Below are 144,179 nucleotides of genomic sequence, written 5' to 3' on the forward strand. Positions count from 1 at the left end.
AATTCCGATTTGTCAAATACTGTATTACCTTCATAATAACCACACTTTGGCGAAAGCTGTATACACTTCATTATAACCATACATATCTATTTGGTCAAGCTGTATAAACCTCATGATAACCGCACATATCAATTTGGCCAAAGCGTATAATGTTAATTATAACCACACATGTTTTGATAAATCACCATTTTTCTACTTTTAAACCGTCATGCTCAAGAAGTTTGTATGTGTTGTCAAACTGAACAAAATAGAGTTACAAACTCTCGTTTTTAACACGAGACGATGCTCCCTTCCAGATACTTTGAATATATTACTGATACTTTGAATATTTTTCTGATAATTTGAATATTTTACTGTAACACGAGTCCCTCCTAAATGCCAGAATTTTGAACATGTTCTTTAGAAAATATACTTTTAAGAAATATTCGTCTAAATTCCATGAAAAACATTTATCGATTCATTTAAGGGAAACTATTTATAAAAAAGAAACATTCCATCCATCACTATGTAAGATTCACAAATCAAGATAATGTTACGATAAAGGGAACAATTTTTATACCACTCTAGATCATCTGTTTCCCTGCCTGCAAGTATCTCATCTATCTCAGTCTGGCATTTTTGTTGACATTCAGGGTGCTCTGCCAAAGAATACAAGATCCATGCTAAGGCACTGGCTGTTGTGTCGTGACCTAAAAAACAAATTTGTCATACGTTATCATAACTTATATAAATGTATATGTAATGGAAACATATAAGAATAATGTATCAACATCATGTCACTGTTATATATAGGCCTTGAAGAGAGTCTTATTATCCAACATCAAGTAATGTGTGGTTTATATGTGGCTATTAGCATTAAAACTGTAAACAATTAAATAAAGCCAGTCCTTGATAACTTATAATCACTGTATCTTGGTTCTAATCTTATACCGGAAAAATATGATGTTTTTATTTTGTAACTTAAAAAAAACAATCATCTTTCCTTATAAAGGTCACCTTCGAACAAGAAAGTATCCACTTCATTCCGTATCTCCAGTTTTGTAAGACCCTGTCCGTCTTCGTCACGTGCTGTCAGAAGAATATCAAGGAAGTCGGTGTAACTGCTACTCTTGGTACTGTCTTGTTTATTCTGACATTAGACAAAAACTTAAATGAGCTGCGTCACGACAAAACCAATATACTGGGTTTGCGACCAGCTTGGATCCAGACCAGTCTGCGCATCCACACAGTCTGATCAGGATCCATGCTGTTCGCTATCAGTTTCTCTACTTGTAATAGAGTTGGTAAGCAAACAGCATGGATCCTGATCAGACTGCGCGGATGCGCAAGCTGGTCTGGATCCATGCTGGTCGAAAACCCATTATGTTGGTTTTGTCGTGACACGGCTCAAATAACGTTTGGTACAATATGATCGTGTGTCATACGGATGAGTGTGCTGTACCTTAATAGCTTTATTTAAAGGAAAGATTTTAAACTTTTTAGTGTTCTTATTCATAAAATCATATTTTTGAAATTTAAAAGCTTCATTTATCTTTAGTTAAACAGAAGTTACCAGTCATTTTATTAAAATTACCAAAGCATCTCTCCTTTTGTCAATTACTTCCTCGGCTACTGCATGAACAAAATCACAATCTTTTTTAAATTGCCGTCCGGTTGAACTTAGATTCCAAATGACATCAAAGTGCATCAATGGATTGCTAGGAATTTGTAAAATCAATAAAAATATTGAATAATGTAAATATATAATGTTCTTAAGTATGGTTCACAGTCAAGTGTAACCATATTTGTAACCGTTTGTAAATGTTATTTTATGTACAATATATTGAACAGAAAAAGCTTAAACTAAGTGTAACTATATTAAAAGGTTATATGTGTGATATTAATTTAAATGCTCTTCTTCTAAACAAAGAAAGGTTTGTGCAAAGTCATCTTTGTCGGTAGATGATATGTTGTTAACTTTTATGACTTTATCTGTTAGGCACGGGTCATGTTGCAACACAATTATAAAATCCTTAATACGAATTTCCTGAAACACAAATTATTATTATTATTATTATTATTATATACCAAACTTCTTAAGCACTTTTTTTTCATGCACATTGACACGTTCATAAGTACTATACAATATAACCAAATAAATTATACAATATTTAAAAGAAAAAATAAATTAAAACATCAATATTGCTCAAGTCACAAATTCAAATCAAATGTAGTTTAAATAAAAAAGTTAAGAAGACCCACATAAATAATGAAATTCAGGTAAGAACCTAAAACATAATCAGTCTAAATAAAACCTCTTAAATAAGAGAGGTTTAAGTGCTCTTTAAACACAGTTAGGGTTTCACAGCTTTTAAGTGTTCTAGGTTGGGCATTCCAGAGTTTAGGGGCTGCCGACATAAAAGCACGATCACCATAAGTCACAGTCCTATTACGCGGTACAACAAGTGCTAAGAAATCATTCTGGGACCTAAGTTGTCTGGTTGAGGTTTAATGTCTAGCATGTTTCGTATGTACGTAGGTGCCTGTCCACGAAGCGCCTTTAACACATATGTAAGGAGTTTATACTCGACTCTGATGTGCACAGGAAGTCAATGTAGTTCCTTTAAAACTGGGGTTATGTGGCAGCTTTGCGATGTCCTGGTAATAACTCGAGCAGCCGTATTTTGAACATTTTGGAGCTTGTTGAGAACGTACTTTGGAGATCCATATAGCAACGAACTACAGTAATCTAATTTTGATGTCACAAACGAGTTTATCAAGGTTCTGGTTGAATCAACAGTCAAGTATTTCCGAATTTGGCCTATTTGTCGTATTTTCATGAAGCATGAACGAGAAATTGAGTTCACATGTTGTTCCATGTCTAAATGAGACTCCAATACGGCGCCAATGTTTCTTACTGTTGTTGATGGTTTTATTACAGAATCACCGACTCTTTCAGTAAGATCTTCAATATCACTTCGTTTTGGTACAAAGACGATCACCTCTGTTTTGTCCGCATTGAGTTTCAGAAAGTTATTATTCATCCATAGTATGATGTCATTCAGGCATGCTTCAACCCGTCGCAAGGTCTCATTGCGTGAAATGGCTTCCTTTGGTTTAAATGCCGTGTACAATTGCGAATCGTCAGCGTAGAAATGATGTTGAAGTTTATGCATCCGACAGATCGCGCCCACAGGTTTTGTGTACATGATGTAATTCTTCGGACCAAGAACGGACCCTTGTGGAACAGAAAATGTCATACGTACAGGTTTTGACAGTTCACCTATGACGCAGACAGTTTGATAATGCTCACACAGATATGATTTCATCCATTGTAAAGGTTTGCCTACTATTCCGAAGTGTTGTTCGAGCCGGCAAAGGAGGGTACTATGGTCGATCGTATCAAAAGCAGCAGATATGTCCGACATTACTAGAACAGTAGCTTCATTCTGATCAAGAGAGCGGACTATGTCATTTTGTACACATAATAGAGCAGATTCTGTCGAATGAAACTGTCTATAAGCCGACAGGCGCTCTTCATGAAGTTTATGTGCAGATAGGTGTCTTTCAAGTTGGGAATCGACAACTTTCACGAGAATTTTGGAGACAAACGGTAAATTAGATACAGGCCGGTAGTTTATCATAACCTCTTGATCCAACCCTGACTTTCTGATTAAATTCGGAGCATATATCAACCTCTAGTAGGATGATCACGGATATGTACCAGGAAATATGTATACGGAGTGCGAGCAATATGTGTTTTCCAAAAATAACCTCACCTAAAACAACAACAAAACAGACACAAGAAAAAAGAAACAATAAGCGTATATAACTTACAAGAATCTGCATGTAAGGGCGTCGGTTATTCTATTCACTGTACTTGCATATTCATTAGACTCACTGAAATTTGATTTGTACAACAGATATTCGAGACACAGCATGTAATATAGATTTAATATTTCAAAGCAAAATATGATGAAGTTTGACCATAAAGACAGCATGACTTTCGCGATTAATTGTATTGGTAGATAATTAAAATCGTCCCCCTGGCATTATTAACAGTTAAGATTGTGTTTTACATATGCCATTGCTCTTTATGTAAGTTGAATTTTCAAAAATATATTATCCCAAATCTAAGAAGGCATGAATGATATCATTACCCTGCTGTTTGAACGTCTTCGCTGTATGAAAACGCACACTTTAATATAACCTCCAATGTATACATACAGACGTGCTGGAACACTTCGAATCTTTCATTGGTTTTTGCTTTAGCCGCAAGTTTTTTCTGCGAGAGAAAAATTGACAATATTTAAACATAATACTAGAAATATTAAATAAAATTAATTATTTCAGATATTTTTACATAATTAAATCATATACAGTACTAAATCTAAATAAAATATTTTGGTGATTTCATCGTTTGAAAATGAGACACATTAGCTCGGACATCTAGAACTAATAAATTCTAACAAGGCATTAATTAATGCGTAACTGTTCGCTAAACATAGAAAAGAAGAACTATGCTTTAAAAAATTATAGTGTAATATATCCTAAGACCAAATGCTAGAATCAAATACCATTGAGTGAGGGAAAGGTTGATTTTGTAAACTATGATATTCTATTTCTATATATACTACGAAAACCTACAACGAACACATCAGCAGACTGGTTATATACATTCATATACGGCTTCAGTATGTCAAAGTGAAAAGCGGGAGTAAGCAGACGTCTGTTTCGCGCCCATTTTTCACCGTTAGCTACAAGCAATCCATCTCCAAGCCACGGATATAAATGTCTGTAAGCTCCATCTAAACCCATCGACTTGGGTTCTGTCATAAAGGAAAAGTATAAATGATTAACTGCAAGCATCTTTGTTCTATATGCCAAACAATGTATTTCAAAGCAAGATGAGTAAATATAAATAAGCTTTTCACATTAATTTTATTGATGTTACTTGGTCTACTTGTACTGTATGTTTATGTTGAAACATCAGAAAACACTGACACTTATATCGGCCTCACAAGGCTAATTGTTTCATTGAGAACTATAGACAAATTAAGCTGAAAACAAAGAACAGGTCCCGGAACATTTCATTCAATATTACAGTAAAAGGGCTCATTAACCGATTAAAATTACTATATTTAGTTAAAGAACAGTAACATGTAACCCCTAGGCTTCCGGTTAATCACTTTGTTTTATGCATCTTTGCTTTCTATTCAAACAAAATATAAATTTTATAAAAGATACTGACCATTGCCTTTTAACACTTTTGCAGTTACACGTGGACAGGTTGGAAACAAAATAAGTTTACCCAGCATGCCCCACAGTACAACATACCCTTGCTCACTTCCGTATTTATTACCCATTTCCATCAAATACGTTGTTAGCTCATGACTATCAGTCGGCAACTAAAAAATATAACGAAAAAACAATACATGTATTAAGAAAATATTGAACGAGAACAAAGTTTACATTTAAGTGATTCCACTTATGATCCTTTACCTTCATTTTCATCTGCCTTTTCTTTTTCCTCTTACTCTTTCCATTATCATCATGATTATCAATATCGTAAAATATGTAATTATGACAATTGTTTTGTTTGTTTGTTTCATTTTACGCCTTTTCCCAACAGTATTTCAGTCATATAGGCGGGTAGTTTCCAAACCATCGTTCCTGGAGAGTTACACCAGTACTTGACAACCTTCCTCCGCGCTAAACTACCAAAGCATCTCCCGGGGATCGAACCCACGCCAGAGAGGTAACTGGATTAGAAGTCATCGACTCTAACCCCTCGACCACGGAGGCGGTATATGACAATTGTAAATATTATTCATCATCATTGTTATCCTCATTATAATTACCATTATTATTAACATTATTTTTTGTGCCCCCACTTTAGTGGCGGGCATTTAGATTTATCCTTGTCCGTCCGTCCTCCGTCCGTTCTCTTTTGTGCCTCACGTAACTCAAAAAGTATTTGACCTAGAGTCATGAAACTTTACAGGAATATTGATCAGCATGTGCAGTTGTGCACTTGGGTATTTTCGTCAGGATATTTTTAGCATTTTTAGAGTTATTGCCCTTGACTTAGTAAATTTTGCAATTTTCACCTTGTGTCGCATGTTACTCAAAAAGTATTTGACCTAGAATCATGAAACTTTACAGGAATGTTGATCAGCACGTGTAGTTGTGCACATTGGTATTTTCGTCTGGATGCATTTTTAGAGTTATTGCCCTTGAAACTTTGTCTGTAGCATTTTCTTTGGGAGTCTTTTATCACATTCGCTAATATTAATTTGATTTGCCCCTTTAAGGAGTTTCTAGAGCTAAAATAGATAAAAAATACCCTTTAAACATCTCCTTCTACTGAAGTAATTTGTGGATGATCACCAAACTTTGTTTGAAGCATTTTTGGGTAGTCTTCTATCAAATTTGCTCATATTAATTTGATTGGTTAATTTTAGGGGCCTCTAGAGCTAAAAAAATAGAAAAACCTTTAAACAGCATCCCTTGCTGAACTAATTGATGGATGTCTGTAGCAAATTTGCTCATGATAATTTGATTGGCCAATTTTAGGGACTGCTAAAACTAAAATGCTCCACGCCGTGACATTTCTTCAAATTATAGTTAAATAATGAAAGGGAAACAACTCATGTTGGAAGTTTTCCATACATGTGTAAATGTTATGCAATTTTTCTAAAAAAAAAGATTGATTAGCAGAGAGTCATGACATTTTTTGTTTCCAAAGATCTTGATGAATTAATTTAAGGTCATGACATATGGCATGAGAGATAATAATGAAATAACTTGAGTGCATTATAAGGGCATAATGATAAACAACATCCAATAACTTACTTTAAAATTTATAAAGAGCATTTAAAATGTAAATGGTTTCAGAAATAGGTAATACTTAATTGAAAATTTAGTATAAAGAAAAATAATACAGCTCTGTTATACAGTAGATGCTTAATTTTTTGTCAAGTAAGAATACTTTTATATTGTATCAATTATTACAATATGTGCTCTGTATCTGAACTGCACATTGTCTTTGAATTGACATGCTGAAATAAGACTCTGACCCTAAAACTCGTTAGACAGTACTGAACTGTGGCAAAGTTGAATTGTATAGAACTAATTTCTGGTGCTATTTAGTGTTGTGCCATAACATTTTTTCACAAATGCAATATTGTTAAGCTAGGTAACAATAAAATCAAATAATCTTCTTTTTGTGTAAATAATTTTCTTCCTAACAGAGATGATTTTCAAAAGGTCATTTTTATTTAATTTTGTTATTATTGTTTTTTTCAATTTTAATTAATTGGATTCAATTTTGGAGATAGTATGTTCTGTCAATTTTGGACACACCTTTGTACCTGATGCCGGCTCGCCACGGCGAGCCGGTATTTCGTTAGGATTTTACTGAGAAACAACCTAAAACTCCGAATCCATCCAAAAATTCAATCGAAGCTTGGCTTCCAGCTTTCTACAAAATTTATCTTTCAGGGCTAGGATCAAAAATTATTTAGCCAATCAAATTTAATCTTACATAGCGTCAAAAAACCTTCAATTTTCACGCCATTTTTAAAAAGCAGCAAGTATTATTTTGAGCGCAAAGATATACTGATGATTAAAATGTTTGTTTTCATGAATTATTTTCAATTAATCATATTTACACTGACTTTTGATTTAGCGATCTCACCTGTTCCTCTGTAGTAAGTTTTCGTTTGGTTTATTAACATAAGTGTACATCTGGTTCTGTGCATGTTTTTCTTTTTCCTTTTTTCCGGTAATTTTATCTTTTCCGGTATTTAGTTCCGGGATCCGGGACGCCCGGACTGGCCGGGATCCGGGATCGTATAACATATAGAGGAAAAACAAATAAACTACATTTGTGTTGATTATTGTCGTAATGAAAGGCCATTAAACGTTAAGTTTTTTTTTATTGTATGTAATGAACGTTAAATTAATTAAACTTATGATATTAATATATTTAGAGCTATTTATTAACAAACTTAAAATGCGGAAATCACAATACTTATATTAATATGCCGAATTAATTGGAAAAATCAAAGACTATATATGTTCTTGAATTGGTCAAATCCCGGGATCCCTTTATGTTTTAATGCGATCCCAGCTTTTCTGAAAACTATATTCTTGAACTGGCCAATTCCTGGGATCTCTTTATATTTTAAAACGATCCCGGCTTTTCTGAAAACTATATTCACTAACTGGTCAATTCCCGGGGTCCCTATATGTTTTAATAGGATCCCGGCTTATCTGAAAAACATCTTAGACTGGTCAATTTCCGGGATCCCTATATTTTTAATAGAATCTCGGCTTTTCTGGCTGAATTCATTGACAACTTGTGTTTACTTTAGGACTTGTGTCTGTCACTCATTCCAATACTAAATAACATATTACAACTTAACTTCGTATAAAGAGACATCTAAATGTATGAATTCTACCTATCTAACATTTATTTGGTCAAGGTCAACAGGCTATACAGTAAATGTGCATAGACATAGGGTCTTCATTTTATCTGTTTACATGCATCTTCATATATACTCATATTCCTCTTTGTTAAACTGAGAGAACTGGCTTCCATCACTTTTATTTTGATGTGCGCTCAAGTCTCTTCAGCTAACAGAACTGTCATTTTTACATTTAAACGCACCCCTGGAAAAAAATTACGAAGCGAGTCGCTACTAGCTTTTTTAAAAGCTAACATTGTATCTGTTTTATGTTCTTAATTGAATTTTGGTATCAGTTGAGCTGTTAATGACACTTTGAAACCATTTTACCTGCTTTATTGTTATTTGATGTACAGACTTGAAATTTGGACATGGGTTGTAATTTCTGATGCCGATTTGAATTTTGATATCAGCAGACCTACTTATATATCGCTTGACCAACATCTTTTGACTTTTGATCTTCTTTCTTGCTTTTTGACTTACAAAAATGGAATTTTGACGAAGGGTGTAATTTGTTATGCCGAAATTAGTATAGATCATATATGACTTACTTTTGATATTTTTAAATCATTTGACTTATTTTCTTGTTTTTGACATAAATACTTGAAATTTGGATTAGTGTGTAATTTTTGGTGCTGAATTGAATTTTGATATCAGCTGGCATACTTTTCATATTTTTTGACCTATTTTCATTCTTTTTGTATAAAAAAAACTTTAAAAATTTTGTTTTACTAAACTGAATGTGGCATTTGCATTCACACAAGTTAATAAGAAAAAATTAACCTGCTCTTGTAGAATTTTATTCTACATAGTTTCTTAGGAAAACACTTGTAACATAGCCTTTCCAAAATATTAGGACAAAATATTTCAGTTTATATCGTGGATAATAAAATGAACAATGAAATGATGGGCCAGGATTATTATGAAGAAATTGCAACAAAACAATCAGTGCAACTAGAGGGGAAAGTTGAAGTTGAGCTGGATTTGCCTTTCGGCGAGTTTATTTGGAAAATTATTTCTAACACAGAGAAAAGCTGTTTCTGGTGAGCGATTCAGAGTCATCATGGCCCTCTTGTTTTTTTGTGTTTTGTTTTGCTTCTTCAAAGCTCTTTTTAGTGTACTGTTATAGTTCCCAAGCAGTTAGCTTATTTGCCAAATACCTGAAACTTCTTATTTTCGGGTGCTTTTTGATAATGAGTACATTTAACGTGATTTAGTTACAATTTAGTCAAAATATTACAATGTTTACATTTTATTATTTCCATGACAAATAATTTAACAATCAGTGCTACTTTTGTCAAATGACAAGCATCTTACATGCTCTGAAACCATTATTTAAACGTTATTAAACTTGCAAAAGAAGGAAAAATTTAAAGGTTTTTGATGCATAACATGTCTATAACCATTCTTCCTGCATAACAACATTTACACGGTGCGTAATTGTTTCGGGCTGATTTGATATATTTCCCCGTTTCTGAACTGATTTGAATTTATGGCGCCGGATTGATTCACATAAATTGGACTTTTAGCTAGACAGGTAAGAAAAAAAAAAATAAACACATTAACATAATGTAAGTCATTGAATATATTCTACTTGCATGGAACATTGTATTATTTAAGGAATTCATATACATGTACATGTACAACTTTATGAAGTTTAAATTATTAACGGTTTTTTATCAGTCAGTTGGAATCAACAGGATCAGGCGCACACCAAAAATTCACCCATAGTACATCACTCAGTTTGTTGAGTTTTCGTCGGCATGAATCTATAGATTTACACATTTTTTTTTGTTCTATATTTATTGACCTTCTTTATGTATGTCTCTTTCCGCGCGTCAACTTTAATCTCCTATGATAAGTCAATCTTTTTGACAAATATATAATATTTTGGTCCAAAATGTATATACATAGTAATTTCTTAATGTTCGGAAATTTGTCAAAATTTAAATTTCTTTTATTTCAGACAAAGGGATTTGTATTTTTGTAGTCGAATTTATTTGTGCAGTCTAACACTTCTGAATAGCGGTAAATTGGCAACAACCGTCAAGTTGATGAAACACAGCAAGTAGACAACAACAACAAAACAGGGATCCGTGGAAACAAAATTTATAGAATAATTGTTTCATTCATAGTATAGAAAAAAGGATGGATAAAAGTATCAATATATGACGCATAAGGCCATGTTATCTTGAAGCCGGATCGATTTAAAACCGGGCTGACGAGCATCGAAAAACGGGCTATATCTGATTTAATTGTACGATGGAGCGTAGCCCCCGAGTATAAATCAGATTTCCGAGTGTTTTGATGTTCTTTCTCTTTTGTATCATAGTCAAACATAAAAACGTGTACACGTACGTTCCCTGATACCACAAAATGAAACCCCACAAAAATGTAAATAATGAACGAGCATCTTAATATGATATTTCCATCGCTATTCCTTGATCTGTTGTCACAATATGTAAACCCATGTCAAAATGAACCAATCAATGGGCATGCTCTGGAGTGCGGGTAACCAGTTAACACACTGTGCATGTATATGTATACGATTTAACTCTTGATACATTTTCAACAGAAAGGTCCCCAAACTATGATACAATGGTAGGATAGACTTTCTTCCTTCTGGGCACAGTAAATTCATATCATAATAATAATTGCTAACTGCATATTTCCCAAGGTGTATGGATCAATTTATCTGCATGCTGAGGACACAAACCCGTACTGCTCATTACAATAACATGTGAATAAAACCATTCTTCTGTCGCATCTGAAAATTGTGTTTTAAGATATATTTCCATTCAACAAACGACTATTAAACCTCACGCATCTTGTTATTTCAGTGATTTCTCTTAACAGAAGATATACCACAATTCTGAACTATTTTCCCTTTACCTTGCATGTACAAGTGTCAAATAAACCTTAAACATGGAAGCACACGGCTAAAATGTGCATGGTAAACTTGGATTAACTATACAACTGTGTAATATAGAACATGGTTTAAGTAATAGAAACTCAACAAACTGACTTTTGTGTGAGGATATAAACAAAATCAAGGCGCATATAAAATATATGTTTAGCGCTTCACCATAATTTAATTCCAACTCTTATTTAGGAACATTTTAAACAAAGTAATTAATCTAAATAACTTTAGATAACACATGAAACTTTGCTCTACTTCCTTTTTAAAATGGCCATGAGCTTTTACGAAATTCTGTCAATCACATGGTATGAAAGCACATAATTAAAGGCGTATTCTGTAGTTACATAAAGATGTAAAGGCACAATAAAAACTGCATAATAAAATTTATTTTTAAACTTTGTATGCTTTTAGAATATGATAAAGTCGTTTAAGGAAAATGAGACCACCGAGCTTTACTTCAAAACAAAGAGAGGAAAATATGTGTTAATAACATTGGTGTATCATCGAATACAGCAGTATATTTAAAGCATAACGTATTAGCGATAACTTGTTGGTTTTGTAGTATAAATCCTCCGCCTTATTTTTTTCCATTTTCTTTTACCTGTTAAACAGCTAGCTAGATAAACAAAGATTCATATATATAGCAGATCAGCTAGTAGAGAGCAAGCAATTGAGGTCAATAAAAAATTTATAAAATGTTATTAACCTTGAATTTTTTCTATATTAAAACACCAGATAAGGTTTGTGCTATATTATAACCCCTGTAAATATCACGATAAATAAAACAGTTGGCTGTACAACAGATTGTTTTATATTACAAGCGTATGTACGGTGTATAGCCTTGACATATAACCACATTATTTTTTGATATTTTATTTACGTTTAGACAGAATAAAAATAAAATACTTACATAAAAGTAACTGCCAAACAACCAGTGATATTTTTCTGGTCCCTTAGCTCCATTAAATATTTTCTTGTTTTGTCGATACTTGATGAATATTGAAACAGCATGATAAAAGATGTATGTTCCTATAATTAACAAAACTGTTTGTAGGATCACATTTAATGTTGGAAACATGTTTAATGTCTGTCAGAATATAGTTCTGATTAATTTCAACATCAAGACACGACTCATCCGTTAGCGGTGTCTCGACATAAATTAGAGACGCATATAAAATATGGAGGCTATTCGTTGCCAAATATTTGACAATACATACTTAGGTTCTACTAAATCTAATTGTCGATCCGACCGCACCGGTATTAAGCGTTTTGATTCTCTCAATTTGATAAAAATGGAAGTTGTTAACATGCAACTTACATAAATTGCAAACTGTATTTAGAAATATATAAATTTAAATGTTCGACATGTATAAATGTACACGATAGAACGTACACAACACGTTTTATGCCGCATATTATGACGTTGAGAATGTAAATGCATCAGTTAACACTCTCAGGTTAACAACACCACACTTACATTTTACGCGATTAACATTTGTAAACGATTTTGTAACTGTAATGTTCTAAATAGAACAAGACCGTTAAAGGGATTGTTTGATAACACAGGATAGTTTCTAGCTTTTAATGTTTACTGTACAAGTGTATTATAAGAACTAACTACAAGTATCAGAGGCAGAGCCTGCATGTATTATTCATAGGAGGCGGGGCTTATCATTGCTGACAGCAGCATACTACAGTTACTTCCATATATGGCATAATCAGGGTAATAGAATAAGATTAAAAGGCGGAGCCAATTTTCACGAGAGCAGAATATAAAGAGAGGCAACTCTTCCTGTACAGTTATAATGAGTACAAAAATATTTCAAATTAAATGAAACTCTTATGGAGTAGGTCTTCAGCGAACCCCTTTTTATGTATTTATCTAAATAAATTACAGCTTTAAAATCTTAAAAGCTGGTACCTTAACTTGATTTCATTCTGATTTAAAGCAGATAACTATTTTTATGTACAAGAAATACTACACAGAATTTGTATTACGTTTTGTTAGTGATGGCTTTTTCATAGTGATAAAATGAAGGTATACATAAATTGATAATCAACATACATACCTTTGGACTCATTTAAAATAATTTCTGAAAAAATATGGTAAAAATGCAAAAATATATCTACACGTACTGTATGGTAAAAATAAGAAATGAAAAGTACGAAAGGGTACATACAACTTTGGTTTTAATTTTGATATCGTTAAAAATGTTTTCTTGTCAAGTCATACGCTAGTATTAAAGTTACTAATATAATAGTAAATGCTACTTCTATAAAAGACAACAGTTAGAATTTATTCTTGTATTTTAGTATTTAGTCGTAGCAACATCTCTACCAGATGTTGGCTTGAAAATTTGAAAGTTAACTTGTAGAGTAACAGCTTCACTGTCATTCAAAGTTACTCATTCCTATGCAAATTGGAATCCACTCAGTAAAATTTATTTGTCTTTAAAAAGAGCATGTTGATTATAGTCTTAACAATAATTTTAAGTTCCTTGAAAATTGTTTATCCCCAAGCAACCCTATTAAAAGTTAGATTGAGACAGTTACCTGGTGAGTTTTAGTTTCTTTTTTCTAGGTATTGGGGTATGTACAACTTTTCAAAACTAATAGGCCTATAATAATTTAAATTCCGCTGATGTTGATTGAATAAATGCATAGAATGGCAATCATGCAAATGAATTATTTTTGGTGAATAACTGTCATGATTTGCAAACAGCTAAAATGTATGGTTAACGGAATCTACGCCGGTAATTAACGAAATAATGAACGGATAAAAACGTTTATTTACGATGATGTTGTGGGCGGGTGAATGGGCAGAGCTTATTTTATCTCTTATTGCAAAATATGAACAGCTGGATAATGTTGATTTGAATCATGATGGTTTGACAATGTAAAGCTAAGAAAGTAACTTAATTCTGTTTTGTTGGCTTGATATTGCTACTCTCAGGAAACCAGTTAATGTTTTAATTTGTCGTTTAACAAAATGTATTTTGTTGAAATTCATATTTACAAAGTTAAATCGGCAAACTCAATCCAACAATGCAACATTGGAGTTTACATACAAAGGAAATTTTGTATGTATGTATGTATGTATGTATGTATGTATGTATGTATGTATGTATGTATGTATGTATGTATGTATGTATGTATGTATGTATGTATGTATGTATGTATGTATGTATGTATGTATGTATGTATGTATGTATGTATGTATGTATGTATGTATGTATGTATGTATGTATGTATGTATGTATGTATGTATGTATGTATGTATGTATGTATGTATGTATGTATGTATGTATGTATGTATGTATGTATGTATGTATGTATGTATGTATGTATGTATGTATGTATGTATGTATGTATGTATGTATGTATGTATGTATGTATGTATGTATGTATGTATGTATGTATGTATGTATGTATGTATGTATGTATGTATGTATGTATGTATGTATGTATGTATGTATGTATGTATGTATGTATGTATGACTTATTGTATGTATGTATGCGTGCTAGTGTGCGTGTGTGTGTGTCGCAAGTTTGCTTAATGTGTCCCGCTATTATGGGACTTTTGCATAATACATGTATATTGAAACAAAATTTTGGAAATAATGGTTGTGAGCTGTAAGAAGTGCTTAAAATCAGCAAATACTGTCAAGATCATTCTTATCTTATTAATGATTTGTTTATTATTCATTCGATCCCTTTAATTGAGCAAAAATTATTCAATTTAATTTATGGAGAAGTTTGAAATGCAGAAGAATTGAAAGTGTTATAAAACACTGGCTGTAAAATTAAACAACAACAAGGATGTAACAGTTTTCTATGTAGAAACAGTTATAGATGATTTATTGTACAGAGGCATAACAAAAGAACATGGGGATTTATTACAGTCACTTTAATGATGTATGGTTATTTCAAGTAGATGAAGATGTATGTTATCTGTTTAGTGAACAAAGAGTAAAAAATGTTTTTGTCCAAAATTGGTTTTCAGAATTAAATGACTAAACTAGAGCTCGTGTATTATTTGTAGAATTTAAATTTCAGAAGTGCTTAAACTGTTTTAATGTTGAAAAGTTTCGAATTGCACTGTCTCGGCTAAGTGTTTCCTCTCACATATGTTAAATGGAATAAACTGTGCTGTACAGTATTGATGATACAAGAGCAGTCGGTAGGACAGCAGGCTCGACTATTCTAAGTGCTTGATAGTAAAAGAGCCTTGATAATGTTAAATTTAGAGCTTTGATAATATTTAATTTTTTAAGTTCACAAAAGGGCTATTTTTTTTATAAATTCATGTTATAGGCCATAGAGAGAGTCTAATTATACATATTGGCTTGACTATTCGAAAGGTAATGTCACAAGGGTGTTTTATTGAGTATAATAATACTAATTACCTATGAATACATTAAATTGACAGAAAGGGTACAAAGACTTGTTATTAAGATGTTTTATCAAGTAAATCACTGCTTTATTATTATGAATGCATAAAATTGTCCCAAAAAAAGGTACAAACCCTTCAGTAATTATGGAGATAACAGCTTACAAGCAAAACTTTACCATGAATTTCTAAGTTGAAAAAGGGGAGAAAAATCAGCCTAAATGCAAAATGAAATTATGGATCTTTGTCAGTGACCTACAATTATGACCCTAAATGCATATGTGAAGTTTTAAATAAATATCTTTAATAGCTATTGAGATATGTAAAACTTGCATGTAAACATTAACCAAGAGACTAAGTAGAAAAGGGGATATGAATCAGCCTTAATGCAGGATAGAGTTATGGAACTTGGTCAGTGACATACAATTATGACCGTCAAATTATGACCCTAATTAAGTACATGACATTGTGTAAAGTTTCAAGTAAATATCTTTGAAGACCTTTAACCAAAATTTCTAAGTTTCAAAGGGGCAAATAATTCTGCAAATATTGCAGGCAGAGTTATGCAATTTTGCAAACTGATGTCCATTGTTACTAAAAAAAAGTATTTTAAATTTTAATTGAATATCTCAAGCAATAATTGAAATATTTGACTTTATAAAAAACTTTAACCAAAATTTCTAAGTTAAAAAGAGGCATAATTCTGTCAATATTGTATGCAGAGTTATCCAGCTTGTCAATCTGATGTACCTTGTTACTATAAATAAGTATTGTAAGTTTTAATTGAATATCTCTAGCAATAATTGAGATATTTGATTTTACAAAAACTTTAAGCAACGCAGACGCCGACGCTGACGCCGACTCCGACGCCGGGCGACTACAATAGCTCTCATATTCTTCGAATAGTCGAGCTAAAAATGTAGAAATTGTTTTATTTTAAAAGATAAATTCCACATTATTTTAGAATGTTCACAATATGCTGAACTACGAATATATATATAGTGAATAACATATTGTGAATAACGTGAAATTTATCTTTTAAAATATATATATATTTATAAAAACACTGTTGGAAAAGATCAAATATACCAAATTACTTTGCACTAATGAATTCAGAAAATGAAATAGAAACTAGAAACTTATCAATTTATATCTTTATTAAAGACTTAAAGCATTCGATGTACGAAACACTACTCTTTATATATATTTAGTCAAACGCTGCAACACTGTTGGTCTAAAATAGCTTTGTAAAGTCTTTAATCAGTATTTTAGCATTCTATAAATGACAATTCCATTCATGAATGCGATAGATATAAATTGATCGAGGCTGAATTGATGGCACATTAAAGGTTTATTTGCATCACTTTATTAATTTCAGTTGACATATTTAAGTGCTCTTTGTAATTATCAACTCATCTTACACTATAATTATTTTATAATACCCAACTGATAACAAACAATACACTTTATTGGACACAAAGGAAAGTTGTTTACTTTCCAATACTTTGTTCCTTTTCTAAATTAAAACAGCCTCATTTTTGTTTTTAGTTTTATCATAGAACTTATTATACGTCAGCTCTTAAATGAACTACTCATTCAGTTACAACTTGAATGGCCTTTCAATGTTCGCTATAAGCTTCTCTACTTGTTATAGGCTTTGTAGCGAACATTATGGATCCTGATCAGACTTCGCGGATGCGCAGGCTAGTCTGGATCCATGCTGGTCGCAAACCCATAATGTTCGTTTTGTCATGGCGCGGCTCATATATTCATGAAACAATTAGATTGTGTAAATTGCAATGTTTACAACCGATAAAACGTGTTCTGTCCCAACGGATAACCAATTTGTACAAGGGTGGATCAATATGTTATGCAATATTGTCTTTCAAGGTAACAAAAGATAAAATATCATAATTTTTCTAATTCAATCCATCGAGATAATCTCCTACAGAAATACAAAGATTGAGTTGTTAAATCAATTGTTAAATGCTTCAAAATAGGCCTCCTTTGGTATACCTTTCCATGACTGAAAGATGGCCGACCCAAGTCCATTTCTACTCTTGTAGCGATGACCTTTCAGATGTGTTTTTTTAGTCTAGGAAAGAGGTAAAAATGAGTGGGTACTAAGTCTGGAAAATAAGGTGGATGCTTATGGACAGTCACTCGTTTTCTTGAAAGAAAAATCAATTGTAGTAGTGATTTATTATTCATAATTCATTTAAAATTGTAGAGGCATAGAAAACAATTCATCCATATTTATCTTTTCTTTATTTCTTCGTTTGTTCGTATACTTGTGTGTGTTTTTTTACTTTGTTTTATTTATTGTTTTTTTACCATAGAAGCGCAGTGGACGTTCTTCAAATCTAGTGAAAATTAAAAATGAAGCAATGATTGACAGTTCCTGCCAGCTGTGAATACACCCGTTTGAATGTTGTCCAATTTTTAATTGTCTTAATATTTATATTGCATATGTTTCATAGGTAGAACAAATTCAATTATAAGTCCGAATGATATAAAACTAGAGGTCATAAACATTATATAATATAACAATAAAGCAATCAAAAATGCCATTTTTCCATGTCTAAAATTTATTCAAGTCTTTCGTTTCTCAACAAACATGTACATTCCATTCTGTGTTCTCATGACAGAGGACATTTTACGTTTTACTGTATGTGATGGGTCAAGACGAAATGAAAAACTGAAATATAAAATTCAATCAAATTATATTTGTTGTAATATGTGGAAGAATTTCCTATAAAAAGTGATTATATCAATATTTTTGTTTAAAAAAAATCCAAAAAACCTTTATATTCTTTATATCAGGTGTTTAAAGTGCTATGTAACAGATGTAAAATGTCGTGCCATACTTAATTCAAGTGTAATTATTGCTATTCGGATCATTGATTCCAACACTTTTCAGCCAGTGCTAGGGGCGTGAGAAATGTAACATCTTTCAAAATCTCTCACCAACAGACTCATTAAAACCTATTTGCTTTTATTTTTCATTTCTCTCAAACGATCACCCCTTTATAGAATATAAAATATCTATCAAAGAGATGTTAAATGTTATACAAACAAAACTTTTTACTACAGGACTTCTTCTAAAAAAACTCTTTGATGATGTTTCCTATTTAAACTACATATTTAGTAAATAAACATACTTTCTAAGTAACTTTGTCAGGATAACCTTTTCTTCATTCATAGCGAATACTTGTCCGATACAGTTTCTAAAAAAATAAAAAATCAATAAAAAGATAATGATGTGTTTGCAAAAAAAAGCATAAAGGTTGTTCAACCTTCAAGGAAAAGTCACACGGATACAGTAAGGTCATGTGGCGACTTCTCAGCTTTACTGGTACAGGAAAACATTATTATCCAGGTACTAGCACCTGATAAAAACAACCTATTTTCCTTAAGCAGAAAGTTTCCTCAAATGAAAGAGGATCCAGTGAATCGAGCAGGGCTTGTACCCACAGCAGCGGAGCTTGAACTCACAGCAGTGGGACTTAAACCCACATCAGCGGGGCTTGAATCAACAGCATCGGGTCTGAACACACAGCAGCGGGGCTTGAACCCACAGCAACGTGAGTTGAACATACAGCATAGGGGCTTGAATCCACAGCAGTGGGCTTGAATCCACAGCAGCGGGGCTTGAACCCACAGTAGCGGGGCTTGAATCCACAGCAATGAGGGGCAAGTGATTCAAGTTAAGCTACCTTAATAATTCGCTCATATAGGCCCCTAAAACTTGATATAATTTCAAATAAAAATATTTTAAGTGAAAAATTAGTACTTTAAAAAAAAGTGTTGTCTTTTGGTGATATATGACAATACTAAAGATGTTAGAAAATAATTTCAGTGCTATAACAGTTGTACTTTGTTAACGTACAATTAGTAACACCTACCTTGGTCCTGCAGAGAACGGAACATATTGAAAGTGCTCAATACTGTCAACGTTTTCCTTTGAAAATCGGTCTGGCTTAAATTCCATGTGATCTGAGCCCCAGATAGTTTCCATGTGGTTTAAAACCCAAATATTTGCGATGACCGTTGTCCCTTTAGGTGCAACTCTATCACCTAGATCAAAGTCTTGAGTGATGTCTCGTGTTATAGCCGGAACCGGAGCATGTAGACGCATTCCTTCCTTAATACACATAGTAAGATATTCTAGGTGACTTAAGTCAGACCTATGAAATACAGAAATAAGTTTTATACAAATAACTTCCACTGATTGATTTTATATATCATCATCAACATGGCATTGTTTTATTATGTTAACATAAAAATATATTTATTACATACGGCCCACCTTTACAATTCAAGAAGTCATAAAATCATAGTTGTGTCATATAAAATTTATACCAATCCAGGTCATCTGTTTCCCTGCCTGCAAGTATCTCATCTATCTCCGTCTGACATTTTTGTTGACATTCAGGGTGCTCTGCCAGAGAATACAAAATCCATGATATGGCACTGGCTGTTGTGTCGTGACCTAAGAAAACATATTTATAAATTTACTGACATGTTTCATTCATTTGTTACGAAAATGTATAACAGACATCTGTATCAAGTCATTTATTTAATACAGAAGCATAAATAATATTGTGATTTACAATTTACGAATCATAATTTATATATATTTTGGTTCCAACCTACTATGCGTATATTACTTTAACTTTAATATCATGAAGGAAATTCATTAAGTTAGGATCAAGGTCACCTTCAAACAAGAAAGTATCCACTTCGTTCCGTATCTCCAGTTTTGTAAGACCCTGTCCGTCTTCGTCACGTGCTGTCAAAAGAATATCTAGGAAGTCAGTGTATCGGCTGCCTTTGGTACTATCTTGTTCATTCTGATATTAGACAAAACTAAAATAAATTTTGGCCAAAAATTGAAAAAAAATGTGTGTAAGTCCCTGGAGAACTTTATAAGAGACAGATATAAAACTTTAATTCAACTTTGTATATTCTTTTTCAATACGTTATATCTTTACGGATTGGGGCTTCAGAACTGCTGCCACCATTTGACCCTGCATGATTTGTAAGAGACGCATTTGTGCATCTCTTCGTTCTCCACGAGTGAGGTGGTTTTCACCCCTTTTGTTGCTTTAAGATTATAATACCCCAAGATAGCCATAATCATCTTTCCTGTTTCAATGCCATATGAGCTGTAGCGTAAAATTAAACAAAACAAATATTGTGATATTTAAAGCTATTCGTTATTTATCTTTAGTTAGTCAGTCAGTCAGAGTTGTACTATAGTTTAAATTACCAAAGCATCTCTCCTATTGTCAATTACTTCCTCGGCTACTGTATGAACAAATTCACAATCTTTCTTAAATTGCCGTCCGATTGAACTAAACTTCCAGATGGTATCAAAGTACATCAACGGATTGCTAGAAAAATGCAAAAATTATTGAAAAAAAATATGTAAGTTTATGAAGTTGTCTATAGGTACTTTAAATCACATCCGCATACTTAAGATTATATTTTAACTGGTAAAACTTAAATGGCTTTCGTTTTGAGAATACGACATTTTGGAAAAAAGTTTTAAACCAAAATTGGCATTATTGGTTCTTTCCTGTAAGTGAGCATCGACCTTAAGTCGTTTTGAGATCACGGACATGCACTCGAGTCTGAGTTCAGCTTTATAATACATTACAACTACGATAAAGAAGAAAGAAAAGAATAACAGAAAGGCAGTCACGCAATGTACAATATGAGTTTATAACTTACAGGAACCTGTATGTCACAGCGTCTGTTATTCTATTCACTGTGTTTACGTATTCGTTTGAATCACTGAAAATGACATTAACAAACGTAATTACAAATCAGCAAGTTTATATTCAGTATTAAAATTACAAAACTAGTTACAGGGCTTTTGATCGTAAAGAGAACAAGGATAACCATGAAATATAGGTACAATGTATAATTAAATAAATGTTAATCTGTTCGTCCTCCCCTGTTTTTCTATTTAAATTTGATTTTTAAATATTTTATTTATCTTGACGTAGGTTCACTTGTAAGACTATATTTTTTTAATTTTAAGTCGAATGTAGTAATAAAAAAGTACAATTGAGTTCCTAAACATTTGTTTATAATTTTAGCTACAAAATAGAAGAATTTATCGAATTGTTAAAAAAAAGATATCATTACCCCGCTGTTTGAACGTCTTCGCTGTATGAAAACGCACATTTTAATATAACCTCCAATGTATACATACAGACGTGCTGAAAAACTTCGAATCTTTCATTGGTTTTTGCTTGAGCTGCAAGCTTTTTCTAGAACGAAATATTGGCTTATTGAATTAGATAACTTGAGACGCATAATATAGGCTTGAATATTTCAAACATTCCTACAATATCAAAGAAACTAGAAATGTGTCCATAGGACACGGGTGCCCCGACCACGCCACTGTTCTGTCAATCTTATGACTCTAGGTCAAGTGTTTTTTGAAAACTCAAAATCTTTTACTAAGTAAAGGGCAAGAACTTTACAAATACTGAATAAATCCACAAGCAAACCTTTAAGGTGCATAAGTACACATGTTGACCAACATTCTTGTAAACTTTCAGGCCTACAAGTGAAATGCTTTTTGAGCAATGCATGGACACGTTGAAAATTGCAAATTTATACTACTGTAAGTCAAGGGCAATAACTCTAACAAAACTGAAAAAAATACACATCCAAAGTCCCAGGTGCATAGCTTCACAGTGATGTGAATCATTATTCCTGTAATTTAGTGATTTTTATCATCATTCCTGTAAAGTTCGTTGATTCTTAATCAAGTACTCAAGAAACACATAACAACATAATGAAACTGTTTTTACTTAGTCAAGGGAAATAACTTTACAAATACTGGATAAACCCACAAGCGAAACCCCAGGTGCAAAACTAAATAAGCTGAGCAACCTTCCCGTAAGGTTTAATGACTCTAGATCAAATCCTTTTTGAATAACATGCGACACAAGTTGAAAATTGCAGAAATTTTATAAGTCAAGGGCAATAACTCTAAAAATACTAAATAAATCCATGCGATAATACCCGGTGCACAATTACACATGATGATCAATATTCCTGTAAAGTTTCAAGACTCTATGTCAAATACTTTTTGAGTTATGTGCGACACAAAAGAGAACGGACGGACGGACGGACGAACGGACGGACAAGGTAAATCTAAATGTCCGCCACTAAAGTGGGGGCACAATAAAATGTAGGAAATGAATCTATGTAAAATGCCGCTTGAAAAAAGGTACACTCTGAGATATTGTAGAGAGAGTCAATTCTAACACGGCATTAATTTTACATTTCTTGAGTAAAAATAGATAGGAAAACGATGGTGTTCCTCCACCAGTGAAGCTGGAACGTCGCCATATGAACTTTAATGAGTCGGCGTGACGTAAAACCCAATTAAACAAACAAACAAAAACATATCAGCAACACCAAAATATATTGCGATATGAGTTCAAAGAATTTAATTTTTACAATTCAAAATTAACACGAATTTGGCAATGCGTGTACATTTTTGTAGTTCAGTATTGCCGCTATTCTATGTTCTGCCCGAAGGACTTTAACATTTTGTATGTTAAAATTCAAGAAACTTACAACGAACACATCTGCAGACTGGTTATATACATTCATATACGGCTTCAGTATCTCAAAATGAAAAGCGGGAGTAAGCAGACGTCTGTTTCGCGCCCATTTTTCACCGTTAGCTACAAGCAATCCATCTCCAAGCCACGGATATAAATGTCTGTAAGCTCCATCTAAACCCATCGACTTTGGTTCTGTTTCGATATAAAAATGAAATGGAAAATATAGTATCCTTGTTCATCATGACAAGACTTGTCTCAAGTTCTAAGCAAAATAAAAGTAATGACTTCTCAATAATGAGTCATATCATATATAATGTAAAGCTTTAAACTGCAAGCAATTCCATTAACGTGTATTGCATGTTGATGTAAGTTATCAAAAACACTGGCACCATTTCCCTAAAAACAGATGATTTGATTTATGGAGAATTAACAGTAAAACAAAGAGAGAAAAAGATACCCAAACGAACTTAACATTGTGATAATTAACATTGGATTTAAATTACAATGTTACACTGACACGATTTCAAACTATTATGTTTGGTTGTTATGGTTTATTTAAATTATTTTGCGTATATTATTTGCTTTCTGCACAAGTTTTCAAACAAAATATTAAATACTGACCATTGCTTTTTAACAGTTTTGCAGTAATACGTGGACAGGATGGAGCCAAAATAGGTTTACCAAGCAGTCCCCAGAATACAACATAACCTTGATCACTTCCGTATTTATTACACATTTCGATCAAATACATTGCCAGCTCATGGGAATCTGTGGGAAACTGAAAATAAAGTATGAAAGAGATTAAGTAAAAGAACTTTTAATCCTTCAAGGAATTCGCCCATTAAAAGCAAAAGATTTTTTTTCTTTTGAGCATAACCTATAGACACTGGCAAAAACACTTCTAAATGCGACAGCCATATTGACCTCCAAATACAGATTTTCTTTAATACTTGCAGAAAAAATACAGTGACTGCAATCTGCCTTATAATGCGATTGCGGGGCTGAACCACCACTTCTCTCTCTGTAAAATATGAGTTAACCGAGTCAATGGTTAATCAGTTTTACCATTCTCAAAATGTTTTGGCTACTTAAAAAACGACTTCCGTCATTTATCTATGAAGCAGAAATACGTACTATATTTATATTCTGCTTCTTAATAAAACTACACCTATAACTGTCAATAACTTTGAAAAGAATGAAATAAAATAAAAGAAAAATAAAAAAAATCGTTTGCGAAATTTCGAGCAAGTCTTCTTTAAATAATTTATCCCCTAGTACTACATCATCAGAATTATACCTGTGAAGCTAAAATGATTAAAATAACCCAAGCATCAACAAGAATTTGTAACAGCCCTAGGAAGTTTATTATCAAACACAAAATTGTAAAACATTTTTTTACATATACAAAAATATCGTATACCATCAAGTCTCAATAAAGTACTTTATTGAGACGGTATTTTTCCACATATGTGAAAATTGTTTGAAAACCAGTTTTATCGTTGTAAAAGATGTCCAATTCATGTTTAAATATTAAAATATTTTTGATATAGTGTTTACAGGGGCGTATCACATTTGGGAAAAGATCTGACCCCAAGCGTCTGTGATAATGCATTCAATGAAAGCATATTTTCAATAGCATTGTAACGTCGCATAAAGGTTCGTCCTATATTATGACCTATTAAACCTAATCTTTTAATATCATTTAGGTCAATATAAAGTAGCTGAAGTTTATTTGACAAGTTAACAAATCGTTTATATTATTGTAAAGTCATCTTGGCATTTAAACTTGTTTGCTGACATAGAAGTCCCGTTTAAACAGAACAAAAACATACTTACATAAAAGAAACTGCCAAACAACCAGTGATATTTTTCTGGACCCTTAGCTCCATTGAATATTTTCTTGTTTTGTCGATAATTGATGAATATCGAAACAGCATGATAAAAGATATATGTTCCTATAATTAACAAAACTGTTTGTAAGATCACATTTAATGTTGGAAACATGTTTATTGTTTTCAGTTTACAGTACACATTAAAACAACATTAACTCTCGTGAAACCACCAAAACTCTTCACCAAAACACGATAAATCCGCTCCCGGTATCGACCCAACGTAATCGCTGAACGCGGTTAGAAAAGGCTAAAAGTTCATATCCTATACTCTGCTATCCTAAAATAAATCAAACGCGCGTAGAAGTAGAGCGAACGCTAAAAATAACAAAATATAATTATGCTTTCTTTCGATTTAAAAGTGATCTTTAATCGTTCAATTAAACTAAAGCAGTGTTTGAAGCCTGTTAATTTATTTGATATTTTATAGGTATAAATATGAGTTTATCACATAACCGTTCGATCGGCTTTTCAGACTCCAAACAGAAATACACGGCCGTGCATATATTTTGAAGGACGTCGTCATTTATCAGTAAAAGTGGTATTACACGCTCCTTTATATATTTTGACGTGACGTTATTACGTTATACAAAACATAGTGAATAGACGTAACGCGCTTAAAGATCCTGTATGTTGTAATTGAAGTTCTATACCACACTTAAGTGAAATTATACATATGTATTTAATTATGCACATAGAACAATTTTCCAACATCAAAGAATATGTAAAATATATACTGCAAATATTCGTACATATTATATGTAGTTATTAAATTATATGCATTCATTTCTTATTGAAAAATTTGATTTAGATTTAATAGAAAATAATTAATTTATTACTTCCCTTTATTTACATGAAATATTAAATTCAGTAATATCTTTATTGGAACTTACAAAGTTGATAATTCTTAATTTGAGCATCATATTTATGATATAAAACCATAACGAATGTGTGTTACGGGATCTTTAATGTTAGCGTTACACTACAGGCACGTCAGTGAAGAAAAATGATTATTGTCTTTATTGTTGTATGTGATAAATAGAATATTATATTCATGTAGGTTCATTACTAAATATATTGCAATCCTTCAATAATATAAAGTAATAGTATGCTCGCATAAAAGTTTGCATACTATATAATTTTATCCAACTCGTTCCTTCAATAAATTTAGTATTGAACTCATGCAATATCCTCTATTTATTACGCGTTTTAAAAGACATAGTGTACAACACAGCCTCAATGATAGAGTTTCAAACAAAAAGAAGGTAATTTTAAAAAGAAAGTCTTTACTTTTACAGGTAGCTATAGGTATCTTATCTTGGAATGTGTTCAATAGAATATCACATTCGTATAGCTTCATTACTAAATGTATTCAAATTAAGGAGAAGCTAATATTATATATTTTAATTCAACTCGTTCTATTTCTTCAGAATGGAACCTACACTTATTAAATATTCTATTTAAATATTGCATTGATCGAGTGCATCATTTCATGAATACGTAAAGAAAAGTAATCATACGTTTCTTTTGTCGTTGTTGTTTTGTTTGTTGTTGTTGTTGTTGTTGTTTTTGTTTTTTTGTTGTTTTTTTTGTTTTTTGTTTTTTGTCAGTGAAACAAGATTTTCTAGAGCAGTAAAAAGTGATAAACCTTCATCTTTGAAATCGCGTACCAAGTGCACTACTCATTCTATTTACTCTTTCATCAATTGTAAAAAATGCAAGCATATATAGACTTCCATCAATTATGAGATTTTTGTGATACATTTCTGTAGCTGTTTATTATCACGTTCAAAGCCTTGGTAATGACCGTTTTTGTCACTCCGGTATGGGCGATGCATTCTGTTGTGCTGCGGCATAATATAAAGAGACCGTAGCTTTTAAGCTGTCTAATCCTTTTGTGAGCCTGTCAGAAATTGTAATGCTTTAAATTTCAGAACTAAATCCATTCCCTCTTCGTATATAAAGCACACATTAATGGTTTTGCTGCATAGTGTTTCTGACATTCAACAAAATAGCAAATATGAATATTTTAATTTGTTTCATCTTTGGGCACAACTTTATTTCTACTGCTAATTTTTTAGCTCTAAGGAGTATTTCAGTAAATAATATGGACGTAGGTAACATAAGTAATGGGGTTGAAAACAATATATTATCTTGTGCGAGGAAGTGTAAAGAAGATGACACGTGTGATGTACTTATTTACAATGAAATCGAAAAGTTATGTGGATTGAAGAAGATTCAAAATGTTTCCACTGAAGCTCAAGAAATATCCGGTACTGGGTTTGAGGTATGAGTTACAAAAACTCCTTAAACATAACAGACTTAACATTGCTTTGCAAGAAAGAGTAAACAATTGCAACAAAATTAATATTGCTTAATGCTTATACAAGTCATTAATATATAGATCATGAAATAAAATGTAATTGGTATATCATAACATAAAGAAACAGTAACATAAGCCACATTTCTGTAGAGAGTGTACCGTTTAAATTTGAATATTAGATGTTAACCAAAAGTCGTAAAGAACTTAATTTGTAGCCATTGTTAAAACTTAAACAATATGTAACACGTTTAACAATTTTCATATATTACTGAATATGTATTAACTTTATTTATATTTATGTTTTTTATGCTAAATAAATGATTAAGTTATGATTTGCACTGAATAATAGTGATTTTTACCCTCCCGTGTAACCTGGCAGATCAGTAAAAATGTTCAACTTCTCGTATCTCAAGATATGAGCCGCGCCAAAACAAAACCAACATAATGGGTTTGCGACAAGCATGGATCCAGACGAGCCTGCGCATCCGCGCAGTCTGATCAGGATCCATTCAGTTCGCTGTCGGTTTCTCTACTTGTAATAGAGTTGGTTAGCGAACAGCATGGATCCTGATCAGACTGCGCGGATGCGCAGGCTGGTCTGGATCCATGCTGGTCGCAAACTCATTATGTTGGTTTTGTCGTGACGCGGCTCAATTATGTTTATAATATTTCAGGTGATAAGCCAGTTACAAAAATCATGCGGTATGTACTAGAAATTATCAACTTTTATTCAAACTACTTCTCACCCAAGTAAAACATGTTATTTTTCTATTGGCTAATTCATTCTGATACTAAAAAGACAGTTAATCAAACCATTTCATGGGTATTCAAAATGATTTTGTAAACCAAATTTGTTCTTTTTGATATATCTTTATCATGTTAAAGTAAACTTGAGGAGTAAAAATCTAGAACTCATTGACGGTTAAAACAATCATCCAATTTCAGTTATATTCTCTGCAACACACTATCAATAACTTCGTAGTGAAAGGTTAAGTCCTTAATTTTCCTTTCAGGGACGTGGCAACACCTTCTTACTGTCGACAACAATGGATACATTTTATTTGGAAATTTTGAAAGCTTAAAGACAAGAGTTTTAAACGGGGCAAAATTAAAAGTTATTGCAAAACGAGGCGATATTATACTTGCCTTTGAGATCAACACTGTGCTTAGCAATGATCAAGTGATATGTGCCCAATCAATGATGTATCTTACTTTCGTGGGAAAATGGACATCGTATTTTATGTGTACCAATGGTCGGGTTTATACTGTTAAATTTGTCATGAACAACACAGAAAGTGAATCTTTACCGGAACTGAAGGATATAAAGAATATAGATTGGTTTGTGTTAGACAATGTCTGCCAACGAGAAATGTTAAATGAAACTAGTAAGCCGCACATGAGATTTCACGATCGGCACGTACCTTCAATCACTGTTTTACAATTCAATGCTCTTTTTGCGAAAGTAAATTATCAAACATTCCTGGACGTAGCTGAAAACTATATTGAGGTCAATGCCTATGGAGAGATATCATCAACTTGTATAAATGGAGAATTTGAACTTGACAAAGATTTTGCTTGGAAAAGTTCTAAATATTACTTCTCACATGCTGTTAATGAACTGAGATGTTCAATAAATAGACATATACCATGTACATACAGTGAACATAGAGTGCACCAAAATATGTTTATAAATGAAAACTGGGAAGAGGCATTTGTAACAACCCTTTCGGGAGATGTAGAATTCGGGAACTTTGATCATTTAAGGACAAAAATTTTGCAAGGCATAATGTGAAAATTTATTTTAGTGGCAAATATAGAGAACCAGACATTGTTTTCGTTGACAAAAAAGATGTAATTGCATTGTTTTCAGCATATCGACAACGACATTTGGCACAAATCAGTCTTCTGTTTATTGGTATTTGGTGTCCTCCTCCGGACGATTCGAACAAGTCGTAATGGATTATCTCACAGGCAATGTCACAAATCACTCCGTGGACTCAATCGCAGTATCATGGTTTACTGACAAGGCAATTTGGACTGATGTCCATCATGTAGACAGTAAATCACCGCAAAGATTGAAAGCTTCGATCATGGCTGGTTCCCCTATACGTATTAAGTCAAAATGTTTGTATAGCAACGGGAATTATACGATGGTATATTGTCTTTATGCTGCAGTGAACCTTTACTGGAGTAACAATAAAACTGTATATGCTCGATCAAACTTAATACCTTACCCTGCTGTAGACATGTCTGAAGTACATCTTACACATCATGAACGCCCAGTGTGGATGCACTTGACCACGCATTCAAATAAAATGATACGGATACGAAAATTGATGTATAGAAGTCCATATTTCGAGGATGACATAATAGAAAACCGTCAGGACACGTCATGGTATGCCAACCAGGGATTATACGGGTAATACGCATACATATATTGCATTTATATCGGATATATAAACGCCTTGTATGATAACACAATAAGACGATGTTCGCGGTAATAACAGTATTAGAAAAAAAAGACAGATTTCATGAAAATGAAAACGATTTCATATTTGTCAGTAATTCCGTTTTGTTTCAATGAATCTTCAGCTGTTTTTTTTATTATTTGTTGTTGCTGTTGTTGTTGTTGTTGTTTTGATATCCAAGTTTCAATGGTAATTCGTATTACAAGGAACAATTTTGGAACATGAACTACCGGTATAATATATTAATAATGCATATTGATCGTTGACATAAATTAAGAAATAATTGTGTCTCTTTATGCTTCAAATGTATATATTAATTAATTATTTATTCTATGGTGTTTTGATTTGTGTTCTGTTTATAACCCCTTTACAAGAAGATAAGATTGTCTTTCCATTTGTGGAAAATGTAAATAAAAATGTTTTGCAACAAAGCAAGATATCTTATTTTGGTCCTGAAGTGTACAGCTGATGAATGTGATGCTTTTTATTAGCTCAGGGTGAGCTGTTAGGATCATTGAGTGCCCGTTGTCCGTCAACACTTGTTCGTTTACCTTAGCGGTCACCTTTTTGCCTCAATCATCATCAAACTTTGACAGGATGCTTGTCTTGTTAATAGTCGAGTGAGTTTGAATAGGGGTGAAATATGTCGGATGAAAAACTAGGTCACAGGAGGCTAAAATAAAAAAAACAAAAGAAAAAAATTTTTTTTTTTTTTTTTTTGTAAAAAAAAAAAAAACGCTCTATTTTGTCACATTTTTGAAAAAAATTTTCAATTTTGTAAAAAAAAAAAATTTCAACTTGAAAAAAAGGGGGAAAAAAATTGCTTGAAAACCTTTTTTTTAAAAAAAAGAAAAATTTTTTAAAAAAAAAATTTTAAAAATTTTGCTCAAAAAATTTTTTAAAAAAAAAAAATTTTTTTAAAATTTTTGGGTAAAAATTTTTTTAAAAAAAAAAATTTGAAAAAAATTTTTTTTTTTTTTTTTGAAACCCTAAAAAAAAATAAATTTCAAAAACCCAAATTAATTTTCCCCGAAAAATCGTTCCCATGAAAAAAATAAAAAAGGTCATTCTCTGTATATCATGCGTCTTATTCAAAGTATGCTTTGCAGCCGAATAAAACATCGGATCCGGGGAATCAACTTAATAATAAAGGATATTAATGTGTGTTATAATGATAACTGTTCAACATAACATGCTAACCCAACCCTGGGATAGTAGTACGTTTAGTTTGGTAAAAGATATTGAAGTACTGATATTATCATTTACACTTATTTCAATCTTTGATTAAGTTATTTTTTCTGTCACTCCATAAAGATGGTGACATTGGAGAAAATTTTCCACTGCAAAAATATCCCAAAATATTGAGAGATATTGAAAGTACTGAGAATCTGTCAGCTGAGAGCAAACTTTATTGGTCATGTTCTGGTTTTATTTATATATTAAAACCCTTGCTTTGTCAAAATTAAATCATTTGATTTTGTGTATTCTTAACCCATCATTAGCAAAAGTAAATATTATCCAGCAATTTTTTTTCTCGATTTTCTGTGGAGTGAATATAGAGATAAGTTTAAAAGAAATATTAAACCAAGTTTGGAGGGCTTAAGATGGTTGATGTTTTTTGTTTAGTTAAACAGCAACATGGTTAAGAAGACTGTTGACTGTTGACTGTTAAGATCATGTAACACATTTTTTTCATGGTTTTATTTCATAAATATGATGCTCAAATTAAGATTCGTCAATATTGTTAGTTCCAATAAGCATTATTTATAAAGATATTACCCAATTTAACTTTTTCATGTAAATAAAGGGAAGTAATTAGAAATTTATTTTCTATAAATTCTAAGTCAAATTTTCCAATACGAAATGAATGCATGTAATTTATTGATGAAATTTAATGTGCATAAATATTTGCAGTACACATTTTACATATTCTTCGATGTTTGAAAATTGTTTTATTTGCATAATTGTATACATATATACTGTTTTACAAGTGTGGTATACACACAATAACAATATCAATCACAAAACATACAGGATCTTTTATTGTAATTTTTTACATATTGTTAAAAGTGCATGCCCTTTTTTAAAATAATATCTATAAGTATGGTACAAGAATACAATTACATCAAGATTGAAATCCTTTTTGGAAAGATGTCCTTTACAGTTATTATTTAATTTCTTCAAATGTAGAAGTGAATTCTTGTAAACAAAGTTACTTTAATGCTGGGATTGTGTCAATTTATGACACAACCCCTGCATTAAAGTAGCAGGATCTAGTCTTTGTTATAACCGATGGGTATCGAGGGGAGTTATATTTTCTGGGACCTTATCAATCAAGAAAGTGAATAAACCTGGCAAAATTTTATATTGAAGAACAAAAACTGACTAAAATAAAGGCAAAACAAGGCAAAATTTACCATTGACGAAACTTTTTTTTCGTCCTGAATATTTATTTTACTTCGGATGGCAAAAATTCTAAAACACAAGAACCATCTGTTTACTTTTAAATAATCTGTTCCTCTTTTAAGTTAAAACCAATCATTTTCGAATTTTAACATGGCATAATACGCCTATTCTCAATAGAGCACTCTTTAAACTTTTAAATGTATTCAACATTTTGAATAGCGTTACTCGGATGTATTTGGGATACATTTGAATTCGAGGAATAGTGATATTTGCTACCGGTAAAATGTTTCCTGTTTCGATGAGAACCCCATTTATAAAAGTGTAAATTAAATAACCATTGAATATTTAGATTTAAAGAATCCATAAAGGAGAATGGAACTGCATGAAAAACATATAGTTTAATCAAAAACAAATAATGTTAATGACGTCCACAAAAAAATATTTACAATTCCACAGGCTTTAGAATATTATTCAAGCAATTGCAAGTCGAAATCGATTTTTCTTTCTTGTTCGTATACTTTTTATATTTACTTTTTATCCAATGAAAACTGAGCTAATGTGTACCTACTCAGAAATAATACATAATAATACCTTATTTCAAAACTATTGAAAAAAATTATCGGGGGCATCACATGAGTATGAATTTTGATTTATGTTTTAAATATTATCGATCAGTACAGTTTGAACAGATTTTTAATCATCTTGTATGTAATTTGTAGGGCTGGAAATCACGAACGAGATACACCATATTGACATTCTTGCAATTTATCAGGACGCGTTAAAATCAGTAGTAAGCTATACCTTATGCTTCTGTCTGTCAACAAAACTGGCGGGAAATATCGGGCACATTTGATCATTACAAAATCTCATTCCGATCCAAATCTACCATTAGTGCTTTCAAGGTACAACGATTTAAGTTCATTTGGTATGTACCCAAGTCAAGTGTGTGGGTAAGAAAAGAAAAGCACCAAAACAGGGCAAAATTATTTTTAAGGGGGCTACCCCCAGTTTAACAGATTCCCGGGTTTTTGATTTTTTCCTTTTGTACAAGGAAACTAAAAAAACGCCCTTTTTTCCAATATGAAAAGCAAAATGAAAAAAATGAAGAAATCTAATATACAAATTCATTTTCTTTTCCCCTTAAATTTGTATAACCTTTTTTATTTCTTTTTTCCCAAAAAAACGAGTAAAATTTCCACTTTGAATAAAACAATTAATTAAATTACCTTTTTCAAAAAACATTAAAAAAATTAAAGGGGGCTAAAATGAAATATGAAAAATTTTATTTATTTTTAAAATTTTCCCCTAGTTTTTCAGTTTTCCCCGTTTTTTTTTCTCTTTTTTTAAAAAGTTAAAATTTGTTTTTTTTCCTTGGGAAAAAAAACCCCCAAAAATTAAACCAATATTTAACGAAATTTTCCGGTTAAAATTTTTGCTTTCCTTTCTTTTGCCGTTTAAAAAAATGGGGGAAATACCGGAAAATTTTACATTTAAAAATTGGGCCCCTTCCTATCCAAAATCCCATTTAAGGCCCTTTCAAATAAACGTTTAACCCGGCCCTTTTTTAAAAGAAAGGTTCCAAATTTCTGCAAACTTTGATAAAATTTCTAAACTGTTTTCATAGCAGTTGTGTACAAATATCAGTTTTTATTTGGGGGAAGGTGGTTTAATAAACCTTAAAAAAAACAAGGACTGTTACAGATTTCGCCCTTTTAGCTTTATGGCAATTAAACAAAGTGATTGGTTTGCCAAGGGAAAGTAATAAACAAAAGCATGACAATTTTTCTCCCTACACGGTTTTTCAAAAGGTTCGGACAAATTTTTAAAAATATTTAGGAGTAATATTTTATTTTACTAGTAAATGTATTATTTTAAAACAAATTCATTTTGGGTTAGTTCCTCGCATTTCTGAAAGTATAGAAAAAATGTTAATGTGCCGTTATAGAAATGAAACTATTGTTAATGTGCCGTTAAAGAAATAATGAGTGTATAAACAAAAGAACAAAGTATGTACAAAAAGGTACTTTCAAACTAGTTTCGAAGTCTTTAAAAACTTCACATAAGATTAATTTTAGATGGCAAAAGACCCCTTATTTTTTATTTCCGTGACCAATTTACGGAGCAAACAATATCTTTGTCTAAAATACCCAGTCAATTAAATTTCAAACCAGACATGTAGGGTCATAAATTCTTCATCGGGAATATATGAAAAACAATATTTGATTATTTAACTTGAAATATACTGGTCATTGCTGTAAGTGAAACACATGGTCATGGTTGTCGACAAAGCGGTTTTGACGATAGTTCATAACATATAGTGAAAAAAGCAGTCGTAATCTTTAGATAATCCGTACGCATCAAATTAACTTGCTTCCATCTCAACACTTCTATTTATGGTTTGTGAAATAATCATTACAGTTTTGTTAGGCTGGCTAAGGAAAATATTCCGGATTTATGTTATACCAAATAAAAAGAAAATATCACCAAAAATATTTAACATAAGTTGACAAAGCCTATTGGTTGAATGCCTTTTACGAGGTTTTTTTTTCTGTTTGGTGCCTTCGGGGGTTCCTTAACATTGGTGTGTCGGGGGGGGGGGGGGGCTGCTCCTGTGAACGTTGCCCTTTTTTTTGTTGTCTTTATTCCTTTTTTTATTTACCAGTATAATGGATTTCACGGGAAATATTTCTAAAAAGTTAACATATTACAAAGTTTTGACGACACTTCTTGTGGACCAATACTTGGGTTGCTTTATAAAGGAACATTAGGTAGGGAATTGGTTTGCGTTTTAGATAATATCACGTGATAAAATTAAATCTGTATACACAATACACAGTATGAATTGAATAGTGGTTTGTATGGTGCTCTGTGATTCTCTTTTCCCTTCCATTTAAATACCATATTATTGATATGTATATCATGATCCGAGGTTTTACCTTGTATAATTTGTTTTAGGAGTATGTGGGTTAAATTATGATTTGTGATAACGCATCGTTTTCGGATTGTGTATTGTATTTTTGTATTGGTTACACATTTATTTTTTTGTTGCGTATAATTTTTTTTCTCATTAAATGTTTGTCGTGCTACCGACGGTTCAAATGCTATCTTTTTACATTAAATTCTATCAAATATGACATTCTTTCTTGATTGTTTCAGTGTAGTTGTCCATATCTGCCAAGTCGTCTATTATGATTTCTTGTATTTCGTACATATCTATAACCACAAAATCCTATAAATAATACCACCATTCCTATACCAACACCGCCAATGAAAGACCCTGCGTCAAATGCGTGCTTATTTTCATTCATATGTGAAGCAGTTGTAGTCTTTGAAGTTACAGTACTCATTTTAGAACTTGGTTTCGTAGAACTTAGTTTCGTAGAACTTGGTTTCGTAGAACTTGGTTTCGTAGAACTTGGTTTTGTAGAACTTAATTTAGAAGAACTTGATGTATATGATGAAACAGATGTTTCTAAAGAGTTGGGTGTACTTTCAGAAATAATAGTAACATTTGTTGTCACAATAGAAGAACTTTCAGGTTCAGGTGCTTGTGATGAAAATGATGAATTCTGTTGTGAGCTTGTTGTCGGTATAGAAGGTCGTGATGTTTCGCCTGTATTTGAAGATTCTGTTGTTTCTTGGGATGATGGGGCAGACGTTGAAATGCTGGGTTGGTGTGGTGTTGGCAGTGTATCTATCGATGTTTTTGCCGGCTTTAACGAAGTCGTAATGACTGTTGTATTCCCAGCATTAGTTGGCACAGCTTTAAAATACAAAGGATATAAATACAATATGACAGTAAAGATAAGTAAAGGCGAGTAACTAGTCCAACTAATTTTACAGCGCGATGTGATATTGTGCTATTTTGTGTTTGTGCAATATCTCCGTTCTAGATTCTGACCCATTAGCAAACATATTTTAGAATCTTGCTTTGGCACGTCAATATATTTTGACTAGAGAACAACCGGAACGTAACCAAAATATCCAGCGTCACGAGACCACCAGATAAGCACCGAACAGGACCAAGTTTCATTTTGTTATTTTTTGCCATTTCCATGTTGTTTTAAACCAACAAGTCGAAAATTTCATTGTTGAATTGTATTATTATCAGGCAAAACATACCTTTTCTTAGCTATTTCATTCTTTACCCAATGATCAGTGGTTCAATAAGCAATATAGTGTAAATTCAATTTGTATTTTGTAGTTTAAACAGTATTTTATTGCATTCTTTTAAAACAAAACGACACATGAAACGGTATCGATGAATAATATTTGATATCCATTTCGGTTACGTTTCTATTAATACATTTTTCGGGAAAAATAGTTTTTAGTTGATATATTAAGTTCAAATATGAGATTGATACCAGATTTTTTAGTGGAGCAATGCATCGTATACTTGGCACATCGCTGACATTTCTATAGTTCGTTATTTTAAATGATTTACAACTTCTATATAATGTAAGAACAAATAACCCTGTATTGCTATAATAAACAAGGACAAATAAACTAGATATATATTGTATATAGATATATATGTAAAATGTACTTACCTAAAAGGTATCCGAAGATAAAGAGTAGGTATATTGCTTGTTTCATATCGAATAATTGGAAGTTCTATATATTCTACGTATAATACATTTGATGTGTCACTATAACTTACAATGTAGTCTACAAAATATTTTTTAACCACGTATGTTTAATAGTTTAACTAGCAACTCAAATATTATCGGTGGTTTTATTTTATCATCATATGATAACGATTGCTGATATGAACAGATACGTTAGCAAATTTCATTACCAATTTGGTATATAGATCAATATATGAGCCGCGTCATGACAAAACCAACATAATGGGTTTGCGACCAGCATGGATCCAGACCAGCCTGCGCATCCGCGCAGTCTGATCAGGATCCATGCTGTTCGCTTACAGACCCTATAACAAGTAGAGAAACTGATAGCGAACAGCATGGATCCTGATCAGACTGCGCGGATGCGCAGGCTGGTCTGGATCCATGCTGGTCGCAAACCCATTATGTTGGTTTTGTCATGACGCGGCTCATATAACATTTTTACTGTCATTACATTTTCGTGAAAACTTCCGTGATGATCATCCAGCAAGTCACTATGAGTTTGGCGTTGATGTCAGCATAGCTATAATGCGGCACGGAGTTCGTGTGCCAAAAGAAATACATTTACATACATGTATAGACAAAAAGGGCGCAATCCTGAGTTTACAATGATAAATGATGATAAATGATCAAAACTATATGACCGGGTTGAGTATGGGGTTATATGAATATACCATATTTTCCGTTTACACCAAGGGTTGTGCTGTCGCCGAATAACAGTCACTAAGTGCAACAATCCATAATACCCTTAGTACCAACATATAGTTTGTAAACATTCGCATGCTACTTCATCACCTGCGTTTATATGTAGTTCAAAGGCCTAATATGCCTTAAATGGTTTTATTTTTATTTATAAAATGTGTTATCATTTGTTTCCAAATAGGTTACTCATTGTCAGATTCCCTGACCATCTTTTGATTTTGTTGCTTTTTGGCAATTAGTATAGATATAGTGATTTAGAATGTTATATGAAAGGTAAAATACCACTTTGTTTACATGTTGTTTAGTTTAATGACAAATAATTATTCATATTTCCGCTTTATTTGCTGCACTTGATAAGCATTTATTAAAGGGTATAAATCTATATCTTATGAAATATTTTTTATACATTTTGTTAACAGTAAAAATTATTTTGGTTTCATTATTATATGGTTGATTCCCGAAAAAGTTGTAACATTGAATGTCTCTGTTATTTAACACACTAAAAATTGTACGTAAACTGAATAAAATGTTCCGGAACAAAATATGATTTGCTATTTTAAGTAGGGTTTTATCCGCTTAAGCAATGATTTTGTGCATGCGTCATTCGCTTTTAAGGCAATTATCTACCATGTTCATACAGGCATTTTGGAAGTATACTTTCTTTTTTAAATTGAAACAATAATTTTTGCAGCAGATACTCGTATATAGCTTTATACACTTAATAATCATAAATTTCACGTTATAAAACTCGTTTGTGACTAATCTAAAGCAGGAAAAATGTATTCCTGTCTTGGGCAGAAACTGTGAGGTCTTAGACGATATCTCTCTGGTGCTCCCTTTTATCATGGTGCTTTTGTAGCAGTCGAACGTTAAATTTATACGTGCTGAAAATTACATAGAGACAAATTTATATTTGCCTATATTTTCACATTTACTTATCATGACTAATACACATTTTTATAGAGAAACGTTTGCTATACTGATCTATGACACTATATTCAAACGATCTTTTGCAATAAATAAGGTAGATTTTATGTAAAGAAATAAGGCCCGTGTCGCTTTAGTTTCCTTTATTTTCATAATCTTAAACATGCAGTTGAATAACGAATACGCATAGCTTGGTAATAATAGAAGAGTAAACGAATTAATGTAACATGATCATTTCAGGAAATTAAATAATGAAACAGATTTCTTTTCCATTTAACTTTTGTGATAAAGAAATAATCTTCTCTACGATAGAATTCTGATAAATTCCTTACTGTTCACATACAATGTCACAGTTTCTGCAGAATTCTTTTTATAACAGACTTAAGGCAATACAACCATCTAACACCCGTGCTCATATCGTCACGTGTCAGGAAAACTTCCACTTGTTATGTTAAGGTCAAACTGAACAACATAACAATTTATCTAATCATTTCTATTTAAATTGAAAGTTTCGAAAATACTTAGTAATAATGCTTAGTAATAATAATATGTAGATGTTTAAACAGATAGTCTGTAGAGGATTTTTACATTTGCTAAGGTGTAAAATTGCAGAGGTCTTTTATGACCACAGTGTTTTGTGCCCATGAACATGTTGATTAGTCTCTTGTTTTGTCGGTTGTTCAATTTTACTTAAATACTTTATTATCACATTCTCTCAATAAAAATAATCTGAAGGAGTACACGTTCTGTTTACAAATATTTGTGGAAATTATCTGGACATTTCTTTATCATCATTGACACTATATTGACGCATATTCTCCTTTCTTCCTTTTGCAGCAGATGAACACTGACAGTATGATTAATGCGGCAACACCGAAGCCAAGAATGATACCGCCAACGAATGACAATGCGTCGAATTTTCTGTGACTTTGGTGAGGTTTCGCAGTTGGTTTGTGTGTTGGTTTTACAGTTGTTGTGTTAGTTGGCGTTGTGGTTCGCGTCTTTGGTGTTGTCAGCCCAGTTGATATGGTGGTAATGTTGCTAGGCTGTGTCGTGATTGTACTCGAGTTTGTTGTTAGCGTACTTGGCTTGGTTGTAGTATTGTGATGTGATGTTGTGACTTTACTCGTTGTTGTCGTTATGTTGCTAGGCATGGTTGTAGTATTGGGGTGAGGTGATGTTGTCATTTTACTCGGCGTTGTCGTAATGTTGCTGGGCTGAGTTGTAGTACTGAGGGGTGATGTCGTTTTACTCGGCGTTGTCGTTATGTTGCTAGGCATGTTTGTAGTACTGAGAGGTGATGTCGATTTACTCGGCGTTGTCGTAATGTTGCTGGGCATTGTTGTGATATTTCCTGACGTTGATGTTGTTTGAATGGATGTGCCATTACCTTCATTAATGTTGACGTTGGCAAACACCAGGAAAATATGTGTAACAACCAGTAACACAGTCGAAAGGCCGAAAGGAAACATATTGTGTATGCGCGTCGTCTAAAATACCTGCAATGTATGACAATATTGTATGTTCTCGGCTAATTGCTGATATAGTTGAACAACATACATTTGAATGTAATGTTTAATTAACAGAGATATGCAATGTATCTAGTATTCAAATGTCAGGAAAGAAATAAGTGTATGGTTAAATAATGCCATGTTTTATTATCATCTTTTTTAAATTTTCATTATCATTAGTCATTTACTTATTTATTTATTTATTTATTTTCTTGGGTTTTACGTCGCACCAACACTGTAAATGTTATATGGCAGCTTTCTAGCTCTACTAATTATTAATATCAGGCCCTAACTAGCACCTGAGTAGAACCACTGACCTTCCGTACGCTATCACGTAAAAGAATTCAAAGTTCCTGACTGGTTCGAACTCACGTCTGTGAGAGGCTAGTGGTTTTAAGTCAACAGCATTAACCAACCCGGCCATGTACGCCCGAAACACACATTTCAAAATATACGAACACGTATAAACCCACATATTAGTAATAGTTAACAGCATTTTAGTTTAATAGTTAATTTCTAGTTCAACATTTTCAATTTTAATTTTAGATACTTTTCTAATTATAAAATAATATTTAATTAAACTTACCAGATTTCCGTCAACTGATCAGTCCAAGTAGCTGTAAAATAATGTTGAGAAAAAAAGAAAAGAAATGGTATGAAACCGGACCTTAAGTAGTTTATATTGTCCTTGCTAGTGTATTCAAATTTTACAAATACAAATCAGTAAGAAACAGGTTGTGTTTATTTCCTGTTTCATTCACGAGGACACAATCCGGAGTAAATCGATTATCTAGAGTTTGCATCAAAGTACTTTTATATACATGTTTAATAATTATTAATTGTTTAATGATATAGATCTGTTTGTTGACATTGTGAATAAATCATTTTGAGCCGGACTAGCTCGACTTTTCGAAGAATAGAATGAGCTATTGTAATCCCCCACCAAATTCTTTTATATATAAGAAATCACTCTCTTGCGAGCCAATACAATGCAATGGGAATCCTGTCTTGCAATTACAAATACGTTTCAATTCCGAACTCTGTACATCTCTTGGGAGTCTATCTGTTTTAAATTGAACCTTTTTGTTATAACAGGAAGTATACTTGTTTATATACGGGTTAATTGTTTGCCTGCAAATTGGTATCTGAAAGAAATGGGTTGAAACTTTACACACTTGTTCTCGGTGATAATCTAACATGGTGGCCCCACCGTGGGCACAAGTCCCACGTGCACAACTCTGTGTTGCCTTTAAACAGAGTCATACTGTCTATCACTGAGGAGTCTTGCGGACGGCTCTTGTTTTTCCTTTCTTTCTTTCTTTCTTTTTTGTATTTAGTAAGATAATAAAGCTTAACAACTCTCCCACACTCCGGCCCACACATGGTTTGAACGTTTCTGGAATAAAGCAATGGAAGAAGAAGAAAAACACTGCAACTTTATACTTCTACACTAGATTGTATTAAATAACGGTCTTTTTTGTTTTTGCACTTTCAGCTTGCTTTGACTTTAAACCGCAGCAACGTTTATTTATAAGGTGTGCTGCAAGATTTCCTGTATTTTTTTATAAAACGGTAAACCCTTTTCAAAAATAATTGATGTACGTATTTTGCTTTTTATTCTAATTTAACAGCTACATTTTCAGAAATAAATATGAAAATATACATCGATAATAATCATTTGTGAAATACTGACTAATTATATGAAAATTTTGTATCTTTTTAGATACCAGAACCTTGTGTGAGTCAGAAGCTATATATACATAATTTCAGTAACATGCCTACTTTTCTTACATAATCAGGTCTTTTTATTCGCTGCGTACATGACTTCCAACTTTCTGACATACAGTCATAGATTTCCAAGATACGTGAAATATCATTTAGCAAGCACAACAAAATGTGACCTCCTCGGCCATGAGATAATGTGTTATTCATATAAGCCGTAGTCTTATTACTATAAATTCTTAAAACATGGGTAAGGTTGTTTTTACACAGGTAGCCAGTTAAGTTTGACACACTGATATCTGCCAAAACTGATCTAGGAGCCATATATAAGAATAATTCATTAAGTTTATTTTGGGTTACATGTAACATATCTATCACAACCACTCGTCAGGTCACTGATTTATGTAATATAAATCCGTGGTCAGGTGAACATTTCTTTACTTCAAGAACGTTTCAGCTTTAGTTTCATAATCGTTTTTTACTTTTGCACATGCATTTCCGTGGCTCTATCCGGGAAGACGAATAAATGAACATTGTTTTTCATTTTAATTTAATGAGTAGCTATCTTATTTCAAATCAGGCTCTAATGTGTTAGTACTTGAGTACTGAGATGTTAAAAACTTATAGTATATCTAGTTAGGTTACCCCCGTCACGAGTATGTCATGTAAACAGTATATATATATCTAAAATAAACATACAAAAGTCTAATAATTTTTGTTCTAAATTTTAGTTACTTTATTTCTTTTGAACGATTACAGATGTTATTATAGATATACAGGTGAACAGGACATTATTTATATGTTGACTATTATGTTTTTCGAAACCGGAAGTACTGTCGTATAGTACGCATTTCCTCAATTAAAACCCGTGGGTCAATTAGGTGGACAGCTCGTCCGGTCACATAGTAAACATACAAAACAACAATAGTACTTTCCGCCTGATAAAGATCTTAAATTACTAAAATGTGGATAAAACATTTTATTAGCGGTAATTTCGGTGTCGTTTTTAATGTTAGTTTGGCACTCACTTAATTAATTTTGGTACGCAGTTATAACTTACTCTTTAAATTGTTTAACTTGGAAACTTTGATTATAAATAAATGTTGAACTTACTGTAAATGCATATTCTAGTAAACAATAATTAAACTGAATGACATTTGAATATACACTGTGTTGACTTATTGTATTTGAGTTTTTTCAGATAACCCGGTTACAATACAGTACAAGCTGTATTTGCGGTATGCCAGAAATACTTTTCAATCATAATGACCGAAATTGACTTCCTTTTCCGTAAGGTGTCAAATAGAGGGAGACCGGGACAAAGAGAATAGACGGAGTTGGGGGGGGGGGGCGGGTAAATGCTCGCTGAAAATTATTTAGTACGTCGCTCATTATGCAAAATTTTAGTCACCCTAAATTTTAAGATATTTGATTGCCAGGGGAACGATAGCTACTTTCGGACAGTTACAGGAAGAAAATTTTACCGTATATCGTGTATTTTGTTGCAGCTGAAAGTATTTTTATAGGATTTAAATATTATTAAAACAAGAAATTATTTAGTTAAATCCTAAATATAGGTTATCATATAATATGAAACGTGCATGTATGCGAACTAACACGATGCCCATATCATGTGACTTTTGTGATCTGCATCCAATAGTAAAGTCAGTCCTCAAACTTAAAAAAAAATGTGTTCAACTGAATGAATTTAAATATTCTTTCTCAAATATCTAGTATAATTTTTTCAAGTTATTTGTTTGTTAAGTACAATTATCACTAAGCGAAGTACTTCAAATGTCTGTTACACTTAAATATGAAATACACAAATATCGAATGAATTTGTACAAAAACACTCACAGTCTGAGAATTTCATACACTACAAGAGTGTGGTTTACAATAACATTACAACCTCTTTGGAAGTCAATTTCTTCACATTATTCCGTTCATAATATTTTTTTTCAGAGCACGGTCCCTTTTTTGACTTTTTATATTCTTTTTGGCTTTTTTTCTCCAACAATGCCCTCTAAGCTTGTAAGTAATTTGTGACTTGTTGGCTTAGAGCGACGCTTTTCTACAGACTCTGAACGTTTTCAACTTGTGGTGGAAGAAAAAGGTCGTCTACAGAAATTCCCCCTTCTTTAGGAATAATATCCATGACAACGTCATCGCCGGTAGCAAGCAGACTCATTAACTGACCAAGTTCATTTTTGTCTAAATTTGGAGCAAGTGAGTTATCAACTTGTTCCAATAAGATACTATCAGAAGAAAACGAATGAGACACCGTGAGTAATAGACAGTGTGACTTCTTCAAGGGATTCTTTCATTGGAGCCGGCATAATCACTTCCTCATTAGAGATATTGCCTAGAGTTAAAACAGGCTCTAGTGGGATGACAACTGGTACGTAGGATTTATATTCCAAAACTATGACAGGTTTGAGGGAACTAACAACTTGTTCGGACATATTTTTCGATAAAATACAGACGCAGGGGACTAAGAATGTCTCCAGAGAACTGAAATAGGTCGAGTGCTGGGAAGATCAGTTAGCTTACTTGGACAGAAAGCCCATGTTGGCACTGCGCGTCTATTGAGAGGTATCATACCATAGGCTCTTAAACCATTTTGGACATTCGTTGATGACACAGCTTTCTCCCAAGCAAGTGAGAAAAGAGCAGGTCAACTACATGAAGAACATTTTGCTGCAAAAATAGAAGAACATGCATCAGTGTACGCCTTTTTCAACGGTCCAAAGACTGTGCGATCTAAGGGTTGTAGAAAATGGGTACAATGTGGTGGTAAACTCATGAGGGCAATATCCTCTCCAATAGCACGCTCTATTATAGCCAAACTCTCATGCGATCAATGGCCATCCATTATTATACTGCGGGCGGTCAGGACCACAGTGTTTAAGAAAGACTGTGTCAAACCACTCTTCAGCAATGTCATCTGTTATCCATCCTTTCTGTTGAAATGTCCAGACAGATTTGTCAAGGGTTCCAAGTGTATTGAATCCCAACAAAGACCGTTTGGTTTTGCCTTTGGTGATAAACATGGGAGGCATGTGATCACCTGCACCGTTAACGCAAGCCATCAACGTAATATTCGATGACTTGTTGCTGGTCCTGCTCACGACATATTTCTCTACTCTTCCAGCGTAGACCTTGACTGGATTACATGTATGTTCCATATTAAATCCGGATTCATCACACTTCCAGATGTATTGCGACTTGTACTGCAGATTATTTGCAGTAACAACTGACTAGTGTGTCAGAGTACTTTCCCAGCACTTCTGGATTTAACATGCATGCCCTTCCAGATGACAATTTATAGGGCTTTCTTAAAACAAGGTCTGGGAATTGGCGCTTGAAACCATTAAGCTTTGAAATCATTATAATCGGAATTGATCTTTAGTCGGTCGCACGGTACATGTGTCCTTCAATATATGTTTACAGCTAAGGCCAACCCCAAGTTTAACGAGTTTTTCTTCTACAACAGCAGGTAATGCTGGTGGTCTGCCATGACTAGTGTTCAAGCCATGCTTTCCTAACTTGCGGTCACCAATCGTTAGCCTCCATAATTGTCGACCTCGGCACATTAAAATGTTTGGACATCCTGGCTTTAACAGCTCTAAAAGCGTTTTCTAAGGATTTTATTTATATCTCATAGTTTTCCCCTATAAGCAGAGCGTACCTCGGCTTATTATGAGTGTACGCCGAGTGCCGGTTTTTGGCCGAAGGATCGCGAGAGCCTTATATATGTGCTATAACTAAGGATTTAGGGGATATTTAAGCTAATTGAACTACTTGTCTTTATCTATAGTTATGAAAATGACATCAAGTACATATATTGAATGTTAGAGAAATAGTACGAAGTCTATCGTGTACACTGTTTTAAATAGTTCAAAGTTATTTGCTTTTACAAAAACAAAACATAGCCAGGTATCTGTCTTTGTAACAAGTTCAGTTTTTTCTTTGTTATTTTTCTTTTGTTTCACCATAACTTAACGCGAGATATTATCAAGGAAAATATGCTTTAAAATGATCGGTATGACTTTAATACAAACACAACAGCTTAAATGTTTAGTGTAACGAAATTTTATCGTATTCACAGCTAAAATGTAATATCGCACGATCATTTAGCTTTCTTAAAATATTTTTAATGCGTATTATGTCAATGTTGTAGACAATAAATACTGTCTTTAACATTTTTGTTCTCAACTCTAGTCTTTCAATTTCCATTCGAAATATTTAAGTTATTTCATTACGGAGTTAAATGCCTCACGCACATAAAGTATGTTGGTATAAACAGACTAATAAAAGAATTTAAACATGATTTGTCTTATATGGTTATACATATATACGTCATTGTTTTCAGAAGTGTGCAATTTTTTTACTCAATAAAATAATACAGTAGAAACAATTTTCTGTAGTGATATATTTTGTAAATACTTGTATTCTGTTTTGCGGTCAAATAAGCAAAAGTTGAATTTGGTTTGTGACGATGGGTGTTGGCAATAGTTCAAATCTATTCTACATAATTTGAAATGAATTTGAGTGAATATTACTAACTTAAATAATATACTGATTTATAGTTACAAGGTGAAATATCAAAGACATTCCATACAGCTAACTCACTCCCTAACGCCAAGTTGCAAACAAGATCTTTATTTTGCATATAGATCTAGATGTAAATCAAAGCACTGAAGGCGCTGAATTTGTTTGGGTCTCAGAATGTCAGAAAGGTGAAGGTTGTGAGATTATATAACCAATTTGTTTTCGTATAGTGCCACCAATGCTTCCCAGTGTTTTAACTGTAGTAAATTGGCTATAAGTCTAATTGCAACACTGATATTCAGTTCAATGTTTATTTGACTTAAACAATTAAAAAAATGAGTTGCCTTAACTGGGACTCGAACTTCAGACCTCTCGATTCCTAAGCGAGCGTGCAAACCCCTCGGCCACTGTGAAGTTATATGTACACGGTCTAAGAACCATATTATTCTAAATTAGGGTTTGTAACTCTTATTATTTCGACGCTAGACCTGTTGTTTAACACAGATGTAAATAATCATGGAGCTTACTATAAGAAAGAATAAAACAATTTTAAAAATCTGCGACCATTCTGGAACTAGTTTGCTTGAAAATTAATGCGCCTGTCATTTGACAATCTTTACGCAGTGATCTCCCCTGAATATTTCGACGCTAGTGTACATATAAAGGGAAGTAACCGCTTCAAAAAAGCGGACTACTTTCGGCATTTGCAATTAACAACATCAGGGTCTGAAATTTCGCTACCATTATTTGTTTGGTCTGACGACCCAAACGTAGAATCAATTAGCAGCTACGAATATGATGATCGGTCAAAATCTTTTTATATATGTAACTCGCGTATTGACATCGTTCAGTCATTTAAATACCTTGGTGTTCATTTGTTTAAAAACGGGAAATGGAATCGCACGCAACAGAGAATCGCTCAACATGCTCAGTTTTCACTTCACAATTTATTTATTGTTTACAACCTATTAGAACTACCTGTATCCCAAAAAAATATATCTTTTTGATTCTCTTGTAATGTCTTCTCTTAATAACTTATGGGGTTACCACGCTGGACCAGATATTGAGATTGTACATACGAAATTTTGTAGGAAAGTTCTATGCGTAAAACGCTCAACAAACGAAGATGCTCTGTACGGCGAATTAGGGAGGACACCAATGAATGTGTATCGAAAAATTATATTGATAAAATACTGGGTTAAACTAATTACTTTGGATAATCAATCACTACTATTTAAAACTTATAATATGTTGACGAGGGATGCTGAATTAGGACATACATATAATGGTAATAACTGGGCTAGTCAGATTAAATAAATACTTTATAATTACGGTTAAATGTACTTATGGCAAAACCAATTTAACATTTAAATTAGCGTAAATATGATTAAACAATTGATATTAGATGTGTATTATCAACAATGGTGCTCATCAATAAATAACTCTCCTCGTCTCGAAACGTATTGTTTATATAAACATGAATGTAAATTAGAAAGTTATCTCGACTTTATACAGATAACCGAGTGTTTTGGTGTTCTTTCTCTTTTGTATCATAGTCAAACATAAAAACACGTTCCCTGTTGTCACAATATGAAACCCCGGCAAAAATGAACCAATGAACGAACATCTGAATATGATATTTCTGTCGCTTTCCCTTTCTCTGCCGTCACAATAAGTAAACCCCAGCAAAAATGAACCAATCAATGGGCATGCTCTGGAGTGCGGGTACCTAATATCCGCACTCCAGTTAACGCACTGTGCATGTATATGTATACCATTTAACCCTGACACATTTTCAACAGAAACGTCTCCAAACTATGATACAAATAATATATAGACTATTATGTATAAAGTATATTTTTTTTTCTAGAGTTACTTTTTTACACTATCCCAACACTGTGCCGGTCCCTTTGGTTAATTACACATTTAAAATTATTAAAATAAATAAATAAATAAATAAATAAATAAATAAATAAATAAAATGGGATAAATTTTACATCAACATGAAGTAGCCTTGTGCACGTGGTTATAGACCATTTTGAAATTTAGCGCGTGTGCAATGATTATAAAATATTATTAGATCTACACTTATTTTTAACATGGAGCTAAATATGTGCATGTATACCTGTGTTTTTAAAGTGTAGTTTATTGTTATAAAATATTGTCAGTTCTATCACGGATTTATATTATAATATAAATCCGTGGTTCTATGCCTCTGGAGAAAATGTCGTAACGGGACACCATATTCAACTGTTAGACAAACTTTAACAACAACGGCCTTCCATAGATCTGACAGCTTGTGATCAAGACGCTTTCAATAAAATATGTATTTGTAAGCGTCTGACCAACAAAGAAGAAAAGGCAAGTTTGAATTCGACGAGCGGTAACAAAACAAAGTTAAAAACCTAAAAAGAACCATTTTACGATAATATTATTCGCATTTATCTTGAGATTAAGGTTGGGAATAATTTCATTAAAGCATACTTCAAAAGTTATGTTAAAACATGGTGTAAACAATTTGTATATAAGCAACAGTTTGGTTCACAAATTATGGGCCAAATTTAAGAATCTAGATCTATGCCAATTTCAAAATTTATGTTTAATTTTCGTTTTGACTCTTACTGCACTAAACTGAATATCAGTGAGATAAATGAAAATCTAAATTAACTTGATATCAGAGAATGAATGAGGCAAAATTCTAAATTTATCCAATCAATGATGGTTTACAGACACTTCACCCCCCCAGACACTTCACCCTAGGCCCTTTTTTGCAGACACCTCACCCCTTAGACAGTTCACCCCTCATTTTAAGAAATTTTATTAAGACACTTCACCCCCCATTTTTTTTATTTTGTGTTCAACAATAATTTATGTTCAAAAATGTCAAATGTATTCAATACTGTACAGTAGTGATTGAGTATGTTTATTGTCTTAACAAATGTTATATATTATTTTATCATGTAATTGACCAAAGACAATGGTTATATTGTTGTTTTTGCACTACAAAAAGGCTCATATCACAAAGTTGAAAGTAAGTAAATTTTTGTTCTTTATTTTTATATATTAATACTTATTTCAATTTATGTGTAAGTGATATAACTAATTGAATAATCTTTCTATTGAAGTGTGTGAACTTTTGCCAGTGTTTAACACTGTTGCAGAATAGAAAATGTCTGTGAAGGTCTCCTCTGACTGAAACTGTAAATAAATATATATATACATGTGTGTACATGTGTCACAGTGTGTTCTCTCAATGTTATGTTTCAATGATATAATATATATAAGTGTTTGTCAGCTGTAAATTGTTGTTCATGTTAAATGTTTTACTAAAAAATAATAAAAATAAACATATCAAGGCATTATGTTGTTGACTTATTTACTTTATATAAAAAAATGGATGAGGGGTGAAGTGTCTTAGGGTAATTTGGGGGGTGAAGTGTCTTGAGGGGTGAAGTGTCTTCAAAATTTGAGGGGTGAAGTGTCTGGGGGGTGAAGTGTCTTGCTACCTCAATGATATAGAAAATCATCTGCAGTTTGTAGCAAGGAAGCATTTAAACAGATTTATTGTACATTGTATTCTGAACATTTTCTTATAAACTATCCCAATCTTTAATACTACTGTAAAAACAATGTTCCAATGCATTTTGAATTACATTGAGAAAATTTTATGTAAAAATTATTTGATCGGGAAACGGACAAAAGCCCTCCCAGACAAAAGCCCTCCCATCAAAAAATGCAAAAAATAATTCTTTTATCTGTATCACTGAGAAGCTTAGCCGGTGAAACAGTATGTTTAAGCTCGTCTAATTTATCGGAGACTCCGACGGGTAAACTCGATTTAACTGGAACTGACACGGACGTGACGGAGCCTTCTGTCCCAGGAATATGTTTTCCATGTGACTTATTTGTCGTACTAATCTTATCCGGAACTGTAACGACCGGACCTTTAGTGCCCGAAATTTTCGTAGACACCTTAGAACTCGAATCTTCCGTCAAACTTGTCGAACTGTGACTAGTTGAAGGAACACTGACGGGACTAAAACCCGAAGCCATTTTTCTATAGTCTATAGCTTTTCTAGCCCTAGAACTCCTCATTCAAAACAGAAAATTATGTTACAGAAAGCTCTGTATTCAACGTCAAAAGAAAAACAAATTCAAAATAAAAGTTTTTCCCCACTGGGAAACTCCTCTGAAGAACGTAAATTAGTCCATATAAAACTGTATCCTAGAGAAGCAAAGTAACCACAAAAATATTATATTCTTTTCAAAATGGCCACAGACAAAAGCCCTAACATTCATGAAAAATGACTGGTGGACAAAAAAAGCCTTATTTATAATAACCCGTGAAATTCAAAACTAGATTTTAAAAGGGAGACAATAAGCCACAAAAGCCCTCCCGTAACAAAAATAATTATGTATGTATGTTGAATACCTGTGTTTTTTTCATTGCACTCAACATATTAAAATTGTTACATATATTTCTTGTTGTTTCAATTGGCCTAAGTATGGTGTACGAGTTAGAACCAACCTTTTAAAATTCTGAATTCTTCTTCCATTGCAAACTTTTTTACCACGAAATGTAGTTTTAATTAAAAAAAAAATCACTTTTATAAAGTAAATGAATCAATTAACGGCAATATTATAAATGTATTTTAAAACTTTTAAAGTTAGATAATTTTAATTCTTTTCATTATGATTACTCTACAATTAATATTAATTCACATAGGAAGTAACCTTCATATCTACGTTGAATAAAAAATGCAACTTTTAAAGCATTTTAGCACTTATTATTCAGATGGCCTCTAGGATATGTGGCTTCAACTCAATACAAACACAGGTTATGGCCAATGGAAAACAAAAATATTCATGGAATCACAATTTTTTTGATATTGTTGAGGTGCGATTGAAAAAATCATAAACTATTCAAAAGTACATATGTATTTGCTGCGGGAGGGCTTTTGTCCGCCCTATTATTTTCACAGGAGGGCTTTTGTCCGCCAAGTCATTTTTACGATAGGGCTTTTGTCCGACCTGTCATTTTCATGGGAGAGCTTTTGTCCGCCTTGTTATTTTCACGGGAGGTCTTTTGTCCGCCTTGTCACTTTTTGACGGGAGGGCTTTTGTCCTACACTCATTTGATCTAGTGTCTTGACTTGCATGTGTTTGTGTGTTTCACTTTCAGATAGTACACATGAAGCAAATAATTTTTATGTAAGGTGGACAAGTGTAAAAAATCTTATGTATATGATTAAGTCTTAATTGTTTTACTCTATTTTCAATATTTAACAAGTACATGTTCATTCACATCTGTAAAATTTGAAGGACTTCTAAACACTAGTTCTTGGATGGTTCTCTTAAGTAAATCAATGCACTTGTTAGTTGTAGGAAGGGTAATAGGACATTTCAGACCATGGACATTTCAGACCAGATTTTGGGACACTTCGGACCATATTTCGGGATTTTTGGACATTTTGGACCATGTATTGGACATTTCGGATCATGAGTTAGACACTTCAGACCATCGTTTTGGACATTTCGGACCAGATCAAATATTATTTTTTGATATATTATGCATCAATTATTCTATAAACTAAAGAGTAACTTTAGTATAAATGAGACACTATGGAACGATTTTACACCTATCCCGATTAAGATTTTATATATTTTGCAATATAAATGAAGAAAATTAAGGAAAAAAAACAAGCAATGTTTTGTTGACACACATTTGCAAACAATTTATTATAAAGTATATATACAAAAAGACATGACGAAATATAACTTTTTCAGTTTGTAAGCTGTATAAGTTATGAGGATGAAATCAATTTCTACATCGTTTTATATTGCAGTCTGGACATCAAATTTTTGACAATCCATTTGTTTATTGTTTATTATTGATTAAAACTGTACTTAACCGCATTCCAATCAAACCAATCAATTTAAATAGTTGTTGTCAAATTAGGTACAAATTACAATACATACTTACGTGTTCTATTCAGCAATTAAAACATGTGAAAAACTGCATTGAGTCTGACAAGGATGTCGTTGTTCTTTAATACCTGCCAGAACACAATTTAATTTGGTAAAAATTTACTTTATAATAACAAATAATCATAATTATATAAAAAGGGAATAAATGGTCTGTTGAAAAAAAGTTCTGGTCAGAAGTGTCCCCATCATGGTCCGATATGTCCCAAAATCTGGTCCGAAATGACCAATAAATCGGGTCCGAAGTGTCTGGTCCGAAACGTCCGTGGTCTGAAATGTCCGTACTTCGTAGGAAGTATATGGCAGGTATAATTATGTCAACTAAGTACTTGTCCCCTCCTTTGTTGAATTCATGCTTTTTTATCTGAAATTACCATCAATTTTTATTTCAAGATATGGTGCACACTAGACATAACTAGATCAAGATGGAGACATCTGATACATTATTAAAAAGTATAATAGCTGCAGAGACACAATATTGTTCCCACAAGATAGAACGTAACTTGGTTTTCTTGCAGAGACAAATTGATGTGAGTATATACAGATAATGTTGTTGATTGTTTTATGTAATTAGTTTAGTTTATGCTAATTTATTTTAGTTTGATTGTGTTAGAAGCTATAAACTTATTGAAACACTCTTGAATCTGTTCCTGAAACAAAACAATACTAAGCAGTGAGTGTAAAGTTTCTAACTTTCATGCTCACGGAAATAACGGCCAACCCCTAATAGGGTTTGAGTCCGCATGGCCAGCAATCCTCAAATGACTAGTCTGATCTGTTAACCATTCCGAGTGACTAGTCCACACCACCATTTTATGTAATTAGATTTGAATCTTTATATACAGAATCTCTTGATATTTTTAAAATTTTTGTGTTTAATTTTATTTTATGAAAATTAAATATTGTTAACTACAATTTTTATAGAATTGAAGTATTGTTTTGTCTTTCTTGTCAAAGTTGATAAATCCATTTTAAAGAAGAAAAAAAACTTTGTTGAATTTCTTTCTTATTCTGCCCATATTTGAATGGAAACCTTTATAATCATATTATATACATGACATGTATCAGGATGAAAGGGCATTTTATGTAAAGCCAGCTTTAAAAAAAATCTTGGTTTTAACTTTCACTTTATTTTTTAACAAATCATTATTATTTTGATGCAATTAAATCAACATTATTTGAGCTTTGCTTACAATGTTATCCACATCATTTAACATTATCAGTATCTAATATATCCAGAAAATTTCAATATGATTTAAATTTCAATAAAGAGAAAATATATCATACAAAACATAACAAAATATATACATTTACATGTATGTTTATTGCAGAATCTTATATTATGTTGTGTTTTTTTTTCAGGTGCTTATTAGCAAAACAAGTCGTGGATGTTCCTTGAAGTTCTTTAACCCTTCAAAGGTTCTAGCAGCAGAATGTATAGCCTGTCTTGTAAACCTGGTGTCAGATCAAGCTACAAAACCTTCACTTCTACTCAAGTGTATTCTCCTCTTTAACAACCTTGGTACTTGCTTATTATAATATTTTATCACACACATGTGTTTATATTCTGTAACTATGATTTGTAAGAGTTATACTGTATAACCCTTTCTGAAAGTTCAAAGATATTTAAGTTCTTAGTTTTACCTTTAACTTTTTCTTATGTTATAATTAAATGATTTTATTATTTACAAGATTAAGTGTTAAAACTTTTGGAATGAAAAACTTGTGTGAAATATCAGGACTTTTTTCAAGAGGAAGGGCATTTTTCTTCAGTATGAGGAACAATAACACAGTATCTTTGTGAAAGGGGAAGAAAAAACCTGATGTAAATTTGATTTGAAGTGTTAAACAGAATATTTAATTTGGAAGATTATTTAGGGGAGGAGAGACACCTTTTTATTACATGCTTTTCGGTGGTTTATAGAAATATATCAGTGATATAAAACTGGTAATTTCACTGTTTTAAACAGTGAAATTATCAATTTGATAATTTCACTGTTTTGAATTTAAGCCCCTTACGTTGTTTTCAGTGAAATACCAGCGTGCACAGTACTGGGAACCAACTTAATGACGTGACATCGTAAATGACGTCACGTTTATTATCATTTGGCGCGCTTTTCATTCAGTAATAGGTTTAATGTCTCTTTAAAAGGTTTCTTTGCATATAATAAAAAGAAAATTTGTTTAGTTTAGTGTAAGATGGAAATATATTTCATCTTGTGAACACCAAAAGTTCATGTTTCACTTGTGACTGCGCCACTCGTGAAATATACCTTTTGGTGCTCACTCTGTGAAATATATTCCGATCTTACACTGAACTAAGCAAATATCTTCTATAACAACCCCTGCTCAGTGCTGTAGAAGGGCAAAAAGCTCTGAATAATGTACTGTGAAAATTTCAAACTTCTCAATCACATTGTATACTGTTTTAGTAATTTGTCAAAGAAGTTTATTTACACACATAAATGCTAAATTAAACATAACATTCATTCTTCATACTGTCATACATCATTCTTTCATATTTAGGTTCTTTGGGTATTATTCTTATCAAGATGATAATTGTTTGTGATATGAAATCTACACAAAGTTACTTTACAGATTTCAGACAATTAGAATAAAGTTTGGTGTCCTTTAATTAAAAAATATTTGATAATTTTTTGCAATAAACTTGCATTTTGCAGTTACAGACAATCATATTCGAGAATGTTTGCATGAAAAATTTCAACTGACCCCGGCCTTGGTTGGTGTTGTTGTCAACCATGGTGTATCCACTAGTGACACCCTTACTGCTGAGGTATATATCTTATTTCAATACAATATTTTGAATAATTGTGTATTTTACTTATTGTGCAAAATATATAATTGAATTTTAATTTAAAATTTAGTGTTAAAATTCATCAGATTTGATCTGATCTTTTTCTAGAAGCTGCCGTGTTATAATTACATGGTCACAATCAGGAGTGAGTTTTGAACAATTGTAGAAAGGCAGCAAATGTTTTGATTTAGAAATGTCTTAAACTCTTATGATGTTGAAATTTATGTATTTGTTTAAATATGAATAATTTCAACACATTTTAAGTCACATATCTTGGCAGTTGTTTCACCCTACAGGCTTCCCTGGATAACTAACCAGTAATGATAAATATCTGAGCTGGTCACGACAAAACCAACATAGTGCGTTTGCGCGACCAGCATGGATCCAGACCAGCCTGCGCATCCGTGCAGTCTGATCCATGCTGTTCGCTATCAGTTTTCTCTACTTGTTAATAGAGTTAGTAAGCGAACAGCATGATCCTGATCAGACTGCGCAGATGCGCAGGCTGGTCTGGATCCATGCTGGTCGCAAACACACTATGTTCGTTTTGTCGTGACACGGCTCAAATATTCATTAGACTTAACATCTGAGATCTATTGTCTTTTGAAAATTTTGCCTCACCTCATAAGTTGAACCAGCAATCCCTGGAATACAAATCTGATGTTCTCCCTATAGAGGTAAATGGGCAGACTGAGATATTTAGAGAATGAAAACGAAATAGCTATGATATCATTCCTAAACTTTGAATGTACCCAATTACATTGTATTATTGTTTAAAATTTTGTAATATCTAATTGTTTATATTTCAGGCAATGCAGTTACTTCAGAAAGTAACATATGGTCACAGAATCAGTTTCCAGGAATTTTATATGGAAGATCTAGTCAGATTTCTGTTAAGGAATATGTAAGTCAGCATTTTACATACTACTTAAATCATGAACTATTTATTATAAGAATGACCAGTCCAAATCACAAATAAAGATTCAGACTAAGCAGACTAGATCCAGCAATGTGGGATCTTCAGTTTGATTTTGAAATTGAAAATTTACTTTTCAAAAATTTAAAAGACATCACAAGTACAATTTCTGTAAGAAAAATATATTTTGATATTTAAAACAAAAGTAAAGCATATGTAAAACTTTTTGGTTTGTTTAGTGTGCATTAAATTAAATTGGACATACATGACACCAAGTTCATGAAGATTAGATACCTTCTACAGTAAATTGGTGCACTTAACCATCTCAACTTTGTCTTTCTGCTTTTCTCTTACATATTTAGATTTTTTTTAAGCCTGAAGACAAAAACTACATGTATTCTATTACTACAATGAACAGATCTTATCCTCACTGATAAACACTGAAGTTTTTGTTTAAAATGAAACAATATAATATGATATTTCAGTGTATCCCCAGCAACAGGTCTGACTCAACCAGCAATGGGAATTATGGTGAATCTTACAAGAGACAATTTCTCTGTGCAGTCATACATTAGAAATAATGTAAGTAATTAGAGAAAATTGTTACGTAATTTTTGCTTTCTTTTAAGATTTTATAGTTAGTTAAGAATGCAAGGTCATTTATTATAAGCTTTTTGGATTTTAAGTGTAAATATGTTTAGAAATTTGAAACTACAGCTGTCTGTATATTAACTCAACTGTCAAATGCTATACATGTAATTACATTAATTAAATAAGCATTTACTTAGAAACTGTTTGTTTCAGTTCAATTGTGAAGAAAGATTAGAGCTTATTTGTACCATATTATTTTATAGTCCATACCTAGAAATAACAAGTAAAAATAGTGGTTATCTGAGTAGGACTAGAATTAACATGTCTTGAATTGAAAACACTCATATGAAACTGTTATGATATAATAATGTTGCCGTTACTGTATATTTATCTGTACATGTGAAACATTGCCTCCTGACTAACTCTTAAGTAAGGCATACCTTAATATGGCAAGATGGAGATAGTTAAGTTATTGCATTTAAACAATATAGAGGTTTGTTTATTCTGGGATATGTTATTCTTTTTAACATTTACAAATTCACTTTAATAACTTTGCAATATTTCACAACTGAAATAAACTCATGTAAACATATCTGCCATATTTCACAATTAAAAATAAATTCACATAAATTTTTTTGCATATTTAACAATTGCAAAAATATTGTATAATGTATATTTTTATGACAGGAAAACACCAAGGAACTTGCAAGGACTCTAATCAAGTTGCTAGGAGACCAAGCTCAGAATACATTACTGTTTTCCCTTACACTGTTGCTGAATGTTTGTCCATTAGAGAAAATGGCATCAAAGGTAATGTATATGAAATTATATGCCATTAGTTTGTTTTGTTACCATAGCCATTAAAGGTTTTAGAAGTTGAAATTTTGATTTTATAAAAATTTTGCTACTTTTGATAATAATATGTTAGTTTTCATTCCGTTATAATTTGCTTTGAAAATCTAACTAAATCCAGCATATGACCCTTACGCTGAAACATAAACAAAAAGATATTTTAAAGGCTTCATAGGAAAGGTAGTGGAGGGTCAAGTAGGATATGATTTTAATGAGATTGAGATTAAATGATCGGTCTGGCATTTTACTTGTATCAATGGCAGCTCATTTTCACTTCTGTTTTAAAAGAATTTTCTGCATTGTTTTCTTTCATTTTTGTGTGTAATAATATTAATGTAACTACGAGGGCTGTTCAAAAAGTTTGTGGAATGCGGCTCTACTGTTCACATCTTTTAATTTGCGTATATGATTTTACAAGAAACATATATGAAAATATGTCCTTAATAAACAGTGAAAAAATCAATACAATATGTTAACAAATAAAAATTATGTGACAGTTACAAATCACAAGGGGTGCACAATCCGGCGCACGCTGATGATGAAACAAAATGACGTTTGTGACGTCGCAATATAAATGAAACATTTTACCAGCGTCATTGTTTCTGAAATTACTCTTTTTAGTGTTCAATATCTACGGATCATATACCAAAACCATTTTTCTGTTTGCGATGATGACCCGAGATATAAAGTGGTCATCTTTTCGCTCCATTCTCCGTATAAAGGTCCGAGTGCCGCATACTTTCCGCTCTTTATCGGGACTTTTAAGTAATTTAGACACTAAACGAACAGTGTTATTAAGTTAATTCAATTGTTGATTCATAGTATCAATTTGAAACCGCCCTCGTCCGATCTTTAAACAATATGATTATCGATGATATCAACTGACAATTATTCTATGCGGTAAATCTACTGAACACCGGCTAGCATTAATTATCAAACGGACCAGGGTAAATACAGGAAATACAAATAATAACTACAAGTATTTGTTGTAAATACGCATATATCCTGATGAATGAAATAAAATATTATTTTAATTAAATTAAATTGTTTTGTCAGAATTGAATGCATAGACCCGATGCAGAAATTAAACATGTCGGACATCTCGCAAAACTGTCAAAATGCCTGAACTTCTGTAGATCTTTTGCAATTGACGTTACAAACGTCCCAACAATTTGCCGCTAAAATTATTCATCGCCCTTTCTGTCTGTGAGCATGTATTTGCCGTATTTGAATCGCTTGCGCGACCTGAAACCAAGAGACTTGCTCGACAACTCATTGTTTTTCGTTAATTGAATCACCTTATAAAAATATAAAGGAGTATACCACATTTATTGGTAAAAAATTCCGAAAGAGCGAATTTCTAGTTTTTAAACGGGGTTTATACTTCCCAACTTACCCGTCTGTCTACTGCTGCTCAAAACTTGTTTGTTCAGCTATTCAACGTCCAAACGACGCCAAAAGTCAGATTTATGTCATTTAAATATTAATAGATGATTACGTGTGTTTAACTTCATAAAACAATCATTTAATTTGTTTCAACATTTGTTTATATTTAAACACTATATGAAAATTTCGGCGTGCGCCGATGTTGCGTTGCCATGGTTATTAAAGTGCACAAAACTCGTAAAGGAAATAAAAGTTAACAATAAAAGTAAATCTTACTTTTGAAAATAAAGACAATCTTTCGATTCATATCCACTAAGGGTGTTTTTATGAACCAAGTAAAAAATGACAGCAAAAATCCACGAACTTTTTGAACATACCTCGTATTGTTACAATTTTATTCCAGTTTTACAATGAAACAAACGTACCGCAGACATTTCAAATGATATTTAATGTGTTAATTGATGGTACAGGAGACACAAGGAGATATGCTGTTGATCTCTTTAGAGATATTCTAAAGAGCCCACAACATCAAAAGAGTTTAGCAAAGTAAGTCTTGAATTTCTATTTTCATGTCATATTTATGAATGATACACAATTGGAATTTCTGCAACTACATGTAGTTAGTAATGTTTTTATATGGCTTTATTTATGGCATTCTGTTTAAAATAGTATATAGATGTTTAAAAAAGAAATCTCACCAATTGTGGCCACCTCATTTGGTATATGTCATAAAAATCTATTCTTTTAGTGATGCCCTTTAAGGTTTAGCAAACAAAAAATCATAAATTATCATAGTTTTTTTCCCTGAAATTTTAGAGAATACAGTTTTTTCCCTCTTAGTTTGCAGTACATCCCACAAATATCAATTAAGAAGTAAAATATGCTATTTTTTCCCCTCTGAATTGAGACAAAAATGTCATAAACCACATGATATGTCTTCACTACAAAAGTTTTGTATTGAAATTAAAATATGATTTAAAAATTAAATAAATGGTAAAATTCTTATAATTTTATAATAAGGTTTTATTAATTAAACTTGTGAACTTTTATAAATTACTTTTTCCAAGCTCAGACTTGAAGAAAACCAGGGGTTCCGAATGCACCGTATAATGCTGCTTTGTATTTCTGTTACAGTTATGAGTACCTAGGAACCTGTGTGGAGCAGACATTAAACTTGTTATGTACAAGTTCTCATGAATCTGTTTTAAAAGTAAGGTTTTTTCTTGTTTTTTTTTGTAAAGAAATTTAAAATAGAACTAAACAAACTGTAGAATTAACATTACTATTTTGCTTTGTTAACTTTAATTACAGATTGTTTAAACCGCAGATCAGTGGTGTTAACTGTCAATAGATAATGCATTCATGAAAATCATACTTCATAAAAATGTTTAGGGTGTATAATAAATTTATAAGTATTCATACGTATGTGACACTTGCTTTTTTTGACACATTGAAATATATCTTTTATAGATAGTAAAGCTAGGTTAAATTTCCAATACCTTTACTTTTTGAACTCTGACTGTTCATATAAAATAGTATTTCATTTTCTTGGACAAAGTTTGCTTTAAATATTGTGGGTTTTTTCTTATCTCCATATGTAAAAATAAAATTGAAAAATTGTTGTATTTAATACAAGGTATTTTGCAAAAAAAAAAAAAATATAAAGCAAAGCAGTTTTATCATTGAATTGCATACTAGTAAAAGATTTTCTTATCATAAATAATTTATACCATTCATATATTCTGAAAAATCATCTGTTTTATGGATAATTAAAATACATCTTTATATTTCAGGTTTTTGAGTTTCTACAGATTCTGTGTCGGGTAGAAGGTGTACGTAGAGTAGTGTGTAAAGCAATGTTCGCAACATTCCACATACAGGACCTGTCACAGTTTGCTAGTCTTGTACAAACACCTTTAAGCAGGATACCTGACCCCCTTCTTGCCACAATACACTGGGCGGGGCAGTCTACAGATACCCAGGGGCTGGCCCCGCTGGGTGCTTTTGACCTTTTAATAGAGGTGTATGAAGAACAGGTATTTTCTCACAGTAAGATGCACTATGAGAAACACGTGGCGGCCATTTTGCCAACTGCCCATCACACACTGCAGACAACATTAGAGGGAGATAATCTGACTATAGAGAGAAGATGTTCCGCATTAGTGAGATGTGTGAAACTGCTTTTAAGTATCCTTTGCAGTAATGAATAATTGGTCTTGAATGTGGTGTGGTCTTATGTAGGTTTTGAACTTAAAACTGGCTTGTTATGCTTAAAAGTAGACCAACTCTTCACAATGCTTGTCCTATTTTCATTATAGATATAAATTTTTAAGAAAACATCCTAAAATCAAAAGGAATGGTAAAGGTTTTAAGTGATGGAGAGAAAAGCAGAAAGTGTGTGTCAAATTACTCCAGTCTTGCCATTTTTTATGAATTTTATCTTGACTCTTTTAACAGAATTTCAGAGTAGATAGGTATTGTATTTTTATGCTCCACGAAAAATTTCGGGGGAGGATATGGTCGGCGCCTTGTCCATCCATCTGTCCGTCCGTTGTCTTGTCCGGAGCATAACTTGAAAACCCTTGGAGATAATTTGTTTAAACTTCATACAGCGGTAGAGGGCATTGAGGGGGAGTGCAGTGTCAAGGAACCATAACTCTATTTTGCCCGGTTTTTGAATTATCTCCCCTTATAGAAAAATCTTGTTCGGAACATAACTCTAAAACTATAAGAGATATCAACATGAAACTTTGTAAGTGAATAGATCTCAATGGGTAGATGTGCAGTGCATAAGAACAATAACTCTTTTTTTTCCCTAATTTTGGAGTTATTGCCCTTTGTTAATTTAACACTTTGAACTTTGTCCGGAACATAACTCTAAAACTGTAAGAGATAGCAAGATGAAACATTGTAGGTGGATAGATCTCATTGAGTAGAAGTGCAATGCAAAAGAAACATAGCTCTGTTAAGCCTCATCTTTTAATTATCTCCCCTTTTAGAAAATTCTTGTCCAGGACATAGCTGTAAAATTATAAGAGATATCAACATGAAACTTTGTAGGTAGATATATCTCAATGGATAGATGTGCAGTGCACAAGAATGATAACTCTGCCGAATTATGGAGTTATTGCCCTTTGTTTATTTTTACTTTTTGAACTTTGTCTGGGAAATTACTCTAAAATTATAAGATATATCAACATGAAACTTTGTTGGTAGATTGATCTCATTGAGTAAAGGTGCAGTACAATAAAACCATAACTCTGTTTTGCCCATTTTTTTAATTATCTCCCCTTTTGAAAAAATCTTGTTTGGGAAATAACTCTAAATCTACAAGAGATATCAACATGAAAATTTGTAAGTAGATGGATCTCAATGGGTAGATGTGCAGTGCACAAGAACTTGAACTCTGCCTTGCCAAATTTTGTAGTAATTGCCCTTTGTTCATTTTTACATTTTGAAGTTGTCCGGGTCATAACTAGGAAACCATAAGAGATATCATCAAGAAACTTTGTAGGTTAATAGATCGCATTGATTAGAAGTGTGATGCAAAGAACAGTAACTCTGCCTTGCCTTATTTTGGAATAATTGCACTTTGAACTTTTTCCAGGAGCATTATTCTGAAACTACAAGAGTTGTTCTTTCCTGTGTCCAAAACCTATTTGGGGAGCATCACCCGGCTCAACCGGGCTCTTGTTTAACTTTGTAGGGAGTTGTAAGCTTTTATATGTTCAGACAAGCAATTTAAATTGAGACCTTTCAGTAATCTGTTTCATATATACATCAAGTTATTTAAGTTGTTTATGTTTTATATCAAGTTTTAAAATTGAGTTTAGGGATATGCTATATATACATTTATTCAAGCTTAGATCTTTATGAATTTAAAAAAAAACAAAAAACAAAATCAAAAAAAAATACTAAAACTACATGAATTTTAAAAAAGACACACTAAAAAAATAATGTTTTTTCACCACACATGAATATGATTACCTTAATAATGACCAGCATTTTGTCATGATGACACACTTCTGACCCTGATATCTAAACAGACAGATGCTAACTTGTTGTCCAAGTTACTGCTCTTCCAGTTTGACAACAATACTAAAGCTTTGTCCCCCGATATAACCCCACCCTCAGATGACTGGAGGTATAGTATACATTTTTACTTTTCAGTACTGAAATATCTAAACAAATATTTTCTATAAACTCAATACTAAACTTGTAAAGTATAAGTTAAAGTTGAGTTATGTAATGAATTTAGTATATTTCATTTGCATAAAAAAATGAGAGTTAAAAGAGACAGTAGAAGTAAATATGGGTAATTTCATTCAAATCATGGGTATCAAATGTAGGAGTACAAAATCAGCCAGACAGGGTAAATCTAGGTTTTTGTCTGGCACATTGTTTTCATTGAGTCAATGTATCTTACACTATTGATCTGCAACACTTTGTTAAAAACTGATCCTAAATTATCATGACAAACAAGGTAGATATTGGCTACAGTTGTGTATGTTTCATGAAGAAGTATTTGTATTGATGGCAGATTTTGTAAAGATGTGTGGGTTGTTTTGTCGTATATTTATTACTAGCTCACATTATAATCTTTAAAGCAGCATTCTTCCAGATTTATGCTAATTTATATTAAAATTTTGTAAATGTATTTAAAAGTAAAATATTGTGGAAGTAATTTACACATTGCAAACAGCACTTACAATTCACAAAAAATTACCAAAAAAGGTCGAAATATGCAAAAGTAGCCATCAACTATGTTAGTCATGCTGTAGAAATAAAGTGATAAATACTGCAAAATCAGTCAATAACATATAAATTATTACTTGAACCTTGAACAGTTTCTACTTTTCTTACAATTTTAGTACATTTGTTGCTCAAAATTTGATATTCTTGGAATAGTTTTGCTCATTTAGGGGCATGCAGCTTTCATATGAAACTGTTTTGAATGTTTTGTTTCAGTGATGTGGGGGTAGAACTGGTGCTCTATCTTCTAGATTTAATTGCCAAACTCAAGATTGGAGCATTAGAAGATTTGTTTATAAACACAATGCAGGTAACATATACAGCATCTTATATTTTATGTTATTAGTGTTAAGAGAAAGTTAATGTAAACCTACATACATACTTCACTGCTCAATCAATAGAACAGCTAATATTCATAAGTAAAATATACTTTATAAACTAATTTGGAAGTTAAACTAATTTTCTATTTGTCTTATGTTATTTGACGGTTTTAATTCATTAATTTTAATTGGAAATATGTATTCATTTAAGATATATTTAAATACACACATTCAAATTTAAGATATATTTAAATATACACATTCAGATAACTTTGGCAACAGATAAATTAAACTTTGATAATTTCATTGTGAAATTATCAAATATAATTCACTGTTAACATTTTGATATATACCCCAAAGCCTGTAAATAAGTAAAAGTACTGTTTTTCATCATTACATTTAGGAAACAAAGGTTGTGCCATTCCTAGCCTGTGGATTATGTAGTACAAAACGTGAGAGAGTACAAGATACATTAAATCTGATACAGATGTGTAGTAAACTAGAGGGCTTTCCTGTCATGATGTAAGTCAATGTCTTTATACACAACAAATATTCTCATTATTAGGGATGGCAACGAGTAACCGGTTAACGGAGTACTCGATCGAACATCCGAATATCGGTTAACAAAATTGATATTCGATTACTCGGAAAAAATATATAATTTCTATTTTTTCACGATTTAGAAAGATTGGTGTGTTAGTTCAGAAATTCGGAGATGTGCATGTATCTTCATAAATACAATCAAAACATCCTTGCAGAGGTGCGAAAATGATATGGCGATCAACAGTTTGACACGCGCACCTGTATCGCTTATGTTATCCAGCCTCTAATGATATTTAATTACCTTTAATCGTGTAACAGTTTGCAGCGGATGTAACTGTTTTGAAAACAAGAAAGGGTTGATTGCTATTATGAATGTAAGAAAAAGGTTACCAGTATTTTAGACCCCTTTTAAACTTTTGTTGCCGCCCATCAGTCTATATTATTTCAAAAAGAAAAGATATATGAACTGTTATACATGTTTTAAACTTGATATTGCATTTATTAAAATGGTGTAAAATATCATATTATTGAATTAATTTTATTAAATTTGTCTCCTGTGCAGTCCTATTTATAGGAATGAATTCTATGAATTTAAATAGAAAACGAAAGTAGCATGTGGACGGTGTTAGAATTGTGAGATAAACTTTGAATATCACCGGAAATCATCCGAGTAACCGAGTACTCGATCGGAAAAATGACCGAGTACACAAGTATTGTTTTTTTTGTATTCGTTGCCATCCCTACTCATTATCCATTATTTCATGGCTGGTGGTAGCAGGTGTTTAAGTGTTTAAAAGTTAATTAGTTAATACAGTACTCAAAATGTTCACCACCTTAATTAAGCAAACTTTCTCTGTTCTTTTTTGACAAAAGTTTTCAGTTTACAGTTGAATTAAATTTTTTTCAAATATGTTTATCTCTTTAAGACTTGGTAATGTGTTGTATGTTCTGTTTTCTATTACCTCTTTAAGACTTGGTGATGTGTAATGTGTTCTGTTTTCATTTATCTCTTTAAGACTCAGTGATGTGTTATGTGTTCTGTTTTCGTTTATCTCTTTAAGACTCGGTGATGTGTTATATGTTCTGTTTTCATTTATCTCTTTAAGACTTGGTGATGTGTTGTATGTTCTATTTTCATTTACCTCTTTGAGACTTGGTGATGTGTTATATGTTCTGTTTTCATTTATCTCTTTAAGACTCGGTGATGTGTTATATGTTCTGTTTTCATTTATCTCTTTAAGACTCGGTGATGTGTAATGTGTTCTGTTTTCATTTATCTCTTTAAGACTCGGTGATGTGTTATATGTTCTGTTTTCGTTTACCTCTTTAAGACTTTGTGATGTGTTATATGTTCTGTTTTCTATTACCTCTTTAAGACTTGGTGATGTATTATATGTTCTGTTTTCATTTACCTCTTTAAGACTCGGTGATGTGTTATATGTTCTGTTTTCATTTATCTCTTTAAGACTCAGTGATGTGTTATATGTTCTGTTTTCATTTACCTCTTTAAGACTCGGTGATGTGTTATATGTTCTGTTTTCGTGTACCTCTTTAAGACTCGGTGATGTGTTATATGCTCTGTTTTCATTTATCTCTTTAAGACTCGGTGATGTGTTATATGTTCTATTTTCGTTCATCTCTTTAAAACTCGGTGATGTGTTATATGTTGTATTTTCATTTATCTCTTTAAGACTTGGTGATGTGTTATATGTTCTGTTTTTATTTATCTCTTTAAAACTCAGTGATGTGTTATATGTTCTGTTTTCATTTATCTCTTTAAAACTCAGTGATGTGTTATATGTTCTGTTTTCGTTTATCTCTTTAAAACTCGGTGATGTGTTATATGTTCTGTTTTCGTTTCTCTCTTTAAGACTCAGTGATGTGTTATATGTTCTATTTTCATTTATCTCTTTAAGACTCGGTGATGTGTTCTATGTTCTGTTTTCGTTTATCTCTTTAAAACTCGGTGATGTGTTATATGTTCTGTTTTCATTTATCTCTTTAAGACTTGGGGATGTGTTATATGTTCTGTTTTCATTTATCTCTTTAAAACTTGGTGATGTGTTAAATGTTCTGTTTTTATTTATCTCTTTAAGACTCGGTGATGTGTTATATGTTCTGTTTTCATTTATCTCTTTAAAACTCGGTGATGTGTTATATGTTCTGTTTTCATTTATCTCTTTAAGACTTGGGGATGTGTTATATGTTCTATTTTTATTTATCTCTTTAAGACTTGGTGATGTGTTCTATGTTCTGTTTTCGTTTATCTCTTTAAAACTCGGTGATGTGTTATATGTTCAGTTTTCATTTATCTCTTTAAGACTTGGGGATGTGTTATATGTTCTGTTTTCATTTATCTCTTTAAGACTTGGGGATGTGTTATATGTTCTATTTTCATTTATCTCTTTAAGACTCGGTGATGTGTTCTATGTTCTGTTTTCGTTTATCTCTTTAAAACTCGGTGATGTGTTATATGTTCTGTTTTCATTTATCTCTTTAAAACTCGGTGATGTGTTAAATGTTCTGTTTTTATTTATCTCTTTAAAACTCGATGATGTGTTATATGTTCTGTTTTCATTTATCTCTTTAAAACCGGGTGATGTGTTAAATGTTCTGTTTTCATTTATCTCTTTAAAACTCGGTGATGTGTTATATGTTCTGTTTTCATTTATCTCTTTAAAACTCGGTGATGTGTTATATGTTCTGTTTTCATTTATCTCTTTAAGACTTGGGGAATGTGTTATATGTTCTATTTTTATTTATCTCTTTAAGACTCGGTGATGTGTTCTATGTTCTGTTTTTCGTTTATCTCTTTAAAACTCGGTGATGTGTTATATGTTCTGTTTTCATTTATCTCTTTAAGACTTGGGGATGTGTTATATGTTCTGTTTTCATTTATCTCTTTAAGACTTGGGGATGTGTTATATGTTCTATTTTCATTTATCTCTTTAAGACTCGGTGATGTGTTCTATGTTCTGTTTTCGTTTATCTCTTTAAAACTCGTTGATGTGTTATATGTTCTGTTTTCATTTATCTCTTTAAGACTCGGTGATGTGTTATATGTTCTGTTTTCATTTATCTCTTTAAGACTTGGGGATGTGTTGTATGTTCTGTTTTTATTTATCTCTTTAAAACTCGGTGATGTGTTATATGTTCTATTTTCATTTATCTCTATCAGACTTGGTGATGTGTTAGCCCATCAGAATGCAGCTAGAATGAAGCAGCAGGAGGCAGGATTGATGTATGACACACCTTATAGATATCCCAATAAAAGGATACATCTAGAAGACAAGGAAAATAGACCAGCCATGTACATGAAGGAAAATATATCCCTGAAAAATACAAGTGCCTTAAACAACACACAGTCCGATATCAGCTCAGAGTCTATCCACTCTCTGATAGAGAAACTTGACTCAGGACTTGGTGTATGTATTAATATTTGAGTATTAACATGAAATTATTTGTAACATATTAAAGATACAAGTACAAGCTTATGTTATATTATTCAGTGCTTATTCTCACACTGGAATAAGAATAAAAGTATGTCATGCATTATTGCATTGGGCAAGTCATTTTAAAGCTATTAAGCCCAGATGAATAATGAAAAGTTAAACTAATTTCCATGTGCTGGTTTTATTATAACTATTGCTATATTTCTATTCTGTATTAGTGTTACTGATAGTGTTAAGCTGTTTTATAGTATATTCTATACTTTTTAACATTATATGAAATTTTTTAACTTGAAGATAGTTTGTGCTTTACACTAGCTATTATCTGATGCACCTTATATGTCCACAGTTTCTAAATTATCATCAAAATTTTTAGCTTTTATGAATGCTTTGATAGTTTGTATGAAACCATTTATTTTAATTTAAGACATGTGTTTTCCATAGAATTTGTTAAATTATCTTGTGATAGAAATATGTTATTGTTTTACAGTTGAAGGATTGTAAGGAGTCAGAGATTGTGGCAGTTTATGAGAAATCTTTACAAGCAATGCAGGTTTGTAATCAAATCTAGAACAATATTTGAAAATGCTCTTTTTAATTACTTTGTACATAATTATCTCTCCTTGAATAAATCATTTAGACACAGTTATCTTACCTTAATTTAGATAGCAAAAGCAATGTTTTACAATGATTGGCTGTATCTAGATACCCCATATATTGGGAACCTGTATCTCAAAAAGATTGAATTTTAGAGAAATGCCTCTAAGGTAGTGTGAAATAAGTTTGAGATTAATATTTCAGACAAAAGAGCAGCATCTTCAAGATTTACTAGAAGCCAAGACTTTATCACTAACACAAGCAGATAGAATGTTAGCACAGTATAGAGCTAGGAAAGGACAGGATGAAGCTGAGGTAAGATAATTAGATTAACTTTGATATGTTTTACCTTGATTTAGGACTACAAACCTTGAGAAATTAAAAAAGGGTTTCTAAATGGCCATTGGTATCTTTTAGGGATTTTTGTGAAGAAATATTCAGCTTCCTTTCAGAAGCATGAATCAGAAGCAAGAAGTTTCTTGTACCTAGAGGCAAAAATGGTGTTTGCAGTCTAACTGGGATGGTGTTTTTTTGTTGTTTTTTGTGTGTGTGTTTTTTTTTTCTTTGAAAGAGTTGATACAATGAAAAGAAAATGGGTGGCTATCAAAGTGGGGTATAAATGTATTGTAGTATATATGATATGAGTACTAATATCTGTAACTATACCTCAGAATTTTATTTGTAGTAGAGTTTTCTATATATGTACAAAATGATAAGTTAATAACTTCTTTTATTTATTTATAGATAAATGTAGTAAATGTTGTTATATTTCAGTGCAATCGTTTCCGAAGTCTGCTTATCCAATCGGAGAAGAAATGTAAAAGTTTAGACAGTGATGCCTCAGATATGAGAGGCAAGCTGGAAAGATGCTCCAAGGAAATAGAAGATCTACACACTGAAAATCAAAAGTTTGTTTTTATTGTATACATGGTTTGTTCACTCTTTGGTGAAATAGAATGTATAATTGTCTATGTTATGAAAATTAATTTTAATGTCTACACAATATAGGTGGTCACAATATGAATATAGTGTCATTAAAAAACCTGGGATTTTGTAAAAAAAAAAACATTACTTGCCCTGTAATAGGGAATGCAACTTCTTATGCAAAGTTGTTTTCATTTTTCATTTATTTTTTATTCAATTTAGACATAATGATATTTAGTAAGGATTTCAATAATTTTCTGTAATTAAATCATTTTACTCAAGGATGAGCCTTATATATATAAGTATTTACCTCCTCTCAGCTGAATTTGCTTATGTAATGATCTGTTCCTGATTTGAGCTGCGTCACGACAAAACCAACATAATGGGTTTGCGACCAGCATAGATCCAGACCAGCCTGCGCATCCGCACAGCCTGATCAGGATCCATGCTGTTCGCTTACATACCCTTTAACTGATAGCGAACAGCATGGATCCTGATCAGACTCCTCATATGTGTTTGTTAGTGTCTGTTGTGAGAAGTAGGTATTTCAATATCAAAATAATATTGATTGAGCCGCCTACAATAGAGTTTGGATTACTTGTTGTTATTATCCCTTCCAGTACTTAAACTGATACATCAGACTTTTGACAGATTATATTGCTTTGTGTAGATGCTAACTCACAATATAATCAAGCTTACAACCAATTATACTTGAACCTGTCAAAAAGTCTTTATAAATCCTGTTACAATTTGTATATGTAGTATTATAAGTACATATAATTCCTGACCAATACTTTGTTATTTAAAAAAAGAGTGTTAATGTATATTTCAGATTGCAACAAGTGGCACAGATGCATCAACAACTGACAGTAGCTCATACAGAACTAACAGAAAAGTAATGAGTTTTAGATAATTTGTTTCATTAACAAAATACTTTCACTGGGTTTCATCAGTATTTGGTATCAGTGACAAAAAAAAATGGAGCAACTGATAATGTGATTATTTTTAGCCATATTTATTAAGTTTGTTTTAATGTTCATTCAAGCAGGTGGTAGATTTGATTGTAATATATTGTGTAGGACCTACTTAGTATTAATTTATGAAAATGTTTTCTTGAATTTTTTTTATGCTCCCCGAAAAATTTCGGGAGAGCATATAGTCGGCGCCTTGTCCGTCTGTCCATCCGTCCGTCTGTCCGTCCGTTGTCTTGTCCGGAGCATAACTTGAAAACCCTTGGAGATAATTTGTTGAAACTTCATACAGTGGTAGAGGGCATCGAGGGGGAGTGCAGTGTCAAAGAACCATAACTCTATTTTGCTCGGTTTTTTAATTATCTCCCCTTATAGAAAAATCTTGTCCGGGGCATAACTCTAAAACTATAAGAGATATCAACATGAAACTTTGTAGGTGAATAGGTCTCATTGGGTAGATGTGGAGTGCATAAGAAAATAACTCTTTTTGTCCTAATTTTGAAGTTATTGCCCTTTGTTAATTTTAATACTTTGAACTTTGTCCGGAACATAACTTGAAAACCCTTGGAGATAATTTGTTGAAACTTCATACAGTGGTAGAGGGCATCGAGGGGGAGTGCAGTGTCAAAGAACCATAACTCTATTTTGCCGGGTTTTTGAATTATCTCCCCTTATAGAAAAATCTTGTCCGGGGCATAACTCTAAAACTATAAGAGATATCAACATGAAAGGTAGATAGATCTCATTGAGTAGAGGTGCAGTGCAAAAGAACCATAACTCTGTTAAGCCTCATTTTTGAATAATCTCCCCTTTTAGAAAAATCTTGTCCAGGACATAGCTGTAAAACTATAAGAGATATCAACATGAAACTTTGTATGTAGATATATCTCAATGGGTAGATGTGCAGTGCACAAGAATCATAACTCTACCTTGCCTAATTCTGGAGTTATTGCCCTTTGTTTATTTTTACTTTTTGAATTGTCCAGGACATAACTCGGAAATCATAAGAGATATCATCAGGAAACTTTGTAGGTTGATAGATCACATTGATTAGAAGTGCAGTGCAAAGACCTGTAACTCTGCCTTGCCTAATTTTGGAATTATTGCACTTTGAACTTTCTCCAGGGACATAACTCTGAAACTACAAGAGGTATACTTTCCTGTGTCCAAAACCTATTCGGGGAGCATCACCCGGCTCAAACCGGGCTCTTGTTTTAACAATTGTCAATATTTACTAACTTCTAGTTACTGCCTTCTGCACCAGATTAGCATGATTCCTTTTTTGATGAATGATCTTCATGAAAAAAATTTTTTTTTTCATTTAAGATCTGTTCTTAAGGTAGTACACCCCTAATGGGCACTATAAGGAATTGTAAATTTGACAACATAGGACAGATATATGCCTTAAATGTCACCTGTATACAAAATTTAAACAAAATTTACCGTGTGGTTTATGAGTTATGGACATTTTTATGAACTATAACTTTGCCATTAGAAGAGATTTTTTTCAGAAATGAGGAAACTCTAAATAATCTTTAATATCATCATTATGAAAAATGTTTTCTTTTTGCTATTGTTAAGAAATAAATAATGACATTTAGGTAACAAATTAAACAAGCAAAATGATTGTTTTTAAACGAAATGTTTAAAATATGTATAAAAATGTAACCCTACCCCAGCCACTTTTAACACTAATTTGACCATTTTCCTATGTAAAAAGCCTTATTTAAAATATCCCTAAAATTTTCCAAAATGAGGGGCTATTTTCAAAGTTTGCCTAAATTTTCTTTAATGAATATTGGTTGGTCTTGCAAAATATAAAATACTTTTACCGTTTAGTTTTTATTTTATTAAACTTTGAAAATATCTGGTATCATATTTGCTAATAAATTTGGCATTATTTAGTAAGTTAATACCTACAATAATTACAAAATTAAAATAAAACACTTTTTTCTTCCATAGGGGGTCTGAGAGATTAATAAAAAATGTTAAAAAGAAAAGAAAAGAAAGAAAAAAATTTGCCCCTTCTGGGGTTTGAACCCACGCCCCCTCAGTTTCAATACATTTTACAGTGATTTTAGCCTATTTGAATACTCTTCAAAGTGGAGACAGTGCATAAGGGGTGTACTACCTTAAGAAACTTATAATTCATGGTGAAATTACTTGGAAATAATATTTTAACTCCAAAGGTATATTTGATTTGTATTACAGGTATGAGAGTGGACAAAAATCTCTACTCACATTGAGACAGGAACATAAGTCATTGACAGAGATGCATGAGATGTTACAGAAACATAATACTAACCTCAAACAACAGTTTGATAAGTAAGTATATGTAACACTTGATCGTGGTGTCATATCAGTAACATCTCCTTGTGCTCAACTTTCCTTGGTCACACTGTCCAAACGTAGACTGACAAAACCTTGGAATGTGGGGGGAAGGGGGGGTTCCTTGTCCTATATACACATTTCTAGTTTTGTTACATAATTTGGCAGAAGACTGACATATTTTTTATTATTGACAAACATTTGATATTGGAAAATGTTTTGGATGAAATATAAATCTGCATGAAATGTAGAAAAAAATTCCCCACTCTTTTAATAAATTGAACGTTACAGGCAAATTTCGGATGGATATTTAAAGAAATTTCCTTGGGCCATGTGAGTTATATATCGTTCATCTGAAGTAAATTATAAAATTGAAAGGAACTATGTCGAAATGTAAACTTATTTTGACTTCCACCTGTTCACTAACTTTATACCCTTGGGTTGCCATAATGTCACTCTAAACTCATTTTTGTTAGCTTGTCTGTTTTAAAGAAAAAGTCAAGCTATTAAAACCACGGTGTTGTGGTCATTGTTGTCATGCAAAAACTTTAATATAGCCCAATATTCAAAGATTTTAGAACTTATCAACAAGGAACTTGGAGTACTTGCTTATCTTGACAAGGTGCAGTTATAATTCTGAAAGCTTTATTTTTTTTAGTTACATGTATGCCCCAGTTTAACTTAGAATTTTTATCATAAGTAGTTATTTTAACAGACATACGTTAAAACCGCATGCAGTTTCAGTATAGGACTTTAAATAGAAGGCTCAGCTAATATACAATGTATAAATTGTAATATTTTCATTTAAATAACAAATATTATACACAAGTAATGTGGTATGAAATGTAATTAATGTAATTTTAATAGAGCTTTCAAAAAATTAACAACATGTGATAAGATTCCATCAAGTTGAGTGTCATAATAATTTGTTAACATTCTTTAGGTCACAACATAGGACTTTTCACTAATTTAGGAACAGATGTTGTCTAAGCAGTCTGTTAACTTCTTGGACTGAATTAAAATGCTGTGATCCCAGGTTTGAGTCTTAACAAGGCTGCCAATTTTCTCACTCTGTGTCACATGAAGTTAAAATAATGCTAAATCACATTTATCTTCTTTCTTACGTCAATGTCGTATATTTGACGCTGAACTAAGAATGATAATGAACTTGACATTCACCTTTAGAATAAAACTTGTATTTAAACATATGATTGTTAATTGAGCCGTGCCATGACAAAACCAACATAATGGGTTTGTGACCAGCATGGATCCAGACCAGCCTGCGCATCCGCGCAGTCTGATAAGGATCCATGCTGTTCGCTTACAAACCCTATAACAAGTAGAGAAACTGATAGCGAACAGCATGGATCCTGATCAGACTGCGCGGATGCGCAGGCTGGTCTGGATTTATGCTGGTCTTAAACGCACTATGTTGGTTTTGTCGTGACGCGGCTCAATTATGAATTTTAATTTTGCAGCACTATGGAGCAGTTAACAACTCTGCAAGATGAGAGAAGAAAAGTCATGACCCAGCTGAAATCTGCAGAGACCAAACTTGAAGGTAAACAGTTGTGATAATTTGATCCATGTTGTTTTCATAGTGATCATTAATATCATAATTAAAACATTCATTTTCGTATTGGAGCAATACAATGTATTCTTTCTGACATTATCATGTTTGGTTTAAAGACATGGTCAATTCTTAGTCATGTTTAATAAAACAAAACCAGCTATTGCATTTTCTTGGAGTGAATAAATGCTGTATAACAATCTGTTTCCTAAAATAAGAAGGTACAATTCTTGATATTATATACCAAATTGCTGAAGTACAATTATAGGATTTACAACAAACAAATTTCTTACTTTGATTTGTATTATGTTAACACTATTAGATAACATAATATTGAAATCGCTGCTTTGATCTGTATTAAGAAACAAGAAAAACATAAATAGGTTTGGAAACGAATATGACTACATGATATGTAAATGTCTGATTTTATATTATTAGATACTAAGAAAGCATCATTGAAGTGCGAGTATATGACCATAATGTGATACAAGTATAATTATGTAAATGTCTGATATTGTATTATTAGATACTAAGAAAGCATCATTGAAGTGCGAGTATATGACCATAATGTGATACTAGTATATAATTATGTAAATGTCTGATTTTGTATTATTAGATACTAAGAAAGCATCATTGAAGTGGGAGTATGATTATAAGAAGTCAGAGGAGGAGAGAGAAGTGATGGAAACATCTATAGAATCACTACGTAGCTCGATGGCCATATCAGATGGCAAGAAAAAACAGTTACAAGATCAGGTTTGCTTTTAATAGATTTATTTCAGATTTCGCTTGTAGCAGAATTCATTCTAGAATTGGATTTTAAAGACAAGCCTTGAACAATTCTGTACGGATGATTTTGATATTTGCTGCATAGGTCTTTAACAAATCACAAGAAATTTAGTGAATTTGAATACAGAAAGATGGCGTAAAGATGGCCGCTTGACTGAAATATTAAAAAAACTCAAGTACCATAGTAACGTTTACATCATATTAGACACATTGAAATATTTCTTGTAAAAAGTGTAATTAATAAGGTTATCATATCATTTGTTCATATCTTGTTTGAACATGAAATATATACATTTTGTGTTTTACCCATTATCTAAATATTTAAGATTTAAGGATTTATTGTACCATATCAAGAAGATACAATGTGTATTCTTACATGTTGATTTAAGAATGAACATATATTAGTAAAACAACAAGTAGGTGCAGGCATGGCCATGTGGTTAATTCATCGGCTTTGTTATCTAATGATCGCTTGCCGCATGGGTTCAAATTTCGACAGGGGCAAAACATTGTTTCCATGAGCAACAAACTTGACACTCGTTACTCAATACTGGTTGGTTCCAGGAACAGATTAGAAAATGTATCTATAAGCTTATAGCTTGTTATATAATTGAATTGAAATAAATTCTGTATAAACCAAACAACTATTCAATAAATTCATTCTTAAATATATATTCAGGTATCACAGCTAGAGTTTGCCTGTAATCAACATGAACAAACAATCGCTAACTATGAGACAGAAATCAAAGAACTACAAGCAGAAATAGCCAAGCACAGACAAATCACAGCCCTTATAAACAGTTTAAGTAGTGGTAATGCATCAGACACTAGCGGGAATCCAGCTGCTTCCTAACTCTTTTAGTGCGGACAGTGAAAATACATGTCAGTGCACGAGTGATAGAATTCAGGATTATTTCTGAATATAGAATTTTTAAACAAGACTCCCATAAGCCTTTTTTTCTACATAAAAGTTGTAATAATATGACTTAATATAGAGTTTTCACGACTTCTTAAATATCTTGTGTTTACCATACCTATGTAATTGCTACTTTACTCTACATAAAAAAAAATATATACGAGGGTTGTCCCAAAAGTCCGTGACAAATTTTATAGCCGGTTCATTTTTAACGCTAATAGAAAATAATTCACACATATAACCGTTAAGTTTATTATTTAACATTACAACAAATCATTTACAAAAAAATTTACCCTAGTTACTTAGAAATTTTGAGTATTAACGACATTGGTATGAGTTGCCGGCGCACGTCAAATAATTTACATTTTGTTATGAATAGGCTGAAATTAATTACGTATATTTCAAATATCTGATGATGTGTCTGCACAATGTCACGTTGACTTCCTCTGCTGCTATGTTTAAATCATCTCTGAAAATTTTAGTTATATAACTTAAAAAACGAAAAAGATACGAATAAATGAAAATATCTCATATAAAATAGGAAAGTTAAAATGGCGACGTTCGAAGAATTCGAACGATTTTCAACAAATATACCAAATATAACAGTTTAGCAACATATTCTGAGCATTTGTGTACAAAAGGCATGAACGGAACCAGAGTTTTGCGCTACAAAAAGCGAAAATAAGGAAAACACGGATAGGAAGACCGATCTTCGTCGCCTATTTCCTACAGCTAAAAACAGGAGTAACAAGACCCGAAGTTCGCATATAGCAAAAATTAATGTATGCCATCCAAACATTCAACAGACATAACAACCACATGATTTAAGTCAGAAATTGACGATTTATGGGAACCATTATTACGTTGAAAGCCATTTAGAGTATTTGAGAAAGGCGCCTTATATAGATTTAACGCCGTCTTTGACGTTGGACGTGTGCCGCGATTCAGTTAGTTGCATGGTGTTTATGGCATATTTTTGTTGTTTGTTGATATTTATCTATGAAAATTTGTGAAAATGTTTAAATTATATGGGTTTATAACATATTAAAATATCAAATTCGTACCTGTTTTATTTAGCTTTAATCAATCTTGTCACAGAATATTGGGACAACACTCGTATGGACAGCCTGCTGAATTTTATGTTTTGAAGTTGAATTATTGAACTTGGCAATACACAATTCTGTTATCAGATCCAGTCAAGTCCTGTTAAAATATAAAGTGGTAAGGGTAGAAGACTATTAAAATGTATGTGTTACTTGTACTAATGAAATTATCAATGCATTTAAAGTATATGTGTGTGTGTGTGGTTATATTTTATATATATGTCTGTGGTCATTTGTTAACCTCATTGTGTATTTTAATGTTACAATTTAGTGTTTTCACATAAAGAAATGCTTTGCCAAATATTTTTTTCCTCTCTTCTTTACAGATGGAACTTACTTGATTGTATGCTCTATTGTCACAAACAATTATTAACATTTATATTTTTTTTTTTTTGGGGGGGGGGGGGGTAGGGGATTTTTAAAGATGATAAGACTTTCTAAATTTCATAAAATCAAAGTTACATGTCACTTACTTTGGGATACCGTCATTTTTGTCTTAATCGGGGAAACTTTGTATTACTGAACATAATTGCTTGTATGAACTGGAATAAGGACAATCAAATTTCTTTAGCAGGTGAGTTTTGTTAAGTCAACATTTTTATTCTGTCAGTTTGTAAACTAAAACAAACATTTCGGTGACACCCATTCTTGCTTATTTGTTGATTGTAGCATGTGTGTAAAACTTTTAAACTTGCCGGAAAATAATGAAGTATTTAAGGTAGTTAATTTTACTATTCATATCAGTTTGAATATCTACAAGTCTATTTACTCTTTCTTTCCTTCCAACCTTGCATCTTTCTCTCTACATTTTAAATTGTACCTTTGTTTTATGTTGTCAGATATTAACACAATAACAAATGAATTTTCTTTGAAGCCATCCATGTTATATAAATGTATGTACAGGGAACATGTTTGTGATATTTTGATGTAATACCTTTAACTGTGTGGAATGTAGGATTTATATCATAATATTATGTTGGATGGGTATGGACTGAAAGTGACACAATAGAAGTATTTACTGTTTATGTGAAGTTGATATTGTATATGACTGCCACCAAGATTAAGTTTAATCTAAATATGAGTTTATATGACTACCATCAATATGAATTTTATACTGTATATGACTACCACCTACTGTTTATTACTACCGCCAACATGATATAAATACTGTTTATAACTAGTAGTAGTACCAATTGCTGAAGATACACATTTGTTATGATTTATGATTTATGAATTGTGTTTACATTTAAATGTTAACTTATTTTGACAACTGATCTAAATAATCAAACAACAATTTGAAACCAATGTATGTGTTGTTGTTCATGATGATCAAGTACAGAGGTACTAGTGTTAGTGATTGGTATATATTAGATTTTCATCTGTTAGTTACTGAAGGGAAATTGGTACTGTATAGATAACTTTGTTGAGAAAGTGACATAAATGAAGAAACACACCCTTGATAAAATGTTATTACCTCTAGTTCACCCAGAGTCTTTCAAATAGAATTATTTAAAGACCCTGGCTCACACGAGCTGTGATGTGCTAGCATGATCACTCATCTTTCATCACTCTACATTTTTCTTTAAAGAACTCATCGTATTGTCCTATAGGATCAAAACCATACAGTGATGTTCCTTTGCCAGTCAGCTTTCAACATTGTTAAAGAAATCTAATCAATACTGAAGTCTTGTCTTGTTGCCTTGGTAACAAAAAAGGAAAAAAAAAACTTTAAATAATGTTAAAAAATTAATTTGATAAAAAATAAATGCAACTACAATGGCATTCTTTATATGAACTGGTATATAAGGAAGTCACAGTATATAAACTAAATCACTGTACCCTGTCTTGCGAGCCTATATATTTTTTGCCTGTACCTTTCTTGCAATAACAGGAAGTTGACTTGTATATAATGTGGAAATTAATTCAATAGAAATCTTTTCATAATATATAGTATGCAATATAGGGCTAACAAAACTACAGATTTTTATAATATCGAAAGTATTGTTTACTTTTTTAAAATAAGAAAAAAGAATGTATGTAACAAGCAGCTGCTGGTAATCGTGCATTATGGTTTTCCTGTCTGGTAATCTGATTACAAAAGCTATCGATTTTATGTTTATGGCTAGCCAGAAAACTTGTATACGACGAATTTTTGAGAAATTTAGATGCTTACAGGTGTACCTGATAATCCAATTTTCAAACCGTTTGATTCTGATCTTTCACGTTAAAGGGACTCAACTGAGTTTTTTTTTGACAGGACGGGGTTGGAAATAATATTTCGAGATTCATGTTACCACTTGATGTAGGTCTAGACTAAATAACTTGTGTGCAAAATTTCAGATCATTCGCTCACTCCGTTTTTTTCCGGAATATTTATTCTAATGGTGAAAATGTTTAAAATTTGAAAAGCGTTGCAACGCTATTCACTCAAATCGGGCTAAGAATAGCACAAAATCAACGCTCAATTTATTTTCGAGTACATTTCTTAATTATTGTTTGTATCTTTCTATTTTAAGTGCCCCAGCTGATCTATATAAGAAATTCATTCTTTATGTTTTGAACCTCAGTGGATTTCCTTTAATTTTGACTATATTTTTGAGACAGGCTTTTAATGATATTTTTAATTTTCAACGCAATATTTTCACGTTAGCTATAACATTACTCGGATCAGGTCGGTGTTGATTCTTCAACAGCGTCTAATCTAAGTACAAGCTTAACTGGCTGGGCTATACTTATTGATGGTGGCTTATGGATATATTAAAGAAGCGACACTGAATTCCTTGCATAACTTTTTCACGTTGTAAGACAGAATTAGTATAATTATGCGGATTGATTTCGGTGTAGGTGAACCTTACATACGGTGGTACACCTTATGCAAGGTGAATAACATAAAACATAAGGAACCTATATTTATATTTTAAATGCTAATCCAAATGTTCTATATATGCAAAATATGACGGAATTTATTACTTTATAAATCCAAAATTCCACCAAGTTGTAGTGACGTAAAGATTGTCCCTAATGCTGCTTAACTGCAATGGTACTGCGAACTATCTTATGTTTCTTGACAGGATTTGATATATAGCTGGTATAATAAAATAACATTTTCCCGTTAACGGGCTTTAATTAAATTGACAAATTAACGCCATGAGACCACTGAGGAAGTGTATTTATATACGATAGCAATGAAATTTGGAATGGTGGAACAGGCATTGGGCTTTATTTGGTTAGGTTTATTTCGGAAAGGGTCATTGTTTATCAGTGGATTATGGTGTCGTTTCTATTTCTAGAAGCCAAATCCATTTCGAAAACGTTCGGTTATATTTCATGAATGTATTTCCCCAATGTGATTTAGAATCACTTGTAGAGATTCACCAATTGATACGTTAAGATGTCTAAAGCTGCTTAACTGCTTGTTATGCGAACTATTAATGTTCTTGACAGATTTGATAATAGCTTATGATAATAACATTCCGGTCAAGGGTTAATTAAAATTGACAAATAAACGCATCCAGACCACTAGAGTGATTTAGCTATGTCAGTAATGAAAATTGAATGGTTGGACAGCATTGCTTATTGGTAAGGTTTATCTCGTACACTGGTCGCATTATGGCGTCGTTCTATTCAGAAGCAATCCATGCTGATGCGCGTTAATTCATGAAGTATTTCCCCAATGTTGATTTAGAATCACTTGTAGAGATTTAAATTGATGTTTAAATGTTTAAAAGTGACTTCAAAATGCCACTTTACACTGAAACTGTCTTACATTTTAAAGATTTGATAATAACGCGGTCAAAGGTCAAAAAAGGTTTACAAAGACCAGACTAGATTTAGTCATGACCGGTCATATTAGTGAAAAGTCTTATCTTGTCAGAAATCACGCATGATTCTATCATTTCACTAGTGAATTATGTTGTTTATATTTATCATAAGACCTAGAGGCGGTCACATACATTGGTAAGTTTATGAGCTATGTCGTTTGAAAACAAAAATCGCAAAAAAAAATGCAGGCAATCTATAATAATTTGAATTTGTCTATATATGTTGAAATATATTGAAATATCTAATTAAGTACCTTGAAACGTTTAAACAAGCATTCACTTGCAGGGGACCAAAATGCCCATGTTACGCATACTGATTGGGTTGTTGACAATACTGGCACAATCGTTTGGACCGTCTAGTGCTTCCAAACCAGGCAAGTCCAACTCCACACTGATATCTTCATTCGCTCCCTTGCCTAATGTTTTACGTATATCTGCATTTAACATTAAAACGTTTGGACGAGCTAAAATGAGCGATCCGTTTAAAGCCGGAATAATCCGAGATGTAAGTAATATTTTCTGCTGCAACAAATGTGTTTATTCTTGTTTGCGTTCTTGTTAAAAGCTTGATTTTTTTGGAATAAAGTAGTTTGACACCAATATAATAGTATAGATCTTCAGGTTTCAGAGTTTTCAGATATACAAATAGGTTACAACAAAATCACGTAACGGTCACTGTATACATCCGGATGTCCATGGACTAGTGGTCCCGGTCAATGACTTCAAACCACTTGCTTCCTTACCACTTTTGGTTCGAATTTGGTTCGGATTCTTCGTGTGAGGAAGCTATATATCCAGCTAGATTACGGAACGTCGATGGTTCTACTCTGGTTTCAGCTCGTGCCTGAAATAATGCACGGAGGGACACCTTAGGTCTTCGCCAGCCAGTGAAGACATAATATTATAACCTGCATTACTGCGACGAAAACCCCAACCAAAATTATTAATAATAATAATAATAATAATATCAACAATATAGAGGTTATTCAAAATAATGACATAGCATATTTAATTGATTCTTTTCGTGTTGTTTAGAATACTTTATGTTTTTAAGATTGTAAAGCGATATGACGTTATCTTAATACAAGAAATTCGGGACATCAGCGGTGAAGCCCTGCAACAACTGTGGGACATGGTAGATAGGTAGGGCATTAATTAAAACGACGTTCATTCTATAACGTCACGACTCCATGATTGATATCGTTTTATATTGTAAACATAATACAATTCTGTTCAAGGAATTCAATAAATTTAATAATGAAGCTATACGAATCTAACAATCTATTCATAACATACCCAAACTGCGAACAATAATATTCGCATATACAAAGAATAATTTGTCATTGGCGTGCTAATACTACATTAAATTCAGCGTGAATACGTTACGTTCGCTATTACGCATATGACGTCAAGTAAAAATATAATATGAGCCTACAAACCATATGACGTTTAAAATGTACAGATGTGTCAAACAAAAGTTTGTTTTTGTTTTTGCATATGTTATTATATATTGATTTCCTTCTTTGAAGAGGAGGTATGCTTCTAGTTACTTACATGTATATATAGAAAAGGTAACATTTGAATTATATGTATGATAGAGGGTTAATGAAGGTGGGAACTTTAAGACGTTAAATTAAAATAATTCGGGTGTCACTTATAACATTTTCATAATACCAAATGTAAATAAAAATTAGAAAAGATGATGTTTTAATGATGAATCATTCTGTAGGACACAGTACAGCATGGTATACAGTGAACGACTTGGAAGAAGTTCGTACAAGGAACAATATGCTTATTTCTACAAGTAAGTTTTGCGTTGCCAAATATAGCATTTTCTCCTTGGAATATCTAGCTGTTACTAAATTACACTATATTTACGTTCAGCTGATCAACCATTTTAGGAAGTACAATTCTAATTAAAATGTGTTGTCCAGGAGTATGATCTATATAATTTTATGTAGGCTAACATGTTTACGTTCTTCGCCTCCTATAACTACTTACATTAATCATGTTACCACCGGTGTTTCGTAGTCCCCCCACCTGCCTATTTCGCTTTTGTCGTCAGTAAACTGTCAATTAAGTCCTTTAAATAAAATTGATGCAAAATACATTTTGGGTTCTTCTAGATTTTCGACAGTTCAAGTTATCGACGTACATCAATACGATGATGGACCTGATGACTACACTGATCCGTTTGAGAGAGAACCATTTTCCGTGAGAATGAGGCCAGTTGGAGGTGACACCATTTTATCTTATTTTAGTATATTGGCGATTCGACATATGTACAAATTTATTATCTAAATTAGAATCGAATTAGCCTTATAATTGACCAAAAATGCGATTTTCAATTTAATTCCGTCTTAATTGAGTATATTTCTTTAAGCTGTATGCATGTCTTTCTGTTTTGAGTGTCCCTGTTGATCAATGTAAGAAATTCATTTTTTTTTGTTTTGCGCATTTTTAATCTCTGTGGCGTTCCTTTATACTAGCCCACATTCTTAATAAAACTTTGATTTTTTTTAAACAAACCAGGTGGTTGGGACTTTGCATTGGTTGGCATTCACGTGAAGCCCGCTGACGCTGTTAAAGAAATTGCCTTTCTTTATGACGTTTATAATGACGTCAGAAACCACTGGCGAGACGTTCAGGTTATTACAGGAAAATAACTCTTTTTTTATTACTAATGAATATTAAAAATCATTTGGAAGTAAATGTAAGGACTTTGAACATAGAGATCTGATCATCTATATATAGATATATTGTATTTAACCGTAAACGGGAGCACGAATATGGGACTTTTCAGGAGTATTGGTTGCAGACATTACATTGAGACAATATTTGCCCTGAATAATATTTGTGTGGTGTCTCTATTATTTTTCAGTTATCTTAAATATATAAATTAACTTATTAATGCTTATTTTCCTGTATCTGGTTGGCGCTCTAACTGTTGTAATTTCGATGGTGACGTATGGTGGGTGATGTCTGAGACTTTGCCCCGTGCGTTTCGCTCTCCCTTGTGAAATTTATATTCATACTTAAATCACATTCGAGTCTACAACTTGACTAACCAGTTATAGTTACAAATCAATAAAAAAATGTCGTTATAAAAGTAAGAACGGAACCCGAGAGACTTACCACCAAGTTTACTATACCATCATCATTTTGTTGTTATAGGATGTCATCATACTGGGAGATCTTAACGCCGCATGTTCATATGCTAGGGAAACTGATCTGAAAGGTCTTACTATCTATGATCAAACACAGTTCCTGTGGCCGCTAGGTTTTGATGCTGATACAACTACCAGTACAAACACTGACTGTGCATATGACAGGTTTGTTTAGAAACGAAATAACCTTATTTTACACACTTACGGCGATAAACTTAGTAAAGACTCGTTACCCTACAATAATGCATTTATTCAACAGAAAGAAATTTCGAAGTATATTAAGTCCGTAGAGACAAGATATGAATCATTATATTATTATGCTAGAGTAATAGGTATACTACGATTATGACTCTGAATACATTTACGAATTTCAAAATGTTATTCTGTGATTGCTCTGGAGATACAATCGTTTACAAAGGAGTAGAATTCAGACAAAATCTATACTTAGGACGTATGTGTCTTTGACAGATATATAATTAAGACCTCAGAGACACGTAAAATATCATCTGGGGTTAATGAGAAATGCCATCTGTGGTTAATAAGAAAAGAATCAAACGCTATAAAAACCTATCTGGTAGGTGTGCCGGTACGGTCACTTATGGTGTTTAAATAATGACCAAACAATAGCTGATTTTATGAAAAGCGTATACACCAAAGCATATTAATATAATACATAAAAAACAATGAAAATTCTTATCTAGTATATGGTGAAATGAACTTTTAGGTTTATAATTTCTGGTCAAAACATACGTTCAGCATTTATTCCTGGAAGTGAAGGCATTTATAAATTTGAGGAGACGCACAAATTGGACTACAGTCAGGTAATGTATGAAATTCCATTCTTCTAGTTAATAAAATTCTTTATACATGTAATTTATATTGATAAAAGCTATATTACTAATTAGATTTCGGAGTGTCTTGCCCTATTTATCAATTTATATGCAGTTATTACAACCAACGAAGATTAAAGAGAACATCCACAGTCGGGCAACTTTAAACATAAGTTCAGAGACATATAAGAACTTGATAGCAAGAGCATGCTAATAATAGAAGTTATGTGCCAAAATACATCGTTTCTATTCACATGTATTCTTGAGTATAAATTTTGATCTTTGTAATATCCGGAATTCAGCTGTACATGCCACATTGATTTTTGCATACAAAAGCTGTTAAATTGAGCATCAATTAATGTTTTAACTGTGTAAGACTAAAATCACGTGACATACGATTATAAAAAGGTTATAATGAACACTTTCTCAATATTTAGATGGTGGATGTCAGCGATCATTACCCAATAGAACTTGAATTGTATTGAAAATATGATAAAGTTCATGTTATAATAACAATAAAATTGATTATCTAATGACAAACGTCTTGGTTTCTCTAGTTTCAACTTTTTGAAGACCGGATCATTACGAGGCTCGAACTAAAGTTAATTACTGGTAAATGTTCATGATACATTTAAATCAAGAACACATGTACTACTCTTATACAGGGTCTTTCAAATAGAAAGGTTTTGAAAGACCCTGTCTTATATTATGATGTGCTTGTATTTGAAAACATTTAAATCAAGAACACTCGTACAAAGAGACATGTAAATCAACAAGAACTGTCGGAGAACAGTAACGCTCGACTATTCGAAAAGTTGTCACAAGTGTGTTTCATTGAGTATAATAATGCTTACCTATATGAATACATAAACTTGTTCCAAAAGGTACAAAGGCTTGTTATTAAGATGTTTTATCGAGTTAATCATGAATGCATAAAATTGTTCCAGAAAAAGCACAAACCCTTCAGTAGTTATGGAGATACCAGCTTACAAGCAAAAACTTTACCAAGAATTTCTAAGCCGAAAAAGGTGCATAAATATGAAAAAAAAAACTATGGGTCTTGTGCCAATCATGTTAAATAATCACAGAGAACAATGTTGAAGTTTCAATCCATTCCCTTCAGTAGTTATGGAGATACAAATTAAGCTTGCACTCAAAAACTTTACCAAGAATTTCTAAGTCGAAAAAGGGGCATAATTATGCAAAAAAGCGGATCAGAGTTATGGGACTTGTGCCAATCATGTTGAATAATCACAGAGAACAAGTGTGTGAAGGTTCAATCCATTCCCTTCAGTAGTTATGGAGATACAAGCTTGCACGCAAAAACTTTACCAAGAATTTCTAACTCGAAAAAGGGGCAGTTATGCAAAAAAGCAGATCAGAGTTATGAGACTTGTGCCAGTCATGTAAGATTATCACAGAAAACAAGTGTGTGAAGTTTCAATCCATTCCCTTCAGTAGTTATGGAGATACCAGCTTGCACGCAAATACTTAACCAAGAATTTCTAAGTCAAAAAAGGGGCATAATTATGCACAAAAGCAAATCAGAGTTATGGGACTTGTGCCAGTCATGTAAGATTATCACAGAGAACAAGTGCGTGAAGTTTCAATCCATTCCCTTCAGTAGTTATGGAGATACCAGCTTACACCCAAAAACTTAACCACAGGGACGCCGACGCCGACACCAACGCCGACACATCGGTGACTGCATTAGCTTGATTATTCTGCGAATAGTCGAGCTAAAAACAATTGTATTAGGAGATATTTACGTCAAGAACACTTATATTATGAGACATTTAAATCAAGAACCCTTTTATTATAAGACATTTAAATCAAGAACACTTGAATTATGAGACATTTACCCTTTCTGAAACCAGGAAAAAATGAATCAACCAAGTCATCAAGAATGGTTTATAATGTCTTTTTTATTTAAGTATGAAAAATGAAGAAATAAATGTACACAGTATAAATGTTATACAATACATGTATATCAGTGTATAAAAACAGATCAACAATTGATAGTTATACATTAATACAAGCACATGACAAAAATATAAAATCATATTGTCCATAAATAAATGAAATACTGCATGATTTAAACAGCATGGTCGACTGTTTTACTTCACACATTGGATTATATCCTCAATAAAATAACATTATTATACATGCAATATGAAAAAGGTAAGTTAAACAGAGCTAGGCTCCTCGATGACATACATATAAAATATATATAGAATGATACATCAAAATAGTACAAAAAGAATAAAACTCTGTTTTCTTTATGAATTATATGAGGCATGCAGATGAGTACCAAAACAGCTGTAGTGTTCCAAGGCTACCATGTATCTACTCTGTATGGATGCACAACTTATTCTACCTGTGCATTCTGGTAATAGTCTGCATTGCTTGCTATTCAGTCTTTATAATTTTCCATTGTTATGATGGACGTTTATTTCAGATATTTATCATGGTTAGGGTTAAATTGATGAAAGCAAAATGGTTCTAAAATTTTAAAATTTAAATGTACATTTTGTATATAAATGTGTAATATATTCCACTATTAAACAAGAGCTGTCCGTAAGACAGCGCGCTCGACTTTTTTATTGCTTGCCAATAAAAAAAGTTTTTGCAGTAAAAGGCAATACAAGAATCTCTGTATTTTTAAAGTGAACTAGTTGTTTGATACCCTTGAATATTACAGCAATGTTTATATGACATAATTTATGGTAAAGTGAACAAGTGGATAGGAATGAATTTTTTTAGATTTTTTAAGTTTTTTAGTGCTTGCCTATAATACAAAACATTGACAGTTAAGGGCCATAATTCAAATAAAATCTTTGACAGAATTACCTTCTCCTGGACATGTTTGGGAATCATGATTGTAAACAAGTATTCCAACTTTCAAATTAATATCTCAAACAGTTCAGTCAAAAAGTGGACTGGTACTAAAAACTTAACCAAGATTCTAATTCGATAAAAGGCCTTAATTTTTAAAACAAATCCTTGACAGAGTTACCTTCTCTTGCGTACAGATGGGGGTAATGATGTGAAATAGCATTAAAAGTTTCAAAGCAATATCTCAAAGGGTTAAGGCAATAAGTGGATTTTACCCATATTCAATGTATTTTCTAAGTCAAAAAGGGGCATAATTCTGTCAAAAACCTTGACAGAGTTATGTCCTCTTGTCTGTTGATGAAGGTCGTGATGGTAAACAAGTATGGTCAGTTTCAAAGCAATACCTCCAATGGTTTTGAAATAAAGTGAGGTGGTACAAAAAAATTAACCAAGCTCAATACACTTTCTAAGTCAAAAAAGGGCCATAATTCTGTCAAAAACCTTGACAGAGTTATGTACTCTTGTCTGTAGATGGAGGTTATGATGGTGAACAAGTATGGTAAGTTTCAAAGCCATACTTGTAATACTTCTGAAATAAAGTGGGGTGGTACGAAAAACTTAACCAAGGTGTGACGCCAACGCCGACGCCGACGCCGGGGCGAGTAGGATAGCTCCCCTTTTCATAGAAAAGTCGAGCTAAAAAGTATTCAAAAGTTAACAACAATTTAATGTCACTGACGGATGTAACTATAATACCTGTTAAATAAAACTCCTTTCCATTTTTAATAATTTAACAGTACATATATAGACAGACAAACAACCTGATCAAAGGAAATAAATTCAGAAAGTAAATACAAATGTATTGAAAACCGAAAACACCTGCCGAGAAAACAAGCAGTGCTCCTACTGTTAAGCACAAAACCTTTGTAATATTTACCTTCTATATTACACTGCCTTATTTTGCAACTTACAGAATTTCCTAATCTATTATCTTGGAGGTGCATTTTTCAAAAGGAGGCAGGAAAAGGTCTTCTCAAAGTTTCTACATGTTTCTTATGTTAAATAAGCTTAAAACATACAAAAAATAAAGTTTCATAAAATAACAATCACAAACCTCATAGCAAAGCAGAGATACAAATTAAAGCTACAAATACTGGCCTTTGTACAATTAAATCACATACAAATATATACATGGAAAAAAGACAAAACAAGCTCTAAAAACAATGACAGTGATCTTAATATAAACATATTTTTGTGAAATTTAGTGCAATAATATATCAGTGTTACTATGGCAACAAGTAAATAATTCTCATGCTAAACTAGCTACCTATGTTCTAGTTAATTCAAGGTAATTTTGCATTATTACCCCTCAGAAGTTTTCAACTTTAATAATTCCAAGCATTAATTTTGCAAAACAAAAACAAATTCTCATAAATATTAAATATAAATTGGTAAACAAATATTGTGACAAAATTTGACAATTCTCTCCCCAGCATTAAAAACTGACAATAATAGCTTAACAATGCAGTGGTAAAAACACAACCCCACTCAAAGCAGCATGCCTTCAGAAGAACATGACTTTAAATATATCAAATAAGAATCATATCATATCGAATTTCATCTTTCATAAAATTAATCAAGGTATAATATTTTAAGCCAAAATAACCAAACTATATATGTTATATTTATATCCAATTTCAAACTGATTCTCTTATATTGCAGAATTGTTTTCAGCATAATTTATGTAATAAACAAGTTCTTATAGTAACAGAGTTTTATTAATAAATTAACAATACATACTTCCTAATAAGTATAACAATAGTAATATTTTAATTATATTCCGTTAAAAAAGTTTTCAAATAAGAACTTCAAGCTGCAATACTACTATACCTGAATCCAACATGTATCAACTATTAGCAAATATATAAATATATGTTTAGTGAAACAAACAAACTCATTATAAACATTGGACAGATTTATGGGGTATTAAACAAAGCATAAACTTGTGATCCTTTTTATTCAAACAATATACATGATATACTTAATGATAAGTTCGTTGGAACAGTGCCAAAACTATATCTATTATTAGCAACAATACTTCTATTTATAGTAACAAAACACAAAAAAGTATCCCTAAATAACAGTACTTCAGTAGTTAGAATTTGATATTTTTTAAGCCTGATGAAGAGTATTGTATTACTCGAAACTAGTAGCCAATAAAAACTTTTTAAACTTGACCTGGTGTTGTATGTGTGTTCCTCACCTGCTTTACTCATTATTAGCAAATAAGTTCATAACTATTCAGCATTAAATGCAGAGAAAACATTTTGTGCTATTGGAATTCAATAAAATGCTAATATCACATTAAAGGAACTCCACTGAGGTCCAAAAGCATAAAAAATATAAAATTTGAATTTCTTTGGCACTAGAGCACTTAAATCAGAAAGATATGCAAACGATGATTAAGAAATTTACTCAGAATAACTAGTATTTTTGCACTATTCTTTGCCCGATTTGAGACAAAAGCACAATGCTTTTCAATTTTGTGTCATTTTTCACAATTTGGATAGTTATTCTGAAAGCGTATGATTTGAAATTTTGAACATAAGAAATTTGTCTAAATCTACATCAAATGGAATATCACACTTGGAAAATTACTTTCAGTCCTGTCATATCAACAATCCTCCGTTGAGTCCCTTTAATAACATGATTCTTATGATAATATATGAATTATTTTCACATATCTATAAACTTCCTATATCATTAAACTTTTTCAATTCACTATTAAAATTATCTTTATATAGCACTGGGTCAGCTCGGAATTCCACAGATTTTAATGGCATAGACTGATACACACTTGTGAACTGGTTGATACACTCAGATCGTTCCACCATATGTGTAATATCAGCTGATAACATCTCTGTGTTAATACACTCGGGACACTTAAACTTTTTTCTTGGCGTAACTTTAATGGGTGCTTTGCCAGTGACATTTGAGATGAGGAAGTTCATGGCAATATCTTCACAGTTCATGTGGTCATCCACCCAGGACTTTATATTGCCTGGCATATTTGATGTGTACAGGTAACTGAAATACTGAAATATAAAAAAGAGATAAAATTAAGACATGTATAGCAGAGCCATCTGGTAAGCTCAATAGGTAGAGCAGTGGACAGTGAATCGGGCAGTACGGGTCCAATTCAAATAGTTTTTTGCCAAAATGAAGGCAACTAGTACTGGTAAACTGCTTGACAGCATGCCCTGGAATGAGCGTTGGCTGAACAGTGCTCTGGTAAATTCAATTTAGCTTACTATGAAAACTACCAACACACCACCACCAGACATGTATAGCCCGGATTCAATGCTGTATAGTCACAACAACAACAATCTAATAGCTGTCATATTTTATATACTCTTTAAGTAATTATAACATTAGCATAAAAAAGTATGTACAAAGTACTGAGACATCAGTCCTGTAACCTTACAACTTAGGTTTAGTATGAAAATACATGTAAATACAATTCCTATCATTGGTAGATTAATGTTACTATAAACAATTAACTATTACAGTGGTTATTTGTTTAATGCAGAAATATGTAATTAATATAATCCTTAAAATGGTTTTGATTCATCTGAAAAGTATGCAAGAAGCATTTTGTAATGAGCAGTAACTACATGAGTCAATTAAAGAAAGTTGCAAACATTTTCTACATTACTTCTAAAGAGTGTATGTGAAAAGTTAAAAGTCATAAAACTTATGCAGAAAGTTACAGCAGTATTGTATGAACCTGCTAGCAGATCAGTCATAATTTTTTTTTCATAAGTTGAACCAAACAGACAAGTTGAACCAAACAGACAAGCACTGGTACATTAAAGTAATATGACAAATATAAAATCAAGATTGCCAACCGATTTCAATTTGAAGTCCTAAGATAACCTTTGGTACAAGTTAATCAAAATTGATACAGCAAATTAATTTTATTCATATCAGTCTGCTAATGTATGGTAGATTTCTGGTCTCTATATATGACTTGAATTACCAATGTAAACAAATAAAAACTCCCCTCCACCCAGATTCATATCCATCAGAAGAATAATATAATATAGAGTAACCCTTGAGAGATGGTCAGTCTACAAATCTGCATATTTTACCTTGTGATAGAAAGCAGCTCCAGTGAGCACCATTGAAATAGAGTTTGTCCATTCAGACTCATATCTCCACTTTCCTGTTGTGTTGTCCCACAGGTGAACCCGTGATGGAAAACCTACTAAACGATCGGGAAACTCACGCCATACCTAAAAATTAAACAGACTAGAACTATCACTAAATGTGATTAATACCCCCACAAGACTGCTTCGGAAATGAGGATGTTACTAGTAACAGAATACCTTGTAAAAGAATTGAAATATAGAGTTATGGTTGTTAGCAATTAAAGATAGTTGTGGTTCTTCTATGTTGCATATCCTTTCAATGTGGTTGGCCTTTGATGAAGTTTAATTGAATTACTCTGTAATAAGTCCAGAAAGACAAAGAAAAGGAACAAAGGGCAAAAACTCTATAAAAACTGAAGATAGAGTTATAGTTCTTGTGCACTGCACTTCCTCTTATTGTGCTTGAACATTGTATGAAGTTGTTTTGAATTCCAACCAGTACGCATTAAGTTATGCTCAGGACAAGGAAAAGTATCGAAGGGCAGTAACTCTGTATTTTGTCAAAATGGAGTTATGGCTCTTGTGCACTGTACTTCCTTTTAATGTCCTTGACAACTGTATGAAGTTGTACTGAATTCCAAACAGTAGTTTTCAAGTTATGCTCTGGACAAGGAAAAGTAACAAAGGGCAATAACTCTGTAATTAGTCAAGATGGAGTTATGGTTCTTGTGCACTGCACTTCCTCTCAATGTGCTTGACCATTGTATGAAATTATAATGAATTCCAACCATTAGTCTTCAAGTTATGCTCCGGACAAAAAAGCAATGGAAAAGTAACAAAGGGCAATAACTCTGTAATTAGTCAAGATGGAGTTATGGTTCGTGTGCACTGCACTTCCCCTTATTGTGCTTGACCATTGTATGAAGTTGTTTTGAATTCCAACCAGTAGTTTTCAAGTCATGCTCTGGACAAGGAAAATTAACAAAGGGCAGTAACTCTGTAATTAGTCAAGATGGAGTTATGGTTCCTGTGCACTGCACTTCCTCTCAATGTGTTGAACATTGTATGAAGTAATATTGAATTCCATCCATTAGTCTTCAAGTTATGCTCCCGACAAAAAAGCAATGGAAAAGTAACAAAGGGCAATAACTCTGTAATTAGTCAATATGGAGTTATGGTTCTTGTGCACTGCACTTCCCCTTATTGTGTTTGACAATTGTATGAAGTTATTTTGAATTCCAACCAGTAGTTTTCAAGTTATGCCCCGGACAAGGAAAAGTAACAAAGGGCAATAACTCTGTAATTAATCAAGATGGAGTTATGGTTCTTGTGCACTGCACTTCCTCTCAATGTGCTTGACCATTGTATGTAGTTATATTGAATTCCAACTATTAGTCTTCAAGTTATGGTCCGGACAAAAAAAAGCAATGGAAAAGTAACAAAGGGCAATAACTCTGTAATTACTTTAGATAGAGTTATGGTTCTTGTGCACTGCACTTCCCCTTATTGTGTTTGACAATTGTATGAAGTTATTTTGAATTCCAACCAGTAGTTTTCAAGTTATGCCCCGGACAAGGAAAAGTAACAAAGGGCAATAACTCTGTAATTAGTCAAGATAGAGTTATGGTTCTTGTGCACTGCACTTCCTCTCAATGTGCTTGACCATTGTGTGTAGTTATATTGAATTCCAAGCATTAGTCTTCAAGTTATGCTCCGGACAAGGAAAATGCAACGGACGTCTGGACCGACCGACCGACCGACCGACCGACCGACCGCCCGACCGACCAACCGACCGACCGACCGACCACCGGGTGACTCCTATATACCCCCCCAAACTTCGTTTTTGGGGGTATAAATATTTATCAACGGTCAAACATGTAAATCTTGTTAGTTTCTCATATCTATCAAATATCATTTTATGTTTTTTTTTCTATTCTGGTGAAATGGAACACTGTTTGAGGATGACCTCTAAAGGTTTTTGAAAATTTAATCTGATGACCCAAGCTGACAGATCTTTAAATACATCAAAGATATCATCAATATAAATATTCTAACAAAGTTTAATGATAATCAAAATTGTGAATTCTAGTGTTCACAAACTCTTTCTATGATTCAATCTGTTAATCTAGATTTTCACCCATGATGACACATATTCAAACCCATATAAGATACCACTAATAAAATTTTTTGACAAAGTTTGATAAAGATCCAATCAAAACTGTCAACCGCAGAGTGTTAACTGTTGATGCCGGACACTGGAACGACTGGCTTATTCTAATAATTCATTTCAGTTATAGCTCAGGTGAGCTAAAAACCAAATAAAAATTTTACCTCAAATCCAAACTGTAATTCATCAGCTGTCAACATGACAATATCATCATCTAGAGCAAGAATACATTCTGTCTCTATCTCTTTATATGCCTTAAACCTAGAAATTATCACAAATTTAAATATCATCCATTCATGAACAAGTTCAATATACAATATAATTTTATGCAAGGGTTGTTTAAAAAGTACATGTTATAGGACTATGACTCTACTATTCACATCTCTTTATGTACATCATTTTTGTTGCTTTAAAATGGTGTATAAAGGTGTGAATAGTAGAGTCACAGTCCTAATACATACAAATAATTGTAAATGTCCTTTATATACAGAGAAAAAAAAACAACAACACCAATTCAATTTGTTTAAAAGTAATAATATTATTGATTCATTCCAAAAGTTCAATACAGTCAAGTGTTTCACTATGCCTATTCTAATTTCCCACCTCCCAGAATAGACTTAACCTGCTGAATCTATTTCTCAAATGGACTTGTCCAGCCTCCATTTTTGGAACTTCCCATTATTAGTTATGGGGATATCAAGATGAAAATTTATAAGTAAGCCAGCCATCAGTATAGAGCCTGGTCGGAATGAACAAATATGCAGGCTGGCCTGGCTCTATACTGGTGGCAAAGGCTAATTACTTTTGATTCCAGCAAGTTAAGGGATTATAAAATAAAGATACTCTGTTTCTGTAACTTACTTTATGTCAGTAAAATAAGAACATGAAGAAATAGTAATGAACAGTGTAAAGGTCAATGGCGATATTCTAAACATTACTGAGATTATTACATTATGTACAAATTATATTATGTAACAAGTGATGTAAAAACCATCATGAAGAAATTGATATCTTATATATAACTGATCACACAAGTGTTGTAATTATGAATGTATACCTATTGCTCAGTTTGTTCTCTGATGTCTGGATTACTTTCAGTGGTGTCCCAGTATTAGGCCATGCTGACTCTAAAATATACATTTTTTTAAGGTAACTACATGTACATTTACAACATCCCTTTTTATTAAACTTAACTGACAAGAAGGTACACAATATACTAGTAAACAATTTGCTTCCTTTACTTCCTGTTCTTTCTTTGTTGTATAACAAGTATATTTTCATCTATCAGATACATGGTATTTATATTTATGCCTTTACATAAATTGTGTCCAGAAAAATCAATAAATTACATACAATAAATGAATTAAATCATTTTTTCATGTCTTTTTCTCAATGAAAAGTAATAACTCTCTTGAAACTATTTAGCCTAAAATTCTGATATTTTATCTTTATTCATTTGACCATGTAAATCTGTTGATATACACCTACAGACATATTGTAGAAAAATGGCAATTACACATAAAACTAGTTAAAGAATTACTATGCTCATCTTATGGCAAAATACTTTTATCACAGAAATTAAGCAGCAAAATACTTTATCACAGAAATTCATTGAAATCTAGTAAATTCTTCCTGAATATGTCTAATCTAAATAAGTGAATGTATAAACTATGTTTGGGAAGCATTCCATATTATTGGCCAAATTAATTAATATTAATTCTATTCTTATAAAAACTGCCAGTTTTTTTTTCAATGACAAAATGTTTCCATACTGTGATTACTTTTAGTGTGTAGAGTTTAAAAAATAACATTTTTTCTCTGTGTGTATTCAAAAGATGTTTAATAATATTTACATTTCAAAAGAGACTGTGTAGTTATTATAAGTTTTTTTCAATTATCAAATTTGAGCATAGTATATCCGTCAAGCAAACCTTAATTGAAATACAAGATGTCACTTAAACTTTAATTTTTTGAAATGGAAATCTTTGACCATATATCAATATAAAACAGCAGCAGTGCAGCCAAGTGGTTAACAATTCAGACTAGTAATCTAAGGATTGATGCAAGGGTCCAAACCTTGTCACGAGCAAGCTGTTGTTTCCTGGAGCAAGACATTTTACACTCACTGATTAGTGCTAGTTGGTTCTAGGTAAGGATTACACTAAACAGTGTTTCAAGTACATTACATCTCCCACCATTAAGCTCAAACAAATTGGTAAGCAAGAACTAACCATGAGGTGGTGTTTTCTCCTGGTTATTCCACACTACAATAATCTTGGCCAGACTGGGTACCTTGGCAACTTGTAGTATAACATCAAATAATGATTCCAGTCTGTCATATGTCAAGATGACAGCAGTAAAACCTTGACTACTGGGTGGCATCAAAGGCAGGAACAATGGATTCCTAGAAGCTCCCTAAAAAAATTGAGAAAAAGTGTCAATTAAAATATCTGCAGGGTTTCCATTTTTATGTGGGGCAACAGATGTGTCAAAGAAAAAAACAACACTTTACCCAATGGTCAAGTTTGTTTGTTTCATTTTATGCCTTTACCCAACAGTATTTCAGTCATATAGGCCGGTAGTTTCCTAACCATCGTTCCTGGAGAGTTACACCAGTACTAGACTACCTTCCTCCGCGCTAAACTATCAAAGCATCTCCCGGGGATCGAACCCACGCCAGAGAGGTTACTGGATTAAAGTCATCAACTCTAACCCCTCGACCATGGAGGCGGTTCAATGGTCAAGAGGGATATTTTAATCTACAAGCTGAAAAACCAAAACAGCTACTACCGGCTTGCATAATATTATTTTATTCAACTTGTTCAATAAATTTAGTATTAGATCTAAACTCATTCAATATTCTTTATGTACTTTATGTATTAATCGTCTCCCAATACCAAAATAAATATTGTTCTATAGTTTACCAGTCTTGGGAAGTCATTCCATTCCTCATATTTTCTGCCAGCATATGGAAACACTCTATCATTGATGATTTGTAAGGTAGTAAGTGTGATGTCCTTCATTGTACGGAAATATTTATGGAAGAAAAATTTAACTTGCTGCCTCATTTCAAAGATACGGTCTTGACTAAATGATTGTAGAATTTTGATGACGTCACCCAGGTCATCCTCCCTAACTGTCACAGCTGCCCTGTAAAACATCATTCAAACTTTCAGCTATAACTTTTGTGAAATCACAGACTTTGTGTGAAATTTTTAATTTTGTCAAATTTTATTTCCATGCAACATTGCTGTAAATAAAATAAATTCATTTCCCAATCTTCTAATTTTAGAAACTCATTATAAATAGCTCCCGGGACACTGTTTTGAAAAAGGATTAACAATGATATGATAAAAAAGATAAAAATACTTAAATACTTTGTTTAAAACAGTACAGAATTGTTTTTGCAAACAAAGAAAAAAAGCTGAAGTTAGCTTTAAAGCGCTGAAATGAACCTAACAGATTACAAAAATGCCAATAGCGTCGGTACCGTCAGGTTATTTTTGTTCTTAACCTAGAAAATAATCTAGTCATGTAATGCAAAATTTCACAGATTTCAACAGTAAATATGTAAAGCATCAACTCAATTTAGACCATATTAATATATCAATTACCTTTTCCAATCTAGAACTTCAGAAAAAGGCATGACATAACTGTCCGCAACAACAACAGGTATACAGTTTGCCTTCATAGCATCATACATTGCTGTCTGTCCTAGTCTTGAACCTCTCAATACTAGACAAAATGTGGATTCCTTAAAAAATATCAAAATAAATCATCTGAACAAGTTTGCAATACATACTGTATCATTTATAAGACTTCAGTGAAGGTTTGATTTTTTATTCAGAGTCTTTTTTATATCAGAGAAAATCATAAGTACATTCTGTAAATGATTAAAAGTTAAAGTATTAAGGGAGACAACTCCAGAACAGCATTTGCTGTGTATTTGTTACAGTTCTAGAACTTGTAACCTGTGTATATTGGATGTCACCTGGTATTCTGTATTATGAACTTGTGGCTTCAATCTATGCCTACTTTATTCATTGATTAATATGCACTCAAGCCAACTTAACAACAATCAAATGCCTCATTTCTCTGTATTTTCAATTCAACAGTTTTGGAATTCTCCACCAGACATATTTTGCTAATTTTTTTTATTGTAATATAGTTTCTAGCCTTTTGCAAAAGTTTTAAAAGATAGATAAATGAATAAAAATGGACATGTAATTATTTGTCATGTTTTATTACCATGGATAGCATTTGTTTCAAAGATGCATTGGAAATGCACTCTCTTAGTCTAGAATAACTATCACAAGATCACTATGAATCTCAAAATAGATAAAAGCCCATATATCACAATATAAAGGCAATATACAGGGAAATTTAAATAACCCTCCAGAACTGTTTTCATTCATAAGGGCAAGTACAGCACAAATCATGTCGGAGTTTTGTAAATAAATGAATATTTTACCAGAAGAACATCTGGATACTGGAAAGTTAGTGTTCCCTGACATCTCTTTGTGAAATCCCAGTTATTGTCAGTGCCGAGACATTTCTCTACATACAGAAACTGTGTCTTGTCCAGTGTTTGTAGGACCTCTTTATATTCCTGATGTAAACCTGTCTGAGTGGATACCAACAACCATTGGCGAGGCTCACTGTAAAATATGTAAGCCACTCAACATAACAATACAGAAAACTCATGGTCTTCAAAAGACATGCTTTTTACATCAAAAATATTATTATTGGATATCTCCTTCACATAAATGTCTTAGAATAAAAAACAAAAAAGCAAGTTTTTAATGTTGAATTTCACTTGTTTCATATATAATTGCACCTGCCTTTTTTTAAAATGCATTTACTTTTATCCCTGTCAAAGGTTTTAATAAATGTCTAGGAATTGGTTGCCTTAAAGAACATTCAATTTCATTTAGAGCAGAAAGCTGACACGAGTTACGGACAGCACAAAGCTGAGCGGCCGAATTTATGGAAAATTTGAGCACTTGTTATACACATTATTCCTAGTAATAATTTTAACCAATTTTGCTGACTGTATGATATATTAAAGATTTCTACTAAAATTGTCCATATTACACATTTGTCTTTTTTTGTCATTACTTTAAACTAACATAAATTTTAAGTGAACTGAACACACTTACACGTATGATTTTTCTGGAAGATGAATACTGGCTGTAAGAGGGTTATACACTGGTATAGATATGTCATATGTTCGTCTGTATGTCCAAGATGAAAATCCGCCCCCAGCAATCACTGCCTTCCCCACATTTACATCTATAACATTGTTATACTCAGGCACACTGCCTGGCAGCATGTTCATCAATAAATGGTTTGCTCCATTTCCCCACCTTTATTTTACAAAGTACGACACGTTTTCATTCAAATACATACTGTGATACATGTAAAACACGAAACTAATAGAATATAAAAATCTGTTAAGTCTACTTGTTCACACTTCTGAGTGAATTTCATTTCTCCCTCATAAATGATAATAATGATATACAGAGTACATATTGGCTATTTTCAATAAAATAACCAGAATCATTTATCATAAATACATGTAAATTATAGCTACAATCATTGTGAGCATAATATTTATGATAAATTTTTCTTCCATTAAATTAGTATTTTAGCTTCTGACTTTTTACAAAATTCAGGGCACAGAATTGAAATGATCTACAATTAAAGATACAAGATATTATAAAGATTTTTATTGTGATTGATGTTAATTGACTTGCACTTTTTACATGTTATATTAAAGGAGAATATATAGATAACTGGTAGAAAAGGAAAAATACAAAGAAACTACATGTCAAGACCAGATTAATATGGATTATATTTTAATTAAGATATACCCGTTTCGAACCCATCTGGTTCTTCATCAGGAGAATATATATAGTTATAAAATATTTCATAGTTTACCATTTTAAAGCTGCCAGTGCCTGACTTGTTTCCTTCAACCTGAGTTTATTCTGGTTAAGTAGATCTATTGATGGTACATATAGACAACATTTGGTCGGATCACTTGTGTAGAATGGACTTTCCATGATGGCTGACAGAACCTCATAGAACTCCTTCGATATTGATAACAGCATTGATCTCCCAGACTCATCTATGAACTGATATAGAAATACTATAGTGTTATTGTAAGAACATCTAAATCTGATCCTTTGTATTTCACTAGAGGAGCATTTTGCTACAAATGTGGGACAAAGTCTTACAAACTGCTTATTAGCTGAAGTGTAATTCATTTGTCCAGTACAAGTTCTGCATCAGCCCTCTCTTACAATTATCAGGGCTCACGCTGTCGGTCACCATAGTTGCCATTTGCGATTATTTTATAAGATTGGCGATTATTTTTGCATTTTGGCTACAAAATCTGGCGATTATTTTTTACTTCCAACAGTGTTTATATAAGGTGTAAAAATCGATAAAGAATGCAGTAGACCCAATTAACACCAGCGGGGTGGATTTAATTGAGTGTCAACTTATTATCGTTCATGTGCTGCTTACTATATTGCCCGAGGTGATAAAAATACATGCAAGATGTAAAAGTGTATAAGTACTTTAAAGATATTGTCCAGCATTATAATAGCCATCAAATATCCGTCAATTAGCCACAAAAATCGTCTTAAACTGCTTATAGCTGAAGTTCATTTGTCCAATACAAGTTCTGCATCAACCTTCTCTTACAATTAATTATTATCCTTTAATTATATAACCCTTGTATTTAAATGGTATATTCAACAGTAACAATATGCCATTACATCAAAATCACTCTAGAGCTCCCTTATAATTACCTGAGTAGAACCACTTACAAATGTTTCACAAGCTAGCTGTATTTTCATGTTAATTAAACATGCCAAATGCAAGTTATTTTCAAAGTTAATGAAGATACTGCAAAACTGTAAAGTTTGTTTATTATAATGCACATGACATGTTCAATGATTGAACCACCCATTTCAGTAATTTAAAATATGTTGACCAGAAAATTGTTCATCAGAATTCATAAAATTATCAGATACATGCAGTAAGTAAATGTCAATAATTAGCAAACATTCTCCTAAGTCTAAAAAGTATAAATGCAAGGTATATCTTGAAACAAGATGTTTCGTGCTCAATTGTCATTAAATTTAGAAAAATCAAATGAAAAATATATTTTCTCTAACCTGTTGTATAGGATAAACATAAACACTGATTTTTGTTTGATCATTATATCCACATTCATACACATTAAAACATTTGTGGAATGTACACATCTCATCCCTCTCTGCTGCCATTGGGCTGTCATTACGTATATCAACAGGTGGCCCAGATGGCAGCTTCATAACGTTGTACTTTTCAACCCCGACCTCTGGTAAACTGTCCTCTGGCCACAACCATGCTATTGTGGCAAGGATACACAGCAGAAGTATGGAAGCAAAAAACTTTGTGTAGATTGACCTGGTGAACTGTTTGCCCATTTCTCTGTTGTATTTTTTTACATTAAGTCTGAAATGTACAATCATTTAAAATATTTCTATAAAATCATATTAAGTATGGTAAAATTTATCTCCTCTAACCATTACACAATAGCTATATACAAAATATTTTATCTATATTTTTTATTAAGGACAATTTTATGTTTCCTTCAGACACTATAAATAAAGATCATATGAAGATTTATTTTTGAGTCATGTTGGCAGCTAGACGTCAGATGCCCAACCTAGTCTCAATATTTTAACTGCAAGATCAACCATCTTTACAAACTGATATTACACACATCGGCCTTCATGGCGACCATAGTATATAAATAAATAGCACTGAAGCGGACAATTTGTTGGGCTATAATGCCCAACCATACATGATTTCAGGCACAAATAGGTACCTGAGCAGAGCCATTGATGTTTTTCGAAAGCTAGTTTGATGGTTCAATATGCCAACTTGGAGTACAATTACTACTAGACTGCTTTAATTTATTTTGATTGCAATAAACAAAGTCATAGCAGAGACGTTAAATGTATTTAGATGTCTCTGGTCATAGCCAAGATCAAAATAAGATCTGTTTATAATTCATTGCAGTAAGGATGTTTTCATTAACAAAAAAGTCAATTATTTACTTTAGTTAGTTATTTCTCAAAGTAAAAGAGAACAAATAAAAATAGTTCTTATTTTCAGTAATTAATAACAAATTAACTGATTAAAGAAAGGCTAAACCAGTGCTAATTGGTATATAATTGAATGACCTAATTAAGTTATTTGTAGAACTACACGTAACAACATATTTAAGAATTTTCTTTGAGTTAAGAATATACAATTATATAACAGTTTAACATAGGTCAAGTTATATAACCTCGATACAAATGCGGATTTTGAGGAATTCCCATTTAAAACTAATTATCCCAAAGTTGACAACCAACTTCCTTTCCCATTTTGTCGGTGTTGAAGTCTTTACATACTCGAAAGAATCGTCCGTCTTCTGAGCTTTAATTAGAGAAAATTACTCTTTTTTTATCATCGGTAAATATTATTTTTTACATAATAAAACCGTCGTTATGTAAAGCTTTACAGTATGCTATTTATCTCAGAAATATAGGTCAGTGATAAACTGACTGGAATGAGTGAGGAATTTTCGTTTAAATGTAACTACTGTATTATTCGGATATTACATTAACTTCGGATATGAATGCGTTTCTGCGGTGGCACAAATGTGACAAGTGTGTGATTTTATTTATCTCGTGCACACAAGATACTTTGTCGTGGCCATGAGTTACTAAATTTCAACCAGAAATTTTCTAATTTTAAAAAATTCATATATACAGTGTAATCTGATTGATTAATTATCTCGTGCGCACAAGTTAATTGTCTCGTTTGCACTACATAATACCTCGTGCCCACGACTTAATTATCTTGTGCGCATGACTTAGTAAGTCAAGGCCATGACATAACATCTTGTGCCGACACTTAATTATCTGGTGCCGAGACTTAGTAGCCATGACATAGTATGATAGTATCTCGTGCGCACCACTTAATTAACTAATGCGCACAACTTAGTCCAAATATTTGACGTAACCCCGGATTTGAAGCTTTTTTTTACATGGGTCAAATCCGCTTCGCATTTTCCAATAAACGTCAAACTGTAAAAAAAGAAATTGCGATGTCTTTCAATGAAGGACTAGCGCACAACTTAGTGTCTCATGGCCGCCCTGTTAATATGTAATAGAAAGAGCATTGAAATACAAGGCTATCTGATTTGTACGAAGGGGCGTATCTGATGTTCTTTCACTTTTTTTATCGTAGGCAAAAATAAAAACATGTTCACTGTTGTCACAATATGAAACCCCAGAAAAAAAGTAACTAACAAACGAGCATCTGAATATGACATTTTTGTCATTATCCCTTTGTCAGTCATCACAATAAGTAAATGCCAGAAAAAATGAGCCAATCAATGGACATGCAAGAGGTTTGGTGTACAGGTAACTGATACCTGCACTCCAGTTACTGTTTTTACGCACTGTGCATGTATTTGTATACGATTTAACTCTGACACATTTTCAACAGAAAGGTCCCCAAAACTATGATTAAATATTTTATTATAGCACGGTTTACATCATGTAACAAAAAATTAAATTTTCATGATATTAGAAATATTGTGTAACTTAATAAATGTAAAAGTTAGGTCTTTCCAAATTAGATATCACTGGTAATTTTAACCTTCAAAATATACCGGTTCCAAATTATATCACTTCATAATATACCAGTATGTGTTGTGTGTAACATCTGAAAATGGTACAATACTCCCTGATACATTTCTGCAGTGGTAGTAATCTCTTTGCTTGGAAAATTCTCAGGGTTGACTTTAAAAAATAATTAGCATATAAAAAGCAGTTGGTCTAATGTATCCAAATTAACAAATAAAAAAGAGCAGTTGAATAGTATGCAAAATTTTCCTGACACTAAGATCATTTTATCTCATTTTTTTTCAGAGATATGCTAGAGTTATGGATGGTGTACAAAGTCTAAAGTTACAAAATGTTGAACAGAGTTTGGACAAGATTTATACTTTCTTGGTTCCATGTCTTCCACTAGCAAATGCTCATGCCACAGATTTTATAACCAACAATTACTGGGATACACTGTTACCTACAGGAATCAGGGAACAACTTATGACTTTATCCAAACAAGAGTTAGGAAATCTGCCTTGTCATCTCTTAAAAAGAAGAAACACACAAGATGTTGAAGAAAGTAATTTTACTGAAAAACAAACTAAACATGTAGAGGACTCTGACATTGCAAAGGGCAGAGATATAACGCAAACTGACAAATGCGATGGAAAAGAATTTTCATGCAAACAGAACTCTGACATTGCTAGTGGTGCTAGCAAGTCTGAAGATACTCAGATACCCTATATGAGTATAGATGATTTTCTGCAAGCTGCATGTTTAAGCACCATAGAAGGAACAAGAGTAGTTATAGCAACACAGGATGTTTTACATGGTATAAAAGGTGACAATGATGATGCATTTGTAGGAACATATATGAACCAGAAGAAATGCCATGAGGTAGAAATTATGTCAAAGATATGTGCAGCACTTGCTCAATGTTCCAAGTGTAAAATGGTAAGATTTTCTTTCTTTTGAAATTGTTCTCTTCTATTAATAAGGACATGATATCTTATGAATATTCATGTAATATAATATACATATAGTATCATTTGAATTGAATGTATTAATTATTATGTTAAAAAGTACAGAAACCAGAATCTGAAATAAATTTACTTTCATCAGATGCTGACATAAATCGATGAAACTAACAAGTTGTGATTTAACCTTTTTGGTATAAACTGGTGTGACATACAACTGAACTTAAAAATGACCAAATAATTCATGTATTTTTGTGACCATTTATAATGTCATACGATGGTGAAAAAAATATATTATTTGGTTCATGTTGATATCCATATGGCCTTGTATGTTTTCTATTGTGGCCTTGTATGTTTTCTATTGTGGCCTTGTATGTTTTCTATTGTGGCCTTGTATGTTTTCTATTGTGGCCTTGAATGTTTTCTATTGTACCCATTTGATTCTAAAACAGGTTGTTGATTTTGGGAGTGGCAAAGGTTACCTAGGAAACAATCTAAGTTTACAATACAAGCTTCCAGTCCTTGGTATAGATGCAGCATCAACCAATACCCAGTCTGCCATGAAACGAAACACAGTGTTGGATAAACAGTGGAGCAGTCTAGCCAGAAACAAGCAGCTTGAATCAGATGGCAAAAAACTGACAAAAAAGGAGAAAAAGAAACTAAAACTAAATGAACAATACAGGCAAAATAATGAGATTAAAACTGAAAACAATAAGGAGTATTTAGTTGCTGGTGAAACAAATAATGTTGAAGGTAATGGAACTAAAATAGACAATATAGTTAAAGCTAATGGTGTGATAAAGTCAGACTTTAGTGAAAAATCATTTGACTTTTCCAGAATAAACATAGGTGAAACAGATAATGCTTCTAATGAAGTAAAGTTTGTACCTTGTACAACTTTCATTGATAAAGAGACAAATTTCATAAATCTTGCTAAAATAAATTTTCCAGATCTTTTTGTAGATGATTTTAAAGATAACCATGAACAAAGTTTAACTGATAATTTCTGCTATGAAAGATATGTTTCATCAGGAACAACAGTATTGAATAGTCCATCTGAGAAATGTAATACATGTTATAAAAGATCTTCTGATGTTGATAAATATTCAAACAGCTGGTCAGATGGTAATAATTCTAGGGTATATTCATGCTGCAAGACAACTGATGATAACATTGATGATAAAAGAACAGAATATTATGCTAATGATAATAATTCTAATGCTATCTGTAAAGATGGTGATAATTTTGCTGATGTTAGCATTGCTGATAAGAGTGAAAGCTTTGAGAACAAGTCTGATGAAGGCAAACCTGATTCATGTGGTGCATGTGAAGAAACAGCAGATGTTAGTAAATCTGGTGATAATAAAGCTAGTGGTAGTAAAACTGGTCAAAATAAAGTTGACATTAGTAAAACTGACCAAAATAAAGTTGACATTAGTAAAACTGGTGAAAATAAAGCTGATGTTAGTAAAACTGGCCAAAATAAAGTTGACATTAGTAAAACTGGTGAAAATAAAGCTGATGTTAGTAAAACTAGTGAAAATAAAGTTGACATTAGTAAAACTAGTGAAAATAAAGTTGACATTAGTAAAACTGATGATAATAAAGCTTATGTCAGTAATGAGTTTAGAATGATGTTGACAGGCCTACATACATGTGGAGATCTGGCTAGTACATCAATAGAAATGTTTGTACACAGTGATCAGCTTAAAGTTCTGTGCAATGTTGGCTGCTGCTATCATCTTATACATGAAAAATACCTTGATGAAGGTAAGATAATCTATAACATTTTGACATGAAATATACCACCATGAAGGTAAGGTAAAGTATTTAATAAAACATGGCCAGAAAGTAGCTCCAGTGAAGTTAAGATAAAGTATAACATAGTAAGTCAGTGTGCATGAAAAATACGACAACGAAGGTTTTAAGATAATGCTTAGCATAGAATATGTGCATGAAGAAAAAAAAACTCAATGAAGGTAAGTTAATGCATAACAGTATGTGAGCATGAGAAAACCTCAGTGAAGGTAAGATAATATGCATACATGTATTGTAGTAAGTGAGCATGAAAAATACCACAATGAAGGTAAGATATAGCATTACTAGGTGTGCATAAAATATACTACCTTGAGGAAGGTAAGGTAACGTATAACATAAAAACATGAAAAATGATAATTAACACCATGAGGGTAAGATAATGATATGAAAAAGATAAAAGCAAAATAATGGATGTTGAGGGTCAAAAACTGTACAAAGTATTAAAGACAGACTTTAATTTGGAGAAGAATTGTACACACAAAATCAAACATACCTGTATTTCTGCTGTAGATTAGCTATAATGCTGTTGTGTATTGAATTTTATTAAATATGTATGCAATTTTGTAAATTAAGAGCGAGTGATGATTAGTGCTGTTTGAGCTCAAATATTTTACTCCAAACTCCGTAACGAAGTTTGGATTTGTGAAAAACACAAAATTATATTGTTTTAATATTGTTACATTTAATTTAGAGATATATTTTATAAATTTTGGCATAATTTATATATATACTGTCCTTCTCTACAGATATTGGCAGCTCACAGAGTGGTTTTCCTTTGAGTAGATTTCTGAATGAGAGACAATTCAAACTTGGGAATACAGCAAGAAATTTAGCCTCACAGTCAATACATAGAATATGTGACTTTGACAAGGTGAGTAATGACACGAAGCAAATAATTTATGTAAGTCTGTCATATTCTAAAACCTAACTTACTTGATTGCTATGTAAGAATAAAATATGGTTCTAGTTAATTTAATATTTAAAATGCATTGTCATTGTCATTTTGTGATTGAGTAGTAAAGAAACACTTGAAATTTTCTCTGATGTCACACGGTTTTCTCAGAGATAACCAGGTTTTTTCAATTTGATAATCTTATATCAGTAGAAATATTTGTTCCAAAATTTTCAAAGTAGATCTAGTTAAAAGGTTTCTCACAAAATTGAAAAAACAGAACAATTGATTTTTATCTCAAGTACATGTATATCTTTGATAGATCTGTCTCAGTTTGGACAAAAGTGTTAAATATGGCATGGAAAATTAAGTATAAAACTGCCCCAAATACTTGCATGTTACAGAGCTATTATGTTAAAGTGATAATGTGTGTGTGTATTTGAGTTTGTTTATATTCACCAATGGTTGCCCGTATGGGTGAGTCCTCCAGAAGAGTATTAGTCATTTTAGATTTTGGAGGATAGGGCAAGATACAGATACAGAAATATGCCCAAATTTCAGAAGTTTCTCCTGGTTCAAGCACTCATACACCAAACTTCAATTTTAAGTCATATTCAAAACTAAGACAGTTGGCCAGCCTAGGAATCGAACCCACAATGGTAAGACTACAAGTCTCATGCTCTAATCGATTGAGCTATGTGGGCTGGTAAAGTGATAAAGAAGCCCTAGCACACTTAATATATTAAATGGACTTGTTCATTTTACATTTTGGACAAACCCTTTGTAATTTTAAGGAAAAATTTCAAAGAAATTCACAGGTTATATGTGTAGAAGCTGTTGCCATTAGCAGGCTAAGGGTGGCTAAATTTTTAGAGATCTTCTGTTTGTTTCAAGGTCTTAGGGCTAAAAGGATATTCAATTTTTCATTTTGTTATGTGATTCCTCTGATATGCTGTTAATTATATTTCTCAAAAGCTTAACTTTGGTGTACTTTAATAGAATCCAAAAAGATACTCATTTGCCAATTACCTGAACCATCTTTTTCATTTGTTGCTGCATTTGGGTATAAGTACAGTTATAGTGAATTAGTATTTTGTATGGAAGTCAAAATACTGCTTTGTTTACATTTTGCTACTTTTGTGTCAAATTATTTCACATTTATCGCTACTTTATTCAGGTAACAAGCATCTAACATTCTCTAAAACCATTATTTAAACATTATATAATCCACATTTGCCCTTTCTAGTTTCTGATGCATAACGTTCCTTTAACTAAACATTAGTGAGTATTGTTATCTCTGATGAAAGCATTTTAACAGTAAGATGTTGTATTATTGTTTTTGCAGTTACAGGGCGAGAGGTTTTATCCCAGAGCTTTGTTAGAGGTACTGATAAAGCATGAATGCGGAGGAAATGTTGAAATGAAAGGACTAAGAAAACTGGAGCAAAAATGTCAAACTACACAGGAGTATATTAGAAGAGCATGTGGTAAATTAGGATTATCTGATAAGGTAAAGTATTAAAGATAACCAGACTTTACTTTATTAATTAAGCATCATTTTCATTTATGTTAATTGAAAAATTTGGAATAATTGTCAACAATATTGTTACCTTTAGAATTGCTTTATAGGAGGATAGTATATAAATAACACAAAGGTTTGTGAGAAACAGCAAAAATATCACCCTGAGTAAAATACTGTTACCCGAAGGTCATTGGGACACTGTTTCACCATAGATTTTTATTTTTTCAGATTTTTTACTGTGAAAAAAGTATTGTTACCTAAGTAAGAATATAATGTTAAAGTCAGACACAATAGACACAACATTTAGCTCAAACAAAAATGCAGTTAGATTAGGAATAATGCATATACATGTGTAGTTTTGTTGAACCCTGTAAGTGCCAGATGTGACTGGGCACTAGTAAAAACTCAGGCCAGTTTTCAATTTTATGTAAAGTGACCAGATTTAAACTGTTTGCCTCACAATCTAAGGACTTTGACCTAGAAATTCTTTAAAGTAAATCATCAATAGATAGTCAAAGCTGGATATGTCTAACACGCAAATGCAGTATATTAGAGACTATATTATTGAAACAGTGTACTTTAATGTGTGGAGAACCCTTATATTCAGGACTGAAATAATACTGACGATGAATATTTGCATAAAATCTGGGACAAAATATAATATGACAACAGGTTGTTCACTCATTAGTGCTGCGTTACCTTTTCGTCCTATGAGCCATTTTATCTTGTTGATCATTGTTAAAGGTTGGATTTTGTCAGTAGTAAATAGATTCAAACATAAGCAAGGGTAAGATTATAACAGTATTTAAGTATTTGAATGATATTCACATAATTTTATGAAAATTTATCAATGTAATAACAGTATCACACTGCACTCATCGATTAATGACTGTCAATTGGTTTAAACATATTTATTTAAGCTCAATTGTGAAACAAGTTCTTGCAACTTATATTAATCACTTTCGAGTCCACTTTCTGGAACCAACCAGTACTGGTGTCATATGAAACATGGTCGTGACCCGATTAGGGCTCGAACCAATGATCCCTGGGTTGAGAGGCAGACACCTTAACCACTAGGCTACCGCTTCCCTTATGTCAATTGGATGCCAATCTAAAACTGCTTATCTAATTGGTAAGTGTTTGTCTCGCTATATCATGTCCCAGATAAAATTCAGGATCAATTGATGTGACTGTTTGTTTTTTACACCAGGTTACAGATGCTATGATAGACGTCTATATCAGGAATTACAGGGATGAGCAGCACAAACTTGCTGCATTCTTCCAGCTGAAAGCTGCACTAGCACCATGTATAGAATCCCTTATCATTTTAGACAGAGTCTGTTATCTTCTTGAACAGGTAATCTTCTGTTATTCTTTGATCATTTCACAAATTAGATGTTAAGAAGCAGTAATTTCTATATAAAAAAAGAGTTATTATTACCAGTTTTCAGTTTTTTGTTTAAGAAATAACATCGGCCTGAGAGGTGTATATCGGCTATTTAACACCGGTTTGGAGTTTTTATGCGTAGGAATTGACCACGAAGGCCGTAGGCCTGAGTGGTTAATTTTTTCGCATCAAAACGACAAAACCGGTGTTAAATAGTCGATATACACCTCTCAGGCCGATGTTATTTCGATTCTATCATGATAAAATAAGGAAAATCACTAATGTTATTTTTTCAAACGGAAATAACTTCCGGTGCCGATTTTCGTATAACGCTGTTCTTCAACATGAAACTTTGTAGGTAGATAGATCTCATTGAGTAGGTGTGCAGTGCACAAGAATCGTAACTCTGTCTTGCCTAATTTTTGAATTATTCCCCTTTGTTTATTTTTACACTTTGAACTTTGTCCGGGACATAACTCTAAAAGTATAAGAGGTATCAACATGAAACTTTGTAGGTAGATAGATCTCATTGAGTAGGTGTGCAGTGCACAAGAACCGTAACTCTGTCTTCCTAATTTTTGAATTATTCCCCTTTGTTTATTTTTACACTTTGAACTTTGTCCGGGACATAACTCTAAAAGTATAAAAGGTATCAACATGAAACTTTGTAGGAAGATAGATCTCATTGAGTAGGTGTGCAGTGCACAAGAACCGTAACTCTGCCTTGCCTAATTTTTTAATTATCCCCCTTTGTTTATTTTACACTTTGAACTTTGTCTGGGACATAACTCTAAAACTATAAGAGGTATCAACATGAAACTTTGTAGGTAGATAGATCTCATTTGGTAGGTGTGCAGTGTACAAGAACCGTAACTCTGCCTTGCCTAATTTTTGAATTATCCCCCTTTGTTTATTTTACACTTTGAACTTTGTCTGGGACATAACTCTAAAACTTTAAGTGGTATCAACATGAAACTTTGTAGGTAGATAGATCTCATTGAGTAGGTGTGCAGTGCACAAGTATCGTAACTCTGCCTTGCCTATTTTTTGAATAATTCCCCTTTGTTTATTTTTACACTTTGAACTTTGTCCAGGACATAACTCTAAAACTATAAGAGGTATCAACATGAAACTTTGTAGGTAGATAGATCTCATTGAGTAGGTGTGCAGTGCACAAGAACCGTAACTCTGCCTTGCCTAATTTTTGAATTATTCCCCTTTGTTTATTTTCACACTTTGAACTTTGTCCAGGACATAACTCTAAAACTATAAGAGGTATCAACATGAAACTTTGTAGGTAGATAGATCTCATTAAGTAGGTTTGCAGTGCACAAGAACTGTAACACTGTCTTGCCTACTTTTGGAGTTATTGCCCTTTGTTCATTTTGACACTTTGAACTTTGTCCGGGACATTACTCTAAAATTATAAGAGATATCAACATGAAACTTTGTAGATAGATAGGTCTCATTGGGTAGAAGTGCAGTGCTTAAGAATCATTACTCTGCCTTGCCTTATTTTGAAGTTATTGCCCTTTGTTTATTTTTACTTTTTGACTTTTGTCCGGGACATAACACTAAAACTATTAGAGATATCAACATGATACTTTGTAGGTAGCTAGATAACATTGGATAGAACTGCAATGCTTAAAGAACCTAAACAAAGCCAGGTCTAATTTTGGAGTTATTGCCCTTTGTTCATTTTTACACTTTGAATTTTACCCAGGACATAACTCTGAAACTATAAGAGATATCATTAGGAAACTTTATAGATAGATAGATCTCATTGAATAGAAGTGCAGTGCAAAAAAAACATAACTCCACCGTGCCTAATTTTGGAGTTTTTGCCCTTTGTTCATTTTTTTTTATACTTTTCTTTGTCCAGAACCTTGTCGGGGAGCATCACCCTGTTCAACCGGTTCTTGACAACATTTTTTATTAATCTCTCAGATCCCTAAAAGATTAAAAAAGTGTTTCATTTTAATTATATAATTATTGTAAGTATTTATTTACTAAATAATGCCAAATTAAATTTAATGATACCAGATATTTTCAAAGTTTAATAAAATAAAAACTACATGGTAAAAGTATTTTATATTTTGCAAGACCAACCAATATACATTTAAGAAAAATTAGGCAAACTTTGGAAACAGCCCCTCATTGTGGAAAATTTTAGGTATATTTTAAATAAGGCTTTTTACATAGGGATAAGTGTTAAAAGTGGGTGGGGTAGGGTTAAATTTTTATACATATTAAAAACATTTCATTTAAAAACAATCATTTTGCTTGTTTAATTTATTACCTAAATGTCATTTTTTGTTTCTTAACAATGAGCAATAGTAAAAAACATTTTTCATAATGATGATATTATAGATTATTCAGAGATTCTTCATTTCTGAAAAAAGCCCTTCTAATGGCAAAGTTTTAGTTCAGAAAAATGTCCATAACTCATAGGCCACACAGTAAATTTTGTTTAAATTTTGCATACAGGTGACATTTATGGCATATAGCTGTCCTCTGTTGACAATTTTACAGTTCCTTATAGTGCCAATTAGGGGTATTCTACCTTAATGTGACCTTTTCCTGGAGACAGCAAAAAGGCAGCATAGGTTCTGCACATCACCCTGTTAGGGTGAAAACCTGAAGCCAGGTCTGACCAGGTCATTTGACTTTCAAGTGTGACCTTGATTTTGAGTCTGCACATTTAAGGCATGTGTTCTGCTCATCACCTTGCTGAGGAGGTGAAAATATGAGCCAAGTTTGAAGAAAATCCTTTAAGGGTAATGGGATTTTTAGAGTGGAAAAATAATTTGTGATATTGGACCTTCATGTGTGACCTTGACCATGAGCTGGCATACATGTAGAGGCAGCATTTAGGGTTGTGTATATTAGTTTGCAAAATGAATCCTCTACAAATATAGTGCAGAATATAAATATTAGTTGATCAATAATAATGTCTTTGAAATTGTGGAAATTGATCTATATTTCCATAAGTATTTAATGATGTTCAAAATAATTTTTTGGCTTATCTGGTTCTGAAATCATTTGTTATCAAAACAGTGGGAACTGTGGGTATAACATCTAAATAAGCTAGCGCATTCTTACTTGGTCATAAACTAACATAGGGCTTCAGTTTGACATATTGAAATGAGGATCAGATAAAATTCAGGAAATTTCACCATTACTTTCTTATTTATAAATACAAACTGGATGGGAACATAAATTTTGTGTCTTTTAAACAAATGCTGTTTTAGTTACTTCTATAAATTATTTGTCATTTGTATATTTCAGGATGGGATAGAGAACGTATTCCTTGTAAAGATGTTTGATCCAATCAAGTCACCAAGATGCTATGGAATTATTGCAATAAAGTAGTATTCCTTCTGGGATTTGAAATGAACACAAACAACTTAATTTTATATGGTGGTTCATCATAGCTTCATGCATGGTAGAGAATAGTGTATCTAATCTTATTGAAACATAAGAAAAAATTGAATATAATCTTCGATATATCAGGGATAACCCTACTTATGTCCACCCCACAATTAAGACTCAGTATTAAGTACATATTATTTCTGTATTTTACAAATTGACTTTAGTCACATGAAGGTTGCCTTAAAAACAGACTTACTCTATTAAAAATTTGTACAGGCTTACAATGTTACATTTCATTGGTCATTTTCAATATATTTGTATAAAAATGTCTGAAATTACTTCTATACAGCTCAGTATACAAAGCAAGACTGGTCCATTTTCAATATATTAAATGAAAAGCTTTTCTGGACAGTTCAGTAGGCTACTTAAAGCAGGGTTTGTCCATTTCACAAATTTTACCAAGGTAATATAAAATGTTGAATTAATGAAGCTTCAACACGAGGTACATAATTATTTAGATTTGTCTTGAACTCATTTTTTGAGAATTTCTATTTGTTAAATTATGAAATTTTGTTATCTTTGTGTAATGAAGCTTCAATATGGTTATATAATTATTTAGATTTTTCTTTAACTTATTTTTTGAGAATTTTAATTTGTTAGGACTATGAAATTTGGTTATCTTTGTTTATAACAATTAGAAGTTTAAACTGAACAGGATTTCTAGGGGAAGGTTGGGATAACCAAGTGATAAAATTTCATTGATAATAATATACTTTATTTATAAAGAATTTTAAAACCAGTATAAGTGAATTGTTTACTTTGTTTACATTTTATGTGATAGAAAACTTCTTTTCCTACAGATATATTGTATTTCATATCACTGATTTGTTTTAATAAATTTTTAAAGTGATTAGTTTGTTGCTGATAGTTTGAAAGTAATCCCTTTTGCATGTATACTGGAAAAACAACAACAAAGATTGCGATAAAATTATCTGGATACTGGAGCCAGTGTGATTACAGACATTGTCATATACTTTAAAATGTACAGTTGAAGCAATGGATAATGTACTCTTGTGCCTGCTACAATGTACAGAGGGGCACCACCAGTAAAGCTGGAAATTAGACATATGACCTTTAGTATTGGTGCATAGTAAATCCCAACCAAAGTGTTTTCTTTTATTGTGCCCCCACTTTAGTGGCGGGCATTTAGATTTACCCTTGTCAACCGTCCGTCCTTCAGTCCTTCCGTTCTCTTTTGTGTCGCACGTAACTCAAAAAGTATTTGACCTAGAGTCATGAAACTTTACAGGAATGTTGATCAGCAGGGGTAGTTGTGTACCTGGGTATTTTCGTTTGGATATTTTTAGAGTTATCTCCCTTGACTTAGTAAAATTTTGCAATTTTCAACTTGTGTCGCATGTAACTCAAAACGTATTTGACCTAGAGTCATGAAACTTTACAGGAATGTTGATCAGCATGTGTAGTTGTGCACCTGGGTATTTTCTTCTGGATTTTTTTAGAGTTATTGCCCTTGACTTAGTAAAATTTTGCAATTTTCAACTTGTGTCGCATGTAACTCAAAAAGGAATTGACATAGAGCCATGAAACTTTACAGGAATATTGATCAGCATGTGTAGTTGTGCACTTTGGTATTTTCGTCTGGATTTATTTAGTATTTTTAGAGTTATTGCCCTTGACTTAGAAAATTTTCGCAATTTTCAAATTGTGTCGCATGTAACTCAAAAAGATTTGACATAGAGTCATTAAACCTTACGGGAAGGTTGCTCAGCATATTTAGTTTTGCACCTGGGGTTTCGCTTGTGGATTTATCCAGTATTTGTAGAGTTATTTCCCTTGACTTAGTAAAAATCGTTTCATTATGTTGTTATTTGTTCCTTGAGTGCTCGAGTTAGAATCAACCAACTTTACAGGAATAATGATCAACATCACTAAATTACAGGAATAATGATTCACATCACTGTGAAGCTATGCACCTGGGACTTTGCATGTGGATTTTTTTCAGTTTTGTTAAGAGTTATTGCCCTTGACTTACAGTAGTATAAATTTGCAATTTTCAACTTGTTCATGCATAGCTCAAAAAGTATTTCACTTGTAGGCCTGAAAGTTTACAAGAATGTTGTTCAGCATGTGTACTTATGCACCTTGGGGTTTGCTTGTGGATTTATTCAGTATTTGTAAAGTTCTTGCCTTTTACTAAGTAAAAGATTTTTAATTTTCAAAAATTATTTGACCTAGAGTCATATGATTGACAGAACAGTGGTGCAGTGGGGGCACCCGTGTCCTATGGACACATTTCTAGTTGTTTTTACAAAGACGAAAGAAATTAAATATACATGAATCTTTTTATTAAAACAGATGCTTTTTCATACATAAAGCATTCATACACTCTTTCCACCGTCACCTGTTGGTGTTTTTGCCATTTCTGTGTCAGAGATTCATGATCTATCAATAAGACCATCAATGGTCAGTATAGTCCGGTATGACTCATAGTGGGCTTTTGAATTTTACACTTTTTTTGATACAAAAATCTTTTGAAAAAACAAAGGACAGTTCCAAATTGAAACCAGAGAAAGTCAGTTAAATAAAAAGCACTTGTTTCAGGTTGAGGAAATATTTTATGCTCAATCTCACTTCTTGTAAATAAAGAAGTTATAAATGGATACAACAGATCAAATAAAATTTTATGTTACAGGATTTCAAAGACTATAGGAGCTATCCTCACTTAATATTGGCATAACATCAAGGTTTTACATGTAACATCTTTTCTCATTAACCATTAGAGGTAATCATTTGAATTTCATACACAAGTCTATTTGTGTCACCATGACCCATCCATAACTCCAACATGTATCTTTACTGAATTATTCCCCTTTTGTGAGACTTCTGCATAAATTTTGTATAACTAATCAAAACACTAACAGTTATCAGCAGACTGTCATGTGACAACTGTTTGTTCTATTCTCACTTGCAACTCAGTGTAATTAAACAATACACATTTAAAATATAAAGTTTTATTGTCAATGAATTGAATCATTAGAACACAATGTATAAATTAAATGTCAACAATTTGTAAAATGTAACAAAATAAATGATCATTTAATAAATTATATGTATACATTTATATAATTACTGATAATCAGATACATGTCTTAAAAATTTCAAGCTACAGTATACATTAATCCATTGGCTTTTACAATTTATTAAATATAAAACTTTTAAAAAATCCATTTCATTGATATATAGACCTAATAATATAATTCATTTAATTATAAGAAACAACATTTTTTTACCTGTATTTTATCAGTATATTAAGTGTTGATAAAGTCTGGCCTAGTGAAGAATCAATGAGTGAATGATACAACTTATTTTGTCTTATTTAAAACAACTTGTATGAAAAGATAAAGGAATATACATGTATTTAAGATTTGTTGGATAAACTTAAAAAAAAACAATTAAAAAATGAAAAACAACATGGTCATCTGTATGAGTTATATGCTAAATCACGTTGGCTTGCTGTAATTTCATTATAACAAAGTACAATGTATAGCAACATGCTACTATGCTTATTTATTTCAACAATATCTTAAGATAATATACATGAAAAAAAAAATGAATCTGGGTATAATATTGTTAATACAGCCGTGACGTTTTTAATTTTTGAGTTAACAAGAGCTGTCACCCAAGCAACGAATGCCCCCAAAAAGGTTTTTTAAGCATGCAGGTATTATGAAAAGAAAAGAGAATGAAAGTAACTAATTGCTGAATATTATTCTTTGTATTATTGTACCTGTAATCTCTAATTGTGATCGCATGAACCTTCAAAATATAAGTGTGACCTTGACCTTTGAAGAAGCGACATGGTTCCTGGATGTGACAAAATGTTATGAGATAGAGATTTGTGTCAAATTATTTCAAAATCCCTCAATGTATGACAAAGTTACAGTCTGGACATGATTGTTGTGTAAGTGGGGACACACAGACAGAAGGACATGACCCTTAGCCGCAACATACATGTAGTGTCTTGATGTGGTAGACATTTGTGCCAAGTTATTTTAAAATCCTTCCATGCATGACAAAGTAACAGGCCAGACATGAATGTGTATCTTCAAACTCTTCTCGAGAGAATGAGTACCTTCAAGCTATAAGTGTGACCTTGACCTTGAAAGTAGGGACATTGGTCTTTGTCTTGACATGTTGTCTTGATGTGGTAGATATTTATGCCTAGTTATTTTAAAATCCTTCGATGCATGACAAAGTTACAGCACGGACATGAATGTGAGTACCTATAAACTCTGTGATAAAGTGAACTTCAAAATGGTATTGTGACCTTGACCTTTGAGGTAGGGACGTGATTATTGGACATGACTCATCGTCTTGATGTTGCGACATTTATGCCAAGTTATTTTAAAATCCTTCCATGCATGACAAAGTTACAGCCTGGACAGGATTATAGGTTTTATGTACCTATTAATTCTAATTGTGATTATGTGAAACTTCAAAATGTTAGTGTGACCTTGACCTTTGAGGTAAAGACATAATTCTTAGATGTGACACTTGGTCTTGATGTGGTAGACAATTATGCCTAGTTATTTTAAAATCATTCAATGCATGACAAAGTTAGTCCGGACACGAATGTGTGTACCTATTTATTACTCTAATTGTGATAATGTGAAACTTCAAAATGATAGTGTGACCTTGACCTTTGAGGTAGGGATGTGGTTCTTGAATGCGACACAGCGTCTTGATGTGGTAGACATTTGTGCCAAGTTATTTCAAAATCCCTCAATGACAAAGTTACAGTCCGGACACAAATGAAGTCGGACAGAAAGACGGACAGATGGTGCGATTATATTATGCCTCCCTTCGGGGGCATAAAAACAAATGTTATGTATTCAACCTTTTTTTTTTTTTTAAATGTATGTTTTAGTAGCAAGCCTGCTATCATATTTAATAAAATAATGTACTGCACCACTTAGTCTTACTTTCATACTTGATTGATAATTCTGTTCAAAAATATCACAGCAGATTTGCCTAACTTTATACTTACTAGTGACATAGGCAAATTATTACCATTTTTATCATAACGAAAAATGAAAGATTTTACTAAATCTCAGAGCAAGTATGTTTCAAATCTCTTGTTTTCAGTTATTTTGATATAAGTTTCTGGTACAGCATTAGAGAAACAATGGCATCAGTAGCAGCATATCTCTGCTGTAGCTCAGGTAACGGAAACTGTCTCCAGTCACATGTTCTCACATTCGGGTCCTTACTAATCCTTACATGAAGTGCATTCCGAGCCAGTCCCTCTAAACTCCAGTTTTCTGCAGACCTCAACTTCTTGTTCCCTAATGTCTTTAACTCAATCAGGCTCTTTTGTATAATTTCTTTGGCTTTGATGTCAAAATCTACATCAAGTTTCCAGAAATCATACTCGACGTTCAGTCCTACTTTTTTCACACTATGGTTTTCTAGAAGCTTCCTGAGCATGATTGGGAATTTGGGCATACATGAAATATGAAAGAGGTAGCACTTAGATGTCGACAAACATATCTGAATTAATGCTGTCTTTTCTTGTTTTCCTTTAACATATGTAACTGGCCACTCTGTGTCGAATCCTACGATAGTGTCAGAGTCTGATTCCAGGTTAGTAATAATGTCTTCACATAATATATTACAATCATCTATATTGTGCGAGTATATTATCGTTCCTTGGAAACAAAATTCTTTATATGACATTTCTACAGCTTTCTCAATACACCACTTCTCGTCATCTACATTTTCTTGTTTCTGTTTAGGTCCTGATACACATATTTCTTTCTTTGTCTCATGTGTTGTTGGTTCCTTATCAAGTTTGAAGTCTTTCTCTTCTTTTCTGATCTCAGATTTTTCATCTTGTTTCCGAGTTGCATCTTTTTCCTTCTCATTTATTTCAACAACATTGCTTCCTGAAATAAACACATAGAACAATATTTAAAACTACCACAAAAGCTATATATCTGCTTTAAGTAGTTTCTGAATTATTGTTTGAATTTTCAAAAAGAATACTTCTAAAATACCTGCATGAAAGAAGTACTAGTATGTTTATTTTGTTTGTTATGAGTGAACAGCACAATTTTAAAATTATTGCTTACCATTTAAAACCCCGCTTACAATAGCAGCATATTATTTTATTTTTGTTTTTGGAACAATATTCATGTATTATATCAAATAAAAGAGGGTCACATTAAAAACAGTGTCTTTATATAAAGAAATAACTTTCCACTGGACCTGAAGACATGGTCACGTTATTGATTCAGGTTGCCACTAATACAATTTTTTTAAACTCAAAGTTTGAAGGGGATTTAATTCTGGAAATATAGGTGCTACAGTTATGAATCTAATCACATATAATGTAAGTGATAAGACAGAACATTTGTTTAGATGTTTGAAGTGCAGTCAAAACTGTATAAGTGGTAACCTAAAATAATAATATGACCCTGTCTTGAGGTCCAATGGAAAGTACATTTGTAATTCCTTTATATAAAGACACTGTTTATAAGGTGACCCTGTTTAACGCATTAAGCGGCCACCAAATATCAGACCAAAAGAGACGATATAAGGGTCAGTAGAACTATATGATAACAGTTGATCATTACAGATTAACAATCATTAATATGTTCATTGAAATACGCTTGTCCGTAGCAAAACTTCTACATGCTGATGCATAGAGGGATTTCAATAATAATAATATACACATGACTGTCAATTGATTTAAGCAATATGTAAGTTTGTTTGCATTTGATATCCTTATGGTGATTTTGAAATTAAAGTGTGTGAATTCATTTTTAAGATTTGTGTAGTGCCACAATTTTTATCATAACATTAAGATATCCATGTCTACCTGAATATAGTGGTCACCTGTTTTTAGCAGTCATTTTAGCTGAGTCCCCTTGCCGACCACTATAGGCAGGTTAGACAGTAATTTTTTTAAAAGTAAAAAAGTTACAATAAAAAAATAGAAATTGTTCAGGAAATTTATAAGTTTAAAGGGGAGATAATTCTAGACAAATATGTGTGCAGGAGATAAGAATCTTATAGCATATAATGTGGTTGATGATTTGGAACATATTTTTGAAGCTTGGAAGTAAATGCCTTCAGAAATAAGTAAGTTGTAAAAAAAATATTTTACTATATAAAAACTTAGATCAGAAATCTGGATGCTGATAATACGTCTGGGTGAGTATAAGATAGCTTCTCATAAACTCTGGAACATAATTTAATGGGAAAAGCAACTGGAGATTAACACTGCATTATCTTTTCATCCATTAAAGTGCATCAGTAACTATTTCGTTTTGTTGATAATTGTAAAAAAATTTGTTTTTTTGTTGTTGTTTTTAAATTGTGTAAAAAAGAGAACTATAAACAAACTGGCATAAGATTTCAACAGTCCTTTTTTTAAATGGTCTTAAAATGATGTTATAAAAATATTTCAATGTAATTCTATCTATATATTTTCTTTACACTACCCATATTAATTGGCTGTTTATTGGATGCAAACATAAGACTGCTGACCTAGTTAGTTATAATAGTAGTAACTGCTTGTCCTGTTATATTTTGTCCCAGATACACTTTGTATAGTCAAGCTTAAAATGCAACTGTCCATTTTTCATGAAAACAGATCTACATATTTTAACCATTCCACTATACCTTGACTATTCCTGGTATCTGTAGAAGGTTTTTTCACAGGTACACCTTTCTTCACAGTGACACCTTGTAACCATGGTGGCAATGTCCTCTTTCTTCTTCCTGACATGGTTCAGCTATAGCTGCAATATTTTTATTGTATAATATTTATTATTAGTTACATAAATAAGGTAGTGAAAAACCTCCATTAATGTTGTTTCTTCTAATTGTTTAACTTCATGATTTTTTTGTATTAATTCATGTATAGATGTACTTGATGCTTTTAGATGCTGCAGTACATCTACATGGTACGTCGGCGCAATCACACTTGATTATAACGCGACGGGTTGTGCTAGGTCTCAGAAAAAGAAAAATACCAAAAATGATAGAAAGTTAAAAGAGGTTGAAATGGTCAAAAGAAAGAGATATAGACAAAAAGTCTGGCCAGCTACATTTCGCTTCTTCAACCCAAACCTCTCCGGTTACGGTGGCCGCGGCCGGCACAGCTTTGCATGGATATCACTAGTGGGGTACTTGTAGCTGGGCAAGCAACTTTAAGTTTAATTTGTTTAGTTTCCATAACTGACATAATTGATATAATTTAATAGAAGAACCTTGAAAATACAAATCAATGAAATTCTATGTAAACAAATTTCTGACAGAAATCAATTGAACAGAAATGACTCATTTGTAAAGCCTTTTGCAGCATGAGCATATTGTGAAAAATGACAGTTTTCATTGAAAAGCCTCCTGTTACAATTTCACTATGAAAATGCTTCAATACTGATCAAACTTGGCACAAATGTTTACTGGACCATACAGTAGCCTCTGTAACAGCTGTTACATCATGCTCAATCTTATATTTCCTGTGTGCTGGGATTGACAATATCTCGAAATGATAGTAGGTTCATTTACCGATCATATATAATTATCAATGCTACTTACTGGAATTATCTTTAAATATATATCTTCAGTTCTGACAGAACCATATAAATACTTTGTATTTAAACGTCTAATATTAATATGTCACCTGCCGTGATACAGTGAAATGGCGTTCTAAAAATAAAGGGCAGTAACTCGGTGAATATAGAGCTCTTAGTACTGTACGTACAGTACAGTATGCTTTATTTACCAAGAGTCGTGGGCATTTCTAAAAATAGACCAGTGACGTATGATGACGTCACAGGAACAAGCATGGAAATTACCAGAAAATGCTGAACTATTTGTATTTTGCACTATCATGATCTTTAATGCATCTCTTAAGACTTATTTCCGATTATCTAGCTCATTTTATATAGGTACCTTTTTGCATTCACATGCATTTTGCTTTTCCTTGAGTCGTGGGCTAACGTGTATGTCAACAGTAGTGTAAGAAAATATTGGTCAAATCTCAGTGAACTATTTCAAGTTACCTTACCAATTTATTAAACATCATTATATGACTAGAGCCTCCTATCTTTATCGATTTAAAGTCAGATTTGATAAATTTATTCGGTACTTAACAGTCCTCTATAAGATCTTTTAAAGTTTGTAATGAAACTAAAATAAAACATCAGGGCAACTTTCATTCTGCCTTCAAAATCTTTTATACATTAACAAAATTGTAGCAACAATTGCAAATGATATTTTAGTAAAACAATATGGTTTTCATATGTATCCTATTCCCTTAGTTTTGCTTTATAAACAAACATAACTAATTGCAAAAAGATGTGGATACAACAAATGATTTCAAAATTTTATTCAAGATGGATAATGGGATCGATATTAGATATAATGATGCCGATGACCAAGTGTTAGTTTATATTTCAATTAATAGTTCAGTGAGACTTTCTGTGGGCCCAATTTTGGCGGGAAATTAAGTCGCACCTGTTCCAAACACCGGAAACCAGTAGGTTGTTGTTGTTGTTAAAAATGTAAACAAATCCTACAAATGGCAAAATTATTCGATTATTACAGTATTTACAACTTTTTAACAACAAATTATAAGAAATATTAACTTCTAAAATACATTTTTAACCATACAATTATTCATTTACGATTTTAACCCACCCACGACTCAAGGAAAACCCACGACTTAAGGAAAAGCAGCCATACTAGTCGGAGTATGGCATAACGATAAACATGGTTCATGTATTATAACTTAAAGTTACCGACACAACACTTGCTTAACTAGTCTCGGTGATATGTAGTTATGTTTTCCGCCATATTTTTCGAAACTTGACTCATTGTACGACTGCACAAATTGAAATTATGAAAATTCGCACGTGCACACGCACGCACGCACACACACATACATATATGTATGCTATCATACTTACCACTAGCTAGGCCATCGGTACGTTAGTATAGGAAAACGTATTGAGAACTTTCCTAGCATTAAAATCAATTAGTAAATCGTAATAAAATACGGAAACTAACAAAAAACTTCCAAAACGTCAATATTGCCAAACAATACTATGTTTTTTTTATTTTGTTTTTGTTTGTTTGTTTCTTTGTTGCTTTTTTTCGGTTAAAAATCGAAGGACAGTTAGCCATACCATTTACTTTAGAAAGTTCCCCCTTGTAAATGAAACCAGTGCTAATTACCATGTGCAGGCATTTAAAACCTCACACGGTTAACTTGTTCTTCAGCCAACCCCAAATCTTTTGCGGAACACAATACTGAGTATATTATATCTAGTAACGTTAGATCTTATTATTAAGTCTCTGTATATCTTCTGATTTTACGGGGAATTCACTTACGAATGGCATGTTATCTGCATATAATATAATAATTGCAACAAAGTCACTATTTCCAAAGATGTATCCCGAATGTCACTGTGCATAAGTAATACACATGTATCACAATTTTATGGAATGATGTGTTTCGCCTAATGAAAGTGGTTAATGTGAAGAAGAAAATGAAATAGTTGAAATTAAAATCTGAATCTGATTATTCATTTGTTATTATAAGCCTAAAAATAAATGTTTTGACCTTTGACTGCAAAAAGCAAAACATCTTAATTGGTGTACAATGCAAATTGCTCTCTTCCTTATTGATATACTTTTACTGTGAAGTTTCAAATTGATATCCAAAATACTTTACAAGTCATGTAAATAACAAAGGACAATAACTAAAGAAAAAAATAACGTTGTCCTTCCTGTGCACTGCATTTCTCCCAATGAGATCTATTCACCCCATAAACTTTCAAGTTTATATCTCAAATACTTTTCAAGTTACCTTTTGGGAAAAAAAGCAAATTAGAGAAATATCAATTTGTAACAATTCAAAAATGAAATTATAAAGTCAATGTTATCATTCTTATGCTCTGTACATCTGAATGATATCTTTCCACTCCTATGAACTTTTAAGTTGGTTTCGTAAGTACTTTTCGAGTTATACATTCTCAAGCTAGACATATATCAAAAATGAAAACAAAGAACAACGACTAAAAATCACGAAAAACAGAGTTATCAATTTTATGCGCACTGCACTCCTCCTGAATTAGTTCTGTTCACTTATGAAATTTCAAGTTGCTTCCTCAAATACTCTTCAAGTTAATCTCAGGCCAAAATTATTTAAGATAACAAAGGGGAATAACTCCAAAATACGATGGATAGAGTTATCATCTTTATGCATTGCATTCCTCTGTAGTGATATCTACTTCAAGTCTATAACTCAAATATTATTTAAGTTACGCTCCGGACATAAATTAAGCCTTAAAAATAAAATAAAAATTAAATAAGCATGAAAAATAACAAAGGGAAATAACTAAACAATATGAAAGGAAAAGTTCATTCAGCGTTCTGCTGTCCTCCTGAATGAAATCTATTCACCTTTGAAGTTTCAAGTATATACCTAGATTTCTTTTAGTTATGTTCTGGACATTTATTAAAAAGTGAAAAATAAGAAAGGATAATTATTAAATAAATTTGAAGGATAGAGTTATCATTCGTGTGTACTGAACTCCTTATTTATGAGATTTATCTAAGTCTTATTTTATTTATAAAAACTCATTAGCCAATAAACTGACTTTACTTTTTACTTTTTCTTCTGTTGCCTTTTACCAATTAGTCTAGTTATAGTGATTTGGTATTTTGTATGAAAGTAAAAATATTACTTTGTTTAATGGCAAATAATTTCACATTTACCGCTATTTTCTTCAGATAACAAACATCTAATTTGTTCTTAAACCGTTATTTATATGTCTGAAAACTCATGTTTGCCCTTTCTTAAGAAGTAATTTACGTTTATTTGTTACCGAGGCATAATGGGCCTTAAACTTTCAAGTGGATATCTCAAATATTTTTTTAGTTATGCTCAGGACAAAAAAGTGGGATTGAGGAAGTACGGAGATAGAGGCAGTTACCATATATTCGAAAAAGCGGCGGGAGTTTGGGCGGGGATAAATATTATTTATTGCCTGTCAACATAGAATTACATCAGATATTATATTGTAATTTCAGAAAATTTGAATGAATGATTTTTAAGAGACGGTTGCTTTAAAAAGTCATTCCTGATTATTAAACTGATCCATGCTTTAAAATTATCATTTGAGCCGCGTCACGACAAAATCACATAATGCGTTTGCGACCAACATGGATCCAGACTAGCCTGCGCATCCGCACAGTCTGATCAGGATTCATGCTGTTCGCTGTCAGTTTCTCCACTTGTAATAGAGTTGGTGTAAGCGAACAGCATGGATCCTGATCAGACTGCGCGGATGCGCAGGCTGGTCTGGATCCATGCTGGTCGCAAACCCATTATGTTGGTTTTGTCATGGCGCGGCTCATATTTTGTATGTTTTGTAATGTTCTTCATATAAATGTTCCACCCGGAATAAATTTAATTCTGATACAAAATATAACAGTTTTAACACAAGTACATTTATATTATTACCGAATTTTTATTTTCTGATACTTATTTTAAGAAATACGGTCCTTTTAAAGAAAATACCGTTTTATAAAAATCTCGATCCAAATTATAACTTAGTGTGCATTAGTCAGCAATTACAAAATATTAATTGGTCAAGAACAGTCAATTTACTAGACTAAATTTTTAGTTAGCCGATTTACCAATGTAAATTTGGTAAGATTCATTTATACTGCTACAATGCTATTATACAATACTAATTATTAATAATGATATCTTTAAAGATGATTTGAATCTTGTAAGATATTTGAATTGTATCAGTATTTTGGTAACAATAGTCATAAATATTGACTAGTAACTCTTTCCAGGAGATAGAAGTGTTCGTACGTAAATGTTAAGTATTTGATCTACATGTATGTTCAAACAAAAAATGCATGTTTTCCACACTTTGTTTTACATCTTTATTAATTCGCGTGAAGCTTGGAATCTGGATATATGCCCAGCCGGAGGAAAGGGAAAATACTTCATGAAAATTTTGTGAAAGGTAACAGTGCTAGCTAGTGTACATGACATGTTTGGTAGATAAGTAAAGTATTTTTTAGAATTCCTGGAAGTGCTGACATAATTTCAATGCCAGAAAATAATCTTGCACTGGGAGATAGCGAGAAAAGTCATACGGAAATTGAGTTACCATTTAACAATTTCTTTAGAAATTTGAACATTATGGAATATCTTTGTAATCAGGTTATATTTGTAAATGCCGCTACTAAGAAGAAGCTGTTTTTTAAGAAATAACGAAGGTAAATTGATCTTGAAATTGAAGTTAAAATGACATCTCGTCCGTGTTTTGCCCCTGTGCCCTGTCCTGTTTGGTGTCCTGCCGGGCTCCTTCTTCTTTTTCTATTCCTTCGGGTACGTTAGTCTTGAAGATTAAATACCGCTTAAGCCGGTGCTGGGGGGGGGGGCGTAGAACAAACTCATTTTAAAGCGAGTCTGTTATTTTCATTTAATATTGATAATATTGTAAGCACTACCCTTTTTCCAGATTTTTATACGTTTCGGCTGCAAATATACTCCAGAGATAAGAAATGCTTAGTTTACTTTACGCAATCAACACGAGTGATACAATCGACCGGGATAGACGCCGTCTGTAAAATTTAAAAAGAAAATCTTAACAAAACCGAAAAAAAAGTATTGGAATATAATAAAAGTTCTGTTCTGTTCACAAGTCTATAGTTACAAAAGTTAAACTGTTCACCGTGTATCTCCTACAACATGAATTATAACAACAGTAGCGCCGTATTATATGTGCCATAAAATGCCATTATGTGCAACGTGATACAATGTATGTAAAAACACACACCTATTTTTATGAAAGAAGTTTTTGTTTTTCGGCATACCTAGCTAAACATTTACCGACCTACCTGTATAATATAACAATAATATACAAGTTACTGCCTCGTTCATAATATACGTAATAGGAGTTATCTCATATCACATAGTGTCTTTTTTCTTTGTTTTAGAATTATAAAACACAAGTTGTTGGCAAATATCTTTGGTATACCGAATATCAAAACCTATGGAAGCTCTGGAGGGACATTTTTTGTTATTTATATTTTGTTATCTGTTATTAGTTATTTCTTATTTGTTACGAGTTACTCTTTTCATTGACATTCGGCCATTTTGATTTTTTGCTTACTGTACTACTCATTTTGGCCTTATACATGTGCATGACAGATTTGGCGTTACTATTGTACAATTTCTGCGTTATTTTCACATTCCTGCGTAACTGATATACACGTTGATTTCGTCTGCTCGAGTAGGAAATAGATAGATCTACCACAATATATTCTATAGCTTTTCTATAAATATTAGTTATGTTCATTGTGTAACACAATATATATGCTTATAATTTACAGCAGTATATAAATTATATATAAACAATTTTTTTCAATTGATTTAAAATGAAACATGATTTGATTTCTAGAAAATCAAGCATTTTGAAGTGCACGTTTATACATTTGTTACTACATGTATACAGACCTAGATATGTAAGCAGGCTGGCCTAGTTATTTTACTGGCACCTTAAAGCAATAAAGTAAAATGTATGTTCGATGATCCCTCTTTTATCGTTTGATTTGATCTTTATATTTTCTTTCATGCCATTTAAAACTACGCAGTTGGAATTAAACATTCTGTCCCGCACTGAATATAACTAGATCTTGGGAACACGTGATATTACAGCATCATCGCTTATTAATATTCCGTAGCACGATATTCACCAACAAATCATGCTTTAAGTTAATAGCTAAAGCTAAATACTCTGCCACAAGTGCAGCTTAAAGACCATGCTATGTGTTATTGTCAATTATTTTTACTTCTGGTTAGCACGACATTCGTTTATGATAATGTATTGTTTTCGCTTTGGACGGTTTAATAAACAAGTGCTGTGATGATGTATGGAGAAAAGTAAATTTATCTGGCGATGAAGGAAGTTACATAAATAATTGAAGAAAAAAAAAAAAAAAAAAAAAAAAAAACTTCAAGTGACTACATAATCTGTTTTTATTTTTTCATTAGCGAAGCAAATACTTAGGGGAAAAACACATACACTGGATATAAAAGTAGAGGTAAGAACTGTTCTTTGACTTTATTTATGTAAACTTTGTGCATAATTGTGATGGGTGTGGCCAAAACCTACATATAAATGTCAAGAATAATATTTATTCAATATTTTATGACCTTGACTGATCTAGTACAAAACACTGGTATTTTAACACTATAAACATAAACAGGAAACACTTGATATAAGATTAAGTATATATGTAGGAGTGTATATATTTGATGTGGTATATCAATGGTCCTATTTTAAGATAAAATATATCGTTATGATAATGGCAACCATTGTTTTTCCATGATGCCCCAGATGTTTCCAAGATGCTTATTGAGATTATATTTAATATGTAATCATATGTAATCTTCTGTAATAACAAAAAAAAATGATGCTAACCTAAATATAGTTGCAAATTGCCAACTTTTAGTATACATATTTTAAACATTTCGAAGCAATAAATGAATTTCATTATGCACAATAATTACTGTTTATACTTGTTTATACCTTATTCATGTTTTATCATTCCAATACAGAACCACCTGGGATGAGTCACAGATGGATTCAAATAAACGAGCATAGGAAACAGAACACAGGCGGCAGTAGATAGGTTAATTATACTCATAAGTGATATTCTGACTCTGTGCCAAGTTCATTACAAACAGAACTTATTAGACACTTCAACAGTACGTGCATCATATTAAGTATAGAGTTTTTCATAGGTATCGAAACTGGTTAAAGATGGATGTATGTTATATTATAAAGAAGAATAAAATGGGGATTCTGACATTTCTGTATTTGCTATCTATAACTGTGTTACACATACCGGAAGTGAAAAGTTCAAAAATAAGTATAACAACTAACATTGGAAGTTTAAACGGCAAAAGTGAAAACGTGGAATTTAACGGTCACACTAAAAGTGTATCTCAATTTCTTGGAATTCCATTCGCCAAGGCGCCAGTTGGTGAAAGACGATTTCTCAGACCTGAAGCTTACGGCACGTTAGAATCACCATATAATGCCACATTTTTCAGGCCACACTGCATGCAGAGTGCAGTTGCGAATCCGCCTATCAGATACTTCCAAATGAGCGAAGATTGCTTACATTTGAATGTATTTATTCCTGGTAAAACAGTGTCTTCTGATAAGAAGTATGCAGTGATGATATTTATACATGGCGGTGGATTTTCGATAAGCGGTTCTGAGGTATTCTCGGGTGACAAATTGAGTGCATTTCACAACGTTATTGTTGTGACAGTTAATTATCGTCTCAATACTTTTGGATTTTTAAGTAACGGCACAAAATCCTCTGGTAATTTAGGCTTATGGGATCAAAAACTTGCACTCCAATGGGTTCACGATAACATTGCTGCCTTTGGTGGAGACCCTGGAAAGGTCACATTATTTGGTAATTCAGCTGGTGCGGCCAGTGTTCTGTATCACGTTATGAATCCTACAAACAAAGGACTGTTCCAGCGGATAATAACACAAAGTGGATCTGTACTGGCCCAATGGGCACAACAATATAACCCGGCTGAAATGTTTAAAGAATTTATATCAGAAGTTAAATGTGACATGAAGCGTTACGATGACATTCTTGTGTGTCTCCAATCAAAAGACGCTGCAGATCTGGTAACAAACCGTTTTAGGCCAGTAGTAGACAATGCATATATCATGGAAAACCCTGTTGCAACATTTTCTAAACAAGGTAATGATAGATCTGCATACCTGGAATTCTTTTCAGAGGTTGACTTTCTATCTGGAGTACAGAGCAAAGAAGGTGCAGGAGTGATAACTAAGATAGCGGAACAATATAAAGGGTTTGGTATAGATATTGCTAAAGGGATATCGCGAAGTATTTTTGAAAACCAGTTTGTTCCGTCAATGCTGCTTCAAATGTATGGTGCTTCGGCATCACCGGTTCTGAAAGAAGCCGTCATACAACAATACATTGACTGGTCAAGACCCGATGATGCTGAACTAATTAGAGGTAGAATAATAGACTTCTGGTCGGATGTCTCTTTCTTTGTACCAGCTATAAACGTGCTAAAGAAACATCATACATTGAGGAAAAATAACGGAACGTCATATTTTTATGTCTTTGATCAGAAGCCATTATTGGATCCCACACCTCTTTGGCTGAAAGGATCAAAACATGCTATGGAATTACCTTATGTGTTTGGACTGCCAGATGCAATGAAAATTGCGTCAGGGTTGCCTCTAGATTCGAAGGTTACAATTCCGCCGGCTGATATGAAAGTCTCTGGGATCGTAATGAGATTGTGGACCAACTTTGCTAAAACGGGGTAACTACGCTTTATAGTTCATTCTAAAAAAGCTACTTAATTTGTAAAATCTTTAATCCACTTTATATATTTAATATACATGTACTATACTAGCACACAATTCAACAAGTTGAATAACGTTTAATTATATATCATTCTCAATTCATCGGAAGTAATCTTTACTGGGTATAATGTGTGGGAGTAAAAATAATTAAAACTTAATTTTCTTTCAGGAATCCAAATTTACCAGTGGAGAACGACGTTAAAGGCGTGCCATCTTGGCCACAGTATGATGTCAACTCTCAAGCATATTTAGAATTTTCATCAAATATGACGTCAAAGTCCGTGAAGAACTACTTTGCCGCATCAAGTGTAGAATTCTGGACAAATCTGGTTCCGTTGTTAGAGAAATGTAAAACATGTGGGAACCAGAACTGCTCTGGCTCTCAACGGGCTTCAAAAGCACATTCCATAACAAATAACACTCCAGTAGCTTTATTGTGTGTACTGTTTGTCCAAATGCTCGTTTTTATAAAAACACTTGTGTAGTTTTTTTATGTATCTTAACAATTTATATAATACTCCCGTGTTAGAGTTTTAGCTAACAAAGCTCATTGCATTCAATGTAAAACGAGTTCGTCGTTGGTATGTCCAACTTTCTTCTCTTTTGGTTGGTAACATTCTTTGTCGGATTCTTCATAAGTGTAGTCATAATGCATGTAATTACGTTTGGTTATGCGTTACAAGAAATTCTGAATTAATGGCGAATCTGAGATATATTACAGTAAAATATTATAATGTCCAAGATCGAATGTAAAAATGAAAGAGCATGCCATACTTGAATACTTCGTTAAAGGGAACATCAGGGTTCAGAGGCCATATGATCGGACTTGTAAACAGAGTTGAAACAGGAAGATTGACTTCTTATGTAAACTTCGGTGGTATCAATAAAAAATTGGTAATTTTAAACGCTTTAAAATCTTCTAATTAAATGAAAGTCTTATGTTACAATTTTATGTTCTTCATGACTTTATATCATAAATCTTTGTATGTATAAAATTGATAAGCTTTGAGAAATATATTATATTTTTCTAGCAATCATAAAATTCAGTAAGGAAGTTTAGATAATGAATTTGAATTCATACATAAATAAAATTTGTATTTATGATTATCATAGGCGTTTTGACAAGATTGTTATTATCTGGCGAAGCCTGCTGGCTGACTTAACACTATAATAAGCAAAATGTCACTTGCCATAATTTATTATTTGGCTATTACTCTAACTGATTTGTTTGTGTATTTATTGCTATTACAGGAAATAAACTTTGTTTTCTGATACATGTATTTGTAAACTTATATTCCAATGTAAATTATTTAAAAAAACCCTTATATCCGATAGAACAGATGTGTTCTTTGTAAACATTAACATTTTGTCAAGGAATGACATGTTTCTAACAAAAAGAAGATTTTTTTTGTGATATACCTGTGAAACTAATTTGCATGAGAAAAACATAAAAACACGCATACACAACTATCAGACAATGAGTTGTGGACGACTTGATAATGTATAGATAATTAATTGTTGTTGTTGTTGTTGTTTTATGCCCAAAAACAGCTATAACAAGAACCATATATATACATCGTTTTGTAAATTTTTATACATGGACATTAAATACTCAACATAGAATTCACGGACTTTAGAAGTCAAACATTAGATACACTTTCATATCCCCAATTTTTGCTCGTCAGTACCGAAGAAAAAAATCTGAAAAAAAGTCGAGCTTTTATGATTGCTGCGTCGTTGTTGTCTTCGTCATGTAAAACCAATTATATAGAGGATATTTGTTTGTGTTGCTTGATGTTAGCTAGATTAAAATAAATTTCACTGAGTGAACACCAGGTGCATATTTTCTCGGTTGGCGTAACCACGAGTGAAAATAGAATATTCAACTGGTGTTCACGAAAGTAATATGTTTCAATTTGATATGTAAAACAAATAAATTTTCTTTCTTATTTTATGCTTTTAAGTGATTTTAAGTTGTTTTTTTACTGATTTTGCCGCGTAACGTCGCGCATTATCCTTTATGAATTTATTACATCATGACATCACATCATCAATTTTGAAATAAAGTTCTGTTAAATTTCTCTAATTTTGTTAGATTTTTAACATGATATATGATGACATCAACTTTCTTTTCCTAAAAAAAGCAAAATTTACGTATGAGGGCATTTATCTTTGCCTGTTATTCCATTTAATATTGATATTCTTTTCAGACGCATTCAGATCTAGTGTGGCTATAGTGAAAATTATATTTTATAGATTTTACTAGTAGTTTATCAGAATAAAATCATCTGATATATTACAGTTAAACAGAGGTAAGCTTGAAATAAAATAAATATTAACACGAGACATGGAATACTAATAATTATATGATAAAGGCATAATTCTGAAAGCAATATTTTAAGGGTAAGCCCCTTATTATGTAGATTTTTTGTCAAAATTACCTATTATGTAGAATGAATATAAAACTAGGAATGGTATCAATATGAAATTTAGTTTACGCGTTTATCATATTAAGGTACAGTCATGAGACAACGGACATGTAGTTTTGCCCATTTTTAACACAATTACCTAGGAGGATAATTAAAAAACTATCAAAAGCTATCAATACTTGATTATCATGGCAATACAACAGTTGTAAAACAAGCCATACTTTATACGGTTTATCGTTCAAATGTTTTGTAGTTAATCGCCCAGGTCTATTGGCCGTGGTCATTATATTCCTGTGTTTTTGAACTCGAACCGTGCATTACTTTATTGTACAACAGCGCTCTCGAAATCTGTTTCTTACTGTTCGGCTGTGATAATGATATCTATTAGTTGCTTTCCGTGGCTCAAGATGTTAAGGGTAGTTTTGTGGCATGTTGTTTTATTTGACACCGGGCACGTTATTACGATGTAACAACTTAATGTTTAAATTAACAAGTCAAGTCAAGTCAAAATTTTATTTGCAATTCGGCAGATATCAGATCTGCCTTTGACAATACAAACATAAATATACATATGGCAAACACACAATACTATATATTATCTATATAATTTGAAAAGTTGTGAATACATTTAGTCCAAGAAGGTTCTCTAAAGTTATTTACTTGATCACTACATGTATACTAAACAATTGTGGTATAGTTTGTTTTTTTATTTTTATCCAATATTTTAATGCTCTGTTTTGACATAAAACTGTTAAAGGGAATCTACAAGGTTCTCCAAGTACTGCGTTGTTCGGAGTCTGATGTTTAACACGTAAAATGCTTAAAAAAAATTAATATGTAATTTATCAACTTTTTTGCAATAAAATAGCCCCAGATCTCTGAACCAATCAGTAATATTGGTACTACTATGATATCAAAAAGTATTAATTTTGTTTTTATATCAAATTGAACTCTATCAAACAAAGATAAAAGATAATGATATTTAACATGCAAATGCTATGGGATCACGCCAGTCTTTAAAAGGTTTATTCAAATTAAAGTCGTATCTAGTGAAGTTCCCTTGTCTTACGCTTAGCTATTGTTTAAATTTATTAGATAAACTTATTTTACCCATTTTTGTTATGGTAGTGAGGTATGGGGTTTCTATAATTGTCATATAATTTTGTGTGATTGTTGAAATTGTAATCTTTTAAGGCACCAGCAATTCTCCCCTGTTACTTGATAATGTTTAAAATGATTGGTGATCAGTTACATATATTTTATTAATTTACTGCAAAAGTATCATATTGTTGATTACAATTGTTTTTTACTGTTTAAACTGCCATTGTTACGATATATGATGTATAAATTTTCATTTTACAAGTGTTAAGTGTGTAAATGTATTTCGATTTTTAAGATTATGGATTTCATGTTTTATTTCTGGATAAAGTATTATTGAAAGGGGAGTATGTCCCTTTTTATAGTTCATTGGACTGCTACGCTGTAGATGAATTAAATTATTCTTGCCAAAAAAAAAAGAAAGAATCAAAATACACCAAACTTTCCAGTTATTTGTATTGATTACATTGAATACGTCCCAATCGTGACTATTTTGGTGTAAAAATAAAGTTCATAAGTTTGGCTTCAAACTTTATCAATATCAAGTTGTTCATATACCTCGTCTATACAATTTTGATTTTCATAGATTTTCAATCGTTCGTATGAGTTGAAAGATTCAATCGCAGCTTTTCCGTCATTTCTATGGACTTTGTCATTATCAGCACTTGTATCTATCTCTGATAGCTGTAATGTATTGGGAACTTCATCCGATAGCTGATTGGTCTGATTCTGACGTCTCGGTCTGAAACAATGTTTTATTAAATCTGGAAAACTTAATAATAAATACAAAATTTACACGATTATTTTTTATTGGTATTTGGGAACTAGATCTATTTATGTATATAACGGTAATCAACTCAAATACTACATACATGTTATTTAATTAATTAGCATTATCAATAAACACGTGTGTCACTAATACAATAGACAATCTCTTGAAATATATAGCTTATTCGGGCAAACTTGACCGTGGAAATGAGCATAATAAAACTAAAGTATCATTCAACACAAATTTTAGTTATAATTAATAAACCAACTTTTATTTCATTTTTTTTTTCATTTCTTAAGAATAAATTTGAAATTGCCAGATATACGTACACCGAAGTCCATATATGAACATGTCTTAGAAAATTCTATCTTAAGAGATCATTTTACTTTGTTAGAAAAACACATCAGCGTGAATTAACTAAAATCAGTATAATGTTACCTTCTTATGTAAACGAGGAGACATAATATAATCACAAGCAGCATGGCACAAATCACACTTGGTATTATAATGTCTAGAAAGTTAGAAAAAGAAGAAGAAGAAAAAAACATACTCAATCTATGCAAATTAAAGATAAAATGACGTTGACCGTTTTTAAAGCTTTGTTACATAGATACTATACTGAAATTTAAAAAAATGTTTTAAGATTTTTATGCAATAATTAATTTACAAAAGAAATCTGCTATGAACTATCTTTAATACATATCTTATATTTAAATGAATATTATCTCTATCATTTTCAGCCCACTGTCGCGTAGCCAGAAAGGGATTATAGAAATGCGACATTTCGTCCGTCCGTTTGTCAGTCTCTTCGTGTGTCCGCTCTATAACTTTTAAAGTTATTTTTTTTAAATAACCTTAATGCAAGAGATTGCCATAATTAGACGATGTGTAAGTCGCATCGCAACAACCAGATCTATACCCAGGTTGCTTCACCGAAGGTCAAAGTTATACTTAAAGGCGGAGCAAAAATTAAAAATTGTACTGCAGCAGGAGATACATCCGTCCTTCATACTGCCTTGTTTAATTTAATTAATTAATTAATAAACATATATAATTTTTTGCAAATGATATTTTCAAAATACTTTTAAATTTTAATCATTTTCAACATACCATAAATGGGCACTTTCACTGTTGCTTCACTCCCTGTTGGTTCACTCCCTCGAGTAATATTAGCAGTGCTGGTTTGAATTGTTGTCCCTATAGCTCTACTCACACAAGAAATGTTAAATCTAGTTTCTCCCTCTACAAAAGATTTATAATTGTATATACATATAATTTATATATGTATAAAACAATGTTGCGTCTGTATAAAATCCCTTATGTGATATACATTTTGTAAACCGAAGCTTGTTTTAATTATAGATATGAAAATAATAACTTTAACATTTAAATAAATATTGACATGATGTCTGTAATATTATTATAATAGTTAATTGCTCATGATATCTATATTGAACATTTCAAATAAATTGGGAAAAATCGTTAACAATAAATCATTTACATTTAAAACTAAAAAATTAGATGTAAAATTAACATACCCTTTATAAAAAATTGTATTTTATAGCCCCGATGATCGAAGTTTAAGGTTTTTTTTTAACAGTAAGAGAACACCAAGTGTAGAAACCATTACAGGAATATATTATCCAAGCTTAAAAGCCTTGTTGTAATACACTCTTGTTTCTTTACTTCGAAAGTAAGTACATATTCTTATTTCTGAATTTCTATAGAAATCATACCTGGAGAAATACTAAGACAAACTCCCTTTCTTTTATAGTTTTCAAGTGTTGACAATAAAAGTTTTGTAGCCCCTGTTATGTTTGTGTAATCGTATGTAATGGTTCCACCCAAAACAATGTCATTTATTTCAAACTGAATACTTCTTTTTCCATGGGGATTGACGAGCAAAAGAAGAAAATTAGTAGACTGATTGGACGGTGTAATAACACATTCACAAGATATATGCTGCAAGACTGGAACACTAATTGTATCAATATAGATGCGTCTTGCATTTGTCACGTCCTCGTCAGTACAAACTTTAACAACAGTTTCTGTAAAAAAAACACAAATACATGTGTGGAGACTAATTACTGTTTGCATGTATATGACATTGCAGATTCGTAGATTTATATAGTGGGGCTGATGTGCAACGTCTCCTTTCTTTTCTTTAAACAATTAAAAATACATGTATTAGTCTTCACACTCGATTTCAACAACAACAAGAGCCAATATTATGAAACAAACATTAAAATGTAGTTAAAATGTGTAGATTAAACGAAATAATAATTTTATTAATATATTTCGACTATTCATGTTATCAGCTCATGTGTTTTTTTCCGAATTTTCAGAAGATATCCAAAACATAGGTACGAGGATTGATTGAAAAGTTCTTGGCCCGATGTACTTCAAGTAGTCAGAGAAGCCAACAAGTGGTCTTATTTTCAATATATCCCCCCTCTACATCAATGCACTTTGCCCACCTGTGATCCAACTTGTTTTACCCTTCAAAATAGAATTCTCTATTTTGGTCCTCAAAAAACACATTGACCACCTTCACGACATCACTTTGATCCAGAATCCAAAAAAAAACAGAGCATGCAGTGGAAGCACCCTGGCTCACCCCATCCGAAGAAATTCAAGAGGGTGCAATCAGCAGGGAAGATTATTTTTTTCAAAAGTTTTTGGGATAGTCATTGGATAATCATGATTGACTATCTTGAGCAAGGTCGTATCATAAACGGTACGTAATATGCAGACGAATTGAGACGTCTGCGTCAAGAAATCGCGCGTAAAAGGAGGGGCAAACTGACACAAGGCGTTCTGCTTCTGCACGACAATGTGCCAGCTCACACATCCCAAGTTGCGATGGCTGCTGCAACTGACTGTGGCTTTGAAATTCTCCCCATCCCCCATATTCTCCGGACTTGGCCCCCTCTGACTTCTATCTGTTTCCGAAACTGAAAACCAAGCTTCGTGTTAGACGTTTTGGAAGGAATGAAGGTGTCATGGAGGCGGTCAACGAGTTCTTTGAGGACCAAAATAGAGAGTTCTATTTTGAAGGGTTAAACAATTTGGAGCACAGGTGGGGAAGTGCATTGATGTAGAGGGTGGATATATTGAAAAGTAAGATCATAAGTTTGTTTCTCTGACTACTGGAAATACATCGGACCAAGAACATTTTGATCTATCCTCGTACATATTTTAAATAAAATATTGATTATACAAAATTAACTTGACTTTTTTTTTTTATAGTTTTTAGTTGTCTAAGTGACAATAAGATTTGAAAGTTAAATTATTTTCATACATACCAGGTTTTACATTTTGACCACAAAACGACCTACCCTTCGATTCTGAAAGTTTAAAAAAGTTTGTATTGTTATATTTGATCCATGTATTAACATAATGACATTTTAACACAAAAATAACATGTTCAGAATTAAAATGAAAATGCAGCAAACCCGTAAATAACAATTCGGGCTTCATTTTAAAGTTATTAAAGAAGAAAATGTTATTTACCTGTTATATTCAAAAGTAAAAGGCACAATACACATACTCTCGTTTGAAATATCATACTGACTTGAAAGTAATGTAAACCAATTTGTTTTGATTTATTTTTTTTTTATTTTGAAATATTAAACATGCCAAATGAACACGTAAGCAGTTTAGAAATTGTGAAAGGAAGAGAATATCCATAATTCTAAATTGAGTTTCACTTGTTCATAAGCGTACTTAACACGCCTTTTCAATTGGTTTAAAGTACCACGCTTCAAGGTCAACACATGTAAAAATAGCTTTTTGTGCATTAACGCCTGCAGAAACATGCCGATGCAATTAAATTTAAGCCCGCAGTGCGAGGGACTTAAAAAATCAAGGGGCTTCTGCAGATGCTAACAAACGAAAGGTATACTGGCACTAATTTTGTATGGAAGTGTACATCTGTCCAGTAATTTACGTTTCGTTATTTGCTGTTTTAGGTTTAAAGAAACCAGTTTCATCGTGTATATCCAATAACGCAGCAATGTGCAAATAACGCAGGAATTGTGCAAAAGTAACGCAAAATTGTGCAATTTAGTGGCTAAAACGAGCATCGCGATAAGTAAATAGACCAATATTTTTTACTGTACACCAAATTCGAAGAAATGAATTAGCACATACTGTTGCCAAGACATTATACTTTATACCTCATCAAAAATATTTTCATGAAAATGTTTATTTTTCAAAATATGATAAACAAGATCAACAAGGAAGGCGGCGTTCAATGAACGCAACCCCCATATGACCCAACAACAAGAACCAATGGCAAGGAGCCCAGGCGGACCCCAAACAAAAACAGGACAGGGCAAAGACAGAGCACGGACATGTTAATCATTAAATGATACATAATTGTTATTACATAATAATAACTGATTAGGAATTAAAAGAAAAGAATAATAGGCCCATAAAGGGGAAGGGGACAGGAGACCGGGGGATGGTGGGGGGGGGGGTAATCAAAGAAATAAAAACTAGAGGCAATGGGGAAGATACTTACCGTAGACGAGAAAACAACAAGGGACACAAGCAAAAGTGTCACCAAAACAGTACGAAACAACATAGACATACATCTGAGGAACACAGTGGGGCGCCGCTTTGGAACGGTCAGCAGCATAATAATGACTGCTGGGGAGTTTAAACCGGTTAATGGTGCACCAAACCTCACTCTTAGCCCCATCATGTTCCTATAAACGAGACAGTGTAAATAAAATGAATCCCCGCCAAGTGAAATTCTAACAGTTGTCATGGTTACAAAAGGTTAAATAAGTAAAACACTAAAATGATCATGTAGAAACATATAAAAGTAAACCCAATGACCATCATTCGTGACAATGAGATCTGACTAGCTTATTGCTGGCGATTTTTTAGTTTCGTTAATATCTCCTTTAAATACAATAAAGTACATATTACTTTATGACTTTTTATATTCGGTGTACCTGAGACATTTTCCAATCTACTCGTGTCATATTACACTTAAATTCGCAGATAAAACTTAACTGAGACCATTTTTACGAGGTAACGCCGAATTCGTGAATGACGTACTGAAACAACGGCAGTTATCTCATTAAAAGTAGCTAAATCATTTTTTACCAGCTTCCTTTTATTGTTATACGACACTTGTATTATACACTTAGGTATTCATATTTATGAAAAAGAAAATGTTTTAAATGTGTTAAATATACATATTTATTTGACGAAAACACAAAAGTCCCCTTCAAAATGGTATTCAGATTGTCTTTCTCACGAATGATCTAAAGAAGTAGAAATATTCTTGAAAAAAAATATAATGCTGGTTAAAGTATAATGTCATAGCAGCCGTATGCGCTTATTCATTTCTTTAAATTTGATTTAGAATAAAATATTTTGGTTCGTTCACTTACTGTGTTATTCGTTTTGGCCATAGAATTGCACAGATTCGGCGCTACTTTCACGTAGTTTGCACATTCCTGCGTTACTGGATATGTACGGTGAGTTTCGTGATGATTTTCACATGCACAAGTGATGTTATGCTTTTATAGTGAAATAAACTGGGCTATCATTGCAGTGGCGCAACTGACAGAACAGCTGAAATGTTAGGTGAATTAAAATATCAATGGCCGAAAGATAAAATACTTTTGAACAAGAGGTAACTAAAATCTATATGCATTTATGCCAGGAATAACATAAATCACTCAAAAATAAAATTTCGGTTTGTATTGCTTATCTAATGAAGTGATTAAATAACTAATTGGCGGCACAACAACTTGTCAAGAGCAATCCTTAAGTTGACTTGTTTCCGCTATTGATGTGAAAATTGAAACTGATACTGCAACAAAGTACTTGTGGTCTGACATATAGGTATATTGATATAAACAGTGGAAACATTTAATGGGAAAATATAGTAATTAAAGGAAGATTGAAAATAATTGAGTTTTTTTTTTATAATTCTAAAATTTTAATTTAAGTAGTAAGTTAAATTCCTTTAAGGAAGTTATAAGATTTCTAACAGATGTCAGTTTATAACTGCATTATAGTAAATTAACAAAAAATTCAAATTATACTACTCAACTTTTGCAGAACACCATATGTTTGAGTGTGAATTTTTTTTTGGCATTATTTTATTAACGCTGTGCGAAAGGTTTTAAATGTTGATTTTCTGTTTTATCAATTCAGCTGAAGGACAAATTTAACCTTATAAATGAGTTTTACACTGATTTTGTGCTAGAGAAGAGGATGACCCACTCTTTAAAGATTTCAGAACATGCAGCGTTTTTTCCAAATTTGTTAAATTTGTATTTTTGTTTACAGTTTTAGACTTAATACTCTGTGTGTGGTCCGTGACTATCAATAACAGCTTGACAGCGCCTTCTCAAGCTCTCTTTTAGGTTTCTGATCGTTCTAATAGGTATGGCTCCTGGATGGTTCTGGGTTGCAAAAAAATGACGAGCTGAATTTCTAACCTGCAGCTCATTCAACATGTGTTCTATTGGAATTAAGTCAGGTGAGCGAGCTGACTATTCCAAACGCTGAATAGACTCCCTCTCTAGGTAGTCCTGGATCACCCTGTTCCTACGGGGGCGAGCACCAGTGTCCATTAGAATGATCTCATCGCCGACTGCTCCAGCATACAACATAACCTAGCTGGTTGTCTTAGATGTCGTCTATGTATCGCTAACCTGTCAATGTGCCTCTATTCAGCATACCCAGGTCGGTCCGTTCACCCCAGTTGATGCCTCCCTACACCATAACTAACCAACCTTCGTAGCGGTCATGCTCAGCAATATTTACAGTCTTAAACCATTTACCTCGTCTTCTCCAGATTCTAGCACGCCTATCTGTGAAGTCTTGACAGAACCTGGACTCATCAGTCTCCAGTGTCGCATGGTCCACCGTGAAGCTCCATAGTCCATTCTAAACGGGCCTGGCGATGTCAATGCGTCAAGGGGTTACATATGCAAGGTCTTCTCGACCGCAATTTACCTTCATGCAGCCTTCTACGTACCGTCTGCATGATAACATGGACCCCCGCAGCATTAGCAAGGTCATTTCGAAAGGCAGTTGTTGTCGAAAACCTTGCACGACGTGCCTGATCGACCAAAAACCCTCCATAACTCTGCTTCTCTCAAATGCCGCCTTATGTTATCCTACGCCGTATCGAATGTGACTGATGTAAGAAATGTAAGCCATTGAATGACAATAAGCCGGTGATGTCGCCGTATAACAAAAGACATATGATTGTACACCCACTCAAAACATGAAAATATTGGGGTGCATGCTTTCCATGCTACCTAGACGAGTTGTACGGATAAGTCAACACGGATTCATGTCAGGAGGCTATCTCAAAACATTATTGAATCAGAATTTTAAACAAGAGAACCGCTAGTCGGATCATTATATGCCCGAAAGTTTTTTTTTAGTAAGGATGAAGCATTTGTAAGACATGGGAATTAAATAAAGTATGACCTCCTTCAAATCAATAGGGGTGTTCTACCTAATATGAGCAATCATCCTATGAAGTTTGAACACTGTGGGCAAAATGGAACTTAAGTTATGCTCCTTCAGGGGTTATAACATAATAAATTCTTTCGGGCATATAAAATTGGATTTCAATATCAACTGTTGTTCAATCACCGTTATCAATCATTTGAAATATATAATTAGTTCATCTCAATAAAAATATGAGCATAATGTGTCTTTGAGTTGCTACTGTACACACCTACAAGGAAAATCCACCCCGAGATGAAACCAAATTAGGTCCCAGGGCTACACTTTGAACAAATTTTGTAAAGGCCCACTAGACACTGTTTGATGCTAAATATCTAAGATATAGCCCTTGCAGTTTTCAAGAAGATTTTGAAGAATTTACTATAGAAGGAAAATAAAAGCCATTACCCCTGGGGATGACTACGATGTATATATTGTTGTAGATATTTTTATAGATATTCATTAGATGATGCTACACACACAAAAAACCTAAGCTCTAGTCCTTGAACTTTCAGAGAAAAATTCATTTTTAAAATCTATTTTTAGTCTTTCTGACCAAGATTGTCAATGGAGCAGATACATTTGTAAAATTTAAGTAGAGCTTCATGCTTGAACTATCACATAAATATTTCATCAAATTTGCCTTAGTGGTTTCAGAGGAGGTTGTTTGAAAAATAAATTAAACGACAGACCCACGGACGCACTGTCAGACAATGGACGTCGGACAAATTTTGACCTTGAGCACTCTGCCCTCAGGTGAGCTATTAAATAAAGAGAAACGTACCCAGCAAGTAAACATGAAGTGTTTAATTTGATTTGACATAAAACGTTATGAATACATTATAATTTATAGAAAACATTAGCCATTTTATATATAAGAATGCAATCAGCATACATGGATTAGTAACATTCATTGGTGTAAATATTTTTCATATCACTGGATTTCAGACTTTACCGTGCTTAAAGGAGTCGTTGGCGTTTCCTGTACGAAATAAATTTAACAA

General features: G+C 32.4%; 12 protein-coding genes across 16 annotated transcripts; 5 read left to right on the forward strand and 7 right to left on the reverse strand.

The window, feature by feature from the left end:
* Window positions 1–456: 456 nt before the first annotated feature.
* Window positions 457–12,543, reverse strand: LOC132752099 (leukotriene-B4 omega-hydroxylase 3-like). The gene is made up of 8 exons (XM_060742374.1): window positions 12,281–12,543; window positions 5,231–5,387; window positions 4,627–4,808; window positions 4,140–4,264; window positions 3,817–3,879; window positions 1,574–1,697; window positions 997–1,129; window positions 457–689 (listed from the first exon to the last, which is right to left on the reverse strand). Exons 1-8 carry the CDS (start codon window positions 12,446–12,448, stop codon window positions 472–474), a joined length of 1,170 nt encoding a protein of 389 aa, XP_060598357.1. The 5' UTR covers window positions 12,449–12,543; the 3' UTR covers window positions 457–471.
* A 5,469-nt stretch (window positions 12,544–18,012) lies between these two features.
* Window positions 18,013–25,497, reverse strand: LOC132752097 (cytochrome P450 4F4-like). Its single transcript, XM_060742373.1, has 11 exons — window positions 25,192–25,497; window positions 23,977–24,133; window positions 23,366–23,547; window positions 21,917–22,041; window positions 21,497–21,559; window positions 21,033–21,156; window positions 20,481–20,613; window positions 20,123–20,252; window positions 19,666–19,947; window positions 18,922–18,987; window positions 18,013–18,458 (listed from the first exon to the last, which is right to left on the reverse strand). The coding sequence occupies exons 1-11, from the start codon at window positions 25,357–25,359 to the stop codon at window positions 18,353–18,355; spliced, it is 1,536 nt and encodes a 511-aa protein (XP_060598356.1). The 5' UTR covers window positions 25,360–25,497; the 3' UTR covers window positions 18,013–18,352.
* Window positions 25,498–28,146: 2,649 nt separating this feature from the next.
* LOC132752096 (uncharacterized) lies at window positions 28,147–29,359 on the forward strand. The gene is made up of 2 exons (XM_060742372.1): window positions 28,147–28,269; window positions 28,581–29,359. Exons 1-2 carry the CDS (start codon window positions 28,224–28,226, stop codon window positions 29,357–29,359), a joined length of 825 nt encoding a protein of 274 aa, XP_060598355.1. The 5' UTR covers window positions 28,147–28,223.
* Window positions 29,360–35,432: 6,073 nt separating this feature from the next.
* LOC132752109 (salivary glue protein Sgs-3-like) lies at window positions 35,433–37,176 on the reverse strand. Its single transcript, XM_060742390.1, has 2 exons — window positions 36,992–37,176; window positions 35,433–36,204 (listed from the first exon to the last, which is right to left on the reverse strand). The coding sequence occupies exons 1-2, from the start codon at window positions 37,035–37,037 to the stop codon at window positions 35,594–35,596; spliced, it is 657 nt and encodes a 218-aa protein (XP_060598373.1). The 5' UTR covers window positions 37,038–37,176; the 3' UTR covers window positions 35,433–35,593.
* Window positions 37,177–38,826: 1,650 nt separating this feature from the next.
* On the reverse strand, window positions 38,827–40,952 carry LOC132752100 (integumentary mucin C.1-like). Its single transcript, XM_060742375.1, has 2 exons — window positions 40,796–40,952; window positions 38,827–40,197 (listed from the first exon to the last, which is right to left on the reverse strand). The coding sequence occupies exon 2, from the start codon at window positions 40,168–40,170 to the stop codon at window positions 39,499–39,501; it is 672 nt and encodes a 223-aa protein (XP_060598358.1). The 5' UTR covers window positions 40,171–40,197; window positions 40,796–40,952; the 3' UTR covers window positions 38,827–39,498.
* A 7,739-nt stretch (window positions 40,953–48,691) lies between these two features.
* On the forward strand, window positions 48,692–78,594 carry LOC132752101 (protein CIP2A homolog). Of its 5 annotated transcripts, none has more exons than XM_060742380.1 (22): window positions 48,692–48,843; window positions 52,861–52,997; window positions 53,830–53,989; window positions 55,149–55,261; window positions 56,092–56,186; window positions 56,684–56,780; window positions 57,477–57,599; window positions 59,431–59,573; window positions 60,162–60,237; window positions 60,821–61,214; window positions 63,030–63,171; window positions 63,996–64,089; window positions 64,503–64,621; window positions 67,821–68,067; window positions 68,582–68,644; window positions 68,893–69,003; window positions 69,463–69,596; window positions 70,445–70,507; window positions 72,795–72,908; window positions 74,390–74,472; window positions 75,098–75,237; window positions 75,950–78,594. In XM_060742380.1, the coding sequence occupies exons 2-22, from the start codon at window positions 52,893–52,895 to the stop codon at window positions 76,121–76,123; spliced, it is 2,790 nt and encodes a 929-aa protein (XP_060598363.1). In that variant the 5' UTR covers window positions 48,692–48,843; window positions 52,861–52,892; the 3' UTR covers window positions 76,124–78,594. The 5 variants fall into 5 exon arrangements, with proteins under 5 accessions (XP_060598363.1, XP_060598361.1, XP_060598364.1 ...); XM_060742378.1 differs by having other exon boundaries at window positions 48,744–48,865; XM_060742376.1 differs by having other exon boundaries at window positions 48,813–48,939.
* A 2,600-nt stretch (window positions 78,595–81,194) lies between these two features.
* Window positions 81,195–85,647, forward strand: LOC132752110 (deoxyribonuclease-1-like). Its single transcript, XM_060742391.1, has 9 exons — window positions 81,195–81,246; window positions 81,397–81,615; window positions 82,165–82,253; window positions 82,840–82,914; window positions 83,237–83,346; window positions 83,643–83,758; window positions 84,285–84,442; window positions 85,002–85,098; window positions 85,545–85,647. Exons 2-9 carry the CDS (start codon window positions 81,406–81,408, stop codon window positions 85,590–85,592), a joined length of 903 nt encoding a protein of 300 aa, XP_060598374.1. The 5' UTR covers window positions 81,195–81,246; window positions 81,397–81,405; the 3' UTR covers window positions 85,593–85,647.
* A 5,009-nt stretch (window positions 85,648–90,656) lies between these two features.
* On the reverse strand, window positions 90,657–102,748 carry LOC132752103 (exostosin-2-like). The gene is made up of 12 exons (XM_060742383.1): window positions 102,611–102,748; window positions 101,448–101,769; window positions 100,201–100,397; window positions 99,420–99,626; window positions 98,732–98,918; window positions 97,875–98,014; window positions 97,185–97,410; window positions 96,492–96,675; window positions 95,318–95,387; window positions 94,425–94,521; window positions 92,094–92,237; window positions 90,657–91,037 (listed from the first exon to the last, which is right to left on the reverse strand). Exons 2-12 carry the CDS (start codon window positions 101,739–101,741, stop codon window positions 90,687–90,689), a joined length of 2,097 nt encoding a protein of 698 aa, XP_060598366.1. The 5' UTR covers window positions 101,742–101,769; window positions 102,611–102,748; the 3' UTR covers window positions 90,657–90,686.
* LOC132752102 (probable methyltransferase-like protein 25) lies at window positions 102,698–114,761 on the forward strand. Its single transcript, XM_060742382.1, has 7 exons — window positions 102,698–102,777; window positions 104,244–104,876; window positions 105,352–106,672; window positions 107,467–107,591; window positions 108,958–109,122; window positions 110,345–110,491; window positions 113,810–114,761. The coding sequence occupies exons 2-7, from the start codon at window positions 104,259–104,261 to the stop codon at window positions 113,891–113,893; spliced, it is 2,460 nt and encodes an 819-aa protein (XP_060598365.1). The 5' UTR covers window positions 102,698–102,777; window positions 104,244–104,258; the 3' UTR covers window positions 113,894–114,761.
* A 2,132-nt stretch (window positions 114,762–116,893) lies between these two features.
* On the reverse strand, window positions 116,894–122,642 carry LOC132752104 (bifunctional 3'-5' exonuclease/ATP-dependent helicase WRN-like). The gene is made up of 3 exons (XM_060742384.1): window positions 122,522–122,642; window positions 121,601–121,719; window positions 116,894–119,859 (listed from the first exon to the last, which is right to left on the reverse strand). The coding sequence occupies exons 2-3, from the start codon at window positions 121,704–121,706 to the stop codon at window positions 119,060–119,062; spliced, it is 906 nt and encodes a 301-aa protein (XP_060598367.1). The 5' UTR covers window positions 121,707–121,719; window positions 122,522–122,642; the 3' UTR covers window positions 116,894–119,059.
* A 5,995-nt stretch (window positions 122,643–128,637) lies between these two features.
* LOC132752105 (cholinesterase 1-like) lies at window positions 128,638–132,662 on the forward strand. The gene is made up of 3 exons (XM_060742385.1): window positions 128,638–129,058; window positions 129,576–131,345; window positions 131,558–132,662. Exons 2-3 carry the CDS (start codon window positions 129,781–129,783, stop codon window positions 131,871–131,873), a joined length of 1,881 nt encoding a protein of 626 aa, XP_060598368.1. The 5' UTR covers window positions 128,638–129,058; window positions 129,576–129,780; the 3' UTR covers window positions 131,874–132,662.
* A 1,442-nt stretch (window positions 132,663–134,104) lies between these two features.
* Window positions 134,105–139,361, reverse strand: LOC132752107 (uncharacterized). Its single transcript, XM_060742388.1, has 6 exons — window positions 139,198–139,361; window positions 138,990–139,031; window positions 137,421–137,732; window positions 136,795–136,926; window positions 136,123–136,195; window positions 134,105–135,657 (listed from the first exon to the last, which is right to left on the reverse strand). The coding sequence occupies exons 1-6, from the start codon at window positions 139,250–139,252 to the stop codon at window positions 135,441–135,443; spliced, it is 831 nt and encodes a 276-aa protein (XP_060598371.1). The 5' UTR covers window positions 139,253–139,361; the 3' UTR covers window positions 134,105–135,440.
* Window positions 139,362–144,179: the final 4,818 nt, after the last annotated feature.

Source organism: Ruditapes philippinarum, unplaced genomic scaffold (assembly GCF_026571515.1).
Source record: "Ruditapes philippinarum isolate M1 unplaced genomic scaffold, ASM2657151v2 ctg3186_1_1_1_1, whole genome shotgun sequence".
Lineage (NCBI taxonomy): Eukaryota > Metazoa > Mollusca > Bivalvia > Venerida > Veneridae > Ruditapes > Ruditapes philippinarum.

Coding starts and splice junctions, on each gene's coding strand:
- LOC132752099 (XM_060742374.1), bottom strand. CDS start 12,448: ATGTTTCCAACATTAAATGTGATCCTACAAACAGTTTTGTTAATTATA. Junction 5,388..12,280: donor TGTTTGGCAGTTACTTTTAT/GTAAGTATTTTA, acceptor TATATTTTTTAG/TTGCCGACTGATAGTCATGA. Junction 1,698..3,816: donor GCCCTTACATGCAGATTCTT/GTAAGTTATATA, acceptor ACAAATTCCTAG/CAATCCATTGATGCACTTTG.
- LOC132752097 (XM_060742373.1), bottom strand. CDS start 25,359: ATGTTTCCAACATTAAATGTGATCTTACAAACAGTTTTGTTAATTATA. Junction 23,548..23,976: donor AAAACTGTTAAAAAGCAATG/GTCAGTATTTAA, acceptor ATATCGAAACAG/AACCAAAGTCGATGGGTTTA. Junction 20,253..20,480: donor GGATACTTTCTTGTTTGAAG/GTGACCTTGATC, acceptor ATGTTTTCTTAG/GTCACGACACAACAGCCAGT.
- LOC132752096 (XM_060742372.1), top strand. CDS start 28,224: ATGTTTATAATATTTCAGGTGATAAGCCAGTTACAAAAATCATGCG. Junction 28,270..28,580: donor CCAGTTACAAAAATCATGCG/GTATGTACTAGA, acceptor TTTTCCTTTCAG/GGACGTGGCAACACCTTCTT.
- LOC132752109 (XM_060742390.1), bottom strand. CDS start 37,037: ATGAAACAAGCAATATACCTACTCTTTATCTTCGGATACCTTTTAG. Junction 36,205..36,991: donor TATCTTCGGATACCTTTTAG/GTAAGTACATTT, acceptor TGTATTTTAAAG/CTGTGCCAACTAATGCTGGG.
- LOC132752100 (XM_060742375.1), bottom strand. CDS start 40,170: ATGTTTCCTTTCGGCCTTTCGACTGTGTTACTGGTTGTTACACATATT.
- LOC132752101 (XM_060742380.1), top strand. CDS start 52,893: ATGGAGACATCTGATACATTATTAAAAAGTATAATAGCTGCAGAGACA. Junction 60,238..60,820: donor CTCATGAATCTGTTTTAAAA/GTAAGGTTTTTT, acceptor TTTATATTTCAG/GTTTTTGAGTTTCTACAGAT. Junction 70,508..72,794: donor CATACAGAACTAACAGAAAA/GTAATGAGTTTT, acceptor TTTGTATTACAG/GTATGAGAGTGGACAAAAAT.
- LOC132752110 (XM_060742391.1), top strand. CDS start 81,406: ATGCCCATGTTACGCATACTGATTGGGTTGTTGACAATACTGGCACAA. Junction 82,915..83,236: donor CAATATGCTTATTTCTACAA/GTAAGTTTTGCG, acceptor GGGTTCTTCTAG/ATTTTCGACAGTTCAAGTTA. Junction 84,443..85,001: donor ACTGACTGTGCATATGACAG/GTTTGTTTAGAA, acceptor ATGAACTTTTAG/GTTTATAATTTCTGGTCAAA.
- LOC132752103 (XM_060742383.1), bottom strand. CDS start 101,741: ATGGGCAAACAGTTCACCAGGTCAATCTACACAAAGTTTTTTGCTTCC. Junction 99,627..100,200: donor GCACTGGCAGCTTTAAAATG/GTAAACTATGAA, acceptor TGTAAAATAAAG/GTGGGGAAATGGAGCAAACC. Junction 95,388..96,491: donor GGAGAAAACACCACCTCATG/GTTAGTTCTTGC, acceptor TGTATATTTTAG/AGTCAGCATGGCCTAATACT.
- LOC132752102 (XM_060742382.1), top strand. CDS start 104,259: ATGGATGGTGTACAAAGTCTAAAGTTACAAAATGTTGAACAGAGTTTG. Junction 104,877..105,351: donor AATGTTCCAAGTGTAAAATG/GTAAGATTTTCT, acceptor ATTCTAAAACAG/GTTGTTGATTTTGGGAGTGG. Junction 110,492..113,809: donor TCTGTTATCTTCTTGAACAG/GTAATCTTCTGT, acceptor TGTATATTTCAG/GATGGGATAGAGAACGTATT.
- LOC132752104 (XM_060742384.1), bottom strand. CDS start 121,706: ATGTCAGGAAGAAGAAAGAGGACATTGCCACCATGGTTACAAGGTGTC. Junction 119,860..121,600: donor AGATACCAGGAATAGTCAAG/GTATAGTGGAAT, acceptor TGTTTATTTCAG/GAAGCAATGTTGTTGAAATA.
- LOC132752105 (XM_060742385.1), top strand. CDS start 129,781: ATGGATGTATGTTATATTATAAAGAAGAATAAAATGGGGATTCTGACA. Junction 131,346..131,557: donor ACCAACTTTGCTAAAACGGG/GTAACTACGCTT, acceptor ATTTTCTTTCAG/GAATCCAAATTTACCAGTGG.
- LOC132752107 (XM_060742388.1), bottom strand. CDS start 139,252: ATGATATTTCAAACGAGAGTATGTGTATTGTGCCTTTTACTTTTGAAT. Junction 139,032..139,197: donor TTTACTTTTGAATATAACAG/GTAAATAACATT, acceptor TTAAACTTTCAG/AATCGAAGGGTAGGTCGTTT. Junction 136,927..137,420: donor TTGTCTTAGTATTTCTCCAG/GTATGATTTCTA, acceptor AATCTTTTGTAG/AGGGAGAAACTAGATTTAAC.